Raw genomic sequence first — 121896 nt, 5'->3', positions numbered from 1 at the left:
CCTTAACTGTTCATAGTTTGTCCCAGAAACTCGACTTCTAGAATTGTATTCCAAGAAACTAGTCTAAGATGTAAACACAAATTTAGGCATAAGGATACCTATTTCAAACTTGCAGCCACAAAAATACACACAAAATCTGTATGTGCAAAAATAGCAAAACAGTTAACTCAATTCCATGAACTATTAAGAGGCCACTGAAATACCAACACAGCATAATTTCTCCTGTATCAAAAAACTTTGAAATGAAAAATGGAATACACAAAGGAATAGAAAGAATTTCAATTATGCTGAAATATGCACAGAAAAAGACCAGAAGGACTTATATTGAAATGTTCATTTCAATTAATTTTAGTTGTTATCTCTGGAGACATTTGGTGCTTTCCCTAATTTCAGTTTATGGTTTTATATAGAAAGCATCTATTGACGTTAGTAACTAAAAAATGAGTCAGAAAAAGAATTTGATTTCAGGTGCTCAGGAGGTTGAAATAGAGGGCTCCTTTGGGCCCAGGAGTTTGAGGCTGCAGCAAGCTATGATGATGCCACTGCACTCCAGCATGGGTAACAGAGACCCTATCTCAAAAAATAGTAATAATTTAAAAAGAATTTGAACAATACCCCCCAGAACAACATCTTTATTCACATCATTCTGCTCCCTCCCTTCCCATACTATCTGTTCTTACACATACACAAATATATGCAGATTTTTAAAAATCCTTTTTTCAATTAAATTATTTCTCCACTTCAAATGCCAAATACTCTAAAGAAGTAGTTTATACTCATTTTGATTCTTTTTTTTCCCAAGCCGGCGAATTCACTGATTTCTAGAGCAGGTTACTGACTACCTCCACTCAAACTCTGCACATGACTCCATACGTCATGGAGCTCCATTCTCCCTGTGTGCACCTTTCAGCGCTGACCTTCCATCCTACACTTATTTTCCTCACAATGCTCACAAATGCCCTTGACCTGTATTTCCTCCTATACCTTCAACCTCAGTCATGTTCCCATCCACAAAACTTCCCCACCTTAGTATTAATCAGCACATCACAAACAGAATTCAACACATATTTCTAAAGCAATATCCTCAGCACACTATTCCCTGCTCAAGGTCTTCTTATCAATAATCACACCAAATAGAAACACACGCCTGTCTCGAATTCAAGACTTTTAACCATCTGCCTTTTCTGGCCAATCTTGCTTTCCATGACTTCAACACATCAACTTTCCTTCTCAAAAGACAAGCATCCAATGCACCCAAACACACCATGTCCAAGGTTGTTCTGGGCCTGTTCCCATGTTCTTTTAGAAGCTTAGAATATCTGCTTTTCACCTGTCCTAATCTGACATCTCCAACGTCCAGTCTCTTACCTTTCTAGATTTCCCTCAAAGTTGCGGTCCCTTGTTCATTATCTTGTGAGGGGAAAACGAAAGGGTTCATGATCTTTAGTACAATGGCCGCCTGACCCACGGAAAAGGTTTAATGTTTTCATGCAGTTTATTCCACCTCAGCTAAACTGCATAAAAACATTAAAACAAACTCTCATTCTAATTGGACAATTCTAAGAAGTATTTTCCTCCCAGACTCATAAAAGAAGCCTACAGCCAGGCATAGCGGTGCACGCCTCTGGGAGGCCAAGGTGGTGGATCACTAGAGGTCAGAAAGTTCAAGACTAGCCTGGGCAACAGAGCGAGACTCAAACTCTACAAACAAACAAACAAACAAACACACATTAGCTGGACGTGGAGCACCCGCCTGTAGTCCCAGCTACTTAGGAGGATTGCTTGAACCGGGGAGTTCAAGGTTGCAGTGAGCCGTGACCATGCTACCGCTCTCCAGCCTGGGTGACAGCGAGACCCTGTCGCAAACAAATGAAAACAAGCCTACAGCACTACTTCTTTAGTTCTGAAGCACTGTAAAGTAAATTTTACATTAATAATTTCTAAACCAAGAAAATGAAAACCTAAATTAATTATAAGACCCCAAAGAGAAAATATCTTTTAAAACAATCAAGACCATAACATTCACATACCTTCTATTTGGTCAATGCAGAGACACAGATCTTTTTTCCTAAGTCTGAATTTAAATACAAAGCTTCAGAGCCTGGAAACATCTAAAATTATACCCAGGACTTACAACTGGCCTAGGCTCAATGTTGTTGGAATCTGCTCCAGTAAATTTGCTACCGTTCAAATGTGTTCTCTCCAAAATTCAGGTGTTTCTAATGTGATGATATTAAGAGGTAGGACCTTTAAGAGATCAGGCCAACAGGGCTCCTTCCTCCTTAATGGGATTAAGGCCCTGATGAATGAGGCTTCACACATGGGACTAGCTTGCTCTCCTGCCCTTCTGCCTTCTACCATCTGAGGATGCAACAATGCCCTTAGACACCAACTGTTGGTATTTTCATATTGGACTTCTCAGTCTCCAGAACTGTTAGAAAATAAATGTCTGTTCCTTATAAATCACCCAGTCTCTGGTATTCTGTTATAGCAGCATAAAACAGACTGAGAGAAAATTCCTTGATGATTTTTCAACAAGAGACAGTTTTACTACTTCTGGTGAGTAGTCCCTAACATGTTCTCAAATTCTCCTTTTACGCAAACACAACATTTTTTAAACGTAGTAGTTCCTCTTCCTAAAAATAACCAAATGCAGGCTAAGGACGGATTAGTATTAAATATAAATACAACTTTGGTGGTAAAAGTTAAGGACTTTTGTTTTCCACAAAATCAAATCCAAAGAATTCAGATAAAGCTATTTGCTCAAAGGCGTATCATCAGAGGAAAAGCCAGAGTTGAGAAATTATATTGCATTCCAAATACAATGTGCTTTCAATTATTCCACATTAATAGTAGCTTACAAAGGAGATTTATGGAATTACTCAAAAATGACAACATTTATGAAATGTCATTCTTATATAAAATACCTACTTCAGCCATCTCCTCTTCTTCCTCTTCCTCTGAAGTCACTTCCTCTGTTGTCCCATTCTGAAACAGAGAAAAAATCTGCCAGGGTTACACAGGCTGAATACAGGCTAAGTCCATTAGAAGACTGGTGCCATAGCTTTAGGGACACACTCTCAACCATCTGTCACTGCAGTGCCACTACCAGAGAGCTTATTAACATTAAATGTTTATTTTTAAATCCAACTATGGTTTGACAAACAACAGTCATCAGCTTTTAAAAATGGAACAGAAAATAAAAGAATTAGGAATAAAGAAAAGCAATCAAATATAAATATAAAACATAAAAAATATAAGTAAAATATAAAGCAAAACTGAAAAAAACGTTAAAACGGAATCTAATTTAAAATAAGAAAACATTTTACTTACATGGCTATGTGTATAAGAACAATGGCTTATTTTGTTTAAAATAAATATCACAAACTATCCATTCCTTAAAATAACTACCTTTTTAACTTTGAAAAGCCTGAATCATTACATAAATTCAACTGCCTTTCATTTTAAAAGATCAGATTGTGATTTATAGACACTTCACAAAACTAAGAATTATGAAATGATTACCACCTCACTAAAAGGCAAATTTTAGTTTTAAAAACATATTATTTACTACAAAATACCTCTCTACAAGACAGAATTTACCAACTGACACAATTGACAATCATCAAGTTTAGAAATGAATTTAATGGGGTTTTAGGAAGGGCCTTCATGCTCAGTTTGGGCAAATTTCAAAAGATAAGCTTCCTGGCCAGTGTACAGTATATAAATGCATCTTTAATCATGAAGGCCAGTTCAGGTTAGAATCCAGAATACGTAAAATATCAAGAAACTAGGATTCGGAGATCCAGTAAGACCAACAAAGGTCTCAGCACTTTCTAAGCATCTGTTCTCAGATACTCTGATAGAGGAATACTTAAGAAAAACAAACCCATGATCACAGAGGGTGTTAGAACTCTTCTGGATTAGTGAGCTGGAGAATGCCACGTAGATAAACATACCCATGCAGAATTACTTGTATTTCCTTTAAATCTGCATCTCTTTAGACATTCTTTGTCTTCTAAAATTTAAATGGAAAAAGGAAGCAAGCAGCAGCTTCCAAAATGTAATTCACCCCTTCTTCATTTCCCTAAATTGTTATATTACAAATCAAAGTATTCTGGGTATCTAAAGTATATATACTTGGCCTAAAAGTCCCAAAGACTTTGGTTGTATCAGTGATTAAAAGAGCACTTTTGAAACACTCATTGCCCAGGTGTGGGGGCTCATGCCTGTAATCCCAGCAATTTGGGAGGCCGAGTTGAGTGGATCACGAGATCAGGAGATCGAGACCATCCTGGCTAACATGGTGAAACCCAGTCTCTACTAAAAATACAAAAAATTAGCCGGGCGTGGTGGCGGGCACCTGTAGTCCCAGTTACTCGGGAGGCTGAGGCAGGAGAATGGTGTGAACCCAGGAGGCAGAGCTTGCAGTGAGCCGAGATAACGCCACTGCACTCCAGCCTGAGTGACAGAGTGAGACTCCGTCTCAAAAAAGGAAAAAAAAATGCTAATTTCAGTGCCTACCCTGAGAATCTGGGGTTTTGTTGTTGCTGTTGTTTTTTGAGATGGAGTCTCACTCTCTCACCAGGCTGGAGTGCCGTGGCAGGATCTCGGCTCACTGCAAGCTCCGCCACCTGGGATCAAGTGATTCTCCTGCCCCAGCCTCCCGAGTAGCTGGGACTACACGCGCCTGCCACCACGCCCAGCTAATTTTTGTATTTTTAGTAGAGACAGTTTCACCATGTTGACCAGGATGGTCTCGATCTCTTGACCTCATGATCCACCCACCTCGGCCTCCCAAAGTGCTGGGGGGAATCTGTTTTTAAAAAACTCTCTGAGGTGATTCTGACATGCATCCATGTCTGTAACCATCAGCCCAGTTACTCTCTTTCATTTTACAAACGACAAAGCTGAGCCCCCACCCCTCAAAAAGGGTAAGTAATTTAATCAAAACAAAAAGTGAGTTAGGGTTGTGAAATCCTAAGATGAATTTCTTTTCAGGATGTGGCCTGGTCCTCTTTCCAAAACCCCACCAAAATGACAGTATTTTATTAAAAAGAATAAGTCTGCCTCAGCAGCAGAAAAATAACAGCTACAATGAGAATACCCTGAGTGAACCAAAACCACAGGGACATGCTGGAAGACACAAAGCAGATGGAATCAGACTGCTGGGCTTGACAAAGCCACAAACCCAATCCAAATAATGGAGGGACCACTTTTTTCCAGAACAATCTAACATTCTTTACTGTACTTCTCCCAGCTACAGTTGGTAAGGATCACCCTCTGATATAGGAAGCCTGTCTTGATGGCCTCTTACTATGAGTGTGAAAACCAGAGAAAAAAGACAATGTTTTTAATATAACTCAACACAGCAGCAAAATCTTGAAAGAGACACCATCTCTGCCTTTTAACTCAGGAGCTAGAAAGCTCTCCTGCCAGCACCTCCCCATCCTCGTGCCACAGGATGAGCATGAGTCTGCAAACCAGGAGAGGGAGGCCACAGCAGAAAAGAGTGACAATTTTGAAGACACCTGTGATGGTTAATACTGAGTGTCAACTTGATTGGATTGAAGGATGCAAAGTAGTGATCCTGGATGTGTCTGTGAGGTGTTGCCAAAGGAGATTAACATTTGAGTCAGTGGGTTTGGAGAGGCAGACCCACTCTTAATCTGGGTGGGCACCATCTAATCAGCTGCCAGCGAGGCTAGGATGTAAAGCAGTCAGAAAAACATGAAACATCTAGACTGGCTCAGCTTTCCAGCCTACATCTTTCTCCTGTGCTGGATGCTTCCTGCCCTCGAATATCGGGCTTCAAGTTCTTTAGCTTTGAAACTAGGACTGGCTTTCTTGCTTTTCAGATTGCAGATGGCCTATTGTGCGATCTTGTGATTGTGTGAGTTTAATACTCCTTAATATAAATATGTGTGTGTGTATATATATATACACTTTAGTTCTGTCCCTTTAGATAACTCTAATGCAACAGTCATATCAACAACTAATACTGATCAATGGTATATCTCATGTATAAATGAACAGATAACCATGCACCACAGAGAGTTGAAGAAAACTAGCAATCTGAAAGGAAGGTGCCAAGTCAAATAAGCACAAATGACCTGAAGCACTGCCAATGAAGGAAATAATCAGAATTTAAAAACCTAATTGGAATCTTCAGCAGTAACTGAGAAGATACTGTATCCACAAAACAAAAAACAGGTTACTATGTAAAAGACAATTCTAGTAATAAAAATAAGATACCCTCCCCCTGAATAAATAAAAAAAAAAAACACCTGTAGGAGGGCCAGAGCACAATAGACTTCTCAACAAGGCATTTATGATTAGGAAAATAAAACTGTGACATTCCCTTAGAACAGAGAAAAAAAGGAAATGGAGGGGGAAAAAAGAAAGGGAATAGTTAAGGGACATGGAAGATAAAGAGATCTAACATTCATCCACAGGATGGAAGGGAATAAAAAGAAAGAAAAGAGACAAACGCTGTTGAGCCAAAGAAAAACTTGAGAATATTAAGTGGCTCTGAATGCCCCAAAGGAATACTGAAAGCCAGACACGGTGGCTCATGCCTATAATACCAACACCTCAGGAGGCCAAGGTAGGAAGATCACTTAAGCCCAGGAGTTCGAGGCTAGTTTGGGCAACATGGTAAAAACCCATATCTTCAAAAATTTTTTAAAAATTAACCATGCATGGTGGTGCGCACCTGTAGTCTCAACTACTCAGGAGACTGAGGTGGGAGGACTGCTTGTGCCCAGAAGGTAAAGGCTGCAGTCAGCCGTGATCGCACCACTGCACTGCAACCGGGCAACAGGGCAAGACCCTATCTCGAAAAACAAATACTGAAAAGTAAAACCCCACACATTACAATTACAGAGAAAATCATACTAACTACCAGAAAGAAGTAAGAATCAGATAGGCATCAGACTTTTCATTTGTAACAATAAATATCAGAAGATAAAAGTGTAAAGAACTGGGAAGAGACTCAATTATAAACTTAAAATTCTATATCTAGCTCCATCAAGACAGGAAGCATCTCTGTGTATGTTTGCCTCTGGATTCTCCACACCAATGTGGATATCATTCAGGGCTATACTTGAGGGACAGGGAGCAGGAGACACAGTACAAGAAATAGCAATGAGCAAAGACAACAGTAACACCAACAGTGAAGTCTAAACGATTGCTCACAGGTCACAGGCCATATTCTCTGACCACATTGATGCACTAAAAATAACTCCAAGACCATGTGAAAATGCTTTTTAAAAAGTTATTTTTTCTAGATTATTGGGTAAAAGAAGAAATTGATCCTCATGCCCCAGTCATCCAACTAGTAAGTACGTGCCCCAGAGAAATGCTGGCACAGGGGTACCATGAAATACAGACAAGAATAATCACAGCAGCATTCGCTGTTCCTAACGACACTGGAAACAATACAGATGTCTGCAAATAGTCAAGGGGATAAACAGTATGGTGTATTCAATAATGGAGTAAATACAGCAATGCAAAAGAACTATAGCTACACACAATAGGAACAAATTTCACACATAATGTTGAACACAACAAAGGTATGAAAAATACATAAAATATAATTTTCAAAAGCTCAAAAAATAGGCGACACTAAATTATATTTTTTAAGGATGCACACGAGTGATAACACTAGAGAAAAATAAAGAAAGATGAGTGTACAGAGAACAGCGATCTGGAAGCAGCCGGCAGACGTTTCTGTAGTGCTAGCAATGTGCGTTCTCTTCACCTGGGTGCTGGCTAGGTTCCCAAGTAGTCACTCTAGCTGTGTGTTACACGAAGCTTATGTTTTACATATTTTCAACACATGACATATCTCACAACAAAAAGTTTTAACAGTAAGAGCAATGTGAACAAAAGATGGAATAAAACTACTTAGAAAATACAAACTATTTAGAAAACAGATCTTAAAACTTGTGCAATAAAGTCAAACAGCACCCAAAGAAAATATATACCCTTACATGTTGGTTTAAAAAGCAATTTAAATTACATTGATCTACTAAACTAGAAAAATCAAAATAAACAAAACAGGGAAATAATTAAGACATAAGCAAAAAGTGAAAAAGAAAACACTGGACGTAAAAAATAAAACGAAAGGAGGATTCTTTCAAAAGACTAAGATAATAAAACAGTCAAGCCTCTAATAAGTAATTAAGATAAAGAAAACTTCTGAAGTGAAAAGGGCATATAGACACATGTGAATATGATACAAAAAATGAAAACTTAATACATCTTTACAACAGCCTAGAAGTATGGATGAAGCAATCCTTTTTTTTTTTTTTTTTTTTTTTTTTTTTTTTAAAGACTCTACAGTTACTAAAACTAACTGAAAAAGTGGGAAATCTGGAGACCAACACATATAGAAGAAGAAAAACGGCAGTCAAAGACTCATCCTCCAAATTGGATATTTATTTAAACCAGGGTTTCTCAGCCTCAGTGATATGTATATACTGGACAGGCAATTCTTTGTGGAGGGTTCTCTTATGTGTTGCAGGACGTTTAGTAACATCCCCTCTACCCAAGAAATACCAATAGCACCTCCCATCATGACCAGTTATGACAACCACAAATGTCTCCAGATTATTTCCAAATGTCCCATGGGGGGCAAAAATCTCCTCCAGTTGAAAATTACTGTGTAAACTAGAGCTACATCCCAGATCTTAGAAAAAAGACGTAAAGCCTCCCAAGTCAGCCCTGCACACCCTCGGCACTGAAATGAAATAAGAGCTGTGAAGGAAACAAACAAAACTATAATCTTATTTAATATAAAAGTAAAAACACAAAAATAAAATACTACCATATCCATTCTAACAGCATTTATTATAGGAATACAAGGATGATTCAAAATTAGGAAAATTTCATCAAGTAATTCACAAATTATATTTCTGCAGAGAATTGAAGGCACAATCATGAAAAACAAAGTAGCTCTACATGCATTAAGTCCATGATCTATTCAGTGAAAAACACAGGCTGCAGATGTCTTACAGAGGGAAAACTGAACACTGAACACATATTTCTCCCATCTGCTTTTTTTCCTGAGGCTCCATGGGAATTACGGTGAAGAATGAACATTGTATAAACACACACAACTACAAAAAAAAGGAATGGGGTTACCAATAGAAGAGAATTCACCTCCAATAGACAACGACGGTAAACGAGAAATGGTTAATTAATGAAGCAAAGCAAACAAAGGTGGAGGTTAGGGGGACACCGAGAACAAGGAGGCTAATTTGTCCCACAGTACCCTGGAGAGGCACTAGACTCAGGCACCAGGTACCCTCGAGAGTGGGACTGACAGGCAAGACTGTAAACAGATTAACCAAAAGCCTACATACAGAACACATTTTCCAGGCCCTGAAACGCATTGTTCTCCCCCATCTCCTTAAGCAGAACTCAAGCAAATATGTATCTACCTCAGGCAAGAGAATGGAGATTTCATCCCCAGAGGAATGGAGTAGTACCTGCCATCATTTATGATGGCACAAGGAGGTAAGATAGAGGGGTGGGGATAACAACTGGGAATCAGCATAAATTCCCCCTAAAAACCCTTCCTCCTAAAAGCTATCAGTTGACAAGTCTTGACCACAAAGAACTCCCAATCATTTTTTTTTTTTTTTTTTTTTGAGACAGTGTCTCACTCTTTTGCCCAGGCTGGAATGCAGTGGCATGATCATAGCTCACTGCAGCCTCAACCTCCCAGGCTCAAGCGATCCTCCTGCCTCAGCCTCCTCAGTAGCTGGGACTACAGGCGGGCACCACCAAACCCAGCTAATTTTTTATTTTTTGTAGAGATAGGGGTCTCACTATGTTGCCCAGGCTAGTCTTGAACGCCTGGGCTCAAGTGGTCCTCCCATCTCGGCCTCCCAAAATGCTGAGATTATAGATGTGAGCTACCACACCCAGCCTCCCAATCAGTCTTTTAGTGCCTCTCTCAAATATGAATGAACAAAAGAGGGAATTTTAAAAAAGACTACAAATGATGAGCAACATAGAATAGATATTTGAGGAAATGCTTTTGAAAGAAAAGTAAGACCAAAATAAACTGACAAAAAAAATATTAAAGAAAAAAGAGACACTAGGGAGAGGACAAAAAAGTATCAAAATAGCTCCCTAAAGACACTTGTGAATATATTACATCTATAAAACAAAAAACAGAATATGAATAAGGAATAATCGCAGAAGAAAAAGTTCTTAGAACTCAGGCTTCATCTTTGGAGTTGGTCCCCAATGAGCCACAACTCCCGTCATTCATGTCCTTGGAAGGGCCCATTCCACAGTGAATCTAGGTTGGCTCCGAGACTTACTTTAACCTATAGAATGTGGGAGAAACGACACTGGATGTGTTCCAGGTCTAAGCCTTAAGAACACCTGACAGCTTGCACTTTTGTGCTTCTGGAAGCCAAAAATGAGAACTATCTTCTTGGAGAAAGAAAAGCTACATGAAGAGGCCCGAGAGAATAAGATGCTATGTAGAAAGGCCACAGGAAGAAACACCAGGGCAGCAGACCTGTGGGTGAAGACGTCGTCTCAGACATTCCACTGCCGCTGAGCATCCAGACGACCAGTCCCTGCCACCGTCTAACTGCACAGTGAGAGCTCCCAAACGAGACCAGCAGAAAAACTGTCCAGCTAGCCCATTAACCCACACAATAGTGAGAGAGAGACAAATTTGCTGTTTCATGCCATTAAGTTTTGGGATAATTGGTTAAGCAACAATAAATAACCAAAACAAAACTTAAAGTTATGCCTCTCCAAATAAAATTTCCCAAAAGCTTGTACACACATGGCCACAGCAGCAGTATTCACATTAATCAAAAGGTAGAAACAACTCAAATGTCCCACAGTGGATGAGTGGATAAATACAACTTAATACAGCCATTTGGCTGCAGTGAGCCAAGATCGCGCCATTGCACTCCAGCCTGGGCAACAAGAGTGAAACTCTGTCTCAAAAGATAAAAATAAAAATAAAAAAATATAGCCATTCAGTGGAATATCATTCAGCCACAAAAATGAATGAAGTACTGACATGCGCTACAACAGGGATGAACCCTGAAAACATTATGCTGGAGAAATAAGCCGGACACTAAAGGGCACATGTTGTCTGATCCCATCTTTATGGATTATCCGGAATAGGCAAATCCAAAGTGAGAGAAAACAGATTTTTCATTGAGGGGACTGAGGGGAGAGGGAAGAATGGGGAGTGACCGTTTAATAAGTACAGGGTCTCCTCTGGGGGCAGTGAAAATGTTCTGGAGCTAAATATCAGAGGTGGTTGCACAACATTGTACTAAATGCCACTGAACTGTACACTTTAAAATGGTAAACTCTGTGTTCCATGTGTATTACTACAGTTTAAAAATAATGGGAGAAGCAAGAGCAAGGAGAGCCCTCTAAGGGTCTCAAACACATGCCCTATGAGAGCACCTTCACCCAAGCTCTACGTTGGTCACCCGTCAGCTTGTACTGAGCTAACCCTCCAGTGACTGACACCCAGGCAAAGTGGGAGATGACCCAGGAAGGGTGGGTTATCTGCCTCTTCTCCTGGTCACCTGCCTCACATACCAGGTGCCACTCTGGGTCCATCTGTGGGGAAAGTGGAAGCTCTGCCACTTACAGCCCCCAGTGCTGCAGAACTAGAGAGAATTCCATTTGGTTTTGTTCAATTCTCAAATGAGAAAATCATCACCAACCCTTTCTAATACCATTGCTTAGGGGCCAGCATGGCTGCTTCTACATGTCTGCTGCAAACACCTGCAATTTTTCCATCCTGCTAACTTAAAAGCAAGAAGCCCTGTGTGCATAGTTTAATGACAGCAACCTACTGGGGCTAAAAATCAATCACATGGCTCTAGGAGGCTCAAGCCTATAGTTCTCCTAGGAGGCTTGACCTGTGACCTCTCCTGTATTCACCCAGTGGCCTCCACACTTGGCCCTGAGCCCTGCACACATTCTGAGAAAACTTGCTTGACATCTGAAAAATGAATGCAACGATGGTGCCCAAGCCAAAAGGAAATTAAACGATCATTAGTAAGTCAATATTAGACTTCAATTTCCAGAGGACATTTTCTATAGTATTTACCTTCCACTCATTTACACAGGCCAGATCTCTGTTCTCCTAATATGAGGAGTCCACAGTTCTGGTCAATAAGATTAGTCCCAATAAGAAAAAAAAAAGCAACTGAGTTTAGTCTCGATGGAACTGCCTAAGGCTATAGACATTAAAACAGACTCCTACAACTCATAATTTAAGAACAAGTCTCACCAGATGACATATAAAGAAGATACCAATGATCCAGTTAACTTCACTAAATCTACCTGTCTACTTTTATGAATATACAAAGAATACCTGGGATATTTAAATTTGTGGAAAAGGCGAGAGGATAGCAGAAATAGCTGTTATTTAATGATGGATTTAACAATATATGTTTATTTTAATGACACTCACAAGGCATGACCACAACCACTTTACTGTAAGCCATAGCCTGTAGGATCCATGTTCCTTCCACTCCTGCCAAGGTAGGACCATGACCCACACAAGACCTAGGAGAGAAGGGGAGGCTCCCCACCTCCCGCTTAGGACGTGGTTGTATTATTTACTCAGGGCTCATTTTGGCCTTGAATGTCCTCCTAAAACCTCCCAGGGATGTGCCGACCCACCGCCCCATGACCACACACGCCAAGTCCACAGGCCCACAGGTCCACAGGTCCACAGGTCCACAGGTATGGGTATAATCATAGCTCATCCCTACTGTGGCTATATCCAAACAGTTTTGATTGGCCCAAAATGTTTTTGCTTCTTGTGGGTGATATGGTTTGAATATTTGTCCCCACCTCCGTCTCATATTGAAATGCAATCCCCAATGCTGGTGGTGGGGCCTGGTGGGAGGTAGGTGTCTGGATCATGGGGAGAATCCCTCACGGATAACTTGAGCCATCCTCTTGGTGATAGGTGAACTCCTGCTCTGAGTTCACAAGAGATCTGGTTGTTTAAAAGTTACACACTTTTAGCGGCCGGGCGCGGTGGCTCAAGCCTGTAATCCCAGCACTTTGGGAGGCCGAGACGGGCGGATCACGAGGTCAGGAGATCGAGACCATCCTGGCTAACACGGTGAAACCCCGTCTCTATTAAGAAATACAAAAAACTAGCCGGGCGAGGTGGCTGGCGCCTGTAGTCCCAGCTACTCGGGAGGCTGAGGCCGGAGAATGGCGTAAACCCGGGAGGCGGAGCTTGCAGTGAGCTGAGATCCGGCCACTGCACTCCAGCCTGGGTGACAGAGCGAGACTCCGTCTCAAAAAAAAAAAAAAAAGTTACACACTTTTAAACAACCCCCCGATCAATCAATCACTCTCTCTCTCTCTCTCCCCCATTCTCACCATGTGAAGTGCTAGAACAGCCTAATACAGTGTGATTCTGGCTACATGGGTGCAGACTGGCTCAACTTAGTTTTAGAAGATCCAAACTGGCTTGAGCCAGTCATCGTCCAAAAACCTTTTATTTCTTATTTCTTTTATTGTGGTAAGTATACATAACATAAAATTTACCATCTTAACCATTTTTAGGTGTAGAGTTCAGTGGCACTAAACACATTCACACTGTTGTGCGATCTTCACCATCATGCGTCTCCAGAACTTTTCCATCTTCACAACTGAACCTCTGCACCCATTAGACAACAGCTCCCCACTCCCTGCTCTCTCCAGCCTCTGGCCACCCCCATTCTACTTCCTGTTTCTGTGATTCTACTGTGCGTGCCTCAGAGAAGTGGAATCACACAGAACTTGTCCTTTTGTGACTGGCTCTAGCAGGATGTCCTCAAGGTTCATCCACAATGTAGCCTGTGTCAGAATTTCCTTCCTTTTTCAGGGTGAACGAAATTCTATTGCACGTGAAATCCTTTTCTGTGTTCGCTAAGCCTGCGGTTCAGAAGAGCAAGAGGAGCCTTGACCTGCCATTACTTTGTCTGTGGAGTGGGTTTTGAGGGCTGGGGAATGGCTAGATGACCCCCCTCTCTTGAAGATGAACACAGATATTTCTAAAAGTGGCTAGTATGCTATATCGTTCACATACTTGGGGCCCAATGAATGAATCAAGAGGGGGCAGACAGGCTCCAGAGGCAGAATCAGAGGCCACCTGCAAGGACATGAGCTGAAGGACAGAGGCTGATGAAACAAGCGGGTAAATGAGTGATGCTGCCACACATGGCAACAGCCTGCACCCTGACATCGCACCCAAGCAGCTCTTGGGCAGCAGCGTCTCCCCACCTTAAGTCCAGCTCAGGCTCCCGGCCCTGCACAGCCTGGCTGCACCCAGAGCAGACCTGGCGGGCCACTCATGGGGCAGACCCAGAAGTGAGTCAGCACCCAGTGTCTCTTAAGAGGCCCAGGACAAGGCTGGGTGCAGTGGCTAACACCTGCAACCCCAGCACTTTGGGAGGCTGAGGTGGGCGGATCACCTGAGGTCAGGAGTTCAAGACCAGCCTGGCCAACATGGTGAAACCCTGTCTCTACAAAAATACAAAAATTAGCCAGGCATGATTGCGGGTGCCTGTAATCCCAGCTACTCGGGAGGTTGAGACAGGAGAACTGCTTGAGCACAGGAGGCAGAGATTGCAGTGAGCTGAGATCATGCCATTGCACTCCAGCCTGGGCAACAGAGCAAGACTCCATCTTGGGGGAAAAAAAAAAAAGGACCAGGACCAGACAGAGGCCTGGACCACGGGTAGCTGTTGACACTGGAGGAGCGGAACAGCTTCTGTGAGCCTAGCCCAAACATCCTTCAGCTCCAACAGTTTGGGCCTTGGCTTGGTCTCAGCTGGAGGGAGATCAGCTTCTCTTCTGTGAAGGCTGACTGGGGAATTAGGGACAGACATGGGTGTGGCAGGTCCTGGAGGCCTCTATCAGCCCAGGGGCTCCATTCTGTTACACATCTCCTTTCTGCACACGTCTGAGTTGTGCGTAGTTTTCCTGAGCTGCCCGTGGTATTATCTGACATAGGATTAGGAGTTATTCTTAGTCAGCCCCCTATTACCATAGTCCCATGTCTTTTCATAGTAACTGACTAGCAATGGTTACAATCTAAATGCTTTGGGTTTGTAAAATTCCCGTGACTGCCATCCCACCACCATGGGACTTCCTATGCATCCCACAGCTCCCTGTAAACACAGAATTGTTGTGAATGACAGGAACACCCCCAAAGTGAAGTCAACTGACACTTAACATTCTTGAGAGAGAACACAAGACATTAAAATACAAGTGCTGAAAATCCAAGAGTCAATATGATTTCCATTCCAAACCCAAGCTCTCAGCACACACACACACACACACACACACTCAAATTCATGAATTCTTCTCGGAAAAAAATGTTTAATAGTTAAGGCTTTAAAAAATATGAAAGCAGTCCACATAATTGGCCAAATACAAGTTCCTTCACACAAGTCCAATAATCACATCTTCTTTATATACTTACAGTGAAGCTTTTTTTTTTTTTTTGGAAGGCAGCTTTTCAAATGTGTTTATCAGAATGCACGCTGACTTTGCCATAATTAAAATACAGTTATGCTGACATTCACTGCCCTCATTAGCATGCGTTTCTTCCCTGAGGTTTTTGTCAAACCTTCAAAAAATCATTTTCCAAATAGTTATTCACAGCTAATTGCCCATCAGGCCAAGGCCCCCGGGCTTTCAGAGAGGCGTCCACTGTGAAATGCACTCTGGACCCCACCCCAGCCACCAGGCCACCCAACACTGGCCACAGCAGTGTGTGAGCACCAGCACCCCCACGTCTTTGCCACTGCCCTGCTGGTCTGAGTACACCCCTGAGGATGGAGGGGCTCTCCCAGACACTGTCCCACCATGAGCAGACCCAGGGCAGCGGGCACGAAATCCAACCTCTCTTCTAGGGTGGGAGGAGGGGTGTCTTCTGCGAGACACGAGTCGCCACTCAGCCCTCAACCGGCTTCACTCCTGAGTCTCAGGGGTGAGCTTAAGAGTGGCCGGAACATCCACACAACACGTCTCCCAACTAGACCAATGACAAGCTCAGCCACCATCAGAACTGTAAGGCACCCAGCACCCCCAACTCCCTCACTTCAGCATCTGTGAGGCCTGTACCCTGAGGTCCCCTGCTCTCGGGCCCCTCTGCTCCCTTCCCTGGGACAGCCAGAGTCCTACCTGCTCTGGGAGCCACTTTGGCCTCTCTTCTGGGGTCCTGGTCTTGGGCTTGAAGCCTCTCTGGGGGTCTCCAGGGTGCTTGGCCTCGGGAAGGAGGTTCAGCGACTTGGGCCTCGCCTTGTACCTGCTGGGGCTGCAGGTGGCCTTGCTGTGCGGGAAGGCCTCTGCAGAGTCCCCAGGCCCCAGCTCAGATCCATGCTCGGGGTTGGCCTCACTGGCGCTGGTGATGCTAGTCATGCTCAGGCTCATCTTGATCTCAGACACGAGCTGGTCGATGTCCTCCTCCTGGTCCTCCAGGTCCCCGTCCCCGCACCTCAGGGGGTAAGCAGAAGCACTCGTGTTCCCGTTAGCCTCCGCAGGGTGGTAGTCCTGGCAGCCCTCTTTGCTGGGACAGTAGTGACCATCTTGTTCCTGGTCGTGGGACTCCAGGACGGAGGGCTCTTCCTCCAGGATAGGCAGTTGGCCATCCGGGTAGTCCTGGCTGCTTTAGCCCCGTGACCATGGAGGTGTGGGCCCGCCCAGTCCATCCACTCCACCGCATCCTGGCACTGTCAGTGTCCATGGGGTGCGCGCCGTGGGCCAGGTACTCCTCCCCATTGCAGTCCATGCCCTCCAGGTAGCTGTCGTCCTCAGGGCAGTAGATGTAGTAGGTGATACCCTCCTCCTCTTCAGGGAGGCCCTCGTCATAGTCCTCCTCCGCGGAGATGTTGTTCACGTAGTCGGAACTGGAGTCCCCATCGGGGCTGTGGTTGTAGCACTCCCGCTCCTTGGGCGGGGGGCTCCCTGGCCACAGGGCGGCCAGCTCCAGGCCCGCGGGCACGTAGCCCTCCAAGGGCAGCTCCACGTCCTCGCTCTCAGGCTCCTGGTTGTGGCAGACAGGACCCGGCCTAGCCCTGTGGTCCAACACGCCGCTCCCCACACGATCACGCTTCCGGTGGGCCACGGTAGACGCTTCCGGTGGGGCATGGCGTGCGCTCCCCCAGCCATCATTCCCCGAAGGCAGCCACTGTGGGGAGGAACATTGGCAAGGACAGAGTCAGAACCCCACAAAGCCTGGCTGTGCGTGGGGCCACTCCACCACCACAGCACCTGCCACCACGTTCTCCCACAGCAATGTGAAAAATGACAGCTGAAGATTTTCATTGCAGCAATCTTTTAAAAAAACTGGAAACAACCTCGGTACCCATAAATAAGAGAATGTTAAATAAATGATGGCAGAGTTCACGCACTGGAAGAGTCGACAGTGTTTTTAAAGAGGCAGGGCAATGCACACTACAGTGAGGGATCTTACAGGCCTATTTTTGAGGGAAAACAGCAAGCGAGCTACAGCGAACACGTGTGTAGATCCCAGTTACAGGTCCCTCAAGATGGCTAGAGAATACACACACTGCCCAGCCCATACACCTCGCAAAGGCACACAGAAAGGGGAAACCCCCAAAGGCTTGTCAGCCATGTCCTCTCTGGAGGGGAGTGGGGAGAGAGGTGGGAGCAGAGGAGGCCTGGATATTTTACTTTATTAAAGATGTATGTACTGGTTGAGTGTTTTACCAAAACACATTTAATATTCACCGGCATTATAATCAAACCCAGCTGTGCGCCTTTGAGGGTCTCCTTTTCTAGCTGGGGAGATGTCAGCACTGAGACAAAATGACATGTGAGGAGGGGCAGACAGCGAGGGGAGGAAGCAGGAATTCCTACACGGGCTGCTGCTCTGGGCATCAGGAGAGGTGGCAAACAGGCTGGTCTCCTCCAGGAAGGCAGCCACTGGAGCAGAGGAGCCAGCCTCCCACGCAATCAGGACCTGAGCACACCACAGGGCACAGCCAGAGACACCCAAAACACAGGAGGCAGTGCTGACCCAAGGGAGGGCAGGACCAGGGGATGTGCTGGCCTGGACAGCCAGGGGTGCGCAGGCGGGCAGTATTAATGTGGGAAAACAATCATTCAGTTTCATTCAATGAGTAGTTTGCATGCAAATGTGTGTGGCGGAGTATGTAGTGTGTGCGTGAGATACACTGTGTGTGGTGTGTATGTGGTAAATGTGTAGTATGGTGTGGGTGTGTGGTGTGTGTGTATGTATGGTTGCGGGGCATCCTGTAGGGTGTGGTGAGTGTGTGGAGTGTACTGTGCATGGTGTGTGGTATGTGGTGTGGTGTGACGTGAATGTGATGTGTGTGTGTAGAGTGTGATGTGTGGTGGGTGTGGAGTGTAATGTAGTATGGAAGGGTTGAGTGTCTATGTATGTTTTGTGTGCATGGTGTAGTGTTTGTGGTGTGATATGTATGGGGTGTGCATAATGTGTGTGGTGTGTATGGGGTGTGTGAGGTGGGCATGGTGTGTGTGTGGTGCATGTATGTATGCACATACATGCACACCTGTGCACTGCAGGTGACAGGCAGGCCGGCAGCCCGGGACACACAGCAGCGGTGACCAGCTCAGCCAAGGCAGGGCTCGGGGCGGGAGTGGCCAGGCCCCTGGCAGCTCAGGGCCCTGGATGAGAGTCCAGGAGGAGAGAACAAGCTGTGTCCCCATCTCCACCCAAGTTCATCACTAACATGAACATATAATCAGCACTGAAACTGTTCCACTTCCGATTAGAATCAGAAACACTTCCAGATGGGCTCAGCACAGCCAAGGGAGGACTGTCCTACAAGGCCACGGTGTAGGGGTGGGTGAAGGAATCATGGCAGCAACTACCTTTTGTCTTTTTAAATGTGAAACATTTCTGAATGGCTTAAGCAACACCTATCTAATTTAAAAGCTCTATTGAGATGAAGAAAGCAAAATAATACATGTTCAGCTCCAGAGACATGTAAATGTGATTGGGGGACAGAAGGAAGTGCATTAATTCCCTCCACCACCCCTGAAGAGCAGCGGCGGGTCTGAGCATCTTATCTCCACCAAGCAGGCCAGCAGGCAAGCCAGCTGCCACCTCCTCCTGTGTGAACCACAGGCACCATCCCCCAAAGCAGGCAAATGACTATCTTATTTGTTCAGGGGAAGCAAAATGGTCCAGGGTTGGTAGCCGAGTTTTCTTCCCAACAAGACCTAACTGCTGTCATCTTTCTCTGGGACCCAGCCTCCCTGAATAGAGTGAGAGGCGGCCAGCAGAACCCAAACTGTTCTGCCCACAGGCTCCTCCCTACAGAGCACAGCTCAGTGCAACACAGTCCCCAAATCCAAGACACAGAATCCATGAAGACAAAACCTTCTGCTCCAGAAGGTACTTACAGGAAGTCAAAATTCAAATCACATCTTCTTATGGTTCTTTTTTTCTAATATAATCAATTATTTCTTACTGCAAAACCTAGAAGATGTTTACCATTTATAACCGGAAATAGTTCCTCAGAAAATAACCACAAAATGTAAATTATTCAGTGACCCATCTTTCTGGAAAAGAACAACCCCGTATGAAATTGAGGTACTGCCCCAAAAATCAAGACGACAGGCCCTGAAACTCTATCTGAATTTTTAAAATAGCTTCTTATCAAGCCCATTTAATAGAAACTATGTCAAGCAGATACACTATTAGAACTGATATGAAAATAAAATTTCAAACTGACACAGCTATATCAAAAAAAAAAAAAAAAAAAAAAGAGAGAGAGAGAGAGAGAAATCGCTTCATTGCCTTTTAGGATTTCCAAAGATGATGTTAAACCCAGCCATGGTTCTGACCTACAGGAAAGCAATTGCTGTGGTACAAAAGGACAAGGGTTAAAAGGGAACGGTGGGAGCTCTCCTTCCCAACTAACCCAGGCGGTGTGACGCAGAGGCTTTCAGCACCGCCCAGGGTGCCAGGGATTGAAAACTCCTTCACCAACCCCCCCATGGGTGGGAAATACTCAGATCTTCATTCCTGTGACACAAGACCTTGCAGGTTGCTGAAAAATGCTCGTCCCATCTGACTGAGGCAGCATTTTCATTTATTGCACACCATTAAGGTTTTTTTGTTTTTGTTTTTCTGTGTGTCTGTTTTTTTGTTTTTTGTTTTTTTTGAGATGGAGTCTCACTCTGTCACCCAGCCCGGAGTGCAGTGGCGCAATCTTGGCTCACTGCAACCTCTGCCTCCCAGGTTCAAGCAATTCTCCTGCCTCAGCCTCCCGAGTAGCTGGGATTACAGGTGTGTGCCACCACGCCTGGTTAATTTTTGTATTTTTTTTAGTAAAGACAGAGTTTCACCATGTTGGCCAGGCTAGTCTTGAACTCCTGACCTCAAGTGATCCACCCACTTTGGCCTCCCAAAGTGCTGGGATGACATGCACGAGCCACCATGCCCAGCCACCATTAAGATTTTGGCAGGAATAATTGTGCTAGATACCATTATCCCACCAATCACCAAGCACTTTTCAATTCCTGCCCCTGGTGCTGTTGGATACCTTACAGCAAGCTGCCGTCCCTGCCCACACACCTGAGGACAAAAACCTCCAACTCTGCCTTGCCAGGAGAACTGACCAGTGTGTCTGACAGATGGTGAGTCTTTGGCTGTACATGGCCCTCAAAAAAATGAGAAAATTCTTTCACTCAGACCAAAGTAAGCAAATGCTGAAAGACCTTATAATGAAACATCACATTCCCCAGTCTGGACTTCCCCACTCCGCTGGCCATCCTTGTCAGTTCTGATTTTAATTCTACTGGTGGTTATTTTCCACCTCTCTAAATAATTTTTAAACTCTCTTTCTGGGTATATCAACTTCGGATAATATTTACTGGCATCCCATTATGAGAGGTGAGCTTTTCAAGCCACGACCTCCCAGGCTCTGGTGCAAGTGACCAGAGGATCGCACCAGCTACTGCAGTCACGCAGAGGGGCTTTCCATTCTTAGCAAGAGCACTGGGATAAAAGAGAGCCTTCCAGGAGCTCCCACCTAACTCTGGGAATACAGAAGCATCCTTTAGAAGCCCTGTGGTCACACAGCCTTCAGGATGGACACAGGCTCTTTCTTAACTTTATAAAGCCACGGACAGACTGGCACTAATGTGACATGTTGCTGCCGCACTTTGAGGGTAGGAACTGGTTCCTGCTCCAGTTTGCATCCTCTGTGCCCAGCACCAGGCCCGTCTGCTCAATGCAGGATGAGGAGGTAGCTTCGGCCTGTCCACCCAACCCTCGCAGAGGGTGGAGCGACAGAGAGCATGAGCGGCCAAGATGAAGCCCTCGCTGGCTTCTTTGACTCTTTCTACTATGCGACATTCTCCATGTCCGAGGGATGAATGGTAAACAAAACGTAGTCTACCCATACAGTGGGGACAGTAGTCAGCCCTAAGAAGGAAGGAAGTTCTGACGCACGCAACAACACAGGTGGGCCTTGAGGATGTCACGCGAAGTGAAAGAAGCCAGTTGGAAAAAGACAAATGATTGTATGATTCCACTCAGATGTGTCACCTGGAGTCATCAAATTCAGAGATGGAAAGTAGAATGGTGGCTGCCGGGGGCTAGGGGAGGTGCAAGGGGGAGTTAGTGGACACAGAGTTTCAGATTGCAAGATGAAGAAAGTTCCGGAGATGGATGGTGGTGATGGTTGCACAACACTGTGAGTATATTTAATGCCACAGAATCATACACCTAGAAGTATTTGAGATGGTAAATTTCCTGTTATGTGTATTTACCACAATTTTTAGACACTAAGAAAATTAAGGTATCCTTGATGTCAGATGCCAGGAGAGTGGTGTCAGGCATCTCACCAGCCGATTCTCCCAGAATTTTACCTCCATTGGGTAACCACGAGCTTGGGGTATCCCAAAGAGAAGCCTCAGTGTAAAATCAACCTCAGTGGAGTGGTTCCATCAGGGAGTGACAGGGGCGTGACTTACTACTGGAGGACAAGGCAGGAGTCAGGGAAGACAGCCCACAGCTGCTCTGAAACTGTAAGGAGCACACAGAACCTCTTATCCAGACCCAGAGGGCTGCCCTGTTGACAGCACAAGCAGCTCAGGGCCAGTGGCTCAGGAAAACCCCAGGGTCCAGCCAGGTCACGGGCACAGGCCTGCACTCACAGGGCACTGCGGTGAGGATGGAGGTGTCACTGCAAATGCACAAGAGGATATTTTCACTAACAGTAAATTTTTAAACAGATTTTAGAAGTGAAAGGGTTCCCCCTGCATATGTCAAGCACCTGAGTTTCTTTCTGAAACTTGGGTGGGCCCCTTTAGAGTTGGTTCAAATAGAAAACACACCATCAGCGGTCACTCCCCTGGGGAAAGGCAGACTTTATGGCTGCAAGGGCCGCCCGAGCACTCCTGGTTTTCAGCATCAGACAGAATGGCTCAGGTGCCCATTCATTTTATGAGTCAGCCCAGGGAAAGTCCCCACAGATTCAGAGTCATATCTGTGATGGGTCGCAAGCTCTACCCTTCCCAAGCATTGATCTTGAGATTGATCAATCCTGAGCATTGATGTCTGTGAAATCAAATCACTTAGGTGCAGTGACACCACAATGACCATCCCGCCCGGGCTTCCTGCCTGATTCCTTCCACATCCTGGTCAACATTCCCGGCCAACAGGGGAGCCCACAGACAGCTGCTCTGCCTGGCTCCTGCCAAAAGCCAACAGCAAAACAACTCTGCCCTGAATACAAAAACCACATGGACCCTCGAGGTTGGACTGGGGCACCCCCTTTGCCTCCACTTCCTTGGGCCGTGGCCAGCCTGTCTGACAGTCACCCTGGGAGATAAGCCAGGGTCCGCCCAGGCCACCATGGGGGCAGAGACGTCAAGCAGGCTTTGGCTACTAATTTTCTATTAAACGAGAGGAAAATTGGCTATTGTGAGAAGAGTCACATGAAGGCACCTAAAAGTTGTCACAGTCCATTCATTTGAAATAAAACCCATCCCATTAGGAACATTGTCATTGCAGCCCGTTTCCAGCACTCTGCTCTGTATAAAAGGCTGACTGTGGCAAGATAAGGCTTTAAAGTTGAAAATCAAAGAGCCATTCCTCAGTGATACCCAGGAAATGAGGCACACAGGGGCAGCTGTTAAACCCACCCACACAGAGTTGCCCCACACCTACACTAATCATCCTAAAAGTTACCGTACAGATTGCTCACTTTCAAGCAATACACAATGATACAAGTAAGTCCTCAATAAGGCTGCAAGGGTTGAGGTACTGGACTTCTAATAATGCCATCTCTCAGCTCAGGGGTCCATGACAAAGCTAACCCCACTGAGATGAAAAGCCACCGACTCCTTTTTCATCACTTGCAACACAAATTTCAGAACCCATCCCAAACCAGAAGGAAGGATGCAACTGAAACTGAACTCATGCCCAGCTAACCCGGGAAATACACCCTCCTCAGACAATGGAGACCGACCAACTCCCAGGTGTCAGATGTCACACACCCTCTTCTCCCACCCAGGGCTGGGGACCCTCAGGAAAGTCAGGTGTCCCTGAGAAACACCCAGCAACATGCAGAACCACAGGGACAGGGGAGGCAAGGTTCCAGACAAATGCACTCAGCCGACAGTTAAAGATTTCAGAGCTGGAGAGAGCTTAGGACACCCCAATCCTCTGACTGCAGACAGCAGGTGGACACCACTGAGCTGGTGACAGCCCCAAAAGAGGTCAGCTTGACTCCAACGAGGGGACCCCGTCTTGATTATCTGTCCAGTGCTCTGTGACTTCACCCCACCCTGCCTCCTGTAGCGGTGTTCTATCTACGTGAAATTAACCCGAGCTATAAAAAATATTCATGGTTCATTTGCAAACAGGCAGCTCTGAGCAGCACATTCAGAGGTTGCCAACTTTGGGAGGCAGAAGAGTTCGAGATCAGCCTGGGCAACATGGTGAAACCTCATCTCTAGGAAAAATTTAAAAGTCAGCTGGATATGGAGGTGTGTGCCTGTGATCCCAGCTACTCTGGAGGCTGAGGTGGGAGGATCACTTGAGCCCAAATGGTCAAGGCTGCAGTGAGCCAAGATCACACATCTGCACTCCAGTCTGAGCAACACAGTGAGATCCTGTCTCGAAAAGAAAAGAGGTTGCCAAATTAATCCGGTACACACTTCTTTAATCCTGTAGTAAATTTTCTCTTTATAGCCAATTCCCAAAGTCAAGTATATTGACTCATAAAAATACCTTCTGGGAAGCATGTGACTGATTTCCAGCGGAGAGGCCCTGCCACTGGATGGTGAAGTTCATAGGCCCTGGAGTCAGAAGGCGGTTGGAATCTCCCCTCTGCCATGCCTACTACTTGGCCATGTGCACACTTGCGCTCGTGTGCTCTTTCTCTCTCTTTCATGTCAATTCTGCAGGCATTCTACAGGCCTCCCATGTCCCAGGAGCCAGCTCTGTCCACAGTGCTCTTCCTGCTCCTGCTCCTGGCCAACCCTCCCCCCAGCTCCTGGCCAACCCTCCCACCAGAGTTGTCTAGGAGCCACACCCGTGACAGCTGCCATCAGCTCCGTATAATACAGACAGATGCTAGAGCACATGGCTCACTTATTATACCAAAAGACTGAGAAACAGAAACTGTGTTTTATTTGCACAATGCATACACTTGCTTCCAGAAGACCTGAGAAGTCCATCATCCCTAAATACATGCGGTTACTCAATTAGTGGCTTTTCTATTTTTGAAACAATGGATTTTTCCAAGACAGCTGATAATCAAACCAACTGCGGAAAACCATAAACAATACTTGTTTATTAAATTAACAACGCATACGACAGTTCAGAGGAATTCATATTTACAGATGCCTTGCTGGAGAATCAATTCCAGGAATGCAAAACCAACCAAATGAAAAAAAAATTTTATATATATATCTGAGACACACACACATACTCATGTGTCACTTAACGACAGGGATGTATTCTGAGAAATTTATCATTAGGCAATTTCATCATTGTGCAAACATCACAGACCGTACGTTATACAAACCTACTACTACACACCTAGGCTATAGGGTACAGCTGCAAACCTAGGCAGCATGTTACTGTGCTCAATGTGTGTATCTAAATATAGCAAAGGCACAAAATAAAAATATGCTATAAAAGATAAAACACAGTACCCCTGTCTGGGGCACTTTCCATGAATGGAGCTTGCAGGACGGGAAGTTGCTCAGGTGAGTCAGTCAGTACACTAGCATAGACTTCATAAACATTGCACACTTAGGCTACATTTAAAAAAAAAATAAAGTAACTGCACTACAACTTTACGACAATGTCACTAGGCAATAGGAATTTTTCAGCTCCATGATAATCTTATGGGACCTCTGTCATATATGCTATCGTTAACCAAAACATTGTCATGTGACGCATGACTGTACATATACATCTCAACTGAAAATGCTACATGTCAATAGTGTTCTCCGACTCACTATTTACTGATAAGAGTTTCCCCAGAACTGTCTTTGCCTGAGAATTTCAGAACCAAGCGTCTCTCTGCACAGTTGATTCCAGGGACAAGAAGTGCTAAGAATCCACGTTGGCTTCAAGTGCAAAACGGAAAACACCTTAGTGTCCCACCAACCATGTCAGCCATCTTCCTGGAGGGCAAGCTCCCAGACCCTCTGCCCATCCCTGTGAAGGGCCCACGTCATCTGTGGCATTTCCATGACTCTCCGATGCCAGACATCAGTCTCTCGGCATGTGTTGAAAATTAGCACCTTTACGTGCCCACCAGTGGTCATAAGTCCTAGTCATGCCCACCCCATGAAAAACAAATCTGATATAAAATGGGCCCCAGCAGGAGACAGGGAGAAAACATGGGCCTCACACTGTCTCCAGCTCAGGCTCAAAGGCCAGCACTGCCCCGTCACAGCAGAGTGCTCTTTGGCAACCCACAGCTCAGCCACCTGTCCCCAGCCTCCTCGTTTCAAAGTTAAAACAAGACCCGCCTTCCAGATTTGATGGGAAATTATTTAAAATGACAAACAAAGAGGGGTGGAACTCAACACATAGAACTGCCGGATGACGTGTGTTTCATTCCAGGGGTTTCGCCATCAAAACCATCTTCAGATGTTGGAGTGCTTCCGTTTCCAGAAAACTAGAGACGAAAATATTTTCACAGTCACTCAACGCAGGAATCTCAACCACATATTTTTTCTCTTAATTTTGATCCTTGAAATACAAAACGAGAGATGCAGCACCTTACGTTAAAACAGCCCTTCAGAGTTTAGGACATGCCTCCTCTGCATTCTCTCATTAGGCCGTAGCTGTAGCTCACAAACCTGACCCTTAAAACTCCCAGGACCATAAGAGAAGCCACACCATGGAGCCCTTGTTGTCATAAAATATCTCTCAACAGTTCAATATCGCATCTCGTCTGTGCCAACAAACAGCCACAGGCAAGAGGCCTCATGCGTGTATTGCAGATACTGAGACTCTCAAGCCAGATGACTCGTCCTGGGCCCCAGGGATTAGCGGCAGGGCCAGGCTGGAACTGAGCTCTTGTTACTCCAAATCCCATCCTCTTTTCCGACCTCCCAGTCCCTTTCTCATCAAACCAAAGAATCTCCTGCAACCAGGCCAGACACAGGCAGGAGACAGTGAGGCAGGCAGAGGCTGCTGGAAGGGAAAGCAGAGTGGCTGAGAGCCCTGGGACAGAGTCTGACATGAGATACAAGGCAAGTTTGGAAAGAACCAGATGGAGCGGGAAGGGAATCTGGGCGTGGGGGTGCCTCCTTCCAAAGTGCATCCACATCCGAGGTGACTGGACTCCCCGGACTGGGAAACCCAGATCCTGTCCCCCTGCGTAGTGGCCACACCTCTGGGAGGGGAGAAACCCTTGCCTCACCTCACTGGAGGGACCCTGACCCAGAGGCCTAAGAAAAAGCCACCTGCCGGCTCCTGGCACCTGCCAAGCTGCACCTTAAGAAAACTTGTCTCACTTCAACCTGCAAAGCTCTCAGGTCATTATTTCTAAAACCACTGTCCTTTCTCAAAGAGGAAGGAAAATTGAAACAAACAAACAAACAAAAACAGAAAGAGGCACAGAAGGTTGAAGAGGCCAGAGGCAGTTTAGCCCAAAAACAAAGTGCCAGACGCAAGATGTCAAGTTTGGGGTGCTTCATCTACCGCAGGCCCATTTAGGAGCTGACTAAACTCAACCACAGATTTACGTCTGGTGCCTGCCAGGTCGTATCTGAAGAGATCTGAAAAAATAAGCCTTCCTTCTGCCAGTAAATACTAACTTAAGACTAGCATGCCCCTCTAAGGCTCTGCTCTCCACTGGGGTACCGCAGGACAGGCCTCTCTGCGGGCGTTCTCCGCACCCTCCCTCCGCGTCGCCCCGGGGAAAGGAAGTTCGCCCCTCGCCTGGGCATACCGAGGCCCGCCACCCGGCCCATGGAGCCCTGCTTGGGGACTGGGGGTCTCGATGTTCTCCTTCACCATCTGCGGCCAGATCTCCCTCCAGCAGCCTTGCCAGGCAGTGCCTGGTGTGGAGAAGAGGCCCTGCCGAGGGGCAGGTCCGCGCTGTGCCCCCAACCCGGAGCCTGCAGCCCAGGGGCAACAAGGTGTGGGGTTTTTAATTGAGAATTTTTTCCCTCTGGGCCTTATTATACAGGGTAAGGGAAAGGGCGAAGATCCGGGCTCGGGTTCTCTGGGGGCAGCGAACCCAGAGGCGACCCCAAACTCAGTAGTTGCCGCCCGGCACGAGGATTTGATGCCGGCGCCAAGCGGGGCCGCCGGACGCACCAGCGGCCCGGCCAGCTCGGCGAGACCCGAGCGGGCGGCCCGGCCAGACAGCGCCACTTGCCCGCGCCGGGTGGCCCCTCGCCGCGGTGAGCTCCTCCTGGGATGCGAAAGCCACCACCAGGTGCTCGCCGCCCCCGCCCGCCCGCCCGCCCGAGTCCGGGGAGGCAGCGCTCGGGAGCTCCTGGCCGGCAGCTTCCGCGACGCCCCCCAAGCGTCCGGGTCCCCGCGGCGCCGCGGGCGAGACAGGCAGCCCAGGTTCCCCAGCTTACGTGGCCAGGGCGCGTGGCTGCCCCGGTGCGCCGCCGTCCCAACCCCGCCGCCGCCAGCTCCGTCAGCGAGGCAGAGCTCCTTGAGAGCCCGCGTCTAGCCGCACACCGCGACTGCTAATGAGCCCCGAAGCTGAATAGCGACGGGGGCTTACCGCAAGCAGAGTACGGAAAGCACTCAGGGCCGCCTCTACCCGGTGCACGCGCACTGACCTGCGGCTGCCGAGCCCGCGCCCCGGTGCCCGCCGCTTTGCCTCACCCGCTCTTGGATCACTGAGGCCGGAAAACGCTTCCCGGCGACACCGCGCGCGGGGAAGAGAGGAAAGAAAAAGATGCGTCCGTGCCGGGCGTTCGCGAGGCCCTGCACCTCCTTGCTCCGGCGATGGGACATCGGCAGGGCGGGCGGGTGCACCCAGGACCCGGGTCCAGCCGGGAGGATCTCCGGGACCAAGGCTGGAACCCAGACGCTTGTAGGCTCAGCGCCCCGAACATCCCTGGCCCTGGGGACCACACAGATGGTCCGAGGCACGTCCCGGCCCTGCTGGCTGGGGAGCTGCAGGGGTCTAGTCCCACGGGTAAAGTCGGTGAACGCGAGGCTCAGCGCTCTGCTCGCTGGGCCCCGCGCAGCTGTAAGCTGGGACCTTAGAGCGAGGAACCCTCGGGGAGCGCGGCCTCCGAAAGCCCCATCCGGCAGGGGAGGCTCCCTGCTGCCTCCCCACCGCAGCACCCTTAGGCGCCTGCTGGACTCTTAAGTCTTCCCTGCCGGTCCCCAGTAACCACCCTAGCATCCGATTTCTGATACCCTGTGCTGCTTTAGCCCCCAGTCCCAGGGTCTCACTCCAGCCCTTTCTCTCCTTGCTGTCCTGAATGGAGAGGACCTTGACCTTCGCGGGGCCCTGCTGAGCACACACTCCCAGACACTCACACACATCCCCAGGGGAGCCAGTCTTCCGCCCCCACAGCTCGCGAAATCCCCTGGAGGCCCTCGAAGGTCGTGCTGGAGACTCCAGTGTCACCTTCAGCCCTCTGGCCCTTTCATTGAGACCCAGGCAGATGTGATAAGCCGGGGGAGACGCACAGGGCGCCCCGTCTGTGCAGAGCGGGGCCTCAGCTGCCTCCCTCCCCCAAATCCTGGTGATTTGCCCTCGTTTTCTTTTCTCCTTGTGGCTGGACTAGGCGAAGCTGTGGCCTGGGAAGTTCTGAAGACGGCGGGGAGGGGCGGGGGGCACAGAAGGACAGGAAGCCTGGGGGTGAGGAGAGCCCATCTTCCTGCTGCCCTGAGGGCCCGAGCTGAGACCCTGAGGAGAACGGGCTGGGGGAAGCCAAATCCTGAGCTACACTAGGGTTAGATACAGTGTGGACTTGGCCTCTGCACACCCTGAGCCTGAGTTAGGACAGCAGCTGTGAAATGAATGGGATTCAAGATGGGGTCTGATAAATCACATTTTTATCCTCTCCTTCCATTCAACTAATGGATCAGTGTTTTTAAAAGTCTAAGCCACACAGCAAAGATGGCAGAAGGAAGTCGTTAGCAGATGGACAGTATTTAGAGACCTGTGGGGTAGATTAGAGGGCGCAAGCCCAGAAAATATGCAGAGGGTCTGGAGCGCAGTGGGGCTGAGCCATCCGCCTGTGAAAACCTCAGGGAGTCTCCAAGCTCCAGTGCAGGTATCACAGAGGGCAAAGTGGAAATGGGGCTGGAACAGGCAGAATAAGTAAACGAAGATCCAGTATGGACAATTAATGCCCCTTCCCCCAAATCATGGATGCAGTCAGGCACTTACCCCGAAGAAAAAAATCAGAGATTCTCTCCAAAGAGAGCTGTGTACACTGCCTGGTGAGAGTGGGTTCTGCTAGTGTAGTTGTCAGTCCTCGGGAGGAAGCCCTCCTTATCGTGGCGTTTAGAGGTCCACTATTGTAATGACTAGTTACCACTCTAAGCTCTCCCCACATGCACATAACCGCCATCAGCCTGTCTACTCCTTTAGATACGAAAGGAGAGGATGCCAGGTAGCCCCATATATTTTAGAAAAGCTTCCGAAGTGAGGGAGAAAGAGCCAAAGAAGTCCTCAGAGAACATTCAAAGAATAAAAGAGTAAAAAGAAAGAAAGAAAATGTGTATCCTCAGGAAAGCTCAAGAAAATATCGTAATACATCTTTAAAAAGACACACACAGGATGTTTAAAAAAAAAAAAAAAAAAAGAACAGAGAAACAATTATCTTTTTACAGATCATGGTAAATATATAAAATGTAGCATTTCAACCATTTTTAAATGTGCAGTTCAGGGCTGTATTAGTCCGTTTTCATGCTGCTATAAAGATATTAACCGACACTAGGTAATTTACAAAGGAAAGAGGTTTAATTGACTCACAGCTCCACATGGCTGGGAAGGCCTCAGGAAACTTACAATCATGGTGGAAGGAGAAGCAAGGACCTTCATGTGGTGGCAGGAGAATGTATGTGTCAGTGCAAGAAAAACTACCAGTTATAAAACTATCAGATTCTGTGAGAATTCACTCACTATTAGGAAAACAGCATGGGGGAAACCACCCCCATAATTCAATCACTTCCCACCAGGTCTCTCCCTAGTCACCTGGGGATTAGAATTCAAGATGAGATTTGGGTAGGAACACAAAGCGTCACCATATCAGTAGCATTAAGGATATTCGCTCATTGTTCTAAAACTATATCAACCCTTCCCAGAACTCCTTTTAATCTTGCAAAATGGAAACTCTGTACCCACCAAGCAATAACTCCCCAACCTCTGCTGCCCCCTGCCCCCACCCTGGCAACCACCAGTCTAGTTTCTGTTTCCATGAATTTGACTACTCAGGCTGGTCTTGAACTCTAGGGCTGAAACAAACCACCTGCCTCAGCCTCCCAAAGTGCTGGGACTACAGGCATGAGCCACCGCGCCTGGCCCTATTTCTTTACTTGGTCATTGTCTCCCCATCTCACACCCCTAACACTCATAAAATGAAGGAGAATAAGGATTTTGTTGTGCTCACTACTATATCCCTAGGACTTTGACTAGAACAGTGACTGGGACATAGTAGGTGCTCAGTTAGTGTCTGTGAACAAAGTAGTGAAGATGCTTACCCTTCACCCTCATGAAGCTTCTGTCTGGAGCCTTCCTGCTGGACTGTGTGCAGTGGCTGGCTGTGCACCGCATCAGCCCAGAGCAGAGGTTATAATAGAGGTTCCCAGGCATCTCCTTCAGATGCATGAAGTAGAATTTCTGGGGGAGATTCCTGGGAATTTTTATTTGGGGGCCACTGCTTTAGATGGCCAAGAGTTGGTTCAGCTTAGGGCCTAGCAGAAAGGCATTTTCCCCCCTTTCAAAATCTCGTGGCTGACTGTGCTCTCAATAGGATATTAATAGCGTCATCCAATAGCTTCATCCTAGCAGGCAGGAAGCACTTAAGAACTTTTAGTTGGAAGAAAGATAAAATGAAATCTGTACTTAGTTATCACAATTTTCTTTTTTCTTTTTTTCAAGACGCCAAGGGCAAGTAATGACAACTTTCTTGATGCAGCAGAGGAATCCCTGGTCTGGGAACCAAGATGACTGGGTTTGCACCCCAGTTGTTGCTGCTTCCTAAGGAGGGCAGTCTCTGAGCCCCACATTCCTTATCTATAAAAAGGGACTAATACTACTTAGACAATGGAGTTGTTTCATTTATTTATTCATTCAATTATTTATTCATTCCTTCAAACATTTATTATCTTCTGCATTCTAGGACTGAGCCAAGGCCCAGGTGATATAGAAATAAATAAGAGGCCAGGCATGGTGGCTCATACATGTAATCCCAGCACTTTGAGAGGCCCAGGTGGGTGGATCACTTGAGGTCAGGAGTTGGGGACCTGCCTGGCCAGGGATCACAGGTTTTAAGGGTAATTTGGTGGGTAGCGGGTCAGTGAATCAGGAGTGCAGATTAGTTGGCTCGAGGATGAAATCATAGGGAGTTGAGGGCCACAGAATTCGTTGGCAGGTCCAGGTGGGGCCATCCAGTTGTTAGAAATGCAAAAACATGGAGAGACATCTCATCACGGGGTTTTAGTAGAAACCTTGTCTCTGCTAAAACTATAAAAATTAGCTGGTTGTGGTGGCACATGCCTGTAGTCCCAGCTACTCGGAAGGTGAAGTCAGGAGAATCGCTTGAACCCGGAGGGGGAGGTTCTACTGAGCCAAGATTGTGCCACTGCACCCCAGCCTGGGCAACAAAGCAAGACTCCATCTCAAAAAAAAAAAAAAAAAAAGAAAGAAAGAAAAAGAAAGAAAAAGAAAGAAAGAAGGAAGGAAGGAAGGAAAGAAAGAAAGAGAGAAAAGAAAAGAAATAAACAAGAGACAGTCATTGTGAGGAATAATGATATATGTGTCCCCAGGGCCAGAAGTGCCCCACTTCTTCCTGCTTGTAGCTGTGCTCTCAGTGAAGTCCCAGAGCAACACAAGAAAAAGGACCTGCTTTGGCAGCGTTTTGTGGGACTTTAATTAAATCATGACGCATCTAGCATTACAGGAACAGGCAAGGGACATCCCAAGCCAGCTCAAAGGAGTTAACGTTCTTCAAAACTTATATAGAGTAAGTTCACTTTCTATGCTACCAATCTTTATTTACTCATCCATACAACAAATATTTATTGGATATTCACTACTATTCCCATTGGGTGTTGTGCAACTGTGAAGGAGGTTGCCGTTGGCAGTAAAAGAATCATTGGATAAGCAACAAGTTTGAGGCTGGGCGCAGTGGCTCATGCCTGTCATCCCAGCACTTGTGAGGCCAAGGCAGGTGGATCACTTGAAGTAAGGAGTTCCTGATCAGCCTGGCCAACATGGTGAAACCCTGTCTCTACTAAAAATACAAAAATTAGCCAGACGTGGTGGCACATGCCTGTCATTACAGCTACTCTGGAGGCTGAGGCAAGAGAATCACCTGAACCTAGGAGGCAGAGGTAAGAGTGAGCCGAGGTCACACCACTGCACTCCAGCCTGGGTGACAGAGTAAGACTCTGTCTCAAAAAAAAAAAAAAAAAAAAAAAAAAAAAAAAAAAAAAAAAGGAAAAGAAAAAAAAAACCAGATTTGAGGGAAGATTGTGAGTTTCATTCTAGAGATGCTGAGTTTAAGGCCTGTGAGAGGTACATGCCTGGAACTTAGGGCAGATGCCTGTTCTCCAATGTACAGAAGATATAGTAAGCCATGCATGCAGGTGCACTAGGTAGAGTGTGTACAATAAGAGGATCCAGAGCCCAGTGGGCATGGTGGCTCACGCCTGTAATCCCAGCACTTTGGGAGGCTGAGGCAGGCGGATCACTGAGGTCGGGATTTTGAGACCAGCCTGACCAATATGGAGAAACCTGGTCTTTACTAAAAATACAAAATTAGCTGGGTGTGGTGGTGCATGCCTGTAATCCCAGCTACTTGGGAGGCTGAGGCAGGAGAATCACTTGAACCCAGGAAGGCGGAGGTTGCAGTGAGCCAAGATCACCCCATCGCACTCCAGCCTGGACGAGAGCAAAACTCCATCTCAGATAATAATAATAATGATAATAATAATAATAAACAGAGGGCCCAGGGCCTTCATTTGCCTTTCACTGCAGGATCCCCTAACTCTCACCACCATAACAAACCATGCCCTATATTGGAAAGTTAGAGGTATAATCAAGGGAGTTGTCAAGTGATCCTCCCACCTCACCCTCCCAAATAGCTGGGACCACAGGTGCATGCCACCACACCCAGCTAGTTTTTTTTCTTTCTTCTTTTTTTTTTTTTTTTTTTTTTTTTCTGTAGAGACAGAGGTCTTACTGTGTTGCCTAGGCTGGTCTGAAACTCTCAGGCTCAAACGATCCACCTGCCTCAGCCTCCCAAAGTGTTTGGGTTACAGGTAAGAGCCACCACACCCGGCAACTAAAGCAAATTCTAAAAAGAAGAACAAAGAAGACTGATTTCAGAACATACTTAAAGCTACAGAATGTACTTAAAGCATACTTTGCTCCTGGTGAAAAGATGGACACACTGATCAATTGATCAGCATAGTCTATAAATCATCCCACATATGCATGGTCAGTTGATTTTTGACAAAAGTGCTAAAGTGATTCAATTGGAACAGGAAAGTCTTTTCAACAATTGTGCTGCACCACCTGGATATCCAGTGGAAAAAAAAGCTATTGCATACTTAATGGACTATATACAGTGTAAACATAACTATTTATTTATTTTATTACTTTTTTTTTTTTAAAGACAGGGTCTTCTTGTCCTCTAGGTGAAGTGCAGTAGCACAATCATGGCTCACTGCAGCCCTGAACTCCTGGGCTCAAGCCATTCTTCCATCTCAGCCTCCCAAGTAGCTCAGACTACAAGTGTGCACCACCACACTTGACTAATTATTTTTTATTTTTCGTAGAGATAAGGTTAAACATAAATTTTAGATGCACCAAGAAACAAAAAATGTTGTGTGACTCACTTTATTGTGATGATATATTAGATTTATTGTGGTGCTCTGGGACTAAATCTGCAATATCTTCATGAGATGCCCGTACAGAAACTCTCAAGTCTCCACCAAAAAACTGTTAGAACTAATAAACAAATTAAATGGCATTGCAGGATAGAAAATCAATATACAAAAATCAGTTGTGTTTATATATACTAGTAATAAACTATCTGAAAAAGACATTAAGAAAAAAATCCCATGTACAATAGTATCAAAAAAAGAAAAACTTAGGAGTAAATTTAACTAAGGAGGTGAAGGATTTGAACATTGAAAACTAGAAAACGACTGGGCATGGAGGCTCAAGCCTGTAATCCCAGCACTTTGGGAAGCTGAGGCAGGTGGATCACAAGGTCAGGAGTTCAAGACCAGCCTCGGCAACATGGTGAAACCCCGTCTCTACTAAAAATACAAAAATTAGCTGGGTGTGTTGGCACATGTCTATAATCCCAGCTACTTGGGAGCTGAGTCAGGAGAATCGCTTGAACCCAGGAGGTGGAGGTTGCAGTGAGCTGAGATGGCACCATTGCACTCCAGCCTGGGTGACAGAGCAAGACTCTGTCTCAAAAAAGAAAAAAGAAAAAGAAAAGAAAAGAGAACTAGAAAACGTTGATGAAAGAAATTGAAGAAGACAAAATAAATGGAAATACCTGCTGTCCTCATGTATTGCAAAAATCATTACTATAAACGTGTCCATATCCCCCAAGTGGACCATAGATTTAATTCCAATGACATTTTGACAGAAATAATAATACAGTACTAGAATTTGTATTCACAAAAACCCTGAATAGCCAAAGCAATCTTGAGCAGATAGAACAAAGATGGTGCATCACAATTCCTTTAAAATTATATTGCAAAGCTACAGTAAACAAAACAGTATGATACCGGCATAAAACTAGACACATAGATCAATAGAACAGAATAGAAAGGCTAGAAACAAAGTACACATATAGTATTCAGTAAGCTAATATATCTGTATAGTAAACTAGTCTTCAAGAAAAGCACCAAGAATACCCATCGAGAAAATATAATTTTTTTAAATAAATGGTTTTGGGAAAACTAGATTTCCATATGTAAAAATGAATTTGGAAACTTATCTTGTACCATACACTAAAAATCAACTTAAATGGATTAAAGACTTAAATATAAGATCTGAAACCATAAAACTTTTTATTTTTATTTTTACATTTGTTTTTGGAGAGAGGTCTGGCTCTGTCACCCAGACTGGAGTGCAGTGGTGTGATCACAGCTCACTATAGCTACAACTTCCTGGGTTCAAGCATTCCTCCTGCCTCAGCCTCCTGGGTAGCTGAGACTAAAGGCAAGCACCATCACGTTTGGCTAATTTTTTTAAATTTTTTTTTATAGAGATGGGGGTCTTACTATGTTGCCCAGGCTAGTCTCAAACTCCTAGACTCAAATTATCCTCCTGTTTCAGCTCCTAAAGTTCTAGCATTACAGGTGTAAGCCACCATGGCCAGCCATAAACCTTTTAGAAAACATAGAGAAAAAATTCCTTGGAATTGGTCTTGGCAATTATTTTTGGAATATGATCCCAAAAGTACAGGCAACAAAGCAAAAGTGAAGAGGCAAGACTGTATCAAATGATAACATTTCTGCACAGCAAGGAAACAATCAATAAAGTGAAAAGACAGTCTATAGAATGGGAGAAAATATTTGCAAACTTTATATGTGATAGATGGTTAATATCCAAAATCTATAAGGAACTCATACAACTTGATAGTCAAAAGCAAGCAAGCAAAACCCCCGAATAACCTAATTTTAAAATGGACAAAGGACCTGAATAGACATTTTTCTGAAGAAGACATACAAATGGCCAACAGTATATGAAAAGGTGCTCAGCATCACCAATCATCAAGGAAATACAAATCAAAATCATGAGATATGACCTCACACTTGTTAGGAGGGTTATTATGGAAAAGTCAAAGATAGTACATTGGCAAGGATGTGGAGAGAAGGGCGCACTTGCACACTGTTGGTGGCAATGTAAGTTGGTAGAACTATTATGGAAAATAGTATGGAGCTCCCTCAAAAGGTTAAATAAAACTACTGTATGATCCCACAATTCCACTTCTGGGTATACAACCAAAGGAAATAAAATGATTGCCTCAAAGAGATACCTGCACCTCCATGCTCACATCAGTATTATTCATAACAGCCAAGATAGTGAAAGAACCTAAGTGTCTGTTCACTGATGAATAAAGAAAATGTGTTATGCATGTATGTTTTTATGATATAGCTATTTAATAGGATATAATTTGGTCATTGAAAAACATGGAATGACCCTGAAGAACAATATGTTAAGTGATAAGCCAGACACAGAACGACAAATACTGCAGTATTTCACTTATATGTGGAATTTAAAATAGTCAAAATTACAGAATCAGAGAGTAGAAGGGTAGTAACCAGGGGTTGATGGGGACACGAGAAGTGAGAACATGCTGGTTAAAGGATACAAACGTTCAGTTATAAGGTCGGTAAGTTCTGGAGAACTAATACACAGCAGAGGGAAAATGACAATAATGATATATTGTACATTTGAAATTTGCTACAACAGTAAAATTAAATATTCTCACCATACACACAAAAATACTTAACTATGTGAGGTAATGGATATATTAATTAGTTTCATTGTGGTAAGCATTTCACAATATATAAGTGCATCCAAATATCACTATGTACACCTTCAATATACAGTGTTTATTTGTCAGTTATACCTCAGTAAAGGTGCACAAATGAGGGAGAAAGCAAAGAGGGCCTAATTAGCCAATATTGTCTTATTTTTCTGTCTCTGGATCCACTTTTACCTGGAGTCAGCTCTACTGTCAACTTTCTTAGTTTTGATATGATCCAGTCTGACCTCTTGGAAAAAAAAATTCTGTTTAACATATCTAACATCTGCGAGGCATTGTAACTTTACACTTCATGAGACTTGTGTCTTTGGTAATTAGACACATGAGCATATGTGCACCTGTGTGCGCACGCGCATGCACACACATACACACACACGCACACACACATACCACTAACAATGAGGCCATCAGGAAAATTTATTTGGCAATAATAATTTTGATATTTAATTCATAACACATCTTCAACTTTCCTTTAAAACTCCGATTTTATAAAACAAGATGTTTTCACACCTAAAAGAAATTAAACACAGTTTAAAAGTACTTTTTTAAAAAAGCTATGATTGGCCGGGCGCGGTGGCTCAAGCCTGTAATCCCAGCACTTTGGGAGGCCGAGACGGGCGGATCACGAGGTCAGGAGATCGAGACCATCCTGGCTAACATGGTGAAACCCCGTCTCTACTAAAAAATACAAAAAAACTAGCCGGGCGAAGTGGCGGGCGCCTGTTGTCCCAGCTACTTGGGAGGCTGAGGCAGGAGAATGGCGTGAACCCGGGAGGCGGAGCTTGCAGTGAGCTGAGATCCGGCCACTGCACTCCAGCCTGGGCGACAGAGCATGACTCCGTCTCAAAAAAAAAAAAAAAAAAAAAGCTATGATTTATTACATAATTAATATGTGCCAAAATCTATGCTAAGTGCCTTTCATTTTCAAACTTAACACTAACTGTTCAAATTCAGATAATAGTGAAGCGAACTAGAACACAGAAAAATTAAATAACCTGCCCAGGGCCACCCAGCTAGTAAATGCCAGATATCAGTATACACTCCACAATATTAAAATAATTAAAACCAAGATAGTCACTCAGTAAAACTTTAATACTTTACTCACTAATTATCAACTGTTGCAAAGTCGCTTTTGCATTTCCCGAAGATGGGAAAAATAACTTAGCTTGTTTTGGTTTATCTGTATCATTATTCACATATATTCTTCAATATATATATGAATTTACATAAACATAATCATATTTTGAGCTTATGATATAAGGAGAGCTTTCTATTCTATGCTACACTGTGCAATTCTATCACATTTTCAGTGTGTCTGAACATTTAATTCCAAGAAGGTAAAACAATTGACATGATATGTAGAATTCCACACAGACAAAATTGGCCGTGAAGCCTCTTAAAAGGAAAAAGACATTTTTTATGCTTATTACTGAATTCCTGATGCCTACTTTAATCAAGAAGAGTTGAATACTTTAGATAAACATTATTTATATTTTGCATTTCAAGAAAAGTCATGTTCTTACTTGATGTTACAACCACTAACTTGTATATTTATTTTGATTATTGATCATTCCAGTTTCTCCTTATTATGTATGCAAATATTCTTATCGTAACAGCCTACAGTGCTGATATGACTTCTTCTTTGGGGTTTAGGGAAGACAGTAAATGTATCCCTCATGGTTATTCAACATAGCTGACAAGGCCTTACTCAAAGAATGACAGCTTACTCCCGAAGAGATGTATCCCATTTGTCTTTATGATTCCCATCTGCAGTAACGAGGATTTGAAATAGCAGATGGCAACTTTACAAGTTCAGTATGTGAAAAAGGCCTCGCCCCTCAGAAACTTCATTTCAGCACAGTCGTATTTCTTGTAATAGCAAACAGAGCCAGTACAATTTTCACTGAACGGTAGTTCTGAATAACAAACTCAGAATTTAATAACATTTCATATTTTCATTTATTTAGAAATACCTAGTTAATATTTATTAAGTTAGGCACCAGCGGTGTAAAGATGGAAAAGCCACTGAATTATGAGAAAGCTGGACATAAAGACAAAAAAGTGACATGTAACCAGTGCTCCTGCAAAGGCCGCCACACAATGCCATGAGCTCACCTAATGTGAGGAGAGCTTTCTATTCTATGCTACACTATGCGATTCTATCCAAGGATAGAAGAAGGATCCAAGAAGAGGGAACTGAGGAGGCCACAGGTCTTCAGGGAATCTGGCAGCCTGTGGAGTAGAAGGTCATTCCAGGAAAAGAACAGACCACAATGAATCCTCCCAACATAACTTCATAAGGATAGAAGTCATGAAAGGTTAGAGGGGACAAGAGCTGTTAGGCAGGTCTGGAGAGTGTCCAGTGAAAAGTTAGGCCAGCCTGAACCATCAAGTGGCAATGGATGATAGAAACGGCTCATGCTTGTCTGCCAGCTAGGTACAGTTTTATTTCATGAAAAAAGTCCTAAGAAATACTACTGAGGTACATGTCCAGAGCTAGGCAGTTTCAGGCAGCGGTCATCACTGCAGGTGTCTCCAGTTCTCCCGGAGTGCCATAGTAAGGGACCCCTTGAACACGGTACTGTGTTCCTGCAGGGTGGACAATGGCTGGGGAGTGAAAGCGTAGATTGTCATTGATAAGCAGCAATTTCAGCCTCAAAGCACTTGTGGTGGTGGCCCTGGCACTGATGGCAACAAAACTGGGGGAGCTCCACCTTCCAGCAGACTTCGTCCCAAGCTGGGCTGGAAGCTATTCAGTTGGTGCAAAAGTAATTGCGGTTTTTGTCATTTAAAAGTAATGGCAAAAACTACAATAACATTTGCAGCTGCCTAATAGAACTTGCTCTGATCTGGCCCCTTGGCATTTTAGGGAAATAGCTTAGTGTATACATGTGTGGGGTGTGTAGAGGTGGGGTGTGTGTGTGTGTGTGTGTGTGTGTGTGTGTGTGTAGTGTGACTCTAGAGAGCTATGTCCCTGAAAAGCTGTAACTTTGAGAGTCCGGAACAATGGTAGCTGACCTGTCCCTAAGAAAAACTGAAAAACGGGCATTCACTCTGGACCTCAGTTGATTCTATGAAGTCAGCAGACAGGAAACACATCAGGTTCATGGGTCTCCGGGAAACTCCAGCAGTTACAGAAGTGGTTGGAGAGAACAGGACTCCTTCCCCCACTGGGAAGGGTTGTCAGTTTTCCCCTCCACAAATGCAAGAGACGGGGTGACCCCTCACTTTGAGGAAATGCTCCAGGGTTTCCTGTGGTTATAATTGGTCAGGGACTCCAGGCAGAAACAGCATTTTCAGAATGGCCTAATTTTATTGTTAAAAGAAGTATGACCTTTTTTGCACCCTGTGCTAGTGACGATCACATGTCGTTTACAATGGCAAGTCAGGACAGACGTGATGGAAAGGGGCAAAAAGCTGGACTCTCATGAACGTCCCCATCATGATTTGCGGGGACTGTGGGACATTAGAGGAACCACTCAGTGCTAAAGGAGAGTGTTTATGGATCGAAACTCTGAGTCTCATAGGAGAATCAGGACACAATATATTACTGTGGTATGTAGATGACTACTTCACGGTAGATTTAGACAACATAGAGAATCTGCCGCTTTTACTCAGAAATTGGCATGGGCCTGGGAAATATATTCATTTATTCCACAAACATTTGTTAAGTGCCTGCTGTGTACCAGGCACTGTTCCAACTGCCATAGGGAATACTACTACTCGTAGTGAATGACACCTATAGTGAATAATACATGTAGTGAATGATAGCAGTGAATAATATAGTTGAGCCTCTTTAATAATCTATAAACCTTCTTTTCTTGGGAAGCATCTGTGCTACATAATGAAGTCAAAAGAAGTTGGGAGAATAGTAAGGAGGCATTTGCAAGAGTCCATGTGAGAAATCACAATAATTTGAATTACATAGAATAAGAACTTTGGAAAGATGCTCTGAAAACAAGCAATAAGAATGTATTTCTGTAGAGAGGACCTGTGTGGCTGGAAGTCAGTTGTGAGAGACAAGATGTTCACTGTACATAAAAGGATGAGAGCAGTAAAGAGAGAGACTGGGCCCCTTCCAGCCTATGACTTAAGAGCGCTTCCATAAAGGTCTGCATGGTCTATGGTCGTGACTTAAAACTAAGGGCCAGGAAAAGAGAGGAGAGGTAAAGACTCAAACTGAAGCAAAGGGCTACTTGTTATAGTTTTGTGGGTGCAGTGACTCCAGAGGCAAAGTCCATATATGAGGAGGATACAATGTGTTTGGGGGCATGGCCATTGGACTCTGTAATTCATATTCTAGGCTACACAGCCTTTTTTTTTTTTTTTTTTTTTTTTTTGAGACGGAGTGTCGCTTTGTCGCCCAGGCTGGAGTGCAGTGGTGCGATCTCGGCTCACTGCAACCTCCTTCTCCCGGGTTCACGCCATTCTCCTACCTCAGCCTCCCAAGTAGCTGGGACTACAGGCACCTGCCATCACATCTGGCTAATTTTTTGTATTTTTAGTAGAGATGGGGTTTCACCATGTTAGGCAGGATGGTCTCGATCTCCTGACCTCATGATCCACTCGCTTCGGCCTCCAAAATGCTGGGATTACAGGCATGAACCATCGCATCCGGCCCACTACATAGCTTTTATGTCCAAAAGGGTCTGAGCTCCAGGACAGCTCTCTTGTAGATGAGGTCACTGGAGAAGGACTTGCTTTACCACAGGGAAATGGTACCATTTCTCTCAGGTCAGTTAGGAGCTTTCAAAGAGAAATATCACAGATAAAGCTCCAATGTTTCAGGGCAGACAAAGTACAGTCAGGTGCCATCTACCATGCTGTGAGGGGATACTGGCATTGTTGGTAAGATTATAATATTGACATTGACAGCCAAATATATTGAGAAATTCCATCAAAAGTTTTCTGGCTTTCCCAGATATTAGTCATATAACAAGAATCGCAGCCAAAGAACAAGGGGTGGCTTGTTGTACAGTAATTAATTTGGCTGATCTTTTTCCCTGGGACCTGAGAGGAGCCCTCTAAACCCCTGAAGTTTCCTACGATAGGATTATATTTTGTTACAGATGGTGGGTGTGACAATATCTGAGTTTACGCTGTGGAGATGACCCAGGATGGGGCCCATCATGCCAGAAGGAACAACTGTGTGATTCGAGGGTTGGGCTTCGAAGCATGTGCTATCAGCCCAGCCTTCTGGGAGGAGAGAGAGGCTAGAGGCTGAACTCAATAAAATGGCCAAAGATTCAATCAGTCATGTGTCCATAATAAAACCCTGATAAAAACTTTGGCCACAGAAGCTCAGGTGAACCTTCCTGGGTAGTGATACACATTGATGTGTCAGGAGGGTGACTTGTCCTGAGGAACCGGAAGTTATGTGTTTCAGATCCCCCTAAACCTTACCCTAAGGCTTTCTTTCTTTGGCTGATCCTGATTTACATCCTTTATTATAAAACTGTAATCATAACTACAGCTTTTTTCCTGAGTAATGTGTTATTCTAGCAAAGCTGTGTATCCAATGTAAGTGGGTAGTGGGAATCTCCAACTTTGCAGCCCGTTGGTCAGAATTGTGTGTGTCTTGGAACCTCCCCCTCCCCTGCTTGTAGCTGATGTCTGAAATGAGGGAGGTCTTTTGGCGCCCTGTGCCCTTGGCCTGTGAGGTTTGACCTAACTCTGTGTAGATAGCATGACAATTGCATTGCATAGGACAGATAACCACCCCACAATCTAAAAAGAGAGGTGTAAACAAAGAGACACTGCAACTGATAAAGCCTAGAGATGTGCTTCAGACAGCAGAAGCCTCTAGAGCTACTGGTCGAAACAACGAAATGACAATTTTAACAAATTGCTGGAGGAGTAGTTTCTTAGGAGGCTCCTTCCAGTAACCTCACCATATTTTTATGATAAGAATCCCCAAAAGATCCCTTCATGGCCTTTGCAGAGGAAGGAAAGAGTGACCATCGTGAAATGGAACCGGAGCCTTCTCCAGGGGAAGGACTTCACCAGAGCTCCATTCTGATACTTGATCCAAGCTTGGGAAAGGAATCCCCCCTCACTTCAGGTTCCTCAAACCTTGTTTCATTACGTAAGGGGAAAAGTAATTATCAACGGAGAGAGTGCTTCATAGAGATATATTGGGAGCTCTGCAGCCAGGGAAAGGAGCTGGAGGGTGAACATGCTACTGGAGGAAAGGCAGACACAGCTGGGACAGCCACAGCCTGAGCTACTGGCCTAGGAAACGACCCACACTTCATCAGAAGGTTGGAGAATCCTTATGGTTTTCCATATCCAATGATCACTGTTTTTTTTTTTTTTTTTTTTTTGAGACGGAGTCTTGCTCTGTGCCCCAGGCTGGAGTGCAGTGGCGCGATCTCGGCTCACTGCAAGCTCCGCCCCCCCGGGTTCACGCCATTCTCCTGCCTCAGCCTCCCGAGTAGCTGGGACTACAGGCGCCTGCCACCTCGCCTGGCTAATTTTCTTGTATTTTTAGTAGAGACGGGGTTTCACCGTGTTAGCCAGGATGGTCTCGATCTCCTGACCTCGTGATCCGCCCGTCTCGGCCTCCCAAAGTGCTGGGATTACAGGCTTGAGCCACCGCGCCCTGCCTGATCACTGTTATAAAACTTGAGTTTAAAGACAGTGACTACAGCTGTTTTCAGTGGAATGAACTGAAAGACACAGACTCACTCTGAGGAGCAGTGCAGACACAAGCTACGAAGCCAAGCGAAGAGCCAAAGACAAAGACACTAAAGGAATTTGGAACCTCTGATACTTACGGCTACAACAAACATTAAACATGGCTTAACTCTTAACCCAATTAACGTGCAGTCTCACATAAAGGCCTATTTACTTCCGTTGTCACTACCTAGCGCAGTATCTATCTTTTAACAAAACATTGTAAGACATGTCAAAGGCAAGAAAAAACACAGTCTGAAGAGAAAACAATCATCAGAATCAAACTCAGATATGACACAGATGTTGAAGTACCAGAGAGGGAGTGTAAAAATAACTGTGATAAATATGTTAAGGGCTCTCATGAAAAAAGTAGACAATGTGCAAGAACAAATGGATAATATCAGCACTAAGATGGTAACTTCCAAAAGCCAAAGAAGAAATCTCAAAAAGTGTTTCAGAATAAATGAAAATGAAAATACAACTTATCAAAATGAAAATAATTTATAGCACTGTTTCTGTATGCATATATCAGAAAGAATTAATAATATAATAATATAATATAAACATCATATTATAATAATAAATATTATATTATATTATGATATAAATAATATACAATTTTTATAAAAATTTATTTATAAAAATATAAATAAATTATGCTTGCCCCTTAGGAGCTTGAGAAAGAACAGCAACTTAAACCTAAAGAGAACACAGAAAAGAAATCTATGCAAATTAGAATATACATCAGTAAAATTTTAAACAGCAAAACAACAGAAAAAAATCAACAAAACCAAAAGCTAGGCTTTCACAAACATAAATAAGATTGATAAACCTCTTCCCAGGCGAGAGTGTAAGATGAGAAAAAGAGAGAATACAAATCACCAACATCAGCAATGAAAGAAGAGTCATCACTACTGATTATTGATACCGTGAACTTTTGAAAGATTCTAAGATTCTACAAGCAACTTTATCCTCATACATTTGATACCTTAAATAAAGTGGACCAATTCCTTAAAAGACACAAATAATAAATTCATGCAAGGAGAAACAGACTAGCCCTATACATATTTTCTTTTTTTTTTTTTTTTTTTTGAGACAGAGTCTTGTTCTGTAGCCCAGACTGGAGTGCAGTGGCACGATCTCGGCTCACTGCAAGCTCCGCCTCCCGGGTTCACGCCATTCTCCTGCCTCAGCCTCCCGAGTAGCTGGGACTACAGGCGCCGCCACCACGCCCGGCTAATTTTTTGTGTTTTTAGTGGAGACAACGGTTCACCGTGTTAGCCAGGATGGTCTCGATCTCCTGACCTTGTGATCCGCCCGCCTCGGCCTCCCAGAGAGCTGGGATTATAGGCGTGAGCCACCGCGCCCGGCCGCCCTGTACATATTTTCTAAAAATTAAATTAATATTTAAAACCTTCCAAAAAAGCAACAGGTTCAAGCTCAGATGACTACACTGTTGAATTATACCACTGAAAAAAATTATTCTCCGTATTTTTTTCCAGAAAACAGAAGCAGAGGAAAAACTTCCCATATGATATCATCATTACTCTAATCCCCAAACTAGATAAAGACATTACAACAATGAAAAGAAACTATAGATCAATATCTCTTATGAACCTAGACACAAAAGCTTCCACCAAATATTAGCAAGTCAAATCCAGTAACGTAGAAAAAGAATAATATATCACAACAAAATGGAGTTCATTTCTGAATATAAGAGGGATTCAATATTTTAAAATACATCATTGTACTTTATCATATTAATAGACTAAATAAGAAAAATAACACAATTGTATCAATAGAAGCAGGAAAAGCATTAAACAGAATTCAAAACCTGTTAATGATAGAAACTCCACAAAGTTATGTGAACTGTGGATTTTGAGTGATAATAATGTATCAATGTATGTTTATAGTTTATAACAAATGTACCACTCTGCTGTGGGAGGTTGACAGTGGAGGGGACTGTGTGTGGGTAGGGTGTATATGGGAACTGCGTGTACTTTCTGCTTAGTTTTTCTGTGAAACTAAAACTGCTTTAAAAAAAAAAATAAAGCCAGCCAGACGCTATGGCGCATGCCTGTAATCCCAGCACTTTGGGAGGCCGAGGCGGGCGGATCATGAGGTTAGAAGATCCACATCATCCTGGCTAACACGGTAAAACCCTGTCTCTACTAAAAGTACAAAAATTAGCAGGGCGTGGTGGCATGTGCCTGTAATCTCAGCTACTCAGGTGGCGGAGGCAGGAGAATTGCTTGAACCTGGGAGGTGGAGATTGCAGTGAGCTGAGATCGCACCACTGCACTCCAGCCTGGGTTACAGAAAAAATATAGGTGAAAGTAATATCTACCTAATATTTGAACTTGAAGCATGTATTTAAAAAAATGTATCCTTGCCGAGCGCGGTGGCTCAAGCCTGTAATCCCAGCACTTTGGGAGGCCGAGACGGGCGGATCACGAGGTCAGGAGATCGAGACCATCCTGGCTAACACGGTGAAACCCCGTCTCTACTAAAAATACAAAAACTTAGCCGGGCGAGGGGGCAGGCGCCTGTAGTCCCAGCTACTCGGGAGGCTGAGGCAGGAGAATGGCGTGAACCCGGGAGGCGGAGCTTGCAGTGAGCTGAGATCCGGCCACTGTACTCCAGCCTGGGCTACAGAGCAAGACTCCGTCTCAAAAAAAAAAAAAAAAAAAAATGTATCCTTATCCTGTTGCCATTTTGAAGCTGCATTTGCTTGTCCAACACTGGCTTTCAATTTAAAAGAACCATACCTAAAAAGTTAACAAAACAAATGCTGTACTTATGACAGTGTATATGCTGTGCTAGGAATGGTTAGGTTAATGAACCTAAATTAGTTCATTTTCTCCCTTTTACCAACCCCATAAAATAGACATATCTTCCTCATTTTACGTATGAGAAAACTGCAGCCCTGATAAGTGGAAGAATCTACCTGAGTGCATTCTTAAGTTTAAAGTCTGTAGGTTAAAATTAATTCTACCTATTTCCAAAACTTGTGACTTTTAATCTTGGCAACCTCACCTCAATAATCTACTATAAACAATAAGCTTCCACTGTTCTTCACCTCTTCTTTCTTTAAATGAAGGTTCCATCAAAGAAACACCTTGGAAGCTGAACATTTAAAAATGTATTATACTCTGAGCTAGTCTTGATGAATAAGACCATCACTACTTTAGATATTTTTTCTCAAAACATAAACATATTAAAATATGACTTGTTGAAGGATAATAGTTTTTAGTTAAACAATTGCCACTTAATTCACAGACTGTCAGTATATATTTTTTTACCTACCGAATGCATTTTTAGTCTGTTGTTTTAGAATTCCTTTTGAAATGCTGAAGCTCTTTAGGCTGTTTCTCAGGCATTCCTGGTCTTTCTGTGACTTTGGTTGCCATCCAGTGGCAGCAGCCATGTACTTCAGTTGAGTAACAGAAAAGAGAAATCCTCTACTTTCCAAGCTGACTGGGTTTTCTCATTCAAAAGTGAACAATAGGTGTATTAGTCCATTTTCACACTGCTACAAAGAAATACCTGAGACCGGGCCATGTATAAAGGAAAGAGGTTTAACCGACTCACAGTTCTGCATGGCTGGGGAGGCTTCAGGAAACTTACAATCATGGTAGAAGGCAAAAGGGAAGCAAGGACCTTCTTCTTTTTTTTTTTTTTTTTTAATTTATTTATTATTATTATACTTTAAGTTCTAGGGTACATGTGCATAACGTGCAGGTTTGTTACATATGTATACTTGTGCCATGTTGGTGTGCTGCACCCATCAACTCGTCAGCACCCATCAACTCGTCATTTACATCAGGTATAACTCCCAATGCAATCCCTCCCCCCTCCCCCCTCCCCATGATAGGCCCCGGTGTGTGATGTTCCCCTTCCCGAGTCCAAGTGATCTCATTGTTCAGTTCCCACCTATGAGTGAGAACATGCAGTGTTTGGTTTTCTGTTCTTGTGATAGTTTGCTGAGAATGATGGTTTCCAGCTGCATCCATGTCCCTACAAAGGACACAAACTCATCCTTTTTTATGGCTGCATAGTATTCCATGGTGTATATGTGCCACATTTTCTTAATCCAGTCTGTCACTGATGGACATTTGGGTTGATTCCAAGTCTTTGCTATTGTGAATAGTGCCGCAATAAACATACGTGTGCATGTGTCTTTATAGCAGCATGATTTATAATCCTTTGGGTATATACCCAGTAATGGGATGGCTGGGTCATATGGTACATCTAGTTCTAGATCCTTGAGGAATCGCCATACTGTTTTCCATAATGGTTGAACTAGTTTACAATCCCACCAACAGTGTAAAAGTGTTCCTATTTCTCCACATCCTCTCCAGCACCTGTTGTTTCCTGACTTTTTAATGATTGCCATTCTAACTGGTGTGAGATGGTATCTCATTGTGGTTTTGATTTGCATTTCTCTGATGGCCAGTGATGCTGAGCATTTTTTCATGTGTCTGTTGGCTGTATGAATGTCTTCTTTTGAGAAATGTCTGTTCATATCCTTTGGCCACTTTTTGATGGGGTTGTTTGTTTTTTTCTTGTAAATTTGTTTGAGTTCTTTGTAGGTTCTGGATATTAGCCCTTTGTCAGATGAGTAGATTGCAAAAATTTTCTCCCATTCTGTAGGTTGCCTGTTCACTCTGATGGTAGTTTCTTTTGCTGTGCAGAAGCTCTTTAGTTTAATGAGATCCCACTTGTCAATTTTGGCTTTTGCTGCCGTTGCTTTTGGTGTTTTAGACATGAAGTCTTTGCCCATGCCTATGTCCTGAATGGTACTACCTAGGTTTTCCTCTAGGATTTTTATGGTATTAGGTCTAACATTTAAGTCTCTAATCCATCTTGAATTAATTTTCGTATAAGGAGTAAGGAAAGGATCCAGTTTCAGCTTTCTACTTATGGCTGGCCAATTTTCCCAGCACCATTTATTAAATAGGGAATCCTTTCCCCATTTCTTGTTTCTCTCAGGTTTGTCAAAGATCGGATGGCTGTAGATGTGTGGTATTATTTCTGAGGCCTCTGTTCTGTTCCATTGGTCTATATCTCTGTTTTGGTACCAGTACCATGCTGTTTTGGTTACTGTAGCCTTGCAGTATAGTTTGAAGTCAGGTAGCGTGATGCCTCCAGCTTTGTTCTTTTGACTTAGGATTGTCTTGGAGATGCGGGCTCTTTTTTGGTTCCATATGAACTTTAAAGCAGTTTTTTCCAATTCTGTGAAGAAACTCATTGGTAGCTTGATGGGGATGGCATTGAACCTATAAATTACCTTGGGCAGTATGGCCATTTTCACGATATTGATTCTTCCTATCCATGAACACAAACAAATGGTATGTTCTTCCATTTGTTTGTGTCCTCTTTTATTTCACTGAGCAGTGATTTGTAGTTCTCCTTGAAGAGGTCCTTTACATCCCTTGTCAGTTGGATTCCTAGGTATTTGATTCTCTTTGAAGCAATTGTGAATGGAAGTTCATTCATGATTTGGCTCTGTGTTTGTCTGTTACTGGTGTATAAGAATGCTTGTGATTTTTGCACATTAATTTTGTATCCTGAGACTTTGCTGAAGTTTCTTATCAGCTTAAGGAGATTTTGGGCTGAGACAATGGGGTTTTCTAAATATACAATCATGTCATCTGCAAAGAGGGACAATTTGACTTCTTCTTTTCCTAACTGAATACCCTTGATTTCTTTCTCTTGCCTAATTGCCCTAGCCAGAACTTTCAACACTATGTTGAATAGGAGTGGTGAGAGAGGGCATCCCTGTCTTGTGCCAGTTTTCAAAGGGAATTTTTCCAGTTTTTGCCCATTCAGTATGATATTGGCTGTGGGTTTGTCATAAATAGCTCTTACTATTTTGAGGTACGTTCCATCAATACCGAATTTATTGAGCGTTTTTAGCATGAAGGGCTGTTGAATTTTGTCAAAAGCCTTTTCTGCATCTATTGAGATAATCATGTGGTTCTTGTCTTTGGTTCTGTTTATATGCTGGATTATGTTTATTGATTTGCGAATGTTGAACCAGCCTTGCATCCCAGGGATGAAGCCCACTTGATCATGGTGGATAAGCTTTTTGATGTGTTGCTGAATCCGGTTTGCCAGTATTTTATTGAGGATTTTTGCATCGATGTTCATCAGGGATATTGGTCTAAAATTCTCTTTTTTTGTTGTGTCTCTGCCAGGCTTTGGTATCAGGATGATGTTGGCCTCATAAAATGAGTTAGGGAGGATTCCCTCTTTTTCTATTGATTGGAATAGTTTCAGAAGGAATGGTACCAACTCCTCCTTGTACCTCTGGTAGAATTCAGCTGTGAATCCATCTGGTCCTGGACTTTTTTTTGTTGGTAGGCTATTAATTGTTGCCTCAATTTCAGAGCCTGCTATTGGTCTATTCAGGGATTCAACTTCTTCCTGGTTTAGTCTTGGAAGAGTGTAAGTGTCCAGGAAATTATCCATTTCTTCTAGATTTTCCAGTTTATTTGCGTAGAGGTGTTTATAGTATTCTCTGATGGTAGTTTGTATTTCTGTGGGGTCGGTGGTGATATCCCCTTTATCATTTTTAATTGTGTCTTCTTTATTAGTCTTGCTAGTGGTCTGTCAATTTTGTTGATCTTTTCAAAAAACCAACTCCTGGATTCGTTGATTTTTTGGAGGGTTTTTTGTGTCTCTATCTCCTTCAGTTCTGCTCTGATCTTAGTTATTTCTTGCCTTCTGCTAGCTTTCGAATGTGTTTGCTCTTGCTTCTCTAGTTCTTTTAATTGCGATGTTAGAGTGTCAATTTTAGATCTTTCCTGCTTTCTCTTGTGGGCATTTAGTGCTATAAATTTCCCTGTACACACTGCTTTAAATGTGTCCCAGAGATTCTGGTATGTTGTATCTTTGTTCTCATTGGTTTCAAAGAACATCTTTATTTCTGCCTTCATTTCATTATGTACCCAGTAGTCATTCAGGAGCAGGTTGTTCAGTTTCCATGTAGTTGAGTGGTTTTGATTCAGTTTCTTAGTCCTGAGTTCTAGTTTGATTGCACTGTGGTCTGAGAGACAGTTTGTTATAATTTCTGTTCTTGTACATTTGCTGAGGAGTGCTTTACTTCCAATTACGTGGTCAATTTTGGAGTAAGTACGATGTGGTGCTGAGAAGAATGTATATTCTGTTGATTTGGGGTGGAGAGTTCTATAGATGTCTATTAGGTCTGCTTGCTGCAGAGATGAGTTCAATTCCTGGATATCCTTGTTAACTTTCTGTCTCGTTGATCTGTCTAATGTTGACAGTGGAGTGTTGAAGTCTCCCATTATTATTGTATGGGAGTGTAAGTCTCTTTGTAAGTCTCTAAGGACTTGCTTTATGAATCTGGGTGCTCCTGTATTGGGTGCATATATATTTAGGATAGTTAGCTCTTCCTGTTGAATTGATCCCTTTACCATTATGTAATGGCCTTCTTTGTCTCTTTTGATCTTTGATGGTTTAAAGTCTGTTTTATCAGAGACTAGTATTGCAACCCCTGCTTTTTTTTGTTCTCCATTTGCTTGGTAAATCTTCCTCCATCCCTTTATTTTGAGCCTATGTATGTCTCTGCGTGTGAGATGGGTCTCCTGAATACAGCAGACTGATGGTCTTGACTCTTTATCCAGTTTGCCAGTCTGTGTCTTTTAATTGGAGCATTTAGTCCATTTACATTTAAGGTTAAGATTGTTATGTGTGAACTTGATCCTGCCATTATGATATTAACTGGTTATTTTGCTCGTTAGTTGATGCAGTTTCTTCCTAGCCTCGATGGTCTTTACATTTCGGCATGTTTTTGCAATGGCTGGTACCGGTTGTTCCTTTCCATGTTGAGTGCTTCCTTCAGGGTCTCTTGTAAGGGCAGGCCTAGTGGTGACAAAATCTCTAAGCATTTGCTTATCTGTAAAGGATTTTATTTCTCCTTCACTTATGAAACTTAGTTTGGCTGGATATGAAATTCTGGGTTTAAAATTCTTTTCTTTAAGAATGTTGAATATTGGCCCCCACTCTCTTCTGGCCTGGAGAGTTTCTGCCGAGAGATCTGCTGTTAGTCTGATGGGCTTCCCTTTGTGGGTAACCCGACCTTTCTCTCTGGCTGCCCTTAAGATTTTTTCCTTCATTTCAACTTTGGTGAATCTGGCAATTATATGTCTTGGAGTTGTTCTTCTCGAGGAGTATCTTTGTGGCGTTCTCTGTATTTCCTGGATTTGAATGTTGGCCTGCCCTACTAGGTTGGGGAAGTTCTCCTGGATGATATCCTGAAGAGTGTTTTCCAACTTGGTTCCATCTTCCCCCTCACTTTCAGGCACCCCAATCAGACGTAGATTTGGTCTTTTTACATAATCCCATACTTCTTGCAGGCTTTGTTCATTTCTTTTTCTTCTTTTTTCTTTTGGTTTCTCTTCTCGCTTCATTTCATTCATTTGATCCTCAATCGCAGATACTCTTTCTTCCAGTTGATCGAGTCGGTTACTGAAGCTTGTGCATTTGTCACGTATTTCTCGTGTCATGGTTTTCATCTCTTTCATTTCGTTTATGACCTTCTCTGCATTAATTACTCTAGCCATCAATTCTTCCACTTTTTTTTTCAAGATTTTTAGTTTCTTTGTGCTGGGTACGTAATTCCTCCTTTAGCTCTGAGAAGTTTGATGGACTGAAGCCTTCTTCTCTCATCTCGTCAAAGTCATTCTCCGTCCAGCTTTGATCCGTTGCTGGCGATGAGCTGCGCTCCTTTGCCAGGGGAGATGCGCTCTTATTTTTTGAATTTCCAGCTTTTCTGCCCTGCTTTTCCCCCATCTTTGTGGTTTTATCTGCCTCTGGTCTTTGATGATGGTGATGTACTGATGGGGTTTTGGTGTAGGTGTCCTTCCTGTTTGATAGTTTTCCTTCTAACAGTCAGGACCCTCAGCTGTAGGTCTGTTGGAGATTGCTTGAGGTCCACTCCAGACCCTGTTTGCCTGGGTATCAGCAGCAGAGGCTGCGGAAGATAGAATATTGCTGAACAGCGAGTGTACCTGTCTGATTTTTGCTTTGGAAGCTTCCTCTCAGGGGTGTACTCCACCCTGTGAGGTGTGGGGTGTCAGACTGCCCCTAGTGGGGGATGTCTCCCAGTTAGGCTACTCAGGGGTCAGGGACCCACTTGAGCAGGGAGTCTGTCCCTTCTCAGATCTCAACCTCCGTGTTGGGAGATCCACTGCTCTCTTCAAAGCTGTCAGACACAGTCGTTTGCGTCTGCAGAGGTTTCTGCTGTTTTTGTTATTGTTTACTGTGCCCTGTCCCCAGAGGTGGAGTCTACAGAGACAGGCAGGTTTCCTTGAGCTGCTGTGAGCTCCACCCAGTTCGAGCTTCCCAGCAGCTTTGTTTACCTACTTAAGCCTCAGCAATGGCGGGCGCCCCTCCCCCAGCCTCGCTGCTGCCTTGCCGCGATATCGCAGACTGCTGTGCTAGCAATGAGGGAGGCTCCGTGGGCGTGGGACCCTCCCGGCCAGGTGTGGGATATGATCTCCTGGTGTGCCTGTTTGCTTAAAGCACAGTATTGGGGTGGGAGTTACCTGATTTTCCAGGTATTGTGTGTCTCAGTTCCCCTGGCTAGGAAAAGGGATTCCCTTCCCCCTTGCGCTTCCCAGATGAGGCGATGGCAAGGACCTTCTTCACATGGCATCAGGAATAAGAGAGAAGAGCGGGGGAGACCGCCACTTATAAAACCATCAGATCCTGTGAGAACTCACCCACTATCATGAGAACAGCATGAGGGAACACTATCACGAGAACCCCCATGATCCAATCATCTCCTACCAGGTCCCTCCTGTGACATGTGGGAATTACAATTAGAGACGAGATTTGGACAGGGACACAGAGCCAAACCAAATCAGTAGGTATTAATTTTGTGTACCTAATTTATGAAACTTTAGCCTAAAATTAGTTCAGTGTTTTCCCTTTTAGCAACCCTATGAAATAAGTGTGTTTTCCTCATTTTATATGTGAGAAAACTGCAGCACAGATAAGTAAAAGAATCTACTCAAGTTTGTATAATTATTAAGTTTCAGGGTTATGGGTTAAAATTAATTCTGTTTATTTCAGAAACAGATGCCTTTCTTAAGGAAAGCAACACACAGATAAAATAAGTAAAAGGTAATATGTCTTATGTTTCCTTAGTGAAGAAAAATGAAAGTTTTTTTCCTAACATTTATTCTGTTTGTGGCATTGATTTTGAAAAACATAAACTTGAATTATAAATATAACACAATTTGAAGACAAAATTTAAAGATAATATGAAATTATATGCACTTGGTGAAGTAAAACTTTTGTCCCCACTGAGTCCAATGAAGTTACACACATATCTAGATACTGACAAAAGACAGTTCTACCTAAATTAAAAAAATAGTTTTTGTTTTATTTATTTATTTATTTATTTATTTATTTATGCATTTTGAGACGGAGTCTCACTCTGTGGCTCAGGTTGGAGTGCAGTGGCACGATCTTGGCTCACTGTAACTTCCTTCTCCTGGGTTCAAGTGATTCCTGTGCCTCAGCCTCCTGAGTCACAGGCACATGCCACCACACCCGGCTAATATTTATTTTTATTTTTTTTAAGTAGAGACGGGGTTTCGCCACATTGGCCAGACTGGTCTCCAACTCCTGACCTCAAGTGATCTGCCCGCCACGGCCTCACAAAGTGCGGGAATTATAGGTGTGAGCCACTGCACTCGGCTATTTTTTGTCAGAAAATATATAACCAACATTTTCCCCTTCAGAAAATCATTAAAGTATTCATGTTAAAAGTTCTGCTAAAGTCAATAATTAGCACGTCTGTATATCAGTGATTAATACCATCAAATCAAATGCTAGCTTTCCCACATTTTTCTCAAATATGATTTCTTACCAATGGCAGGGCCTGGATGGAGAGGTTAGTATAAAGGTCCTAAAAGAGAATTTATAATCATAAAATGTATTTACATAATGTCTTCCCAGATGGACAAGTTGTAGTCTGTAGTGTAGATACATTTTTCAGGAAGTACTTTAAAGCAGAGACATATTAGAAACTATGAGACATATTAAATCAGAGACAGATTAGAAACTCTGTGAACAGAGGTGAGAAACATGTAGTGCCATAAAAGAAAATGAGGTTTATTTAAGCCACTAAAAGTAAGGATACAAAATGGACAATACTGATAGTTAAAAAGTTTGGTATTCATCCACTGGGGCCTGTCGTGGGGTGGGGGGAAGGAGGAGGGATAGCATTAGGAGAAATACCTAATGTAAACGTCAAGTTAATGAGTACAGCAAACCAACATGGCACATGTATACATATGTAACAAACCTGCACTTTGTGCACATGTACCCTAGAACTTAAAGTATATATAAAAAAAAGTTTAGTGTTCACCTATTCAAAATGTAGTATTTTATTTGAGATTGTCTTTTTTTAAGTTTGAAGATTTAAAAAATTGGTATCAAAAGAATTATTTGAAAAATATTCTTCATCTGAGTAAAAAGCCCTGTGTCTCTGGGTAGATATTAATTTTATTCCAGTTGATTTAAAAAGTTGTAAACTGGAGAGTGGGAGGAATAAAGCAGTAAAAAGTCATCCCACTTAAAATTACCTATTTGATTATGATGTCAGAGAGTAGTTGATTAACTATGCTACCTTATAGCCATATATGATTTTTAGTTTAATTTTGAATTCAAAGGTTGGCAATAATCAGATCAGAAAATGTATCATATGTTGTTGAACATTCAGAAGTTGCTTTCACCTCACACTGCTCTACCAAAACTTGTTTGTTTAATGTCACCAGTGACCTCTGCATTGCTAAGCCCAGTGGTTGTTGAGTATCTTTTTATTTGGCCTAGCAGCAGCATTGGACACTTTGTATTTCTCTCTGTTGTTTGGTACATTTCTTCTCCTGGCTGAAGGGATTCCACATTCTCTTGGGCATGATTCTCACTGGTCATCCTTCCTAACCTCCATTGTTAATTTCTCCCCTTCTCTCCGCCATCTTTGATATTGGTGCACCTGAGGGCTCAGGCTTTGGTTCTGTTCTCTTCTCTTAGAAACCCTTTGAAGCAGGCTTTCTAAACTATGGCCCTACTGACATTTTGGGTCAGACAATTCTTTATATGTGGGGCTATCCTGTGCACTGTAGGATGTTCAGCAGTATCCCTGGTCTCTGATAGCCTCTACCTATTAGATGCCACTAGTAATTCATTCCCCAGCTGTGACAACCAAAAATGTCCTCAGACATTGCCAGCTGTCCCCTAGGGAAGAACAGTTGCCTTCAGCTGAAAACCACTGACATACTCTTTGCAGTCTTGGGGATATCATTCAGACTTACGCCTTTAAATACATCAATACGATATTGATTAACATATTTATTTTACGAACCCAGTCTTCCACAAATGTCAGGCTTGTATATCCAACTGCTTACTTGGCATATTCAGCTCAATGTCTATAAATATGTGAAACTTCAGATGTTCAAAACAAAACTAATCTTCTCTCCTAAACCCTTGATCTCAGTCATTGACACATTTTTATGCTAATTCCAGCTTTCAGTTCCCCAGACTCAAAATCTTGTCTTCGATCTTGACTTTTCACCTTATCCACATTCCACATTAATCTGCATTCAGCCCATCTGCACAGATCTTCTAAATACGTTCAAAATGCAGCCATCTTTCACCCTGGTGTGGTACAGTATCATCTCCCTCCGGGATTTCTGAATCTTCTGCTGAGATTCCATTAATTCCAACTGCTCTCCCTACTTCCACCCTTGCTCCTCTGCTCCTCCCCCTGCCATGAGTAATCTGTTCCTAACAAAGCAGAAATCTGTTTCAGGTCTGTCACCCTCAACTACAATAATTCAGTTCCTTCCTTCCTTCCTTCCTTCCTTCCTTCCTTCCTTCCTTCCTTCCTTCCTTCCTTCCTTCCTTCCTCTCTCTTTCTTTCTTTTCTTTTTTTTCCTTTTGACAGAGTCTTGCTTTGTCACCTAGGCTGGAGTGCAGTGGTGCGATCTCGGCCCACCACAACTTCTGCCTCCTGGGTTCAAGTGATTCTCCTGCCTCAGCCTCCTGAGTAGCTGGGATTACAGGTGCTGCCACCATGCCCGGCTAGTTTTTGTATTTTTAATAGAGACAGGGTTTTGCCATGCTGGTCAGGCTGGTCTCGAACTCCTGACCTTGTGATCCACCTGCCTCAGCCTCCCAAAGTGCTGGGATTACAGGCGTGAGTCACCCCACGCCCAGCCCCAAAGTTTTTCTATTTCTCAGAATAAACTTGAAAGCCTTAGGATGGCCTAATAAGTCCCGCAGTACTTGGTTCCCAAAGATCTCTCTGATCAACTTCCCTCCTGCTCCCCCTTCCTTACTCACTTTGCTTTTTGCTACCTGTACATCTTTTTGAGAGCGCCTATTCGATTTTTTTAAAATAAGGTTTTTATTGATTGTTGAAAGGTTTTTATATACATTATATGTTTAAAAAACCATTTCTCTAGGTTTGTGGCTTGGCTTTTCACTTTGTGTATGTGTTGTGTTTTTCATATCATGATTAAGAATTTTTGTCATACCAATGGTCATAAATATTTCTCCTTTTTTTTTTTTTGAGACCGAGTTTCACTCTTGCTGCCCAGGCTGAAGTACAGTGGCGTGAACTTGGCTCACCGCAGTCTCCACCTCCTGGGTTCAAGCGATTCGTCTGCTTCAGCCTTCCCGAGTAGCTGGGATTACAGGCATGTGCCACCACGCCCAGCTAATTTTGTATTTTTCACAGAGACAGGGTTTCTCCATGTTGGTTATTTCTCCTATATCTTGTTCTGGAAATTTTTCTTCTTTAATCTATAATATTTCTGTCAAGAATCCCTTTCAAATTGTGTGTTATATACAATGTGAATTAAGGATCGAAGTTCATTTGTTTTTATGTTTGATTATATCATTGCTTGGGGGAGAATTGATCTCTTAACAATATTGGGTCTTTCAATCTATAAATGCTTCTCCATTTATTTGGGTTTTCATCATTGTTTCTTAGCAATGTTTTGAAATTTTCAGTCCATAGGTCTGGCACATCTTTTGTTACATTTATCCATAAGTGTTTCTCTCTTTTTTTTTTTTTTTTTTTTGAGGCTATTGCAAATGGTACAATTACTTTTATTTCAATTTCCAATTGTTCATTACTAGTATATAGAAATATGACTAATGTGTTTTTGTTGATCCTACAAAATTGCTAAAGTTTCTAATTAGTTTTAATGTCTCCTTTTTAGATTCTATAGGATTTTCTATGTAGACAATCATATTGTCTGTAAATAAAGACAGTTTTGCATTTGCTGTCTTCTCTGAATGGCATTTATTAATTTTTCTTTTTATTTTGAACTATTTAGAACATCAACTAAATGTTGGATAGAAGTGGTTAGAGTTGACATTTTTGTCTGACTTTTGATTTTAAGGGGAAATCATTTAGTTTTTAATCTCTAGCTGCAATGCCATATATATGGTCTCTATGAGCCTTTTATAAGATTCTTAGTTTGCTTGGAGTTTTATTACGAATAGATTTGGGATTTTTTCAAATGTTTTCTCTGTATCTGAGGTGATCATATGTTTTTAAAATTTGTTAATATAATGAATTACATTGACTGGTTTATGAATGAACCAACTTTGCATTCATAGGATAAACACCACTTGATTTTGATGTCAATATTTAAATAATATACTCAGTGCTAAAGAAAGTAGGGGGAGAAATAAGTTCTCCAACACTGCTGATTGGGATGTAAAGAGACAAGACATTTTTGTAAGACAGTTTTGTCTATGTATCAAATGGCTTACACATATTGGCATCATCTCATCCAGCAATTCTGTTTCAAGAAATTGTAAGGGGAAAAATCAACTGTGAATAAATATTTATAAACATGTATATTTATGTAAAATTATGAAAAACAGAGATGTAATTTTTCAATAATAGAAGAGGGCTTAAATAAGTGACAGAAATGTTATTAACATTCTATCATTTTGTAATGATAAATTAAATATAAAAGACAGTACTTATGTTTAAAATCACATGGATAATATGACCCCCTTTATATAATAAGCTTGCATATATTTATGCATAAAAGGAACACTGAAGAATTTACCAGCTAATTTTAACCATTTTCATCTCCTGAGAGTGACAGCTTTTTTTAAAAGCTATAATTTCTAATTTGTATTTGTACGTTTCAATTCTTTCCAATAAAAATGTATGCCTTAGACTGCTTGGCCTGCTACAACAAAGTATCATTGACTGAGTGACTTAAAACAGCAAATATTTATTTCTCACCGTGTTTTGGAAGCAGGGCAGTCCAAGAACAAGGTGCTGACATGTTTAGTCTGCAGTGAGGGGCTTCTTCCTGGTTTGTAGAAGGCTGCCTTCTTGCTGTAGCCTAACATGGGCACGATAGATTGATGCCTCATTTCTTCCTCTTTTTATGAGGACTCTAATCCCGTCATGAGGGACCCACTCTCATGACAAAATCTAACCCTAATTACTTCCCTAAGTCCTCACCTTTAAGTCCATCAATTTGGGGATTAGGGCTTCAACAAATGAATATTGGGGAGACATAAACATTCAATCTGCAGCAATGCTTTTTTTTTTTTTTTTTGCATTGGGAAAAACATAAGAAACAGAAAAAATATTTTTTCAATGTAGCTAATTTGGATCAATTCATCTCCCATTTTGGTAACTGTTTTGCTACATAATCCTTGATGGGGAATCCAGAATTATCCTAACTTTACATTATTTTGCTACTTGCTAAACAGTGATATCCACACACTGTTATGCAAAATATATCATTTTTGAGGTCTTTCTGGATTTTTAAAATTTGTCATAACTGGGAGAGGAAAATTTCTGAGAAAATGTTATTGAAGATCAAGAAATTGTGAAGTGTGTAGGGAGAGGTGGCTGGGCCTTGTTTATTATGTTTCAGAATATTGCACCAGTGGTAACACTTAAATATTCAAAACAATACATTTGGGGGGAATAAGAGGAAACTTGGTGTTACATGGTGTGCTGTTAATTTTTATTTTTAATTTTTAATTTTTATTTTTTTATTATTATTATACTTTAAGTTCTAGGGTACATGTGCATAACGTGCAGGTTTGTTACATATGTATACTTGTGCCATGTTGGTGTGCTGCACCCATCAACTCGTCATTTACATCAGGTATAACTCCCAATGCAATCCCTCCCCTCTCCCCCCGCCATGATAGGCCCCAGTGTGTGATGTTCCCCTTCCCAAGTCCATGTGAGCTCATTGTTCAGTTCCCACCTATGAGTGAGAACATGCGGTGTTTGGTTTTCTGTTCTTGTGAATTTTTAAATATTAATAACTTTTATTCTATGATACAGTGCATATTGAAATCTTACTTTTAGGCCGGGCATGGTGGCTCAGGTCTGTAATTCCAGCACTTTGGGAGGCCGAGGCAGGCGGATCACCTGAGGTCAGGAGTTCATGACCAACCTGGCCAACATGGCGAAACCTTGTCTCCACTAAAAATACAAAAATTAGCCAGGCGTGGTGGCATGGCCTGTAGTCCCAGCTACTCCAGAGGCTGAGGCAGAAGAATCGCTTGAACCTGGGAGGTGGAGGTTGCAGTGAGCCAAGATCGCATCACTGCACTCCAGCCTGGGTGACAGAGCTAGAGTACGTCTTAAAAAGAAAAAAGAAATTTTTAAAAAGAGAAATCTTACTTTTAAGGAAATTTATGGATAATTAACTTATAAAGGTTAGTAAGGAAAGTTAATATGTTTAAGAGTACTTTAATGCTTTCTAATTTATCAAATTAGAACTGCGCATTTACTCAAAAAGCCCTTTGATAACATCGTAAAAAATAATATTGGTCTGGCTGCTCAATAGGTCTGATCTTAAATAGTATTTATAATGTATCAAGGTGAGGTAGAAAATGAAAACAATTTTTCCAGATAATTGGAACTAAAAACACACAGTTATTTAGCATTAATTTTTTCCATTGTGAGAATTTTGGAAAGGAATAAAATCATTTTTTCCCCTGCTAAACTTGGCTCTATTCCCTAAGAAATAAAGAAAACACTAGCAAAACATTCAGGTAAAAATACGTGCTGACTTTCTACTATACAAACAATGTAAATGACTTCAAATTTTTAATAAAAATTATGTGTACCTGTTTTAGTTCATTTGTGTTGCTATAACAGAATACTTGAGACTGGGTAATTTATAAACAAAAGAGGGGTATTTGGGTCACTATCCTATAGTGAGATAGGATAGTGAGTTCCTACTATAGGCTGGGAAGTTTAAGCTTGGGCGGCTGCATCTGGTAGCTTCTAGTACGGGCCTTGTGCTGAGTCAAACAAAACACAGCAGTGTAATAGAAGGGAAGCTAGGCGCTTTCACAAGAGGGCGGAACACACGAGATGCAACCTCAGTTTGTAACAACCTATTTTGGGGGAACTAATCTATTCCTGCTAAATTAAGCCAGTCTCCAGAAAAAGACATTAATTCCTCTTAAAGACTTAATCACTTCTTAAAGGCACCACCTCCCAACATTTGCCACACTGGAGGCCAAGCCTCAGTGTGAGTTGTGGGGAGGACAAACCGTTTTCAAACCATAGCAGTAACATTAGACAAGATTATTCAGTCAGTATATATATATATATCTTTATACACACACCCACCCACACACACACATATGTATATATATGTATATACACACATATATATGTATTGTTGTTGTTGTTTATTTGTTTGTTTTGAGGCAGAGTCTCACCTTGTCACCCAGGCTGGAATGCAGTGGTGCAATCTCAGCTCACTGCAACCCCCACTTCCCAGGTTCAAGCAATTCTCGTGCCTCAGTCAGGCACCACCACGCCCGGCTAATTTTTATTTTATTTTTTTAGTAGAGATGGGGTTTTACCATGTTGGCTAGGCTGGTCTTGAACTCCTGACCTCAGATGATCTGCCCACCTCAGCCTCCCAAACTGCTGGGATTACAGGCGTCAGCCACTGTGCCCAGCCCAAAGTCAGTAGAGTTTTATTGAAAGAACTTTACATACTGTGATTCTTTCCACTGACTGTCAAGGTCACCTTAGTTCCTCAAAAGCTTGAGTCATGATTTATCTTCAAGATAGCCCACAATTCTTTTATTTGGTCTTCTTTGATCTCCATTTCAATATGGACATATTGATGACATCTCCATTTGAATACGGACATGTTGATGACAACCTCAAAAGATTTCTAGTTCCCCAACTAGAAATCTTTGGTATCTAATTCTTTTTCATGAAACTTACCGTAGGATCTGTTTTTAGTGTCAGAGTAGATAGATCTGTCTGGTTCTTGATTTCAGGAACCCTAAGACTCTTCAGAGTCACCTGAAAATGAATGACTTCCAGTCACATTTATCCCTCAGGTGTCATACTCAAGAATAGGACAGATGTGTCAGATATGTCAATACTTACGGTAAAAATAAAAATTATTGACCATTTGTGCTTCTAGCACTCTATGTTGTAGTTTCTTTCCATAGTTCTAACCAAGAGCTCTGTGAATAAAGCAAAACCACAGTTACTCTAAAGGTATTTCCCATGATGGACGTTTAAAATGATTTATTTATTCATCTTTTTTAACTGAGAAGTAAAAATTGTATACATTTATGGTGTACATCATGATGGTTTGATATAGGTCTACCATGTGGCATATCTAAACCAAGATATTTAAAATAGCGCATTACCTAAAATACTTATTTTTTTCATTGTAAGAACACTTAAAGTCTACTCTGTTAGCAATTGTCAAGCATACAAGATATTGTGATTTTATTTTATTTTATTTTGTGATGGAGTTTCACTCTGTCCCCCAGGCTGGAGTGCAGTGGCGCTATCTAGGCTCATTGCAACCTCTGCTTCCCAGGTTAAGCGCTTCTTCTGCCTCAGCTTCCCAAGTAGCTGGGACTACAGGTGCGTATCACCACACCTTGTTTCTATGAGGCTGTCTTTTTCACACTCCACATGGATTATACAGTGTTTGTGCCTGGCTTATTTCACTTAACATAATGTCCTCTGGGTTCATTCATGTTGTTGCAAATGACAGGATTTCCTTCTTTTTAAAGGCTAAGCAGTGTTCCATTGTGTATATATATTTGCCTTTATTCATGTATCCATTACTGGATATTTGTGTTGATTCCATATCTTGGCTATGATAAACAGTGCTGCAAAGAACATAAGAGTGTAGATATCTCCTTGACATACCGATTTCATATTTTTGGGATATATACCAGGAGTGAGATTGCTGGGTCATATGGTAGTTCTATATTTGATTTTTTGAGGAACTTCCATACAGTTTTACATAATGACCATGCTAATTTACATGCCCACTAGCAATCCATAATGCTTGCCTTTCTCCATATCCTTTATGACAGCCAACATTCATCTTTTATATTTTTTATAGCAGCCATTTTAACAGGTATGGGGTGATATTTCATTGTGGTTTAGTTTTCATTTCTCAGATTTAGTTATGTTGAAGATTTCTTGATATACCTGTTGGCTATTTGAATGTCTTCTCTTGAGAAATAGCTATTCAGGTCATTTGCCCAAGGCATAAACTCTTAATACTTTGTCTCAGAATAGTCTTTTAGATGTAAGTTAGTGATGCTTTTCTTGCATATTCAACTTTTTCATTCATTTACTTATCATTAGCTCTTGCATTCAGACATTTGTTCATGCAAACATGTTTACATTTCTCCTACCTGCTACACCTTCTTCTAGTTGCTGAAGATACGGCTTTGAACAAAACAAGCAATGCCCCTACCCTCAGGAGCTATATTCTAGCATATGTTAGTCGTATAATGTAGGTGATGATTTCTATGGTGTAAATCAGGACTTTAAATTTTCTATGATATGTTCAGAACATTTATTATTTCTTTGATAATCAAATAAAAAACATCTGATACAGTCTGATACACTGAGAACTTGTAATTAATTACTTCTCAGTCCAAATATTTAATGTATATTGTAAATGTAGTAGAAGAGCCTCTTTGTGGTAGCAAGCTGGTTTTTGGATTCTTGAAATACAAATCTATGTTAATGTATTCCAAGTAGCTATTCATTTCTTTTTTACACATTTCCTGTGATGAATGGCTGTGCTAACAACATAATCTGAGATAAGTTTGTCTGAAATGCTGGTATCCTCCATACCCGTGTTTCTCCTCATTTTTTGGTGCTTACATGACCTCAAAAAACTTTATGTAAATGAAAGTGTCTTTGATAAATTTTAGAAAGGAGTGACTCTCCTTTAGACAGACTTGTTATCAGAGACTAGATTATTGTTTTCTATCCTCACAGTGTCAAACACAAGGTACTCACTTGTTGGCTGATTTTAAAATTAAAAGCCATGAGACCCAGAACAAAAGTGGTTCACAGAGACAAGGATCTCTGTATTCGTAATACTTTCATTTCTCTCTAACACTAGAACTGGTGGAACAAAGAGAAGAGATGGCATTAGCGGAGTCCAGGGCCCTTCTGAGGAACCTGGGCTCATATTGCGTGCTGCCAGGTGGAAGTCAGGAAGGAATGCCAAGGTGGAGCCAATGCGATAGGAACTGGAACCATGGAGAAGGCAGCCACTACCTAGATGCCCCCTGGAAAATGAGAAAAATAGAACTATATAACTTTATATACCTTTATATACATGCTGGCTTCTCACATGCTGTAGCACTCCAGTATTCTCTCAGTCTCTCATTGGCTACACCTACCTAGAAGCCAGCTTGCAAGGGAGCCTAGGAAATGCTGCTTGCAGGGTGGAAATGCAAGTATTAGATCTGAGATCAGGGCAGTAAAGGACTAGTGTGACCCAACCGTATTGTAGCTAAGCTTTCATTCTCATATTTTTGCCCATATTTAATTGCTTTACATCAACAATTACGTGTTGATGTTTAATCATATCAACAATTACATGTTGGTGTTTAATTATGTCAACAATTGTATGAGGCAACTCTCAATTGTACAATTGAAAATACTTTTTCTTCCACTACAAAACAGGAGAGGTCCAGCACCCTATCAGTCACCACATACATCTCAAAGTCCAGCATCTCTCTCTCTAGATGGCTTAGCAGATCTGCATGTTGTTACTCAGGACTGGATCAGGGGCTTATAATTTCTAACCCTAGAAATCAGACCTCTACTGTCTCTCTAGTCTAAGGTAAAAAGTCCTTAGTTCAACTTTGGGATGTTGGAATTAAATAAGTCTTGAATAAGAGATTTACACTTCAGGGAAATTATTCTTGAGGAATATGGATCAGAAGGCAGATAATGAAATAGAAGAATAATGCAGAGGCATTATTACATTACTAATAATTTTGTATAGTGGAATTTTTACTCAACACTGAAATATAATAGATACTATATTCCTAATTAAGGTACCAGACCCAAATGCAAAGTTTTCAGCAGAAAGTCTCAAACCCTCACAAGAGGGGTGATATGGTTTGGCTCTGTGTCACCACCCAAATCTCATCTCAAATTGTAATCCCCATATGTTGAGGGAGGAACAAGGTGGAAGTAATTGGATCATGGGAGTGGTTTCCCCCATGCTGGTCTCATGATAGTGAGTGAGTCTCTATCACTCACTATTTAGACTTATAACTAAATCTTAAAATAGGGTGATATAAAATAGAAGAATGTCAAAGGGAAAAATAAACCATTGGTTAAAATATGTATGTATATTCATAACTCTAATATGAGGCTTGTTTTTAATAGTCCTTGGTTTTTATAACTGGTTAAAAGTCCTATTGATAACTATCACTTTCTTCCCTCATAACAAATTCCATGCTTTCAGACAGTGTCTCAGAGAGTAAGAATTTTTGCTTGATTGGATAACTCAACCTTTATTCTTTATTCAGTGTTCCTGGCTTTATTGAATTGTTTTAGTCTTTCGTTACCTTTTACTTTTGAACATGGATGTAATCAGGGGTGTCCCTGTGAAACTGCTGGTTACTGAAGCAGTCTTTCCTGACTTCACTGTGTAGCAGCAACCCAGTCATTTCTTGATCACCAGGATCAACCAACCCATCTAGTATAGTACACATGTTAACTATGACTATTGGTTTAGTAACATAGGAGGAAGACAAAATAGCAAAATGATAATCTCAACTTGCGGTTACTTAAAAGCTCTGTGTCCTGTGGTGGTAGCATTTCTCCCATAGGGATTGATAACTCCTAAACAAGCAGAGCCTCTGATTATGGGATTACAATGCACAAAATCTGCTGATGGGGCATTAACTATAATAGAGTGACCACTCTGACTTTCACCCTTTCATTCCTAGACCCGTGTATTTTGTCTGTGAGTGAAATAGTATCATTTATTGATAGCTCATTCGAAGTATATTTCTCTTCTCTATGATCACATCTCAGCCTAGCAGGGCATTTTGTCTAATCTGGAGCCACAGTTGTGTCTTCAGTAGCTATTCCACTGTTAGGTTAAGTTAGCTGTTTCTAAGTGAGAGTTCATAGTAAAACCAGCAAATTCCATGGGCATGAGTTTTCTGCATTTCTTTGGCTTCAAATGAATTCTTTGATCAAAAGCAATTCTGTGTGGTTGCTGCATTTTATACAGCATGTGGTTGCAGTTGCATTTTATACAGCAAGTGATTGCATTTTATGCAGCGTGAGTCTCTCTGAATACCACTATACTAAGGACCCTAATGTGGACAGATGACCCTCAACAGTAGTGGGATCTAGAGGAGCTTTAAAGGAAAGTTCATCTTTTTGAGGTCATTCGTGTTAAACCCTTCAAGTAGTCCCACTGAAACCCTTCCCACTAGGCTAATGATAAGGAAATGTATTAGTCTGTTCTCATTCTGCTGATAAAGACATACCCAAGACTGGGTAATTTATAAAGGAAAGAGATTTAATTGACTCACAGTTCCTCAGAGCGGGGGAGACCTCAGGAAACTTATAATCATGGTAGAAGGGGAGGCAAACACGTCCTTCTTCACATGGCAGCAGCAAGAAGAACTGCAGAGGAACTTCCCTTTTTAAAATCATCAGATCTTGTGAAACTTATTCACTATCACAAGAACAGCATGGGAAAAACCTGCCCCCATGATTACTGCCCATTCCAGGTCCCTCCCATGACACATGGGGATTATGGGGGCTACAATTCAAGATGAGATTTGGGTGGGGACACAGCCAAACCATATCAGGAGGTAACATTCAACAAGCAACATGTAGCTCTCTCCAAGGAAATCTTCCTTCTTAAATCTTTTGTCATTCTTTCACATTATGGAAACTCTTATAATCTCTGCACGGTGTGAGGGGTTCCAGGGACCCTTTTAGTAAAGCATAGCACCCTTAAAATAAACCCACTGAGCATCTGTTATCCCCTTATATTAGTCCATTTTCACACTGCTATAAAGAAACTACCCGAGACTGCATAATTTATAAAGAAAGAGGTTTAATTGACTCACAGTTCCACATGGCTGGGGAGGCCTCAGGAAACTTACAATCATGGCAGAAGGCAAAGGAGAAGTAGGCACCTTCTCCACAGGGCAATGGGACAAAATGAATGCAAGCAGGGGAAATGCCAGATGCTTATAAAAGCATCAGATTTTGTGAGACTCACTCACTATCATGACACCAGCATGGGGGAAACCACTCCCATGATCCAATTACTTCCACCTTGTTCCTCCCTCAACATGTGGGGATTACAATTTGAGATGAGATTTGGGTGGTGACACAGAGCGAAACCATATCACCCCTCTTGTGAGGGTTTGAGACTTTCTGCTAAAAACTTTGCGTTTGGGTCTGGTACCTTAATTAGGAATGCAGTATCTATTGTATTTCAGTGTTGAGTAAAAATTCCACTATATAAAATTATTAGTAAGGTAATAATGCCTCAGCATTATTCTTCTGTTTCATTTTCTGCCTTCTGATCTGTATTCCTCAAGAATAATTTCCCTGAAGTGTAGATCTCTTATTCAAGACTTATTTAATTCCAACATCCCAAAGTTGAACTGAGGACTTTTTACCTTAGACTAGAGAGACAGTAGAGGTCTGATTTCTAGGGTTAGAAATTATAAGCCCCTGATCCAGAATTGTAGTAAACTAATTCTCTTTGTTTTAAATGAGTCTTCCCTACTCTCCACAGACATATCCAATGCGCCCTCTGTGCCTTCGCTGTCAGCAGATACCATCTCAGCCTGTCACACGATTCTAACACCTATAAACCTCCAAAAGGGACAGGCTGTGGATCACCACCTTCCAGGAAGCTCTCCTCTTCTGGGTATTGGTTAGGGCTCTCTACTAATGTCTTCTGATTTTCTTAAAGATGTTACGTGTCTGGATGCTAGGGAATTTTAGGAGAGATAGCTCTTGTTAATTTTGGAAAATATCCTATTAATTTGCTAACAAGTAAGTGACTGCTTGCTAAAATAAATATTTAAACAACCACAATAAATTGGGTTTAGCATCTAGCAAGTGAATCTTCCCTTTAGCTATAAACTCTGATTCAAGGACAAATCCTAAGTCTGCTCAAACAGTGTGGGCCACTTTTAAATGACAGTTTTCAACGTACTTACTGTGATTATTAGTTTATAGGGATGTCTTCCCCATTATCCAGTGAGATAATTAGGGTAAGTAGTTTGCATTATTTATCTTTGTGTTCTAGAATCTAATTTAAAGGTCAGCTGCTGAATACAGAGTAAATTAATTACAGAATATATGTAAGCATAAAGGAAGGGAAGGAGGAAGGAAGGAAGGAAGGAAGGAAGGAAGGAAGGAAGGAAGGAAGGAAGGAAGGAAGGAAGGAAGGAAGGAGAGTTAACTTTATTTACTGAAGAAATTTGACAAGATCAAAAGTCACTGTCTTTATGGATGAACCACAGATGTCTGCTAAGATTAAATTAAAATGAGAATAAATTTATAATAGTTCTGCCACTGTATGGATACTTATATATATATAGTGTTTTTATTATCACAAAACAATGAATACTTATTGAATGGAAGTTTGGCTCAGGCATTAACCGTTGATACATCTTGAAATTTAGGGGACAGATTTTATTTCTTTAAAAAAGTGTATATGGATCCATCATTTTTATTTTTTATTTTTATTAATTTCATATAAGCCATGCACCTAAAAAAATGAAATAGCATTGAAGGGTTTGTCATGGAAAGCAACAATTCCCCTGACTTACCTCATCCTAACCCAATAGGCAACAAACTGTAGCTTTCTGTTTCCGGATGATTTTGTTATATCTTCATATTATTAAATAGATACTTTTATTGCTGTTTCTTGGTATATCTATTTTAGCCATGATTTGTTGATTGCTTTTGGAAGGATGCAAAGAAAAATGCTTACCTCCTTAGATCCCCTTTTTACCTTTGCATGTTTGATTATAATATGTTGACTTTTTCTAGGGTATCTGAGTTGCTTCAGTTGCTTTCAATCAAATGCTTACTTACACCTTTATTTTCTGGTTTGCCTACCATGGGTCATAGCTTGCGAGTATACTTGGCGAATGAGGTGCTAACCCTGCCCTTCCCACCCCTACCCTGCATCCTGCGTGTTGAAAACTCACCCCTCCTTGGCTGCAACCCATTCGATGAGCATTCTGGGCTTTCTCTACCTGCTTGACTGGGCACCACTGTTCCACATGCTGTCTTTATGAAACTTGTTACAATTTTCTCTTTGCTGTTAGTGCATTCCTTATCTCTGTATTTGTGAGTTTAAAACATAATTATTTCTGTACTTCCATAGTAATAAAGTATGGGAGGAAGAAAAAGTAAATGTCTTCCTTTGATTAGATTAAACCAGAGTTTCTTTTGTTTCTTTTGGCTTTTATTCAATATTTATTGGTTTGCTTTGGGTTTTATCCTTTTTTCTGCTTTATTTGAATGGTACAGTTTGACTTGATATTTTATCTTATTCCAAGGATAAGAAGGTTTAATTTCTTTTGCAAGGGCATATCTAGTTTTAAAATTAGGTATTTTTCCTTTGTATTTGTTACTTATGCTTGGTAGGTTTCAATTTCATCTCATATATTATAGTATTTTTCTACTTTATCTAATATGTTGAGTGATACTGTTTAACCATAATTTCTTACCTTTATAAAATATTTTATGCCACAAAGTCACATAAATTATTCACTTTTTAAAAAGTCATTTTGATATTTGCCTAAAGAAAAACTTCATACTAATCTTTCCCTCCCTAAGGTCAGCTTAGGTATAGAAATATTACTGACCTCCAGAATCTTCATTTTTAGATTACTTCCCCTTCCTGTGTAGTCTCATTTTAATATTATATCATTTAGAGGGTACTAGTTTAATTATAGTATTGTGGCAAATACTCTGTTACAAAGTTTACAGACATTGTTATTACAAAAAGTGGTGGCATTTTTGTAGATGTTGAAAAACTTATTTTTTAGCAGTTCAAAGAAAAAAATTAATATAGAGAACACACCTCCCTCATAGTCTATATTAATAAACAAATTAAAATAAAATTCTGAATTTTTATTTTCCAAATGAATCATCTAAGGTTATCTGGACAAATCCCTGATCTTTAGGAATTTCTTAACTAAGGCAGTAACATTGATTTGGTCAAGATATTTAGTAAAAAGATATTTAACATATTTAACATCTAATTTAGAGATTAGAAAGCAGATTCTTGAAAGATGAAATGAAGAGCTCCACATCTGCCTCTATGATCAGAGTCAGCGGTTTGAATGAGTTTCAACCACATTTGATGGAGATGGAATGCTTTTTCTGCTAGGTGAGCATCCCGAAACACAAGGAAAACTGTGACGGTGAGGCAGAGCAGGCGTCATGCTGACAGCCGAGATGCCTGTGATACCTTTGCTGGCCCTGTGGTCTTGTTATTTGGTTATGTTGACATCAAAAGAGCACCCATGAGATTCATCAGATTGACAGCGTGGTTGACACATAGCTACAGCTTTTGTAAATATTTATATTAGGCCTCAAGGAAAAGGCTAAGTAAGTGCACATTGTTGGGTGCAGAGTAAATAGGAAGGTACAGGTGAGGGAGATTATCTTGCTTTTCTAAGTAATTGACATAGGATTTGTGTGAAAGGAGTGGTTCCAAAAGTGTAGGATAATCTGGAGTATGATGAACAAATTTGCCAGGGAAGGGAAAGAGGATGTTGTTTTAGCATCTTAACATTTTACTTTACGTATACACTTCATTTAAAAATTTCCAAAATCTTTTTCTTCAACTTCTAATTTAAGTTCTGGGGCACATGTGCAGGAAGTACAGGTTTGTTACATAGGTGTGCCATGGTGGTTTGAAGCACAGACCAACCCATCACCTAGGTACTAACCCCAACATCCATTAGCTATTCTTCTCGATGCTCTCCCCTCCCCTGCCTCCACCCGACGGGCCCCAATGTATGTTGTTCCCCACCACGTGTCACAGACCAACCCATTACCTAGGTATTAAGCCCAACATCCATTAGCTATTCTTCTCGATGCTCTCCCCTCCCCTGCCTCTTCCCAACAGGCCCCAGTGTATGTTGTTCCTCACCACGTGTCCATGTGTTCTCACCATTCAGTTCCTGCTTAAAAGTGAGAACATTCGGTGCTTGGTTTTGTGTTCCCCTATTAGTTTGCTGAGGATAACAGTTTCCAGCTCCATCCATGTCCCTGCAGAGGACATGATCTGGTTCCTTTTTATGGCTGCATAGTATTCCATGGTGTATATGGACCACATTGTCTTTATCCAGTCTATCATTGATGACCACTTAGGTTGATTCCATGTCTTTGCAATTATGAATAGTGCCACAGTGAACATACATGTGCATGTATTTTTATAATAGAATGATTTATATTCCTTTAGGTATATACCCAGCAATGATTATACACCCAAAAAGATACCATTTGACCCAAATTGCTGGGTCAAATGGTACTTCTGCCTCTAGGTCTTTTAGAAATTGCCACACTGGCTTCCATAATGATTGAACTAATTTACACTTCCACCAACAGTGTGAAAGTCTTCCTTTTTCTCTGCAACCTCGCCAGCATCTGTCGTTTCTGGATTTTTTAATAATTGCCATTCTGACTGGCATTAGCTGGTATCTCATTGTGGTTTTGTTTTGCATTTCTCTAATTATCAGTGATGAACTTTTTTTCAGTTTATTGGCCAAATGAATGTCTTCTTTTAAGAAGTGTCACATACACTCATATGTTCATCACCATACTATTCACAATAGCAAAGACATGGAAACAACCTAGGTGAACATCAACAGTGGACTGGATAAAGAAAATGTGGCACATATGCACGATGGAATACTATGCAGCCATAAAAAAGAATGACATCATGTCCTTTGCAGCAACATGGTTGCAGCTGGAAGACATTATCCTAAACAAATTAAGTCAAGAACAGAAAACCAAACATTGCATATTCTCACTTATAAGTGGGAGCTAAACACTGGGTACTCATGGACATAAAGATGGGAACAATAGATACTAGGGATTACTAGAAGGAGAAGAGAGGAAGGGAGGCAAGGGTTGAAAACTAACTGTTGGGTACTATGCTCACTATTTGGACAATGGGATCCAATCATACCTCAGACCTCAGCATTACACAATATACCCATGTAACAAACTTGTACATGTATTCCCTGATTCTAAAATACAACTTGACATTATTTTTTTAAATAGAAAAATTTCAAAATTTATTTACCTCTCAATGCATATGATTTTTTTTTGTTTATGTCTCCTTCTCCTTACCCCTAGACTATAAAATGTTTTATAGCAGGATCTATAATAATTAACACCTGGACATATCATAGAATCTGTACTAACTGTGATACCTTCTATCGTCAATCCATATATAGCACACGATGTAGTTTGGTGTTTTGAACATTATAGATCTTCCAACAGTATTTGTTGAATACATGCATTAAAGATAATAGGTTGTTTGCAATAGATTCTAGGTAACATGATTGCAGTTTGAGAACAAACTCAATTTTCTATTTCAGCACGCGTTCTACAGAATACCAAACAAAAGTGAACACTATTGCTACCATAAAGGTTGACAACTTTTATTAATATTTAATAATTTGTTTTTAATGGTTCAAAAAACTATGGGAATGTTAATATTGAAAACACAACTTCTTCACTCATGTTTTTCATTAGTATTAAAATGAAAGCATCAACCCTAGTTTTTCTTATTTCTTTTACATCTAAATAATTAAGATCCTTTCACAATTTTCTAAACATAATTTATTAAATAACAAAGTCACAGCTTTGAAATTCAAGGAAATTGACATTTTAAGCTCTGATTTATGATTTTCTTGCAGACAGCGTTGGTAATCTGATTTTTTTTTACATTGATGAAAAATAGTTCAATGAGAAATTTACTCAGACATTTGTACCTTGACATTATATGTAGAAAAGTAAAGATACAATATTTGTAAGTTTATGTACCTGAAAGTGAAAAATATTTGCTTTGGATTAATGAGATATGAGATTAATTCATTTAAATAGCTGTTTAAATGTCTCTCTCATCTAGTTTTCCTATTGTGTATTTCCACATAAAGAAACATGCACCACTATTGCTACCATAAAGGTTGACAACTTCTGAAAGGTCAGAAGTCTAAAATAGTAAACACATGTCACTCAAATTCATGATACACTCTACTAAGACCCAGAGAAAGGAATCTGTAGGACTCCTATAGATCATCTCCTAGTACCCTTCTTTATTAACTCACAGCAATCTAATTTCCTCTTATAATGTCTTCGCTGTTTATGTTTTCGATCCTCTAATCATTAGTGTGGCTATTTTTGTGCAGAGTACGTAATATGCTTAATCTCTTTTGTTAATAGAGATTTTTTAAAAGACCTTTTAGATGTGGGGTTCATTTTAAAAGCAGATTGTGCAATTTTTCTCCTTCATGTATTAAAAATGTTTTAATAATGTTCATTTCTAAAGGTTTGGATACACTTGGCAGATATTTAGACATGTAAATCTAGAGCCACGTTTCTATTTAATATTTTCCACTTTATGTGTAATAAATATACTTTACACATTTCAAAGTTGTTTTCTCATCTGTCTCCATAGTGTCTTTACAACATAAATGGCTGGTGTATCTTGAGCTCCTAAGTATAATGCTAAATTTTGTTTCTTTTAATATTTACAAACCACATTAACTTTTTATATTGTCATATATTTATGCTTAGGCAATCTACATTCTTGTTAAGTTTCAGTCTAGATGCCAATTTTTCTGCCCTTTTCTTTTAGCTTTGAAATTATCTTAAATAGAAGTAATGTGGGAAGATTTTCATAGCCTAGTCGTTACATAACAAATATCAAGACCATTAAAAGTAAGAAAGCATGTGTTTAATCTCATCACCACTCTCTTTATGGTTTTATCTGAATCCAAACCAGATGCTGAGCAGGACTAACCCCCAATAACATCCATACTTTGTGTGTGTGTGTGTGTGTGTGTGTGTGTGTGTGTGTATTTTCTTTAGAAATCAGAATGTTTTGTCTGTTTTATTTTGTTTTTTGAAACCTCAGCCATCTGACATGGTGAACACATTTCAGAATTTACAATTTTTTTTTGGCCTGAATAAGATCAAATTTTCTACAGAATTCATAATTTTTCTTGGCACAATTCTTCCTTGTGTTTCTTATACATGTTGTTCCCTTCTGAAAAAACTTTTCTGGCTGTGCCAAAGAGATATATCTTTGACATTATGGATTGGACCGTGCAGCTGATGACAAAATCAAATTGATGGTTCACCAACAATAGAAACCCAAGTGGTTAATTGCTATATATCTTCATGTCACACTTTTTAAAAGCTACCTAGCTACATCTTGACAGTGGAAATATTTCTAATAACCAACATTAATTGAATGCTTCCTATGTACTCGGCATTGTGGTAATATTTTGTGGCAGGGACTATTGTTGTCACTATTCACTATTGCTAAGTTGATGTGGACAAAGTCACATACCAAATAGTTAGTTGCACCAGGATTTGAATTCAATATCCACATTCCAATATCCACATTCCAAGTCCCAGCATACCACAGTGCCACAGGGAAGTGACAGCTCTCTGTGGCTGGGCCCTTCATCATACCACATTTCTAAACAAGAAGATTATATCTTCTTTGCTGCATTTTCTGCCTTGGATTTATAGGCATGGTTACAGCAGATGTCCCTATGTACTAAACATATAAGCATTCAATCACAGAACTATTTATTTGTGTATTTACATGTCAGATCTTATAGAGCAATATTTAAGTTATAAAAAGACATAGGTAGTCCTGAGTATTAGCATGATATTAAAGAAAGAACCTTGGACTTGCAATGAAAAGGCATGGACCCATTCTGTCTCTTCTACTTGAAAAATGAATGTTTTAAATAAGTTACCTGAGCATTATTAGTTCTCAGCATCCTCATTCATAAAAAGAAGATAATAATATTACTACTAATGCTTTTCTCTGACTGGATTGTTACAAAGATTAAGGGGACTAATTAACACAAAAGTAAGAGTAAAGAATATTGTAGAAAATAAATAGATGATGGTGCCTTTGCTTCCTTCTTACCAAGCAGATGTTTTAAAAATAGTCAAAATAATCTGTTGCAAGTACCCAGAACTCAAACTCTTTGATGATGGGTTGCTTAACTTTTAGTAATTATGATGGAAACAAAAAATCATCATCAACTAAATGATTACATCATTTCATATTATTGGTGAGAAATCATTTTAGTACTGTAAGTATTGAGATGTTAATGTAAATGATTCACCCTGTTCATAAAATTTCTGAAATGAAGATAGTTTAAACATTTTTTAAATTTTAAAAATCACAGTCTGATTTTCCGACTGTGAAGATGTGGCCCATTAGAGGGTGATGAAATCAATTTACATCTCATTTTAGAGAGAATATTTACATTTTAATACAAAAAGGGAGTATATCACTCATAGTTAACCTAAGTATTACTTTTGTGAAATTTCCCATTTGATTTTATACACACACAGACATACACACATCTGTATCTGGTCATATGTATGTACGTGTATATGTATTGGTTTGTGATATAAATGTTATTTCTTACCATAAATTTCACCATTTAAAGAAAGTTACTCTCCACGATGCTGGCTGTCAGGGTCCCATACACAGGATGGTGTGTTTAAAATGTATGCATGTTACCCAGGCTTGGCCAATCCGAATCTTTCCTAAGATTGTTAAATTAAGTTTGACAATTGTTAGATTGTTAAATTAATTTTTAAATTAATTGTTAAATTAAATTTCCTGAAATTGTTAAATTGTCTCTTGTAGACATTCTAGAAACATATATAACAGAGACACACACACACACACAAACACACACATATGCACAGAGGGAGAGAGATAAGATAAGATATGAGGTGATAAGGAAGAGAAATGCAGAATAATAGAGATATGCATAAAGAAACACAGAGATAGAAAAATGCAGATACATAGTGACACCAAATTAGAAAAATAGAGAGAAAGGCACTGCAGTGAAAGAGACACAACACGGGGACAGAGACAGAAAATGCAGAGAGACATGCAGGAAGAACTATACAGGGGCAAAGAGACACGGAGAAAAGGAGACAGATGTACAGATACAACAGAAACAGAAGAGAGATGAAGATCTCATTGAATATCTGGAACTAGTCACTTCTGAAATCAACTTGACCCTAGGCTTCCTTGTACCATGAACACAATATATTTGGTTTTCTATCATTTAGAACCAAAAATAGTACTTTTATTGCTGGTTATGCTTTCTTAACAATAAAAATTATTCTCAATTTTTTAAAAAAGTCACTCTTGTGAGGGCCTGTTAGTCTCTGATCAGGATGTTTGCTGTATGTTTTCCCCAGAAAGATGCAATAGTATTGCTATAGGTATCATCTGTACTCATGGACTTTGCTCCCCCAACATCTTAGCACATCCTCTACAATTACGACATTGGTTTTTATCCCAGTGCTTACCAGCTTGCTATCATAACACATAATTTGGAAGAGTTTCTTGACATCTTTTGCTTAAAGCTAATGTTTTCTTTTTAACTGATGCAGGCTTTCTGCTACTAGTTGCTGTTAGCCATCAAAAGGAGGCTTGGCGAACTTAAAACAGAGAGAGAGAGAGAGATGAATTAATCTTTTTTATTTGCTCATTTCCCGATAATTCTCGCTAATTTTAATGGATTTTGATGTGCAAAAATGATCTCCTGAGAACAGTTCAATCACTGCAGAGCACATTAAAATAACAAGGCATTAGGCCGTCTTAAGTCCCTCAGAGAGGCAGGTTTGGTAGGGCAAAAGTGCAAGAAAGACCTGCCCATTACAGTGAGATTTTACTGGAGATGTGTGCATGTGAACTTCACTCAGGTTCAGGCAGCTGAAGGGAAGGAGATGAAATCTCAATACCAGACCTGGCAGGCCAGGTTGACATGAGGGCCATCTGGTTCCTCTCATGAACGTCAGGCAGCAGAATGAACAGAGAGTGAAAGCGCATTGCTGAGACCTGGTTCATTGTGAACTGATTTAGAGCTGTGGGAAAATTTTGCTTCTCTGAACCACATGGCAGAACATAACGTTCACACATCTCCCTCTGCCTTTAGCAAACTGGGCAGAGGAGTGGGTGGCTTGAAAACAATGACAGGACAGAGAAAGGGAACGGTATGGTTGATGTTTTACTTTTAAACACATTTTTAAAGAGTATAGCTTTACAAACTCCTCCACTGCAAACCCTCAAGTTCCACCTTCCACCCCTCTGTAAAACTGAGCTGGAAATAATTAAATCTACAGCTAAAAATGAGAGGTGGGGAGACATGTTGCATGTAAAAATATGGCTAAAGAAGCTTTGCTATTTCTTTGAATCCCTTCATACTTTTTTATGCATATACTTACGAGTTGTTAGAAAGGAAAATATAATATAATATTTTATTTTCTAAATTAAAGAGTGTATTTTGCTGCCATTAAGATACCATGGCTTTGCTTTATTGGATCATTAATTTGACTTTGAATGGTCAAAGGAACTTATTCAGTAAGCATGTATCTTGCAACACACAAGAGGTGTATATATTAATGAAAGACTAAAACATACCCAGGAGTCTCTTATTGCCTTATTAAAACATTTACAAATGGGACTTTAAAGTGCTGCTAAAATGAAAATGAAATGTTGTGTTGATTCTCATGCCAGATGCTCTTTAGAAAATGCAGTGTGTGTGTTATTCCCACTTCAAATTATAACTTCAAATCTGACCTAGACATACTTAAAGATAATTATCTGAAGACAAGATATAGCATATAAGGCAATTAAACTAAGTCATTCAGATTTCGAGGATGGCTTTTGTACACTAGGTGGCAAAGGCTTCTAAGAATATCTCTTGAAAGTAGCAGGGTTTTGTTTAGCTTTGCAAGCTCAAGCAAAACATTCATGAAAATGTTGTTCTTCAGCAGTGGACGTTTCTTACTGAAATTCCAACAGCGTGTTTTGTTCTGTGTGAACCTTCAACAATGCAATACTTTTTAACTTTTTTTTATTTTTTGGAGACCGAGTCTTTGTCACCCAGGAGTTCTGTGGCGTGATCTCGGCTCACTGCAACCTCCACCTCCTGGATTCAAGCGATTCTTGTGCCTCAGCCTCCCGAGTGGCTGGGACTACAGGCACCCGCCACAATGCCTGGCTAGTTTTTTGTGTTTTAGTAGAGACTGGGTTTCACCGTGTTGCCCAGGCTGGTCTCAAACTCCTGAGCTCAGACAATCCACCCGCCTCGGCCTCCAAGAGTGGTAGGATTACACTCATGAGCCACCACGCATGGCCAAATGCAATACATTTTGTGTTTAGTGAATTTATTTTTTCGTAGAATAGCAGAATAGGGTTTTGATATCGTTAATTTTTAATTTAATTCAACTTAACTTTGGTTTAATTCATTTTTAGAAGTTTTTTTTACTTTAACACAATAAAAAAAATTCTTAAATGGCATGATTCAAATGAATGCATGGTGGGGGGTAATGCCTCACATTCTTAAAACACCTCTTTATTTTTGAAAGACTTTTCATGTGCATTTTTAAATTTGATCCTTAAAATAACACTGTACTGTATTAGCACAATTTTACAGGACAGGAAATAAATTTCAGACAAGGTGACTAACTTCTCCAAGATTAAGTAATAAAGTGCTACTGTGTTTTTCCTTTCTGTTGGAGCGCAAGAACATTCAACAGAATTTTCACTAAAGAGGAGCTGTAAGTATATTAGTGGGAGTGGGAAGTGGAAGTGTCATCTACTTTTTAAAAGGTGGCAGATCTACAATATTTAGCAAGAAACGGGGAGAAGGAAAAGCCAAAGCAAACGAACTGATTTATTTAAAAACATTATCAGCATTACCCTGAAACTTAACAAAATCTTATATGCTATATCAATATATTTTTGGAACCATCTTATGGAATTATCCTGAACAGAGTTTAAATGCATTTAATGCATGCTCTTTTTTTCAGGTGTCCAAAGAGAAGTGTGCCTTTTGCAATAGATTGATATTTCTCCAGTCCTGCTTCCCACACCAACTAATATCAGATTCACTTGAGTTTATTAAGAATAGACTTCTAGCTCCTACTTCCAACCAAATTAATCATAGTTTTTGGGAACTAACCCAGGTATCTTCATTTTCAACCAGCATCTAAGACTTGACTAGTAAATTGTGAGAACAGATTTTACTTTCTTTGATATGATGTAGATGCAGGCAGAAATATCTAAATAGGGTTATAATCACCCCAAATCTTTTTTCTCAATTATAGTAAATTACTACAAAAATTTTATTCCATGTGAAAAGATTACCTAATGAATGAGTAAGTAACTTGGAACTTTAAATAAAGAAAATGGACAGACACTCATTCACACACGTACATAGAGGAGGTGCACTGCAGTAGAAGAATTTCTTTTCTAGATTAATGGTTGTAAACGACCCCAATCAAATATTAGTTAATAAGGCAACACTGTCTTTTGAAAAATAATTTGAGAAATGACAACAATTTTGTTTCTACTACTAATTTTTACCTCTGATTGCTAAGTGATCTAACAACTACCCATCGTTCTCCCTGTGTTTGTTTTCTAGCATAAATTTGGTAGACTTCATTACAGGTGATAATAGCAGCATTTTTGAGGAATGACAATCTGTTGTGCATTTCTATGCATAAGTATAAAAGCGCTTTTGACAAATGGATTGATCACCTACACAAAATAGGCATGGGTGTAGATGCGGGTCAATTAAATGGAAGATCAGTCATGTTAAGCAATATTTTCCAATATTTCTTTTGAGAGATATTCAGAGAAACATCAAGGAAAGTAAGTTTTAAATGATCTTAGAGATGCTATATTTTAAAACATACTAATTACTTTTTTTGTTTGTTTGTTTGTTTGTTTGTTTTTTGTTTTTTTTTTTGAGACGGAGTCTCGCTCTGTCTCCCAGGCTGGAGTGCAGTGGCGCGATCTCAGCTCACTGCAAGCTCCGCCTCCCGGGTTCACGCCATTCTCCTGCCTCAGCCTCCCGAGTAGCTGGGACTACAGGCGCCCGCCACCGCGCCCGGCTAGTTTTTTGTATTTTTTTAGTAGAGACGGGGTTTCACCGTGTTAGCCAGGATGGTCTCGATCTCCCGACCTCGTGATCCGCCCGTCTCGGCCTCCCAAAGTGCTGGGATTACAGGCTTGAGCCACCGCGCCCGGCCTTTTTGTTTGTTTTTAACTGCAAGATTTCTTAAAGCAATGAACAGTCCAATGTGCAGTGAATTTCTTGGAGGCAACTGTGTAGTTCACTGTTGAATGTATTTGGCAACAAGACATTTTTGCAGTTATCTTGTGGGACTAGGATAGTGTGGGATGGATTCAGAAAATCTGAATTTAAGAGTATACAGTGCTGATGGACCACATTATCTGTTACTTCTAGCCTGTTTAAGATCTGTCTTTCTAGGGGAAAAAAAAAAATGAATTTTAGATGATTTGTATACTACATTGGTATGGCCCATTGTAAAAGTTTAAAAACTTTCCCGTATCCTCCTTCTTCCCAAAAGCCTATATAACTCTTGCCTTGAGAATGAATAACGGTTTTTCATCACTTCAAACATGACTGAATAACCTACAAAGACCCAAATACAATGGGAAAGACAGAAGAGAGTACCAATTCATTGGTTAGTGATTAGAGCTCTGCTAATTTTGTGCCTTCCCATCTTGGTCATTTTTATGGGTTCTAACATATTCCATCTGTTGAGCACCTATTTCTCTGCGTCTTTGAGCTGACACTGAACACGTGGACTCTAATTAGTTCTTTTACAATTTCCTGGAGTACGTTCTTACCTGTTTATTTGAAATCTCATGGCCTCTTGACAGCTCTTTACTATCTAGGTTGTTATACATAATTCAAAGAGAAACACAGTGGACATTGAGATCAACTAACTCACACTACAAAAGAGGAAATACAACATATTACTTCTTATCTACTCCTGCCCATGAGACTTTGGAATGTAATAATGATTGTTTGAAACCTCGCTGATTTCTAGAGTCTCCACACCTAAATTCTCCAGAGTGATGTCTTCAAACTACTGCTTAGTATATGGCCTGTCCCTGGAGGAGAGTGAGGTACTCCCCAATCCCCACCACTCACATAGAAACGTTTATGGGAATAGGACTAAGCTAAAAATTTCATGAGGCAATAAACTATTTCTGAGCCAGTTTTAGCAATGTTTCACATCTCTGTATTCCAGGGCTTAGCTTTGCAGCTGCTGCCTAACATAGAGAAAACCCTCAGTATCTTTGTGTTAGAGGAATAATCAGAAAATACAGATTAATAAATTGAAAGCAATGGCTAGAGTAAATTATACAATCAGAGCTAATTGTCAACAATACAAACTGTATACCTTGAAGGACATGGTCTAAAATTTATTTTTTTAAGGTAGAAAAAGGATTATCTTCTTTACTATATTTCTAAAAAGCATGATTAAGCCCTCATCAATTTCTGTGCCTGTGAATGTGCTTTGGCATTATACTTACACAGCATCAGATATTTTATACTCCGGATAATTAGTGGACAGTTTTGCACCTTTGATTTGATAGTATACCACCAGTATTCAACAGTCATTTTAACCACTACTGAAATATTTTAAATCCACTGCCATTTAATCATAGTAATTATCCTGTCTGCAAAAGTTTCCAGTGACAGAGAACTACTCTGTGACTGACAACCAATGAATAGTTTTTTTCTGACACTAAGTTTGGCTAACAAGTAAGTGAGGATCCTTCACATTTTTTTTGCTTTGCCTTGCCAAGTGTCAAAACTGTAAGTCCTCTGGCTGACATTTGACTTGGTGAAACTATAATTGTCTCGTTGGTTATGGCTCTGTTAGAGAAAAATTATATATATAATCAACTGTCAGCTCAGATGAATTTCTCAGCTATATTGCTTACTTTTGTTTGTTGCAGAATTAACTGGAAAATGTATTTTCCCCTTAGAATATACTAATTGAATTTTCATTTCCCACACATAAAACTCCCATCTCCTACTTTGTTTTTTTTTATAGAGAAACTTTAGCACAGAATACATATGGCCCAAAGACATGTTGAAACATATACTGAATATACTCTACAAAATTTTAAATATATATGTGAAAAATTCTCATGAATATGTGATATAAAAGGTAAAATGAAAATTGACTTTTTGTAATATTAATCTGTTAAGAAGTGGACATTAGGAAATAGTTCATTCTTTTTTGATACATATTGTAATGAGCCTTTAGGGAAGGCTATGGTGTGAAATCTAACATTCAGGGATTCAGATTTTTCTCAGGGAATTATGTGCAATTAAAACACAAGATTTAATGGGTGTGGTATAAAATTGTCTTCAGTGATTCTATTCCAAGGGGAGGAAATCACATTTTTCTAACATTGAAAGTAAGAGAAATTTGGAGAGAATTCAGAAAATAGGAAAACAATTTAGTTTGAGAGAATTAATTGCTGAACCAGAATACTAAACCTGGAGTTTCAAGTGTGTTGTGTATGATGACCAGGCCCTATGATGTCATTTTTCTTACCTTTGGTAGGATAGAAAATGACTATGATGGCTTGTTTATTATGTTCTAGAATTCTTATTAGATAATTATGTAATTTGTATTATTTAATGCTTCCTACAAGTCAAAGAGATATTATTATATCTCTTATTTTGCAGACTAGGGCACAGTATTTGAATATTAAGTCATAATACCTAATGTTATAGTGTCAGGGAATGGTTAAACTTGAAATCCAATCTGAATGCAAAGACATTCTTTCTACAAACTCTTCAATTATATAGTCTGTATAAGAGAATTCTCTCTTTTTGCTGAATTAATAAATTTAGTTACTAGAGTAAAGCTGGTATAATTTAATTTCTCAAAGACCGTGGCTTAATACAGGAACATAATAAATTAAAATAGAGTAAAAATATCTTGAAATAACTATGATGTGTCTCTCAGGATAATAAAAAAGGGAGGATAACTTCAAGGTCCAATAGTAGTTGGATGATTAAACAAATTATGCTATGTCTGTATAACAGGTTATACATATTTTAAATCATTACTTTAGTTGTACAATATAAACTTCCATATTTCACCAGATATTATAGTAAAACATTAAGGGAAAATAATACCAATAATATTTAAGACTTTATCACTTAATAGGGTTTTGAGGAACACCTTTCTTATTTCTTTGTTCCTTTTAATTTAGAATCAGAGAGATTTTGTATAACTGAAAACAAAACGAACCCAGTAAATATTTTATATGTTCTGAAAGTTCTCACATTCTCAATATTATTTAGAAAATGTATGGAGAACATTGGCATAACACTAACTTGTGTCTGCCTTATTAAATTTCAAAATCTTTAAAACTGTCACAACTTCCTTAAAGGTAAAATGACCAATTTCACAATTTAAAAAATAGTCTGGGTGCTAATTGAATCTAGAATTAAAACTTGAATCTTTGAGTGTCTTGACCCTTAAAATAATTTTGTTTCTGAATACCAATTAGAATTTGACCTAAAGACATCTGATATATGAAGGCTATTTAATTTTTTTAATTTGCATGAAAGTAATCGTAAGCACACTAATTCTAGTTTTCTGATGGAGAAGACAGATAAGTGTTGCTTTCTGTGAGGTGTTTCTCTAATTTTGATAATTTCATATCATATATTCTTAAATGGATGTTTTAGATTTGTGTTCACTTGAATTTTTTTCTCAATTATGTTATATAATGATAAACAGTCTATTAACAGCACCTCAACAGAAAGAATTCTTCAGAGACAATGGGAGAACCTATAAGCTCTATTGGTGGTGTAATTTTTTAACAGGTGTAAAGTGTGTTATTACAACATTCAGTTGCTATCCACTTATTTAATTTTATAACCACTACTATCCTGATAGCATTAACATAAAGCAACTTTAGAGTATTTTTGAGAAATCACATCTTGTGGAAATTACATTAAGAGGTCATTGATTTCTCTGGTACAAATGACCTTGAACAAAATGCTGCCATGGGCAAAACAAAGTCATTATAACTATCTACTATACTGTGGACTATGTTAAATAATCATAATCCAAAGAAGAAGCTCCAAAATGTTGGTCTCTGGTATGAGTCTGTAACTTAAAAGCAGTCACACATTGGTAACATCTTTCCTGAATTATGTTACTACATCACAGCAAAGGTCTAAATACACACAGAGACATGTCAACACTCAGAACATTTTCTCAGCATGCCCACAACGTGGAGGTGCAGTGTGAAGGGGTCAGACCCATGCTCTGAAACAGGTTGCTGAGTCTAGTGAAACAAAATATACTAGACGGACTGTGAATAAAGTGGTGGGTTGTACCTGAAAGCTTTGCCTTAGGCTGAATTGGAAAGATCTAAACTTTCATTGAAGAAAATATTTATGAATGTGTTACCTAAGATGAAATTAACTAGCACAGATTCAGACTAACACTTGCAGAGGCCCAGATTGTAAATATAAAAATGTCTTTGTTTTCAAGTTGATTAAATCTTCTTGTTCTATTTCTTAGAACTGTTAAGTTGTGCCCCTCTATATTTATGTGCCTGATTTTTAAAACACATTTTTTTTTATTTGAAAGTGTGGAATAAAGGAATACTGCTAGGAAAATAAAAAAGCAGAAAACTTAAAATATAGTTTATTAGAAAAATATTTATGAAGCACTTTAGCATACTAGCTGCTTTAGTGAAGTGGTTGGAACATGTAATGATAGCTCATGGTTTCCAAATGGGGAAACAAGGACTCAGAAAGCTTAAATAACTTCCCAAATGTAAATCTTGTAGTGGAATCTACAATAATGTCCAATTTGTCCTCTTCTAATTCCAATCCAGCGTTTTTCTAGTACATATTCATTTTTGTTTGGTATATTCTTCAGTATTCCACAGTTTCCTGTGTGGTTTGAGTTCTTACTTCCCTCTCTCAGCATTTTTGTCCTATTCACCAGCAGAGAAAGAGAGTAGCTTTCTCGATTTCTGTTAATCTTTATCACCAATCACTTAACTGTAGGAGTAACATAAACCTAAATAGCAGAAATGAAGACAACATTTGAAAAATCATGGCCTGGCACGGTGGCTCAAGCCTGTAATCCCAGCACTTTGGGAGGCTGAGGCGGGTGGATCACGAGGTCAAGAGATCGAGACCATCCTGGCTAACATTGTGAAACCCCGTCTCTACTAAAAATACAAAAAACTAGCCCGGCGTGGTGGCAGGCGCCTGTAGTCCCAGCTACTCGGAGGCTGAGGCGGGAGAATGGCGTGAACCCAGGAGGCGGAGCTTGCAGTGAGCCGAGATCGCGCCACTGCACTCCAGCCTGGGCGACACAGCAAGACTCCGTCTCAAAAAAAAAAAAAAAAAAGAAAAAAAAAAAAGAAAAAAAAAAAGAAAAATCAGAAAGCTCTCGCTTTTTCTACCTTCTGACCCAGTTTGCAAGAGTATATTGGTAAAAATATCTTGACATCTTTGGAATGCTGTCAAGAAACACAGAGCCCAAATGAAGTCTATATTCATTGTCTCTCACATACATTTTGCCTGTTAAAAATACATTTTGTGCAGTTTAAGCCCAAAGTGTCACAGAAGTACTACATTTCTGTGACTTGAAATTCCAAAGTGAGACATTTCAATCTTCTTTAAACTGGAAACAATTCTTATACTTGTCACCTCTTATATTTTATACATGTCTCTTTTGATCCTCTTGCAGTTACTTGTTGAATATTGAAAGGGGCTTTTTTTTTTGACAAAAACAGGGTTTATGTGTGCATGTTTATTTTTATAATTTTTATTTGTTGCTAGGTCCAAGAAGCCTTTTTCTCCCCTTGGCATTACTTTGATGCACCTGTTATGATCCTGCTCTGAGAGGAGCTTTGTACCTTTGACATTTTCACTAACTTTTGCCTAGCTGCCAAGATTTTGGCTGCTGTGGTGCAGTACAGAGAGGCAGCCATGTGTTGAGCTGCCAAGTCTCAAACTCTTGTTTAGCGTGACAGTGAGAACCTCCAGATCTCACTAAAGAGAATCTGCAGAACAGAACTGTATTCTTTCGCAAGGGGATTGGTCCAAGGCTGGGTTGGTCTTTGACAGAGCAGAAGCCAGGATGATCAATATCAGAAGCATCCTCACACATGGTTTTCAGGTCAGGAGTTGGAGTTAGGGACGAATTTCCCCAAGTATTGGATATAATGGGGGATATTTAGAAAAGATGCCAGGAATTGAACTGATTCAAATTTCTCCCAGTATCTACTCTTTTTGTAAAAGCAATAAATTTTGAATTGGAAATAACCTAATTAGTTTAGAAAACCAAATACATAAGAAAATAAGCCTAGCTTTTTAAGAGGCTTAGCTATTTAACATTTAAAATACCTTCTCTCACAAAAGTTAAACCCTGTTCATGTGTACACTGGTTTTGATGAGATAATGTTTAGACTGATGTTGGATTATCTTAACTGAGAGTTTTAATATAGCTTTCAGGGATACTTCATGTACTCTTGAAACTGTACCACATATATTTGTATTTATATGTATGTCTATTGACGTCTCTCTCTGTATACATAGATACATATCCATATCTAGCTAGCTAGCTCCCATTTGCAGGTTTTGCATATTCAGTTCCAACAGCATAGAAGGGGAAAAGGAACCTGAGACCATAATGTTCAGTATTTTTAAGAGTAGGATATTAAAATTCATTTGCAAGTTCTTAGTGGAATGCAGTAGCTTTTGATGATATGTATTCTACTGCAACTTTTTTTTTTTTTTTTTTTTTGAGACAGAGTTTCAGTCTTGTCACCCAGGCTGGAGTGCAATGGTGCGTCCTCGGCTCACTGAAACCTCTGCCTCCCGAGTTCAAGCGATTCTCCTGTCTCAGCCTCCTGAGTAGCTGGGATTACAGGCACCCACCACCACGCTCGGCTAATTTTCATATTTTTTGTGGAGATGGAGTTTCACCATGTTGGCTAGGCTGGTCTCGAACTCCTGACCTCAGGTGATCCACCCACCTCAGCCTCCCAAAGTGCTGGGATTACAGGCATGAACCACCGCGTCCAGCCACAACTTTATTTTTTAACTGAATGCTGTTATACATGAGAGTAGCAAACACCTACGGTCAAGTTTCTCTACGCCATTTGGAATATTTCAAGAACATTATAGACATAACTTGCATTCTAATTGTTTAAAGAACTATAAATCTGAACGTGGAAATTAACCATTGTTTTCAGTGCTAATTTTACAAGACCAATAAGCCTGTAATAGAATGACTAGGAAGGCTACTACCTTCATTAAAGACAGAAGCTGGGTGTGGTTGGTCACACCTCTAATCCCAGCATTTTGGGAGGCCAAAGCAGGAGGATTACTTGAAGCCAGGAGTTTGAAACTAGCCTGGGCAATGCAGCAAAACCCCATCTCTACAAAAAAAATTTTGAAAAATTAGTGGTGCACACCTGTAGTCCCAGCTACTCAGGAGCCCTGAGCTCAGGAGGTCAAGACTGCAGTGAGCCATGATTGCACTACTGCACTCCAGCCTGGAAGACAAAGTAAAGTCAGAGACCACAGCCAACCAGAGCATGCATTGTTCTTGGTGGATAAGTGAGGCAAAACAATTTATACTGTTTACTCCCCTATTTTCCTTTCTTTCCTTGAATTCTTCTAATATTTGTATTTTTATAGCATTGTATCCACAAAAAAATGATATAGATGGTGTGAGAGTCAGTGTGCTGCTCCACAGGCACATAAATCATCTGATCAAAGAAATGACAATCTGGACATTATGATTCCTTACTGAACACGATGTGATATATCCTCCCTCCAGCTGCTGTCAATGACACCACCAGGCTCAGCTCCAGCTCGCGCGGTGCCTCCACACCCTGCATGAGACTCAGTTTCTCACTTAAGACTAAAACGGTGCTTCTGTCGAGATCTGTGTTTTTCTACCATTTCAGTTTAGTTTCCATGTACGTAAAATTCATTTCTTCATGTGTTAGACGTATTTTATTTTTCCTAAAAGCAAATAATTAAAATGAAATCGCCTCTTTCTCCACTTTCTTCGTTTGTCTACTCCTTCTTCCTTCCCTCATGCCACTCCTCCCTCCCACTTCCTCTGCTTCCCCGGGAACATCATGAAACACCCTACTCGTTGATACATTGTATTTGATTATGTTAGGAGAGCAAAGGAGTATAACATATCGTTCCATTCCCTTGGAAGCTTACCTAGCTAGATAATATTACAGAATTTTAAGTGTTCTGATCCTCAGAGAGATGAGAGGGCAAGATCAGTAAGGCCTAGGTTAGCAAAGAGAGACTTCATTTAATAAATACTTAATGATGATTTACTGTGTGTAATTTATTTGCATGTTGACTGCCCTGCCTCCCAGCCCCTCACCGTTCTGCTACTGTAAGCTCTTCGTGTGCAAGTATTGCATTTGTTTTGTTCAAAATTGTATACTGTCTACCGGCGATACTCAAGGTGGGCACTGGAAAGTATTGTTGAGTGAATGCATAAAAGAATGGCAATTGGAGAATTCCAGGTTGTGCTTCTTTCTTTCAAGGAGATGGTACTTCAGTAGGGAATCATCACATGAAGAATGTGGTGGATTTGCTTTCAGGGAGGGAAAGGATGCACTCAATTGGGGTTCACTCATTGCTGGTTCCTATTTTATCTAGTTTAGAAAAGGATGAATTCACCCAGCATTGAAATCAAGTGGAAGGTAATTTACTACATAGTCATTTATATGTTTTTATCCCAACATTCAGCTGTTTCCTTGATCATATTTTATTATAATTTTTATTTATAGTATGTCTTCGCAAGAAAAACATCCGGTGCAGCAGGGCTTAGCAGTTGGTGTGTAATAATGTGTATTTTAAAGCTACATAGAAGACACTTTTTGCAAGTTTCCCTAGAACAGTGAGAGTATCAAATCCCCGTCTCTATTTTTAAAGCTGTGAAGGATTTCCCCTGAGATTTATGGTTTTGGTACAATGGAAAGTGGATTAGACTTGAGGTTAGCGATCATGTGTCTGAATCTTCACCCTATCACTTCTTAGCATTGTGGACTTGGTAAATTAATTAACCTGTATGTGGCTCAGTTAAAACTTGCCTCACAAGTGAGAAGTTATGAGAGTTAAAGGAAAAAAGATGTCAAGTGTCTGGACTAAGAACATACATTTTTCTTTTGCCATCTCTCCAGTATGAACAATTTTTGTTCTGGAAGTCTATTATTACAACTTAGGAAATAATTTAAATTATTTTATCTGTGTTAATTCTGAATTTTAGCTTCGTTTTAAACACTTTGTAGGAATGCCCATATTATATACCTAAGTCAATTTTATTTTGTGATTTCCCCCCAAAACACCAAAATGCAATGCCAGCTCTCAACATATTGTTCTGTCTTTCGACAGAGATTAGAACTCTCTTGGATTATAAATGCATGGATTGCACAGAGCATTTTCATGGTACATAATGGGAATGAATTGTTCTTCAAACTTATTTTAGTCCAAAAAAGAACAAATGTTACAAAAGAATCAGGATCATAACTACATCTTTTGGAATCCTTCCTTACAGCATTTATTTTCAATCCTTTCAGAGAAGCTCATGGAAATGCGCAGTCATGTCTGTAGATGGCATCCTTGTACCGGATGAAATAAAATGATAATTAAGTATGCGAGATCTTTCCCAGAACAGTCAACCTGTTTAGTGTTAAGTGCAAGCTTAGAATCCATGATACCCACTTTGGGAGGCCAAGGCGGGTGGATCACGAGGTCAGGAGATGGAGACCATCCTGGCTAACACGGTGAAATAGCATACCTCCAATAAATGTTTCTTTATCCCCTTCCTACTTCATATTATTGAGATTTTTAAATCTAGCTATGATAGAGCATATCTGGCATAAGTATATCATGGGACAATTTCTTTTCCAAGAATATTAAATACTTAGTGTATTTGAATTAAATTTATTAAATAGTTATTATAAAATCTAATCTCTGTTGAACACTTTCTATGTACATCAGATATTCTGCATGAAATATTACATTTCATTCTCACTGCAATTTTATGTGTTACTTCTATCAGCCTGTTTTGTAGATTTGATCATTCATATAAAGAATAAATGGTTATGCAGAAATGAAAACTGTTTGTCTTACTCTGAAGCCTATGATCGCAACCATGAAATTATACTGTTTAATTGATATTCATCAGTGATGCTAACATTTACAGATTAAATATATATTTGTTTTCCAGAGAGAGAGAGAGGATGGTGGAGGGAGAAAGAGAGAAAGAGAGATAGAGTGGGAGAGAAAATAGAGAATATCAAAAGAGTATGACACGACTAGAATTGATTTTTATTCTGTACCTAACTTTTTGAACTTGCCCAAGCAGCAATATCTCTCAGCCTTACTTTCTGCAATGTAAAATTGGATAAATATGCTTGTCTCCAATGTTATCTCTAGGATTAAATGAAATTATACATTTGTGTGTTGTGTCTAAGCACGTGTTTATGTGTAGTGTATGGCATTGCCCTATTCTTGGCAGAGTAAGAAAATGAGCTGTCCATTTTTATAGATTGAAGATATTTGAATCATGATGCCTTATGATGGTTGAAATAAAAAGTGAACCACTTCATTCCAATTCCAGCAATAGCAGCAGAGTTGGAGCTAAAAATTATAAACTCTGAGGAAAATATAAAAACAGCTATTTGAAGGCATAGGAAAATGACCAAAAGAAAGCAGAAACTGGAAGGGATTTGATCCCTGAAGAAAATAACTATATTGGGTGAGATTCATGCTCATGTGGCCTTTTGTCAGAGGGCACTCCTGACTCACGTGACACCAGTTGGCCAGAACTGAAGCCAAAAGCCACAGACTTACTGGCTTAAGGAGTCAGATGACGAGGTTTGAGTCTGCAAGACAGTCTTGAAAGTGAAAGAGGAGTTTAATAAAGGAGGGAACAACAAAGGGAAGAAACCTCTGCACATATAAACTCTTCTCAAATCTTTGGCTCACTCCTCAACAGTACTTACATGAGGGAGGCTCCAAACATTCTGAAGCAGCATAACAACTGGCAGGCTACAGGCTAAAAGAACCAAGTAGTAAGTCTAGCTGCTGGCCACCACAGGCGAGACAGATTGTGAAATTAGTCCAGACAAGTTAACTAAAAATAACATTCTTCAGAGGAAGATAACAGAATCCAGAGTTTAATACATGTCCACAAACTTCAGTTGAAAATAGTAAAAAATATACATGCAAGGAAATATGAGAAACAGGATCAAAAGTAAAATTAAAAGGCAGTTAATATTAAATAAATCATAAACTTGAGATGTCTACTTGTTGCATTTAGCAGATAAAGACTTTAAAGCAGTCATATTAAATATGTTCAAGCACTTATCTGTCTCTATCTATCTAAATATCTATCTATCATCTATCAAGAGTACAAAATGGAAATGCGAAATACAGTTTCTATTGAATGCACATTGCTTTTATACCATCATAAAATCATAAGTTGAGATATCATAAGTTGGGGAACATATGCATAGTTAAGAGGTAAATTCTCCCCTAAATTAATGTGTGTTTTCAGTGAAATACCAAAGTCTCAAGAGGCTGTTTTATATTAAATGACAAAATATTTAAAATATCTATATGGACATACAGAAGACAGAATAAGCAAAACAATCTTGAAAATGATGCCTATAATTGGAGCATTTACACTATTTGACATTAAAGTTTAAATTAAAGCCAGAGTATTCAGTAGTGTATGGAACTGACATGAGAATAGACAAATAGATCACTAAAGCAAAACAGTAAGTTCAATGAGCTTTTAGCAAAGTTGCCAAAGCAATTCAATTGGTAAAGGAAAGCACTGTTGATAAATGATTTAAAAACATTGTTCAATTGAATGCATTTTTGTGTGTGTATGTGTGTGCATGTCACACCATACACACAAATCAATTCATGATGGATCATAGACTTAAATACAAAAATCTAAGAGTGGAAAGGATGGTTACCAGAGGCAGGAATGGGGAGTGGGGAGAGGGATATAAAGAGCAGTTGTTGAATGGGTAGAAACATGTAGTTAGATAGACAAAGTAAGATCTAGTGTTTGGTAGCATAATAGGGTGACTATAAGTAACAATAATTCTATATTTCAAAATAATTAAAATAGTGGAATTGGAATGTTTCTAACCAAATAAATGATACATGCTTGTGGTGGTAGATATCCCAATTACCCTGATATGATCGTTACATATTGTGTGTTTATATCAACATATCAGGTGTATCCCATAAATATATACAACTATTATGTATTGAGAGAAATTATTTTAAAAAGTATAAAACCTGTAAAGCTTTCAAAAGAATGCAAAAATATATCTTCTTGACTTACAGCACAGTGAAGAATAACCAAAGCATTAAAAATACTATGTAAACTTCATCCAAATGAAAAGTATTCTCATGAAAAGACACTTATAATATGTGCACAGGCACAAATTAGAATAAATATGCATAAAATCTATATTGGGCAAAGGCTGGTCTAGAATATATAAAGAACTCCTACAGTTTATTAAAAAACAAACAAATAGAAGAACAAAGGACATGAATAGACAGATCATAAAGGAAGATATATGAAATGGCAATCAGCATATACAGATTGCTCAGTTATTAGTCACCATGGAAATGTAAATCAAGACCATAGCTCAGTTATTAGTTATCACAGAAGTGTAAATCAAGACTGCAATATCATACCACACAAATTAAATCAGCTGAAATTAAAGACTTAAACTGATTCTTACTGAGCATATAGAATAAGTCCTGTATTGATTGAAGTTTAGAATGATATAATCACTTTGGGATGTGTTTTTGACACTTTCTTATAGTTATACACAACCCTTACTCATTAACTTGGCAATATATCACTAGACATTTACCTCAGATAAATTAGAATATATCCATATAAAGACTTGTTTATACATACTCACAGCATCATTATTCAAAATAACCCAACATGGTAAAATGGAAATATCCATCAACAGCAGAAAAGATAACCAAACTGGTATATTTACACAATGAATTCTGAATATAATAGAAAGAAACAAACTAGTGATACGTGCAACAACATGACTGAATAGCAAAAGCATTTGCTGAGTGAAATAAGCCAACATACGATTCCATTTACATGAAGTACTTAATATTGAAATCGAATAGTGCACAAATCAGAACATTGGTGCTTTGTGTAGAGTGGAAAGATAACTTTCTCAGATTACCTTAATGTTTCTTATCTTTATAGATTATGGGAGTGTGCATTTTCAAAAACTAATTGAATGGTGCATTTAAGATTTGTGCATTTCACCATATGTCACTACTCATATAGTGTATGAGGGGTGAGTGTTAGTGATATATAATATACAAATAATGACATATAAACAAGTAATGAACAGTTAATAGAATTTTTTTCATAGTGGTGTGGGATAGCAATCCTGAAACTATTTTCTGGCACTTTAGTTCCGATCAAATGAATGAATATATTGAGGATGATAGGAGGGGCTATTCCTAACTGTTAGAGAATGCGTACTAGTATGGAAAAGGGAAAGACAAATTTTAACTTTGTTTTATTGGACTGGAATTGGAACTATAAGCATTAATATTCTTCCAATATAGATAGGTAGGTAGGTAGGTAGGAAGATAGATAGAGACACACAGATTCACAAACACAAATACTTCGTTGTCTACTTTTTAAGAGTACCTAGCAGCAATGTCATATTGATTGCAATGATCATAACTATCTTGCAGATCCTGGTTTTCAAATATCATTCTCCAATAAAAATAATGAGGACTCCTTGGATAAATGGATGGTTCCAGGGCCTGGGTGGGGAAACTATAACATCTGCCTAGAATATTTTTTTCCAGAAAGTAAATGCTTTCTCAAAGAATGTTAGATACAGGTGGAAAGCACCCAGGGGCCAAACTGAAGAAGCTCCAAATGTACACACTCAGCACAATTTGAGTATCAGAAATGAGTAAGTGAAGTACAAGATCATAATGTGTTTAATAAAGTAGGAATCTATGAACCCAAACTGATATAAGGAAATGAATAAATGAGAGAGAAGGGAAGTTCTTCCTTGCAATAGAATATCAACAAAATATGTAGAAAAAAAGAGAAGAGGTTAGAAAGTCACTAAATTGTAGGTATAATAATAATAATTGCTTCAGCCAAGAATGATCAATATGTGCTACCACTAATGGGTAATATTTTGATAAGGGGCATCATTATCATCATCATTTCCAATGGGAAACTCAATATGACAGAGATTCCAAAAAGAAGTAGGCTTTCCTCTTTGAAAATTTTGAAAACTTTGAAAATTTTAAGGGGAAGAATGACAAATAAGAGCAAATAAGAGCAGAGTCTCATATTAGAGACTAAAGCAATATGACAGTATGGCAACTAAATGCAGGATCATGGACCGGGTCCAAGATTGGATCCTATACCGGGAAAAACTATTGAGGACATAATGAGAATGATTTATGTTAGTATTAAATTTATTGATTTTGATAATTATTGTGTGATTGAATATGAAAATTTCCTTGTTCTTAGGAAACAATATATACACTAGAGTTTATGTGGGAGAGTGAGAAAGAATGAGTAAATAGAACAAAGTAAATAGAGCAAATGTAAATAATTAGTTCATCCTGGTATATTAGTCAGGGTTCTCTTAGAGGGACATAACTAATAGGAGATATACATATATATATATATATAAATAAATATATATAAAATAAACTCCCATATATATCATAATATATTATATATTATAATATATAATATATTAATAATATTAGACAATATATTAGATACTATATTATTATAATAATATATAATATATTATGATATATATGGGAGTTTATTTTATATATATATATGTGTGTGTATATATATATAGGAGTTTATTAAGTATTAACTTACACAATCACAAGGCCCCATAATAGGCTGTCTGCAAGCTGAGGAGCAAGGAGAGCCAGTCCGAGTGAATCCCAAAAGTTGGAGTCTGATGTTCGAGGGCAGGAAGTATCCAGAATGGGAGAAAGATGTAGGCTGGGAGGCTAGGACTATCTCTCATTTTCATGTTTTTCTGTCTGCTTTATATTCCCTGAAAGCTGATTAGATTGTGCCCACCAGATTAAGGGTGGATCTGCCTTCCCCAGCCCACTGACTCAAATGTTAACCTCTTTTGGCAACACCCTCACAGACACACCCAGGATTAATACTTTGTATCCCTCTATCCAATCAAGTTGACACTCAGTATTAACCGTAACACTTGGCAAAAGTCATATTAGTGTCTAGAGTCTGTACAATTTTTGCAAATTTTCTATAAATTTGAAATCATATTGAAATACGTAGGTAAAAATGCACACCTAACTTTTTCCATTGCTAATTATATAGTGTTGGTTCTGGAGAATGATGACTAATATATTATTAATCCTAAAATTTAAAAAAAAATCCAGCTTGCCTTCTTAGCAAACTAAAATTATGTTAAGTAAAGAAAATTAGCAGCTTGTTCAGCTTCCATGTAGTGGTGCAGTTTTGAGTGAATTTCTTAATTCCGAGTTCTAATTTGATTGCACTGTGGTCTGAGAGACTGTTGTTATGATTTCTGTTCTTTTGCATTTGCTGGGGAGTGTTTTACTTCCAATGATGTAGTCAATTTTAGAATAAGTGCAATGAGGTGCTGAGAAGAATGTATATTCTATTGATTTGGAGTGGAGAGTTCTGTAGATGTCTATTAGGTCCACTTGGTCCACAGCTGAATTCAAGTGCTGAATATCTGTGTTAATTTTCCATCTCGTTGACCTGTCTAATATAGACAGTGGGGTGTTAAAGTCTCTCACTATTATTGTGTGGGAGTCTAAGTCTCCTTGTAGGTCTCTAAGAACTTACTTTATGAATCTGGGTGCTCCTGTATTGGTGCATATATATTTAGGATAGTTAGCTCTTCTTGTTGCACTGATACCTTTACCAATGCAACTTCAATGTAATACCCTTCTTTGTCTCTTTTGATCTTTGTTGGTTTAAAGCCTGTTTTATCAGAGACTAGGATTGCAACCCCTGCTTTTTTTTGCTTTCCATTTGCTTGGTAAATATTCCTCCATCCCTTTATTGTGAGCCTGTGTGTGTCTCTGCATGTGAGATGGGTCTCCTGAGTACAGCACACCAATGGGTCTTGACTCTTTATCCAATTTGCCAGTCTGTGTCTTTTAATTGGGGCGTTTAGCCCATTTACATTTAAGGTTAATATTGTTATGTGTGAATTTGATCCTGTCATTATGATGCTACCTGGTTATTTTGCCCGTTAGTTGATGCAGTTTCTTCTGTGTTGATGGTCTTTACAATTTGGTATGTTTTTGCAGTGGCTGGTACCAGTTGTTTCTTTTCTGAATGACTACTGTGTAAATAATGAAATTAAGGCATAAATAAGGATGTTCTTTGAAGCCAATGAGAACAAAGACACAACATACCAGAATCTCTGGGACACATTTAAAGCAGTATGTAGAGGGAAGTTTATAGCACTAAATGCCCAGAAGAGAAAGCAGGAAAGATCTAAAATTGACACCCTAACATCATAATTAAAAGAACTAGAGAAGCAAGAGCAAACAAATTCAAAAGCTAGCAGAAGGCAAGAAATAACTAAGATCAGAGCAGAACCGAAGGAGATAGAGACACAAAAAAACCTTTAAAACAATCAATGAATCCAGGAGCTGGGTTTTTGAAAAGATGAACAAAATAGATCACTAGCCAGACTAATAAAGGAAAGATGAGAGAAGAATCAAATAGATGCAATATAAAATGGTAAAATGTGATATCACTATTGACCCCACAGAAATACAAACTACCAACAGAGACTACTATAAACACCTCTATGCCAATAAACTAGAAAATCTAGGAGAAATTGATAAATTCCTGGACACATAGACCCTCCCAAGTCTAAACCAGGAAGAAGTTGAATCCTTTAATACACCAATAACAAGTTCTGAAATTGAGGCAATAATTAATAGCCTACCAACCAAAAACAGTCCAGGACCAGACGGATTCACAGCCGAATTCTACCAGAGGTACAAAGAAAAGCTGGTATCATTTTTTCTGAAACTATTACAAACAATGGAAAAAGAGGGTATCCTCCCTAACATTTTATGAGGCCAGCATCATCCTGATACCAAAACCTGGCAGATACACAACAACAAAAAAAGAAAATTTCAGGGCCAATATCCCTGATGAACATCAATGCAAAAATCCTCAATAAAATACTGGCAAACCGAATCCAGCAGCACATCAAAAAGCTTATCTACTACGATCAAGTTAGCTTCATCCCTGGGATGCAAGGCTGGTTCAACATATGCAAATCAATATATGTAATCCAGCATATAAACAGAACCAAAGACAAAAACCACATGATTATCTCAATAGCTGCAGAAAAGGCCTTCAACAAAATTCAACACCCCTTCATGCTAAAAACTCTCAATAAACTACATATTGATGGAACGTATCTCAAAATAATAAGAGCTATTTTGACAAACCCACAGCCAATATCATACTGAATGGGCAAAAACTGGAAACATTCCCTTTGAAAACTGGTGCAAGATAAGGATGCCCTCTCTCACCACTCCTATTCAACATAGTGTTGGAAGTTCTCGCCAGGGCAATCAGGCAAGAGAAAGAAATAAAGGATATTCAATTAGGAAAAGAGGAAGTCAAATTGTCCCTGTTTGCAGATGATGTGAGTATATACTTAGAAAATCCCACCATCTCAGTCCCAAATCTCCTTAAGCTGATAAGTAACTTCAGCAAAGTCTCAGGATTCAAAATCAATGTGCAAAATTCACAAGCATTCTTATACACCAATAACAAACAAACAGAGAGCCAAATCATGAGTGAACTCCCATTTGCAATTGCTACAAAGAGAATAAAATACCTAGGAATACAACTTACAAGGGATGTGAAGGACCTCTTTAAGGAGAACTACAAACCACCACTCAAGGAAATAAGAAAGGACACAAATAAATGGAAATAGATTCCATGCTCAAGGATAGGAAGCACCAATATCGTGAAAATAGCCATACTGCCCAAAGTAATTTACAGATTCACTGCTATCCCCATCAAACTACCATTGACTTTCTTCACAGAATTGGAAAAAACTACTTTAAATTTCATATGGAACCAAAAAAGAGCCTGCATAGCCAAGACAATCCTAATCAAAAAGAACAAAGCTGGAGGCATCACACTACCTGACTTCAAACTATACTACAAGGCTACAGTAACCAAAACATCATGGTACTGGTACCAAAAGAGAGAGATATAGACCAATGAAACAGAACAGAGGCCTCTGACATAACACCACACATCTACAACCATCTGATCTTTGACAAAACTGACAAAAACAAGCAATGGGGAAAGGATTCCCTATTTTATAAATGGGGTTAGGAAAACTGGCTAGCCATACGCAGAAAACTGAAACCGGACCCCTTCCTTACACTTTATACAAAAATTAACTCAACATGGATTAAAGACTTAAACCTAAGACCTAAAACCATAAAAACCTTAGAAGAAAACCTAGGCAATACCATTCAGGACATAGGCATGGGCAAATATTTCATGACTAAACCACCAACGGCAATGGCAACAAAAGCCAAAATTGACAAATAGGATCTAATTAAACTAACGAGCTTCTGCACAGCAAAGGAAACTATCATCAGAGTGAACAGGCAACCTACAGAATGGGAGAAAATTTTTGCAATCTATCCATCTGACAAAGGGCTAATATCCAGAATCTACAAAGAACTTAAACAAATTCAAAAGAAAACAACTCCATCAAAAAGTGGGCAAAGGATATGAAAAGGCACTTCTCAAAAGAAGACATTTATGGGGCCAATGAACATACGACAAAAAGCTCATCATCACTGGTCATTAGAGAAATGCAAATCAAAACCACAATGAGATACCATCTTATGCCAGTTAGAATGGCAATCATTAAAAAATCAGGAAACAACAGATGCTGGAGAGGATGTGGAGAAATAGGAATGCTTTTACACTGTTGGTGGGAGTGTAAATTAGTTCAACCATTGTGGAAGACAGTGTGGTAATTCCTCAAGGATCTAGAACCAGAAACACCACTTGACCCAGCAATTCCATTACTGGGGATATACCCAAAGGATTATAAATCATGCTACCATAAAGACACATGCACACATATGTTTTGTTGCGGCACTATTCACAATAGCAAAAAAGGAACCAATCCAAATGCCCATCAATTATAGACTGGATAAAGAAAATGTGGCATATATACGCCATGGAATACTATGCAGCCATAAAAAGGATGAGTTCATATCCTTTGCAGGGACATGAATGAAGCTGGAAACCATCATTCTCAGCAAACTAACACAAGAACAGAAAGCCAAGCACCGCATGTTCTCACACATAAGTGGGAGTTGAACAATGAGAACATATGGACACAGGGAGGGGAATATCACACACCAGGGCCTGTTGGGGGATGGAGAGTGGGGGGAAAGACAGCATTAGGAGAAACACCTAATGTAGATGACAGGTTGGTGGGTAAAGCAAACCACCATGGTACGTGTATACCTATGTAACAAAACTGCACGTTCTGCACATGTACCCCAGAAGTTAAATAAAAAAAGAAAATTAGCTAAATCCATTATGACAGAGAAAAACAGAGTCATCATAAATCTTTTAGAACTAGAACTTTACAGTTCTTTAAGCACACCATTTACTAATGTCTTGACCTGCCATGGTTACACTGCTTTGCAGTTTATTTAAAGATAAAAATAAATGCATTTAAAGTGATGGTGTGGGGAAATGATCACAGAAGAAAACACTGAGCACTAAGAATAAATTTAAATATTGTATGTTACTATGTACTCAGAAAAATTTTGACAATAAATACTCTAATTGTTGTAATTAGAAACGATTGAATAGTGATATTTTTATATAGGAGGTTGATATCATAAATATCAATATTAAAATAATTATTTTTCAGAAAATCACTACTTTTAAATACTTTTGATATCCATTCGTTTTCATTTAAACTTTTCAGTTTTCATTTGTTGATGTTTTATATTAAATTTATTAACCTTTTCTTCATCTGCAGTACAGCAAATTTTCTTGCCGTATTTCAGAGACAGGCGCATACATTTAGATTTGGTGGCAGTGTTGGTTTACCTCTGGCCATGTATGTAAAAAATATCTGTTCTGCTTAAAATATAGCACTTCATATTACTATTAATATTTCAATTATGAATATATACTGAGTGATTTACAGATTAGCTCTTTTTGATATAAGTATATCATAAAATCATTGGTGCTCATTAATCATAAATTTATTTCATAGCGTAAATGTGAATTCAATCTTAAGGTAAATTTTAATGCACTTTTAAATATCATCTGACATATATTTTGAGGCTCACTTTATGTTTAAGAAAATACCTTCTCTGTTCACATTTACCATCATATTTACACTCAACTAACTTCCTTCAGAATCCTTAATTTTTGCTAACTAGGACAAATTATTCAGACTCAGAATATTTTATTTACTACTTTAAATATATTTAAATGTTTTTAAAAATATTTTTTAAAAAACTTTAAAAGCATTATCATGCTCAAATAAGAAATCTGTTCCCATTCTATATAGCAGTTAAATTGTTTGGTTTCTTATAATAATTTGGCCAAATTATTTGCTAAATTGTTTTTGCCAAATTGAATAATTTGGAGGTTTTGAACTTATATCAGAAATTAAAAGATATATGATAATTTAACATTTCAATGTCTATATTTATATTTATATATTGAGTCAAATTTATATTTAAATATATAAGAGAAATATATATCTCTCTCTCTTACTCCCAAGGCAAATTAAAATTTTTTAAATTGTGTTTGCAGTAACTTTCTGAGAAATCAAATGAATATCTGAATTACTATTAGAAACATCTATTTTTAATTTTCTCTTGTTAAAAACTTTTAGAGATCTCTGTTTTCAAAGGACCTTGTCAAGATCTCATGGTACAGAAAGTCAAAATTAACCAAAAACTTTTTGATCTGATTGCCTTTCTTCTGTGAAACTCAGTTACGGTTTTATTATTGGGAATCAGGAAAGTTATTCCCTGAATGACAATGTGGGTCAAGATCACCTTTATGCTTGTTGGAGATGATGCTCATCCAGAGACCTTTAGCTTAATGACCCAGCTTCTTGTGCCCAAGTTACAGTGTGGGACTGCTGCAGGAACTTAAGAAGCTTCATTAGTCTTTTAGGCCACAGGGGAAACATTAAATTAACAAAAAGGGAAGGAAAAAAACAAAATATCATGTCAATAACCATAAAGAGGCTCTAGTCTGTTGCATTTCTAGTACCTTAGCTATGAAATACCACGCAGAGTTGTGTTTTGGTAAATTTTGTGTAACTTCTGCTGTCATTTAACTTTTCAACATGTCTACATCTGTTACATAGTATTTCATAGTAATAACTTTTTTGAAGTTAGAAAATTATTATGTCATACTCATGTTCTGAGGTCCAATTGCCTTCACTGCAAAGTGGAAGCTGGCTCTAATATGGCTGAGGAGGAATCCCAGGATTGAAAGTCTGAATCTCAAGAGAGAAATGAGAGATAAAGCCACGAATTTGGATGTCATGATGATTGGTAAAAACTGACACGGGTGGGGGTCATCCCGGGGGTGTTTTTAGACTCAGAAATCCAGAGAGCTGATGATGAGACCTTTGAGTCACTGGAGAGAACAACATTCCGAATGGATAGAATGTATTCAACAGTGAAGTGACTAATGGAGCAGAAAGTCCAATCATCAGACATATGTAAGAGTTGACTCTTGTTTCTGCAACTAGAAGATCCATGGATACTTCAAAGGAAAAACATTTCAGTGACAAACTGGGGATGAAACTGAAAGTTTGGGTATTCATGGCAATAGAAAACATGGTAGACAGCCACTGTCCCAAGTTTTCCCAATGCCCCCTGCCATCCCAGCTGCCCTGGATGCTCCACAGAACTCAGTGACATCCCCAGGATCCAGTAACTAAAAGGACACTCCTAGCTCAACATGTGCTTCAGGCTCTTACTCAGGCTCTTGTATACATAGTGCCATACTGATTATTCAATAATTTTCATAACACCCCAATAGGGGAACACCAGGTTAAAGGAAGTAATGTATTTTGTTTTGTTTTGTTTTGTTTTGTTTCTCGGTCTTGTTTTTAAGAGGAGAAAGATTATGCGTGTTTACAGAGTGAAGGGAAGAGTTGGGTAAAGATGTAAATGTTAAAATCAAGGAGAAAGGGGATGGGAGAAGAACCCGGGATGCACAGAAGTAGACAATAGCTTTGAGTGGGGAGAAGACAGCCTGGAATAGATGAAAAGACTGGAAATGAATATGGACAACTTTGTACATTAGTGGGTAGGAAGGCGATGAATTCCCTATGCTGGGCTTTTATATTTTCTCTGAATTAGGAGGCACTGTCATCACTATGCAAGGGACAGCAGTGGATCAGAAGCTCAGGGAGAATGGTAAACATCTTCCATAAGGAATGTGAGACAATTGTTCTTTCTATTTCTCTTACAGAGTAGAGTTTAAGCTAGGAATAAAATACTAGTGTATGTTTCATTTTCCTAGTTTTTAAAAATGTATCTCAAGAGCACTTACAATAACATGGTGAAATAGAACCCTGAACCATGTTTCCCATGCTCCCACATACGTATATACTCATAATAAAGTTTTTGTTAAAGACAGCATTTATAAAAATATGATTACTTTATATACTACACACGTTAAACTCTATTTTCTTCCTCATCAACATGTAGCAGTCATTCCAGTGAGCTAGTGTGTAAATATCTAACTCACATTTTTTGGTAATTTCACAATACTCAATAATATGCTTTTGCCAAATTGATTGTCATTTCCGTCTTAATGAACATTTATTTATTTAGTCCCACATTACAATGAGTAATAAATAATAGCATCTGCTTTTATAAACATACTGGAATTTCATACAAGGATTGTTCAGATTTTTAAATTTATATTCATATTTCTTGGCATTTCGATATAATAGACATTTTCCAAAGGGTTCTAATAATTTACACCCTCACTGGCAATCTATGAAAACCCATTTCTCTGCATCCATATCAGCACTGAACAATACTACTTTCCAGCTGCTTTGGAGTAGGGGGTAGAAACATAGGGCTAGTACTTTCTTTTTATGTACATAACATCAAAAATCACATGTAATTAACAGATAATTAATGTTATATTTGTTAAAAATGTAACAGTTTACATGTAATATTAAAAACATATTATCAAGTAAGTTGTTTAGAGTTTCCTGACTAGAGAAAATAAGCCAGTTCAAATAATCCTTCATCCTGCAGTGCTTTGGAAGGATAATCCAGTTTTTCTGATTTGTAACCCTTGCATACCCATTATGCTATTGTGTTGGCCTGGGGCTGAAGTAAGAAATGTGTGAAGACAAAATTTTTTCAATTAATATTAATTATAAGTCATCAGAAGAAGGCTGACAATGATTTTTTTTCCCCCAGATTGTATCATTAATTATCTTCAGGAAGGTCTCAGAATTTACTAACACAAAGTTCATACACAGTTCCATGACAATGCTGTTGGACATCATGGCAACCAAGGCCTCTATCACGGTCTGGAACTTGCTTTTTATAATTACTCTTCTAGATTCTTTTTTCCTTATGCACTAGCAATGATGAATTAGTCACGATTCCTAAAATCTACATGTACATTCCTTTTTGTAATAATTCAAACTATTTGATTGAATTAGATTTCCTTTCCCCCATCCCTGCCTGTGAAAGTTCTATTTAACTGACAGGGTCCAGCTTAAGGGCAACTCTTTACTGAAGTGCTTCAACATTAAAAAAGATTTCTACTTTTTTCAATGAGATATATTTTTTATTATCACCATACTTACACATTTTTGTCTCTCCTACTAGATTTTAGAAGTTTTGAGATTCGAGACTTTGACTTATTCATCTTTCCCTTTAGCAACCATCTGTATTATCTGACACCTAGCTCAATGCCAGGTACACAGGAGATACTCAATAACAGTTGAATTAATGAAAGTATACGTGGATGATGGAGTAGGCTAGCTAAATCAGGTTAGGGAAGGCGAAGCTGTCGTTGTCCATCTCTGGTTATAAATCCTGGGCAAACTGTGTTAAGGGTTTGAGGATATAATGAAGCTTGCAGTCAGTCACAATGCCCTTTCTTAAAAACTTCTGAGGATAAAACAGGCCGATTGGCCGGGCGCGGTGGCTCACGCCAGTAATCCCAGCACTTTGGGAGGCCGAGACGGGCGGATCACGAGGTCAGGAGATCGAGACCATCCTGGCTAACACGGTGAAACCCCGTCTCTACTAAAAAATACAAAAAACTAGCCGGGCGAGGTGGCGGGCGCCTGTAGTCCCAGCTACTCGGGAGGCTGAGGCAGGAGAATGGCGTAAACCCGGGAGGCGGAGCTTGCAGTGAGCTGAGATCCGGCCACTGAGCTCCAGCCTGGGCGACAGAGCGAGACTCCGTCTCAAAAAGAAAAACAAAAAAAACAGGCCGATTGATTACACAAATAAAATATGAGACTGGCCCTGTTTGTTCCCCTCCCCTGCAAGTTAATCACATTTGAGCATGTAATTTCATATTTACAATGCATTTTCTATTTACACCATACCAGAGATGCCACTGGAGGCACTTTACTTAATTTTTAAAATGTCTAATGCTAGCACACAATGACCTATAAGTTCCTATTTTTGTGTTTTTTGTTTTTTTAAAAAAACAACATGTTTAGATCCTTTAAATATTTACTAACATTCAAGTATCCATTTTAAACATTTGGGACATAGTCCTGAATTAAGATTAACTATTATATTGGTTAGAAAAATGCTGCTGGTAACAGTACAATGTGAGTCTAGAATAATGTGTCTCATTCTTAACGTTTTGTTAGTACACTGTCATTTAGAAATTCTTTCATCTCATAACTGTGGATATATCCCTGAGAACCAGAAAAAAACAAGATAATAATACTTTGAATTGATTGTTATCTAAACTTCTGGAATTGTAAAATATATATTTTTTTATTTTTTAAAAAGCGTGAAAGCTGGTTTCACTGCAGATGCTAATACATAGAGAGGAATTTATAAGAATTCTGAAGGGGCCTGGAGGGAAAAGTTTTTTCACACAGATGAATTAGGAGACTTAGCTGACAGGGTCATCACTACATTTCTTATTGGAAAAATGGATTTCTACTGCAGGGCTAGAAAATATTTTTTAAAAATCCTCAAGTATGCTGTAGCATTCAATGAATTATGTCATAAATTGAATGGAAAGAGAATCTGAGCATGTCTTGCAGAATAAGGAGTGAGAAAGAGACCTGCAACATCAGGCATGCTAGATAAAGAAAAATATCTTGGGCCAGCAAAGAGGACTTTTGGGCTCGAGGTAGAAAATTGAATGGTTACGTTTAGGTGAGTGCTTCAGTAGCATTTTACATAAAAAATTCATCTGTTTTTCAAAGTAATATACTGTGCTAAATGCTGTTTATGTCTTCGTAGTTCTGTTGCCCCACTTAATGATTACAGATAGAAATTCAATCATTGTAGAAGTAGTCAGCTTTCACAAGGTGGCCAATGAATAACACGAACGGTATTTGCTCTTCGCAAATAAATAAGAAGACATTGGATTTATACTGGTAATTTAGAGTAGCTTAGAAAGCCAACTGAAAAAAAGGAAGGGAGGAAAAGTGAAGGATATAAGAACAGAAGAAAGAATGGGAGGAAGGAGGGAAAGAAAGCAAGTGGGGTATCTCAAGTAGAACAAACACGGGTGCAACTGACAAACTATTTCAATGAGTCTTGGAACGTCTGGGCAGCTTGAGGTTCTATTTACTGTGTCAAGATGTACTGTGTTTTCGAGATATTTTGCTCAACTAGACTTAGTAGTAATTCATACTATCCATAGCATCATGAAAGTTTCAGTTTGTGCCAGGGAAGATAAACTATTTTGAAGTAAGCTTGAATTTCAATTCTACCTTTTCACCATGTCTGCATAGACATGGCCTTATTATAGTACATAGCTCACTGTAGCCTCAACCTGCTGGACTCAAGTGATCCTCCTACCTCAGCCTCCTGAGTAACTAGGACTACAAGCATGTGCAAACATGCTCCACTAATTTTTAATTTTTTTGTAGAGATGGGGTCTGACTACATTGCCCAGGCTGGTCTTGAACTCCTGGCCTCAAGCAGTCCTCCTGCCTTGGCCTCCCAAAGTGCTGAGATTACATACATTGGCCAAAGGATCTTTTTTAAAAGGTAAATCATGGTTGCCCTATAAAAAGAGCACATGTCAAAGATTTTACTTATTAATTAATTAGGAAATGAAGATTTTATAGTTGGCTCAAAGGAGAATTCAAAGAGCAGTCAAATATGTAAGTCCATTAGAAATGCTGAAGCGAATTTGCTTAGCAGGTGCAAAACAGGTTAATATCTACAGGGCAATAGTCCCCTGCATTTTGCCAGATGCAAACTACCTTTGTAGTTTTTTAAATTTTGTTTTGTTTTTTGAGGCAGGGTCTTACTCCAGTCACCCAGGCTGGAATGCAGTGACATGATCACAGCTCATTGCAGCCTCAACCTTCTGGGCTCAAGCGATTCTCCTTCCTCAGCCTCCCAAGTAGCTGGGACTACAGGCATACACCACCACACCTGGCTAATTTTTGCATATTTTGTAGATACGGGGTTTCACCATGTTTCCCAGGCTGGTCTTGAACTCCTGGGTTCAAGTGATTCACCCACCTGGGCCTCCTAAAGTGCTGGCATTATAGGCCTGAGCCACCATGCCTGGCCCCAGTTACCTTTTCATGACAAGAATCACTTACATTACTATCAGTTTTCAATGACTTTGACCTTACTAGTAACTTTCCAGTAAATGTGAATAGATAAAAATATAAATTATGATAAAGAAAATAGAATAAAGGGGTAATGATTTTTTTTTTTTTTTGACAGGGTGTTTCTCTGTTGCCCAGGCTAGAGTGCAATGGTGGTGTGATCACAGCTCACTGCAACCTGGAATTCCTGGGCTCAAGCATTCCTCCTGCTTCAGCCTCCTGAGCAGCTGGGCCTACACACACACACACACACACACACACACACACACACACACTACCACACCTGGCTAATTTTTAAATTTTTTTGTAGAGATAACGTCTCGCTATTGTTGCCCAGGCTGGTCTTGAACTCTTGATCTCAAGCAGTCCTCCTAAATCAGCCTCCCAAAGTGCTGGGATTACAGGCATGAGTCACTGTGCCCAGCCAGGAAAATCTTTTTGTTGTTGTTGTTTTTTGAGACGGAGTCTCGCTCTGTCACCCAGGCTGGAGTGCAGTGGCCGGATCTCAGCTCACTGAGGAAAATCATTTTTTAAAAGTTAAGTATCAGCAAATCTACAAGAAACCACTTCATTCAAGTTTTCATACAGTGTTATAAGATATAAGTTGTTTTCATCTTTTGGAAGTGAAATTCTCATACAGCCTTGAAACTATAGAGATTTTTCTACCTTTGACCTAGTAATTTTACTTCTTAATCCTAGGGATAGAGAATTATAGGTTAAATACTAAGTTTGTTTTTTCTTTTCCTTTAAAAATAAATTCTGTAAGACTAAAGCACAAGGCCACTGTCTTTTGGTATCCTGCTAACAGAATGTTACATAAAAACAGGGGGAGGACATTCTCTTCTACTTCACTGCTCTGAACTCAACAGCCCAGAGCGCTGGGAGCAGTGTCCCGCACGGTGGCAGCCATGACAGGAGGACTGGTTACTACAGAACTACTGCAGGGAGGGGAGTGAGGGCACCAACAATATGTGATACCAGAGCAGGCATCTTTGTGAGCATCTGTGAGACTGAGAATGCCCCACAGTATTTGGTTAGGAGGACTTTGCAGGGAGCTGAGATCATAAAGTCAAAAAGGTTACAGGAGATTTTAGATAAAAGAATTACGGGCATTAGTTTTGAAATTAGATTTGAAAATCTCCTGAAACAGGTTACAGGAGATTTTAGATAAAATAATTATGGGCATTAGATTGAAACCTATATTCTTTCTGTTTGTAATGTTATTTTCAGATTTTAAATTTATTTAACTACTTTCTTTCTTCTCTTTATTCTTGAGCAAGTATTCAGCAGGCCTATCTAGGGATTAATGGGAAGGAAATAGAGCCTTCTGGTCAAGGCAGGGAAAGTTGGGTAAAATCTGTCTTCAGATTCTCTCAGCAGAGTGGAAACTGTAAGTCTAAGTTGACTTACCAAGACTCCCAGCACAGATGGAGTCTGAATATGTGAATTCAACCTGCTTGGTTTCAAAGAAAATCTTCTAGTCCTGTGTTTCTCAAAATCAACCAATGTGTGAATCTTTTATAAAGGAAAAAAAAAATGCTCACAGAATTGCAGTAATTACTAACATTTTGTAATAGTATCTAATTATGAAAAATGAATACACTTATGGCTCTTATGTAAGACCAAAAGAAATTTGGACAATAAGTACAAGCAAAACATAAGACTAATGAAAATTAAATTTATAAATAACTATTAAATATGATAAATTATGATTTGCATCAGCAAAATAGCTGATTTGGGATTTAATGCTAGAAAGATATAGGCTCTGGTATAATTATTTTCCTTTTTTGAGACAGAGTCTCACTCTGTTGTCCGGGCTGGAGTGCAGTGGTGTGATCTTGGCTCACTGCAACCTCCACCTCCTGAGTTTAAGCGATTCTCCTGTCTCAGCCTCCCGAATGCTAGGATTACAGACACCGACCACCACAGCTGGCTAATTTTTGTATTTTTAGTAGAGATGGAGTTTCACCATGTTGGCCAGGCTGGTCTCGAACTCCTGACCTCAAGTGATCTGCCTGCCTCGGCCTCCCAAAGCGCTGGGATTACAGATGTGAGCCATTGCACCTGGCCAGCCTCTGGTATAATACTAAATGTAGTTTATTTTTATATTTTAAAATAAAAATGCTAAAGCAGAGAATGTATGTTTTCATAAGTAGAAATGACAAAATGATAGTAACCTAATAATCAAACATTTTAATTAAATTTGGAATAAAAGAATGCTTTGCTGTCTATTTGTGGCTCTGGTCACTGTTAATAACCTGTTGTCTTGAGGTGGAGTGCACACAACTGGTATCTGTGCAGTGTATCCATTTATAAAGTGAATGTTGTAAGACTGCTGTGCTTTGTGCCATGTGATGACTCCATTCTCCCATCTTTTTCGAAAGCCTTAGGGCAACACTCTGTTACCCATCTATTACCAAAGCCATAGGGCAACACTCTGTAACATCATTTGTCTTTTGCAGGTTTTGCATATAGACACACAGACAACCTCATGTACTGATAATAAGTGGCAACTTAATTATAAGGTAGTTACTCAGATGATCAGAATAGTGTTAGATCTACTGCTTAGAATGAAATGACTGTGTATTATTGAAGATATGTATTAAAATAAAATTCCTGGATTCTTGAGACCTATTTTCCTAAACATTTAGGGGTCTGTTACAGGACCAAGAGGTTCCTATTTATATTAGCTTGCTGTGCAATAACAGACTAATATACTGAGACAGCAGGGTTTGCAGCAGAGAAAGAGTTTAATGATTGCAGGGCAGTTGAATGAGGAGATGGGAGGAGACCTCAAATCGATTTCCCTGAGGAGTTCTGGCTAGAGTTTTTAAAGGGATCATGGAGGGCAAGGGGCTGGAAAACTGAGATTTTTGATTGATCACGGTTAGGAGGATGAAAACATCAGGATGTGGAAACTGCATTTTTGGGTGAGTCAGTTCCTTGTGAGGTCCTCCAGATCAGCTGACATCAGTGGGGTTCTTTAGACCAGCTGATGTTAATGGTTTCACTGGTATGCAGGACCTAAAAGAATATTTTAAGTAGAAAACAACATTTTATAATGTTTTAGTTATTTATAGAGCAGTTAAGGGGACTTATAATCGAGGGTCTACCTGACTCTAGGACAGTAGGCACAAAACAACTACGAGGAAGCAGTCAGAGAGCAAGCTGACCTAGTGATGAACGCTGAATGTGCTGCAAGCTTGGCTTATTTTTGTTTCTCTTCCTTACTTTTTTCTGATTAATTTTATGAGGTTTATAGGGACACTTTCACTTTAAGAAGGGCATTGGACGTCAAGTGGCAATAAATTACTACTCTTTGGGGTTGAGTGCTGAGCCTTTCGTTTTCTTGGAACCCCAGTTTTATCATGTTAATACCCAACTCTTTGGATATAAGAAGTAGATGGTTTACTAAAAATAGTTCATTTCTTGTGATGTCCAGTTATTTCTCACTGACTTTTTCTCCCCTTACTCTGAGAAGTTTTTTGACCCTGGTGTGGAGTTTTTAAAAGTCACCCATATTAAAGCACCATTTGTTTCTGCGGGGGACAGACCATGTGCTTGGTTTGAATGCAGCAATGGAAAATGTTTGTCCTCTTACGCCATTGGAATTCACATCTGTTAACCTCCAGGGCATCACACCAAAACCATCTGCTTGACTAGTATTTGCTACAGGCACAGGGAGTGGGGTTGGAAGGGACAAAGAGAGAGTAAATGGAAAAACCTTCCTTTGCCTTTCGGGATGCTCAGGAGCTTCCAGGTTCAACAGATGCATGAGATTCATAGCAGAAACATTGCTGTCCTCTTCAGATTCAAGTACGGGTGAAAGTCAAGCTCTGGGATACTGGAGCAGGGCTACATAATTCTCTTTCCCTTGTAATTTCGTTAAAAAAGATTAAGGAAACCCTTGGAAAGTTGTAGACACCTAAAATTTTGGTTGTGCTTTGATCATCCACAAAAAGTGAAATATCCCATGTGATCAAGCCACATGTGTGAAAAATCTCAAATACACTTTGGGAGGCCGAGGCGGGCAGATCATGAGGTCAGGAGATTGAGACCATCCTGGCTAACAGGGTGAAACCCCGTCTCTACTAAAAATACAAAAAATTAGCCGGGTGTGGTGGTGGGCACCTATAGTCCCAGCTACTCAGGAGGCTGAGGCAGGAGAATGGTGTGAACCCGGGAGGCAGAGCTTGCAGTGAGCCGAGACCACACCACTGCACTCCAGCCTGGGCAACAGAGCAAGACTCTGTCTCAAAATAAAATAAAAAAAGAAAGAAAGAAAGAAAGAAAGAAAGAAAGAAAGAAAGAAAGAAAGAAAGAAAGGAAGGAAGGAAGGAAGGAAGGAAGGAAGGAAGGAAGGAAGGAAGGAAGGAAGGAAGAAAACTCTTAAATAACTATTGATTCAAATAGTCAACATAACTCCTGGAGTAAAAAAAAAAAAAAGCATTTCTACATTGAGAGAGACATTGTTATATTCCCCTCCCACAGCTGATTTCTCTCTTTGTGGGTGCCTAGAAGGTATAGAAAATAACGTTTCTAGTATTCAGATTCATGGTCTTCAACCCTGGCTGCACATCAGAATCATTTAGGAAACTTTGAAACATACTGTGATCAGTCCTTGAGATTTGAGTTTAATTGGTCTCAGGGTACAATCCAGACATGGACGTAGTTTGAATGTTCTCCCAGGTGATTCTAATGTGCAGAAATGTTGAGAACCACTGATTTGGAGAGAACCTGGTATTTTTCTGCAGCTACTGATTACTTCTAATCTCAGCAGCTAACATTCAAAAGAACCCCTTAGGACAGAAGAGGAGATACAAGAAAGAATTTTTGTTAAGTGTGACTTAATGAAGAAAAGAAATAATATCTAGACTAGTCTGGTTTTCTCAACCTCATTATCCTTGACATTTTGGGCCAGATAATTCTTTGTTGTGTGTGAGGGTAAGGAGGGTAAGGAGTTCCCTGTGCATGGTAAGATGACTTATCAAGGCTTCTACTCCTAGATGCCAGTAGCAGCTCCCCACCCTTATGTTGTGTCCCCACGTTGCAACGACCAAAAATATCTCCTGGGATTACCAAATGTCCCCTGCTGTGCAGAATCCTTCTCCCTTCCCATGTGAGAACAACTAATCTAGATAAATGGAGTGTTGGCTTTCTCCCCTCCTTTATTTAACTCTGATCTACCTTTCCTAAAATTAACACGCCTAGTAACTTCTTAGTACTCATCTGGAAATGGCAGAAGAGTTACCAGCTTTGCTGAAAGGCCAGGAAGCCTCTAATGATGAAAACAAAAACAACCATCTTCATGAATGGTTTGGAATTAGAGTAGTAGCCAAAATAATTTTTTTGTTTTGTTTTTTAAATGGAGAGTCATAAATCTTACTATAAACTGATCTTTCAGAGGGAAGACGATCTTCAGTCCAAAATTAGCTTTAAAAAAACTCAAGTCACAATAAAATCATACTATAGTCAAGTCACGAGAGCTTTTGGAAACATAGAAATATGTTTCTATAAATGTGAAACATAGAAATATTCTCAAACTCCAGGAAATAATTTTGATGCAATTTGTCCTAAATTTACTTCCTCCTAAAGTATCATGATATTTACCACCCTTTCCCCCTGACTTTTTTTTAACCAAACAGAATAAGGAATCTCTGAACTAATATAAGGTGTAAAACCCTAACAAAAGACTGACAGTGAAGTCATTCGAACAGTACCTCGACAAGCCTCAAGGGGATTGTTAATTTCCTGATTTCAGAATAATTTGGTTGATCCCAAATATTACAGCAGGCACCATGGCAACAGCATTTGATATGACAAGCTGTAGGCTTAAAAATGAATGTGAAGCTGAGGTTGTTAGGATAATTAGGGTTAAATACTAATTCTCTTAGGATGGCCAGGGTTCTGTGGATTTGTGCTAGCCAGTGTTTAATGATTTCTTACTACGTGCCAAGCTCTGTGCTGATTCTTCACTTGCATTATCTCATTTAACCTTCACAATAGTCCCTAAGTCCTGCTATCCCTGTTTTACAGTTGTGCAACCAGAGGCTGAGCTTGAAAAGTTAACTTTTCCAAAGTCACAAAGTTGGTAAGTAGTGTTAAGTGTTCATCTCAGAGGTGCCCAAGCGTTTTCAGTTCATAGCGTCCTTCGTGTTTTAGTCATTTTTTCACAGTACACACAGGCCAAAAGAAATACTTACCACTTCCGTATCTTAGTTACTTAGGTCCAAACAATTTCAGATATATCTCTGTCCTAATAAGTTAGCAGTTGTTTGAAAAGAATAACATGTATACATTGAAAGGAAAAAGAATATGTTTTATTTCATTCTTAAATAACCACAATTACCAACTAATGGGATGGATGCACCCACTGGGCATGCAAGGACTTATTGAACTTGGAATGAAATTGGACAGCACCACCTTCATTTCCTGTTCCATGTTAAGTGTTGCACAGTACCTGCTTTTTAGCAAAGCAACTGCTGAAAACTTAGCTTTGCAAACATATGGCATTATCAAAAGGGATGTGGTGTGATCTAATGTTGAAGCTGCGAACTACTTTGAGTTAGTTGTTCACACTTTGTCTGACAGATGTCAAGTATTCCTGTGTTTTTCTCCAAAAATTAAAAGATACAGTTTGGGAACTGCAGGTCTGTTTCCCTTTACAAGGCTATGAGGCAGGCAGTCTTGCAAAGGGAAAAAATTAGACCTGCAGTTCCTCTGGCAGGCAGCCAAGTTCTCTCATTCATCCGTATGTACTCACCCCAACACAGTGCCTGGCACATGGCAGGAAGTCAATAGGTGAAAGCAGAGGTCTGAATTGTTCCTGATTCCAGCTCTCACTCCAGGAAGATGTGAATCCTTCTGAGTCTCCTACAGGTGACTGTTTGTAGCATCACTGATGTTTGTTCATTCCAGAATTTCCCCCTCCTAAGGATGAGCTCAAACCGGCTTGCAATAGCTAGAGAACCAAAAGCCCCAACACCAGGACCTATCCAGGCTAATGTCAGAGTTGAGCAAACCTGTCCACACAAAGTCAAACTCCGTGCCCTCGGTGATCCGCCATGCAGCTGCCTCCAAAAGCAGCAGCTCCAGTAGCCACACATGTTTACTTCCAAGGCTCTGACACAGCTGTTTTTAGGAAATGCAAACAGGGAGAGAGGTGAGGAGGAGTTTGCAATTAGGACAAAGAATGACCTTAACAGGAGTGAATGCTCTTGCATTGGTTTCCCAACCCTGATACATCCATAGATTAATTTGAATGGAGTTACCCTATGCGTTTTCCATCTATCTGCTTCCAATTCTGGGGGTATGGCTAAAAGGAACTACCATTCATTCGTCTTTGAAATAGTGTTCTTCATTTCCTAATAGCACAGTCCTCAATTGCTTCTTACAGATGGTTTGTCTCCTGGCTTCCTTAACATCACTGATACCGGGAAGACCAAATTAACAAATATATCCATGAACAAAAGCCCTTGATATTTTTGCTCAGCAATTCCATTCCCAGGGACTTATACAGGTATAAGCACATGTGTGAGAATGACACATATATTTTTACATCAATTGCAGCAGTATTTGTAATAACATAAGATTGGAAATAACCTACATATCCTTTAATAAGGAACTATTAAAATAAACTATGACATATTCATACGTAGAATTTAGGCAGTCTTTTTTTGTTTTTTGGAGACAGATAGTCTCTCTATGTTGTACAGGCTGGTCTTGAACTCCTGGCCTCAGGAGACCCTCCCGCCTCAGCCTCCCTAGTAGCTGGGACTTGTGCACCACCATGTCCAGCTAGGCAGTCATTTAAAGCAAGGGTCAGCAGAGTTTTTCTGTAAAGGGCAAGATAATAAATATTTTAGCCTTTGCAGACCCTGCAATCTTTGCCACCGTTACTCAACTCTGCCCTTATAGCACAAAAACAGCCACAGACAATGCGTAAAAGAACAGGGGTGGCTGTGTTCTAATAAGACTTTCATTTACTAAAACAGGTAGAGACCGAATTGGACCTGTGGGCTATAGTTTACCTACCTGATTTAAAAGAATAAGGCAAGTCTATATATACAGCTATGGAAATATTTCCAATATATATTTTTAAGTTAAGCAAACCAAGGAGGAAGAAAATACAAGCATGTACGTCGATGCATAGAAAACAGTGTAAGACTACACAAGAAACTATCAATGTGGTTACATCTGGAGAGGAGAAGTGGAAGGCCGAGGGAAAACGGACACAGAGAGGGCTTTCATTGAATAGCATTTTGTTCCTACTGGAATTTGCATCATGTGGATGCAATACTTATTTTTAAAAAAGCAAACTTTAAAAGAGTGGGTTTGCATCATCAGAATCCTATTTTGTAATATCGAGGCTGACCATTTGTATATCCAGCACTCCTCTGTCTGATTTCTCCTTATTGTTGAGGCACATTTTGATTCCCCATGAAAACTGCAAACTCTTTCGAAGGACTGTCTTTATACCCACAGCCTTTCCTGCTTCCTGCCAGTGTTTTGCACAAAGTAGACCTCTTTATACGTTTATGTCATAAAAGCTATACAATAAAAATTAATTTTTAGTAGTATTGGCAGGAGGGAACCCTTCCCTTGCACCCCCCAAGGAAACTCATTACTTTTGTAGAGACAGAATCAAATTAAAACAAACTTCAAGGACAAAAGGAAGCCATATATCAAAATAATTGGGCCATGGTAGGTGCTCATTACATGTGGAATCTTTGCCTAAATTAAAGGACAGTCACTGCTGCATGTTCACCCACGCTGCCTCTTCCCGGGTGCACGTAAAGACATTTCCCAGCCTCCCCCTTCTATAAGGTTCAAGTGGTCCCTAGAACCACAAGCAATGTGTCTGCAAACCCAGGGGGCTCCCAGCTTTCTGGACACCTACCCACTAGATGAGTCACGGCAAGAATAGAAAAACACCCCCTCCTCCCTCAAACAAGGGTTATGTCCAGTCACGGATGGCTCAGCCACAAGGTAATTTCAACACATGGGGAGGTGGTGTGGGTGGACAGTGACAAGAAGGAGACATTTGCTATGACTGTATTGGCTTCTGCCTCCTCATTCTTCTGAAGCAGTCAGCTAGTCAGCTGCTGGAGAACCAGAAGACATAATAATGCAATTCTCAGATGTTTGCTTTCCACTGATATTATGACCCTGGTGTGAGTTGCCATGGCAATTTCAACATATTAGAGTCACATTCTTTTGTTTAAATAATTTTTTTTATGTCTTCAGCAGTTTTATGTCTGGAGACATTAGGTGTTGAAATTCTCTCCATCCTTACAGACTCTTCAGGATGGAGGTTTCAATTTCCAACAGCCCTGACATTGTCCTCCCAGTAGTAGTAGCAGGAGACCTCTTTTGTTAATGACCTATGGTTTCTGTATAAGAAAAGTTCTGGGAGCTGAACTGATGCCCTTAATTCTGGGTATGAATTCAGGCATGTGGGTACACCCTGAGCGGAAGGACAGAGGTAAAGAGATTGCACTCTGTCATAAGAACAATGAAATAACTTATTAGGAGTCAACCACAAAAGCTTGGATTCAGAAGGGCTCATAAATCCTGTCTAGTACAGGCCCCACATTTTCTTGGTGGAAAATGGACACAGAAAGGGTAAATGATTTGCCCAAGCTCACAGAGCTACTTAGTAGCAAATCTGGGATTAGAACCTGAGTCTCCATACTCAATTTCCAGTTCAATGCCTTTTTTACAATAGTGTGCTGCCTCTAAAGTATAGAAAACATGAAATTGGATAACAGGATAGCATAGTATAATTTCTCAAAAAGCTGAAAAGAGGGTGTGCCTTCCTTTAATTCATTATTGAAGAGTTGCCAGTTATTGTTTGGGGCTGGGGTCTTAGGATTATGATTGAGGATATTCCTAGAAATATTGATGAATTCTTTCGTCTTCTATAGACCATGCTGCAGAAGCATGTAGGGATAATTCAAGGGAATTGATTTTGAATGACCACTTTACCCAAAGTCTCTGAAATGTCAGTTTTACAAGAGCAAGCTAAATAGAGTATATATATTTTTAGCATTAAAAGAAGGTAGTCATAGTATACTTGGTTCCAAATTGGCCAACTCTGAGAATTTGCCAACTTTTTTTTTTTTTTTTTTTTTTATGACACTGAGTCTCGCTCTGTCACCCAGGCTGGAGTGAAGTGGTGTGATCTCAGCTCACTGAAAGCTCCACCTCCCGGGTTCCCGCCGTTCTCCTGCTTCAGCCTCCTGAGTAGCTGGGACTACAGGCGTCCACCCCCATGCCCAGGTAATTTTTTTGTATTTTTAGTAGAGACGGGGTTTCACCATGTTAGCCAGGATGGTCTTGATCTCCTGACCTCGTGATTCGCCCGCCTCGGCCTTCCAAAGTGCTGGAATTACAGGTGTGAGCCACCGCACCTGGCCGGGAATTTGTCAACTCTTTATTGCATCTGCAGGGAATTAAAATTGGAGCACCTTCGCAAGTAGCACTTACACACGTGGTGGTGATGATGATGTTAGTGATAAAGGAAAATTTATTGAACACTTACTATGTACTAGTCACATAGCCAAAGCTAAATGATATGCTAAAGGCTTCAACATTTATTCTCTTACTTAACATTCTCAATAACCCTAAGAGGTAGGCATTATTATTATTCTCATTTTATAGATGAGTAAATTGAGTATTAGCTAGGCCTCATGGATTCAAAAAGGTAGATGTGGTATTTACATTCAGATGGCACTAAAGGCTCTCTACGTGCCATTTTGCATGTAAATTAGAGTCACAGCATTTTAGAGCTGGAAGTGAACATGCCATCCAATGCCTTCCTTTCATAGATGAGGAAGTGGAAGTGGAATGGTTTGTTCAAAGTTTCATAACTTATGACAGATCCTAGGGTTCCATGCCTAAAAAGAATGTCCTATACCGGGACACTGAAAAGGCGTTTCCTTTTTGACCTCATCTCTGACAGTGCGTCTTGTCAGCAGCTTTCCAGATCTTTAAGGAGAGCCATTTAACTGTGGATTCATACATCAGCTACAATCTTGGGCTGTTTATTTAACCTCTCTCTGACTCACTTTCCTTGTCTGTAAAGTGGGGAGAGCAACTTCACAGTTAATGTGAGTATATACATACAGTACTTGGCACTGTACAATACAAGCTCTGCCCAGGTATAATCTGTTATTATAAATGTGTGGACAAGTGGCAATAGAGGTGAGGGAAAAGGATCAGTTCTCCTAAATTATGCAAGTGGCACTCTGGCAGAATATTGAAGCTGGGTGGCCACCAGCCAAGAACTTTTCCTCATGAAGTTTACTCAGCCTCCAGCCTTTGATGCCATTCCTTACCTGTTCCTCCTCTTCAAAGTACATTATTATCATTTTCATGATTATTATTATTTTCATAGCTATCTTTTATAATTGTGCTAGTTATGATGCTATGGTAGGAAGAAGATGTAATTATTTACACAGCTCTGCAGTTCCCATTCTTGACCTTCCAAGAAGGTTGAATTCTAAGAAATAGACTTTGTTTTGCACAGAGGGATAAAATGTGTAGTTTTGGCTCCTGCCATGAGATAATGAGTTTGAGGAGGAAGGAAGGGGTGGGGCTGAATTCTGCCACCACTCTTGGGGCCAGGTCTCTAGCTCTGGCAGCTCATAGGAAGGGGCACTCTTTCCTAATTCATCTGAGGGTTGCCTATGTCCATTGTCACGTCCAGTAGGGTCACCTTTTGGCAATTTGCCCAAAGAAGGTGCTTTTCTTAAATTCACAAAGTTGAATTACTGCTAGGTGCTAGCAGCAGATTTTTACCCACCTTTCTTGACCTCATTCACTTAAACCCAAAAGCATTTAAATAAGACAGGTTGAGTTTTTGTTTTTTACCACAACTTAAGTTACGATTCTCATTCCTAAAGGTAAAAGTCTCTTTTCTATCAGAAAAAAATGAATTCCTTTTATACTTATCATGTATAATGTATGAGGACTAAAATAGAATCAGTAATCCCACCAGACCAAGAACTGCAAACTCTTGGCATTTTCCCACTTAGAGGAAATGAAAGTACTGAACATTTAGGGAGGGTTAAGCTAGTCTCTTCTGTGCTTAGTTTGATAAGATGCTTACTAAGGTTCTCTCTACTTTAGCAGGTAGAGACACCTTGTAGAATGCTTTGTGAACCACAGGTACGTCCCCGCCATCTGATCTGAGGGCCGAGGGCTGCACTACAGGTGCTGGCTCAGCTTGTTGCTGAGCCAGTAAGATCCATGGGGAGGCAATTAGATCAGAATCAGAAGCTGCCCCAGAGGGCACCACGAACTAAACACCAGAGACCCTATGTACAGAAGCCACTTCCACCTATCATCTACTTTACTTTTTTCATCTTTAATTTGGGTTGAAAACTTCTGAAACATTGCTGGCATTCCTATGGAACCTTTCAGTTTTCAGATACTCCTTTTTCTCAGAAGTTACTGGCTGTCTACTGCCATAAATAAATAAATAAATAAATAAATAAATAAATAAACTATTTTTAGTGCTTTCTGTGGCAATTAGATACCCCACTTCCAGTGTTTGCCTTCACTTTTCACTTTCAAAATCCATTAACAGAGAACACGAACAGCCACGCTGGACTTTATATTTTCAAAGTGTTTCACATCTATTTTACCTATTGGTTTTCAGAGAATTTTATGACTTAGGTAGATCTGATATGTTCTCCCTATTTCGAAAGCAAAGTAACGTCTCAGCAGTTAACTGACTTGCCCAAGTTCACATGGCTAGGTAATGACAGAGTAGAACTATCTCTCCGGTTGGCTGATTCAGTTCTTTTTACCACCATGTCTGTTAGGCTAAGTGGCAAGTGCAAAGAGTTCTGGGGTTGAAGATCTGTGACCTTGAAAACCACAACTTTACTGTTGTTCCAAATATAAAAACTACAGTTGGAGGTAGGGATGCTAGGTTATTACAGTTCAGTGAAATAATTTGATTTTCAGTCCTAACTCAGCAGTGTGCCCTTGTTCATGGTACTTAATATCAGTGAGCCTCCATTGTTGTGTCTGTAATACTTTCCTTACTAGCTAAGGAAAATGAAATAGTGTATGTAAAGGGCCTAGTATATTTTCTAGCATATACTAAATGCTCAGTAAGTGCTCATTAGGATTAATATTATTCCAGCATTCTCTAGTCTTTCTTTTGGAGCACATCTTTCCACAAGCTTACATTCTTCTACTAAGAAACCTCAGGAGACTTTGATTTGGGCAACAACAGAGGTTAGTGGGTGTCCTGTCTAGCTGAACTATCTGGGTTACTCTAGCTTTTGGTTGTCCTTGTCAAAGCTTATTTTCCCCTCTATAGAGAAAGAAGTTAAGTTGTAGAAAACCAGTAGTAATGCAAATGTTTCTTGTCTATATGATTCCTGTATATGGCAATGCAAATGGATTTTGTCTGGTAGAAAATATAAATCTGTCTATTCTTATTTGAGCAAGTTGTAACATCTTACTAATTACCTCATTAATTAGCGAGTTAAATAAAATCTTTGACACATATTCATTCTATAACTGTGTGAGTCATGATTATATCCTCTTTTAAAAATGATCCTTTAATGCTTCCCAGTGCCTACCTTCGACTTACCTTACTGGTATCTTCTACTTCCCTTACTTACTTTCTACAGTGCCTATCTTACTGCCATGGCTACTCCCAGCTGTGCACCCACACACTCAGCCATTCCATTCCGGTCTCCATATGCATCCACTGGCACTACCCTAGTAGCTGCTATTCAGGCCGTGGGGTTTAATAAAGTAGATCCAATGCACATAAAAATCACTGGTAACCAAGTTCTGAAACAGAATGGGTACTAAAATTTGAAAATCAAATGGACTTTTCTTTGAATACTTGAAGAGCTTAATTGTTCTGACACTTAAGCAAGTAAGTCTGAGGGCTTGTGTCAGACACTTGCCCTGACACTTGAAACAGAATATATGAAGTACCTACAGGGAGTATGCAGGCAGATTCTGAGGGCCTGGCAGAAAGAGGTACTCACTACTCCATGTTCTGTAGTATAGCTGCCTAAGTAGATTTTAGACTCCTTTCTCCCTCCTCAAAGATACTGCCTCAAGCAACAAGACAGATTTAATAGACCAATGGAATGATTCCAAGTCAGAAAATCTCATGGGTATGGATAGTCTGTGAAACAGAAAAAAAAAATGTATTCAAACTTTTTTTCTCCTTGTGTTCTAAGTCATAGTGTCAGAGGCATTTGAACCAGAGCAACTCCATCTTGAACGGGGACCGGGTAAAATAAGGCTGAGACCTACTGAGCTGCATTCCCAGGAGGTTAGATATTCTTAGTCAGAGAAAGAGATAAGAGGTCGGCACAGGTACAGGTCACAAAGACCTTGCTGATGAAATGGGATGTGGTAAAGAAGCTGGCCAAAACCCACCAACACCAAGATGGCAATGAAAGAGACCTCTGGTCATCCTCACTGTTCGTTATACACTAATTATAATACATTAGCATGTTAAAATACACTCCTACCAGCTCCATGACAG

The 121896-nt window shown here is 40.1% G+C and overlaps 1 protein-coding gene across 1 annotated transcript; it reads right to left on the bottom strand.

Annotated features, from left to right (window-relative positions):
• Nucleotides 1-657: 657 nt before the first annotated feature.
• On the bottom strand, nucleotides 658-118729 carry LOC105493224 (uncharacterized). The gene is given in 11 exon segments (XM_071099259.1): nucleotides 658-1856; nucleotides 2932-2988; nucleotides 16201-16688; nucleotides 16691-16750; nucleotides 16753-17206; nucleotides 28102-28212; nucleotides 28254-28551; nucleotides 28672-28994; nucleotides 29242-29396; nucleotides 114389-114497; nucleotides 118706-118729. Coding segments are annotated over 11 exon segments (2112 nt in total). The 3' UTR covers nucleotides 658-1823.
• Nucleotides 118730-121896: the final 3167 nt, after the last annotated feature.

This window comes from Macaca nemestrina, chromosome 7, assembly GCF_043159975.1.
Source record: "Macaca nemestrina isolate mMacNem1 chromosome 7, mMacNem.hap1, whole genome shotgun sequence".
Taxonomy (NCBI): Eukaryota; Metazoa; Chordata; class Mammalia; order Primates; family Cercopithecidae; genus Macaca; species Macaca nemestrina.
The sequence above is the reverse complement of the archived record's forward strand: the minus strand, read 5'-3'. Positions and strand labels throughout refer to the sequence as shown.